This window comes from Pinus tabuliformis, chromosome J (assembly GCF_031772625.1).
Source record: "Pinus tabuliformis cultivar Carrire ecotype Pingquan chromosome J, CPIR1, whole genome shotgun sequence".
Lineage (NCBI taxonomy): Eukaryota > Viridiplantae > Streptophyta > Pinopsida > Pinales > Pinaceae > Pinus > Pinus tabuliformis.
The window spans coordinates 768,192,000-768,336,178 of NC_142295.1; positions in this window are offsets into that span (position 1 = coordinate 768,192,000).

Here is a 144,179-nt window from a genome sequence, read left to right on the forward strand (position 1 = left end):
ACAAGAAGATTCACGAGTTCGCGGCGCAGGAGAACAGAAATCCATGAGTATCTAAGGAACAGTGGTTGGAGCGCTACTTATATACGGAAATCCATGAAATTTTCTTTGCATCCTTTCCTTCTGAGCTGTATGAGTGGATCATGAAGTTAGCAGACAGCCAGGGAAGGTCTAGGCTTGACAAACCAATAGTGTGGACTCTAGAATTAGTGCGCAGACTAGAAGCATCAAAGATAAGATAACGTGAGCTGTGGACCATTGGCTCGACCGAATAATAGGAGGATTTATCATTGAGTTCGCGGTAGACACGATCGTCAGCTACAGTGAGGCGGAGCGACGTTTTCTCAAGGGACCATGAGGTAAGTATATTAAATCTTTGAACACTTGCATTAATATGCTATTGTGTGAAAAGAGGTTTCTGTGAATAAATTAATGTTTGGAACTACATGAAGCGGGAAGATATATAGAGGTGGAAGTAGCGAAGAGTTGGAAAATAGTCCCTTAATTTCACCCTCATGGAAAAGCGAGGAGGAGCTCGCGAAGGTTTCTCGGAGAAGCGTGGTCAATTTGATAAGATAGTGAATTCCGCGTTTACCACCTCCACCCACAACACCACCCGTTTCACCCCCCTCACCTCCATCTCCACCCACTCCACCTCCGCCACCACCGCAGTTCAATATGGCGAGTGCGATCAAACTACCGATGTTTAGAGGAGTAGGGAATGAAGATCCGGACCAATTCTAGTTCATGGTAAGAGAAGTATGGGAAGCACAAGGTGTCCTAGATGATAATATTAAAAAGGCTACATTGGTGAGTGCGCTGCAGGATCACACATTAACATGGTATATCAAGCATTCTAATGACCACCCGAATGCAGGAATTGCAGAGATCCAGGCCACGCTGAATAGGGAATTTAGCAATCCAAAGTCAGAAACACAATCCATCATCAGGTTCAAGGAGATTGCAATGCTCCTAGGCAAGACCCCCAGGGATCTGGATCAGAGGCTGAAGAGTACAATCCATGAAGCCAATATGACGTTAACGGATGCACAACATCATGCATGGTTTGTGGCCTCACTTATGCCACACTTAAGGACGACGTTGTTACAACAAAAAATTTCCACCCAGGCCGAAGCATTGGAGATGGCAATGAGACTGCATGAAGGCCCTATACAAGACCCTGGGTTGGGATTCCAACAAATCCACGCGCAACTGCAGAATCTGTGTCTGGAAATGCAAAGTTTAAAACAAGATAGGACACCTCGACCGGAGGTGCGCGAGGAAGTGTGGTGCATAAAATGAAAAGGCCAAGGGCACGAAAAGGACCAATATCCAATATTCGTGAACTACTTGGCAGGAGGGGGGCCAATGTCATTAAGACTGAAGGCACAGGCAAGGATCTGCCAGATAGGAGGGAAACACACCACAAATAATTGTCATATGTTGCAGAAGTATATGCAGACGTCCCATCAATTGTTTTGTAATTTCTGCAGGTCGGTAGGTCATGGCGAATGCACCTGTCGAAGCTATGAACTAATGATGGATCGGACTCCCACCTACAGGTTGCAGATTGAAACGTGAGCCCTCAACCCAAATGCAGGGATGGCGCAAGCTGGGTTTCAGGGGCGTGGTAGGGGTTGAGGTGGAATGTGACCAAGAAGGGGTTGCAAACAGATAAATTGTTACAATTGCGGAGGGCCAGGGCACTATGCCCACGATTGTACAAACCAAACAAGAATATCATGTTGTTATTGTACTCAGTTTGATCATGAGGCAGAAGACTGCCCTTTGCTAATAGTGAGGATGTGCGAAAAGGGGGTACTCTAGCCCCGTCTGACCCAGAATTTACAAATGATGAGGTCTGAGCTGCAAGAAGAAGACCCAAATGTAAACATGATGCTCAGGAGAAATATGACCACGGGAGATGATAAAGGGGAGTAGCCAGAAGAAAGCGCGTGGGTTCGCAAGGCTCCTACAAAGGAACCCGATTTTGATTTAGAACGTGCGAAGAAGACATTTATGGAAGCTAAGAAGAGCTTCACGGAGGCCTCCACTTTAGGTAGTAAGGATCAACTAGAACCATGGATGGATCCTTCAATGCTCACTACCTTTCTAGAGACATGCGTGAAACTATTGCGTGACAGCAAGGCAGTCAAAGGACTATAAGAACTCATCACTAGGTGCACAGGGTCAGGAGAACCATGCGTGGTCCGGAAACTTGGAAAGCATGCATTGCACACAGGAAGGGAAATGAGGTTGACCGTGCAAATAGGTGAGTATGAAATGGATCAAGTAATCCTAGATCTGGGTTCAGACGCGAATGTACTACCAAAGCAAACATGGGAACGCCTGGGCATACCTGTGTTATAATGGTCCCCTATTCAGTTACGAATGGCAAACCAATAGAAGATTTTGCTCATGGGAAGATTACAAGGGGTAACAGTCGATATTGAAGGTGTGAGCACGCAAGTGGATTTTGAAGTGATAGAGATTGTCAATGATAGCAATCCCTACCACGCACTACTAGGAATAGACTAGGCCACCGATATGAACGGAGTCATAAATATGAAGAAGCACAAAATGATATTTAAGAAAAATTCACTACGCGTGGTAGTACCGCTAGATCCAGCCGAAGGAGCACGATACACTGAACCGGTGCATGACAACGATAGTGATGATGATCTTGATTGCATCTACAAGATAACTGCGCAAGGATAGGATTGGGTGAATCTGACTATAGATGGAAGGATTTCGTGGGAGCGTGAAAGCCTCTGCACTTTGGATTCAGACAAAGAGATAGAATGATGGTAGAATCGGCTGCACAAAGTAACAACGTTGAACTGCAACATGATGATCAGACCATTGTGTTGCGTGACAACAGAGGCAAGGGAGCTGCCGACATATGATGGATTTTCAGCGGTAGATGAATTTTTGAGAAAACTTGAAAGTGTAGTACCAAAACAACAGTGGTTTGATGCACTGAAGTGGGCACTACACGCCACACCCGCACAATGGTGGGGTACGCATCAAGGAAACTTTGAGGACTGACGTGGATGCAGAACGATGATGCACCTACGATTTGGGAAACCACAAATATGGCTAGTCGACAAATATGACAGACGAGATGATCCACGCACGCCCCTCACAAAATGGACCAAGGTCTACGGGGAAGAGCCATAGCCTGAATGGGTACATTTATTCTACCATACCCTGGATGTCATACCCATGAATTGGTATACGGAGACGAAGCTCCGCCATGGTATGGGAAAATGGGATGTCTTGTGTGAGGGATTCTTGTTAACATTCACATTTGAAGATAATTGGTCATATACTATTGACGATGCGCTACAAGCAGTAAAAGCCGCTATCTTCAAAATACCACAGGAGCCAATGGGCGTACTTCAACCAGAATGGACGACACAGTTAAGCAGTGCATTGGAGTGTTATAACATGAATATTGAGGAGGACGATGAGGATCCACGAAACATTAACATTTCAGAAACGGAAGGCTGTCGCGAGATTCACGGACCATCACTTGAAGACCCTGACATCACCGTGCCACTAAAGATGAAGCAGGTCAACATTGGAACGGAGGTAGAGCCGAAGTACGCAATGCTTGGGGACTATTGGGACAATGCCACGGTCAATAAAGTCGCTGAGTTACTCTGCAAATACCAAGACTTGTTCCCTACTAAAACTACAGAATTAAAAGGGATCGTGTGTGATTTAGGGATGATGAATATCACCCTGAAACCCAACACGAAGCCAATTAAGCAACAACCTTACCGCTTGAATCCAAAGTATACAGAAAAGGTCCACGACAAATTAGACGAAATGCTCACAACCAGAATTATTGAACCAGTGGAGGAATCCAACTGGGTGAGTCCTATGGTAGTACAGGATAAAAAACAAAAGGGTGAGATAAGAATATGTGTAGACCTCAGGAAGCTAAACGATGCCTGTGTACATGATCCATTCCAAACACCATTCACAGATGAAGTATTAGATAATGTGGGCAATCAGGAAGCATACTTGTTCATGGATGGGTTCTCAAGGTACCATCTGTTCAAGATCGTGCCCAAAGATAGGAGAAAGACGACCTTCGCAATAGAATGGGGCTGCTTTCAATACACCGTGATGCTATTTGGACTGAAGAATTCACAAACTATATTTTCATGCATCGTGGTAGCCGGGTTCAAAGAATACATCCACAAGTTTTCGGAGGTCTATTTGGATGATTGGACTATTTTTGGATTACTTAAGCACCATGTAGCGAGCTTACACTTGATGCTGGATACTTGCTGCTGACACTGGATTGCGCTGAACCTGAAGAAGTGCACATTCCTCTTTCCATTTAGAAACCTATTGGGACATGTGGTCTGCAAACAAGGTCTGATGGTGGACCCAGCGAAGATTGTCGTTATCCTAAATTGGAAGTACCGCGAAGTGTTAAACAACTGCGTGCTACCTTGGGACACATTGGATAATATAGGAAGTTCATCAAAAGTTATGCCCAAATAACTGCGTCGATGGAAAAACTATTGAAAAAAGATGTTACATATTGCTGGAATGATGATTGCATGAAGAGTTTGGATGTTCTGAAGGGGAAACTGACCTCCGCGCCAATCCTAGTCTTCCCGAAATGGGACGTGGAATTTCATGTACATGTTGATGCATCGCGTATCGCATTGTGAGCAATACTCACATAGGAAGGAGCAGAGGGTGTAGATCACCCGATCGCGTTTGCAAGTCAATGATTGTCCAAAGAAGAAAATACCCACTCTACTGCCGAGCGTGAGGGGTTGGCAATGGTGTACGTGCTCCAAAAATATCGACACTATTTACTTGGACAACATTTCAAGATGTATACCGACCATTCTGTGTTGAAATACTTGGTGAACAAGCCTATGTTGGGGGGGCGAATATGCAGATGGATTTTACTGTTTCAAGAATATGCTTTTCAGGTCATAGTCAAGCTAGGACACTTAAACACAGGACCAGACCACTTGTCACAAATTGAGACAGGCGAGGAACCAACAAATTAAATTGGAGGAGGCACTACCTGATGCACAGGTCTTTGCAGTGCGCATCGCAAACGGACACTTCAAAGATATAATCCATTTTCTAACAATAAGGACTGCATCGAAGGATTACTCAATCCAACAGAAGAAGGAATTGGTGGTGTGTGTGGCAGAATTTTCTGTCATCACAGGGCACCTCTACAATATGGGCAACAATGAGATATTGCAAAGATACGTACCTGAATTTGAACGAGGTCAGATCCTCGTGGAAGCACATGGAGGCACTGTAGGAGGACACTATGTAGGATGTGCGACCGCACAAAAGATTCTTCGCGTAAGGTTATGGTGGCTGACCCTCCACCAGGATTCGAAAGCGCACTGTAAGGCCTGCAATATATGTCAAAGGATGGGAAAACCATCACGAAGGGATGAGATGCCACTCAATCCAAAAATGACACTGCGGCCGTTTGAGAAATGGGCAATCAACTTTGTGGGCTCAATCAAACCTCAGGGAAAGATGGGTGTGCGCTAGATCATCACCACGACAAAGTACTTGACACAATGGGCGGAAGCATAGCCGATCAAGTACTGCACGACTGCTACGGCTGCAAAGTTTTTGTTCAAAAATGTATTGACACGATTTGACTGTCTGAAAGTCTTAATGAGTGATCGTGGAACACATTTCCTGACTGAAACCATCAACGCGCTCACAGAAGAGTTCCAGGTGTATCATCAGAAAAGTACACTGTACCACCTATAGGCCAATGGAACAGTAGAGGCATTCAATAAAATATTGGAGACTGCGCTGACCAAAGTATGTAACGTGCAGCGAAACGACTGAGACTTGTGCATACCTACTGTGTCATGGGCGTATAGGACAACGTGCAAGAAACTAATGGGACAGACACCCTTTCGGCTGGTTTATGGTCCAAAAGTTGTCATGCTGATGGAATACATCGTACCTAGTCTGCGAATAGAAGTGCTCACAGGCATGACAGAGCACGAAGTTTTGGAAGAAAGGCCCGTGCAATTAGAAGAACTCGGGGAATAACGGTTTCTAGCTGGATTTCACCAACAGGTACAAAAGCAGTGTGAAAAGGCCTAGCACGACCGCCATATCAAGTTGTGCACCTTCAAGGTAAATGACTTAGTGCTTCTATATGACAGTAAGTTTGAAATTTTTTTAGGAAAATTCAGAATGCACTGGCTGGGACCATATGTGGTAAAGGAGGTCACAGACGGAGGCGTGGTCTAGTTAGTCAAACTCAATGGAGAACCCTTCCCAGGAAAAATAAATGACAGCCGCTTGAAACCCTACATGGGTGGGCCAACTCTCTGACCAACTGGTTATAGCACAGTCTTCACAACCTGAGGAGCTGGACAAGGGTGCGAGACTATAATCACACGCACCAAAGGTCGGTACCAAAGAAAGGACATGATTCAGATGCAGATGATTCAGAAACAAGAATGCAGCAGGTCTAGCAACCCACAGAAAAGTGCACCGCGGACCTCCAGGCAGTACGGGAACAGTTGGAGGGGCTCCGTGCCAAGATCGCCGCACTAGCAGAGTGACTCAGGACGAGTCATGATGATTGTGTTAGGGGTCTGTTGGGCATGGAATACCCCCACAGCATGTTTTGGGGCTTAAAGCCTAAGTTTTGGTCAAAGGTTTTGTAAGACTTTGCGAATTTCAAGCACAAAGCACGAAGTAGAGGTCAAGTCATAGGGCTTTTCACCCTAAAGTAATGTAATGTAATGTAAAGTCATGTCGGCCTACCCATGGTCGAACCATGGGATTGTATAAATAGAGCGAGGCTCTAAGTTGTAAAGAGAGCTAAGGAAATAAGAGATAAGAGTACAAATGGTTCGAGCTTAGAATAGGATTCTAAGTGTATTGGGTCGTAGTAGTAGGAAGAGGCTCTGCAACTGAGTGCACAGAGGCCTAGTAGAGTTCGCAGCTAAGTGCATGGGCCCCTACAGCTGAGTGCGCAGGGCGGTGTCGAGTCTATAATCGAGATTGAAGATTAACAAAGAGAATTTGATTCTTATTCTTGTGTATTTGTTGTACATTGTCTTCTTTACGTTTATGTTGGGTTATTTATCGCACTTATATGATTGTTGAATATGCTGTAATATCCATTAATCTTACACACACAAGTTAAGTAATCAGGTAATAACATATTAAATAACAAGGAATTGGGGCATTATTTGGGTTGCACCCTAAGTAGGGTTGCACAAAATCAACATTGCAGGTTACGAAGGGATAGCAAGTGCGCGAAGCGATGGGTCAAACCGCGGACCTCCAGAAGCCCATCAGACATCCGCAGGGTACAGAAACCTGGTTCTAGCACCCTCCCATACTACTTCAGGTGAGACCTCAGTCCGCGCTCCATAGAATATTGATGAAAGGGCCAGTAGTATTGGGATTTTCTTGGCTAAATCACCTCTGAACCTGGGTCAAGCCCATACAAGCCAACAATCACCTTCAAGTTTCATAAACATATCACTAGAAAATGATGTCAAATTTTCATTGTCCAAGTGAAAAATATTTATGATGACAATCTGAAACCAACCTTAGAAAAATATCCTATATTGGAGTAATATAAGGATGTTTTTCCAAAAGAAATATCAAGACTTCCTCCAAGGAGGGATATTAATTTTACCATTGATCTTATACATGGACTTGTTCTAGTATCAAAGGCCCCATATAGAATGAGTATTTCTAAGTTGATGTAGTTGAATATTTAGTTACAGGAAATTTTGGATAAAAAGTATTTAAGTCCAAGTGTATCTTCTTGGGGAGAACCAATTCTGTTTGACAAAAAGAAGGATGGTACTCTTAGGTTGTGTCTATATTACATAAAACTTAATAAAATGAGCATCAAAACCAAATATCCCTTACCCAAGATAGATGAATTGTTTAATAAAGTCAAAGGAGTTTCTATTTTTTCAAAAATTGATCTAAGATCGGGGTACCATCATATTACAATTAAGGATGAAGATATTCACCAAACCATATTTTGCACATGCTATGGGAAATATGAATTTGTAGTACTCCCATTTGGGTTTACTAATGCACCAGCTACGTTCATGTGCCTTATGAACAGTGTAATTAGACAATTCCTAGATAAATCTTCAATTGTCTTTATAGATGATATTTTGGTATACTCTAAGAGTAAAGAAGAACGTGACCAACAATTGCATATGGTCCTTCAAACTCTTAGAGATAATGAATTATATGTTGAATTCAGCAAGTTCTCATTTTACCAGAAACAAATCCATTATCTAGGACATGTAATATCATAAGAAGGAATTGTTGTTGATCCAGAAAAGATAGAGGCAATAATGGATTGGTCGGTACCTAAAAATGTAGATGAAATCAGATCCGTTATGGGAATTACAGGCTACTATAGTGATGAGCATCATCATTGGGTAATTATATGGGCCTTAATTCACCTCCTAGCTTAGTCAAACCAACTATTCTCACAACTTATTGCATACTTTTGATTATATTTTGTTTATGAGATGAGTTAGAGTTGGATATTTTGCTTTGTGGTCTAATGTGCATTTAATGCAAGATTAAAGGATAAAAGCAAGGAATTTTGGCAAAGACCTTGGTCAAAACTCGAATGGGACAAGGGAGAGGAATTATAGGAGGTAAATCCTCCTCATTTACTACCCCTCCATTCGAATATTCCTCCATCAGCTCGGAGTGCAAACAGCCAAATCATGAGGACTAGAAGGCAGTCAAGCAAGTGAAAGACAAAGCACTAGTTTATCTCGAGTTTGGGAGCCAAACCTCCCTAATTTTAAGGAAGTTGTTGGAGAATTCAGTTGTATAAGTAGAGAGGCCTAGGACCTCAGTAGGATTCAAATTTTTTATTGTAAAACTCTACTCTATTTTCAAGCTGCAAGACTTGTGACAGTTTTTGATGTAATCCATGGTTATGATAATAAAAATGAGTTTTGTTTTGAGCCAAAATTGATTTCACTCAAAGGGCTGAAGCTCTTGGGTTAGGTCCCAATTTTAGAAACCAAGGCTCCTCTTTATTGTACATGTATGCTAGCCTAGGTTCATGGTTTAATTGTTCATTTGCTTTAGTAGCTGCATTTCCATTATAACAGTGTAGAGTAGGTTGGTTGTATTTGAGTTTGCTTCCATTTGTGCCTTCTTTCAATTATCAGGTTAGAAAGGAGAAAAAGATCACCATAAGGTTTTCTAGCAGGTACTTCAAGAGGAGGTCTAGACTTCATCACTAGCATCCATCTTCCACCTCAACCATATCTTGGTCCACCATCACCCTCACTAGCTTTTTTGTCCTTTTTCATTGAAATTATCCTAGACACATTGAGTGAATCTAGCCATCTCTTCTCCTGGATATTGACTCTTGAGTGTTCCTAGACCTTCTAACACCCTATCCCACTCATCACACACCTTTTCCAAGCTTCCCAACACCTCCAACACCTCAAAATTTTCTCTTGGCTGCATCCTATAGGTTTCCTGTAATTCCTACAGGATCATCCTATAGGTTTCTAGTACATATTGTAGGTTTTCCTGAAATAGCCTGTTTTGAGGTTGAATTGATGGGGAACCTCTAGGAAGTCACAAAAAGCCTCCTAGGATCCTTCCACACCATCCAACCACTCCTTAAACCTTCTAGCCACCCTCAACCACCTTCCATCCACCTGTCACATCCACAAGAACAATTAAATTTCATGCTTGATTTTACCAAAGAAAATCGAAAAAGTGAAAACAGATTTAGTTTAGTTTTCTTGCTCACACATTAGTATGGTTTGATGTTCTTTACTTCTGTAACTTAGATAGCAACATTAGGTTGGTGTTGATTTAGCAAATATACTTAGAATAGTTGTTTAAATGGTTAATTAGGATATGGTGTGATTTAGCATTACATGTTGTTTTCCTCATTACTGCAATAGAGTAGCTCTCTTAGAATAAATTTTCTCTTCTTCCATTAAAGAATCAAGCTTCTTCTGACTCTATAGAAGTCTGGCTTGGAACCCCTGGGGTCTCTCGCTGGATGAACGGTGACAACAGACAGGACCTTCACTTTTACTTGTGCATATAGCATTGTCACCTCCAAATTTATACGAACCTTGGGTTGATAAGTAAAGTTGGTAGCCCAGGAGTTGCAACATCCTTGCTGCAATACTGGCGCTCATCACTTTTTGGCACTGTTGTCGGGGAGGTGTCTGAGTAGAATGTGATTACTGCTTTCTTTTCGTTTATTTCTAGTCTCCAATTTCCTGCCATTATTTTATTTCTGCAAAAGTAATCTAGTAGCTTCCTTTCTTTTAGTTGTCATTATTTGCTTTCCTTCCCATTCTACAAGTAGAATTTCAATTCAGAAAGTAGTTTTTTTTGTTAATAGTTTCCATTCAATTAATAATTTCATTTCTGCAAAGTACTTTCCAGCTTAAAAAAATCTTATAAAATCCAACCCAAAAACATTTCCTTTCATGCCTCGTAGGAATAGGGACAATTTAGGGAAATTCTTGCCAAATACCCCACTGCATCCAACAGCCAACCTTCTCTCTTCTTCAGTGGCTGTGAATTGGAGGAACCTTTAGGTGAGCAACCTAAAATATTTGAAGAACCTACAGGGGAAGAAGAAGAAGAGGAACCCATTCCTACTGAACCAATCGCTAAAAGCCGAAATGACAGAGGGAATAGAGAGAGAGTTGACAATGCCTTCCCCATCAGGGAAACCAATGGGGACACCAAGATGAAGAATATAAGCCCTTCTACCCTACCTCATTTCCATGGCCTGACCATAGAGGACCCCGACACTTTCCTATTTGAGTTTTTTGTTATATGCTGAACCTATGACTATACAGATGATGAACAAAAGTTAAAACTGTTTCCATGTACACTCAAGGATGCAACATTGTGCTGGTTCATGGGTTTACCTGGAGATAGCATCACAACTTGGGCTCAGATGTAGCAGGCTTTTAACAAAAAAAATAGGGACTACTGTAGGTCAAAGGATACTAAAGAAGAAATTTTTAGGATGACCATGGGCCAGGATGAATCCTTAGAAGACTACGAAGAAAGATTCCAGCTCAATTACAAAAAGGCCAGGTGCAAACTTGACCCCGAGTCACTAAAGCTAGTCCTGCTCAGAGGAGTAAGGGAAGATCTTTTGGATACCTTACATTTGTTAGCTCAACTATGTTGAAATTGTTTCCGCATCGACTTCATCTTCTGATCCTACTCCATCAAGCAGGCCTCTCGACACATATGTACAACCCTCTTAGCTCGGAGATAGCGTTTCTTCGAATCCGTTAAAGGAGATCTTTCCCTCTGATGAAGCGATTTTAGAGACTATGTCTTTCAAGCAACCTCCTTGGTTCGATCATCACCATCGCTCCTTGTTTCTCCCAAGCCATGGGGCTATGACTGCATATCTAGAGAAGTTTGCTTCTTGTGTCCCTTCACAACCGCTTCAGACGCCTATTCAAGTTCATGAAGTTTTCTCTGAAGGCAATATGGCCACAAACGATGCCCATCGACATCTCTATCAAACCAGGGATTGTTGATAATATCCACATTGGAGTTACCTGTACTCCAGAGGAGATTCAGCTTTATACCAATCTATTCAGAGAATTTCGCGATGTTTTTGCTTGGTCATATGAAGAAATGCCCGGTATTGACCCTAGTATCATGATACACAAGATCCCTATATACCTTGGTGCCAAGCCTGTTTGACAACGTTTATGCCTCATGCGCCCAAGAAAAGCCATGGCTATTAAGGGAGAAGTTGAAAAAATTCTTAAGGCAGGCTTTATTTACCCTATCCCATTGACTGACTGGGTCTCTAATATTGTCTCTATGACCAATAAGCAAGGCACTATTAGGGTTTGTGTTGATTACCTTGATATCAACCATGCATGTCTAAAGGATAATTATCCTACGCCCTTTATCGACCAACTCATCGACGATTGTGCTGGCAGTGAAATCTACTCGTTTATGGATGGATTTTTTGGTTACAACCAGATTAATATTTCGCCTGCCGATTAGCAAAAAATTGCATTCATTTGCCCGTGGGGTACCTTCGATTACAAGAAGCTTCCTTTTGGCCTTAAAAATGCCGCTGCTACCTTCCAACGAGAAATTTCCTACGCATTTCATGATATTCGTCACATTGTTCAGCCATATCTGGATGACCTCCCGGCTCATTCAACTAAACTATATGACCACCCCAACCATCTCCGCGAGATTTTTCTTTGCTATCGACATTACTGTATTTGTCTTAATCCACATATGTGTGTCTTCTGCATCGAATCCAATAGACTTCTTGGGTTTTTCGTCTCTAAAGAGGGCATTCATTTAGATCCCCTCAAAGTTGAAGCTATACTGAATCTCCCTCCTCCTGCCTCTTTGCAGCAGTTGCAGAGTTTACATGGAAAAGCTAATTTCTTATGTCACTTTATTCCTAACTACGCCGAGATTGCTAAAGGCTATACGCAGCTCCTCAAGCGTGACACTCCCTTTGTTTGGGATGCCACTGCCCAAGAGTCCTCCGAGCAACTCAAAACACTCCTTTTTTATGCTCCCTTATTGCGTCCACCTGATTATCATCGTGACTACACTCTTTATCTTACTGCTACCGACAGCACTATTGGCATGGTTTTGGTTCAAGATGACGATGATGTTTCTGAGCACATTATTTATTATCTTAGCCGCAACCTCCTTGACACTAAGACTCGATATGCTTATGTCAAGAAGCTCGCCTTGGCAGCCATTCATGTTGTCCAACGTTTCCGTCATTATATTTTGTTGCACACGACAACAGTGATTTCCGATTGCAACCCGATGACATACATCTTGTCACGTCAATTGCTGGGGGGAAATACTCGAACTGGATCATTATCCTCCAAGAATTCGATTTGGAGTTTACTACTACCAAGTCCAAGAATTCCCTTGTCTTCATTGAATTGATTTGCTCGTTACCATCCACTACCACTCCCTCTTAGTTAGAGGATCACATTCTAGACGATACCCTTTTCTTGATCAGTACCCTCGATCCCTGGTACGGTGACATTATTGTCTACCTCCAGACATCTTCCTTCCATCCTAATTTGTCTAAGGATGCTCGGCGACATATTCGTCATCATTCTCAACCTTATCAAATTGTTGGGGACACCTTGTACCATCTCGGTGTTGATTCAATTCTTCGTCGTTGTTTGACGTTCGAGGAAGCTGAACGAGTCTTAAATGACTGCCACTCTGGTGCCTGTGGTGGTCACATGTCTAGTTATGCTACTGCCCAAAATATCCTCCTCGCTAGTTATTTTTGGCCCTCTATTTTCAAGGATTGCATTCTCATTGTTTGTTCCTGTCACGCATGCCAAAATTACCAATGGAAGATGCATGCGCCACCATCCCCATTTCATCATGTCATTACCGTTGGCCCTTTTGTTAAATGGGGCATTGATTTTATGATCTGTAATCCTTGCTCGGCCGGGGGGCATGGGTATATTATCGGTGTCGTTGATTATTTTACGAAATGGGCCGAAGTGATGCCTACATTGTCCAATGTCAGTAAGACAGCTACCCAGTTCTTATTCAATCATGTGATTACTCGATTTGGAGTCCCTCAGGCTATTGTCACTGATCATGGTTCCCATTTTCGTGGTAATGATGACTGAGTTAACGACCTAGTTAGGTTTGCGTCACGATAGCTCGATGCCTTATTACCCTCAGGCCAATGTCCAAGTCGAAGCCGTCAACAAGGTGTTGGTTATGATACTTCAACGTACCATTGGAATGCGCAAGTCTAATTGGCATTTGATGTTGTTTTCTACCTTATGGGCCTACCATACCTCATTGAAGGATGTCAATGGATTCACATCGTTTCAACTCGTTTATGGTCTGGAGGCTACCCTTCCAATTGAATGCGAGATACCTTCTCTCAAGATAGTTGTTGAGTTTCTCCCAAGTACTACTCCTATGGAAGAACGTCTTCTCTACCTAGAGTGGCTAGACAAGACTCATTGACTCGCCTCTTTAGTCATCGAAGCACAGAAGAACAGAGTGAAAGCTCACTTCAATCAAACTGTTACTCCTCGTTCTTTTGTTGAGGGAGATTTAGTCCTGTTGTACGATCAAGCGAATGATACGCTGGGGGCAGGCAAATTCAAACCGATGTGGCATGGGCCTCATATTATGAAACGCGTTTTGCAGAAAGGGGCCTATGAGCTAATTGACTATGAAGGGAATACTCTCGATAAGCCCCGAAATGGGATTTATCTGAAAAAATATTATGCATGAATTTTTGTGCATCTGCTGTGTACATACGTGTGTTTTTAGTGTGTGCATGCGTGGCTTTGTGTGTAGGCGTTATTGCCGCTTATTGTGCCTTTTTACTTCTTATGCATATGTCTGGTGCACTTTATATCGATTTTGCTAATGGTGCTTGTCGTAGTACACGGAATCTGTCCTCCGCAGCATGGGTGATCTACGATCCTCATGGTGAGTTTGTAAACCTTCAAGGTGTTTGTCTGGGGAGTACCACAAAAAATGTCATTGAATATAGCGCTGTCATTGAATTATTAACCGAGGCCGTTAACCTCGATATTCATGCATTGATTGTGAATCTGGATTCTCAACTTGTTGTTCTTCAACTTAATGGTCGTTATTCCGTCAGAAACCTTCAAATTTTAAGATTGTATTTGCGTGTTCGTTTATTGGAAAGAAATTTTGATTTTATCACATATCAACACATTCCTAGGAGGCTAAACACGTTAACTGATGCATTGGAAAATCATGTATTAGACAGACATTTACGCAATTTATAATCAAACAAACATTCTATGCAAGTACTCAAATGCAATAATAAAACATAGATAGTTATATATATCGTGTGGTGCACCGAGGTGCTCAAAAAATAATGTGTATGTCAAAAAAAAATATACATGTTCAGATACATTTGAGACATATGTCTCTCAAAACAACAGAAAATGAGACCTGAGCGACTACTATGGTGGGTTCTGCTCTCTGTAGTAGACCACTGCCTGTACTACTCGTCTGAGTAGTCTATGGACCCTGAGCAACACACCCGTAGTGAGGCACTAATATTTTCGTGAGAGCTCCTTGAACCCTCTATAATCTAGGGTCCCCTTGGTCAAGCCCTCTAGGTTCTAGGCTATCTGTTGGGTAGCACAAGCCCTGCAGAATGAGTATGGGGTGTGAAGCCTGGAATTTTGGTAAAAGACTCCGCGGAAAGCGTAGAGCGCGAATTATAGTAGGTTGAGTCAAAGGGTAGTCCGCCCAAAAATAATGTAAAGAAATACTAATAGAGTCGGCCCGCGAAGGGATTGCGAGCCAAGGGAGAGTATAAATAGAGCGTGGCTCTATGAGGGAAAATCAGTTCTTTAAAAAAAGATGGAATGTAATGGGTTTTGAAAGAAAATAGCTTGAAAGCATCTGTAAGTCTGAGTCGAGGGAGTAGGGTAGAAGGTAGAGGCTTTATAGCTATGTGCACAGAGGCTTGGAAAGTTCGTAGCTGTGTGCGCGGACCCTTGCAGCTGAGTGCGCAGGGTGGATCTGGATGTATTGTTGAAGATTGATAATAAAGATAAGTTTCTTCTTAATTCTGTGTTGGTTGCGACTTTACTCTTTTATGATAAATGAACTATCATGATTTCTGCATTTGCCACGATTGAATACATGTGAACTGGATTAATCTTGATGTGCAAAGTAACAAAAAGTAATACGTGTTTTCTTAAAGACCGTTTTAACTAGATCAAATCAGTAATAAGTGATTCAATCTATAATAAGTGCGATAAGGGTATTCCCATCTGCGCGGATCTGGCGTAGTGCAAGGCTGCAGAATAGTGCGCGAGCCCCAAACCACATCGAAGACATCCCCAGGGTGCAGAAACCTGGTTCCAACACCCTCTCCTACTACCTCGGGTGAGACCTCTGTCCGCGCTTCGTGAGATGTTGCCAAAAGGGTCGATAGCTGCGGGATTTGTTTGGCTAAATAATTCTTCCAAACATGGGTCATGCCCATATAAGCCAAAAAGACTGTTGGGTAGCGTAAGCCCCGCAGAACGAGTATGGGGTGCGAAGCCTGGAATTTTGGTAAAAGACTCCGCAGAAAGCGTAGAGCGCAAACTATAGTAGGTTGAGTCAAAGGGTAGTCCTCCCAAAAATAATGTAAAGAAATAGTAATATAGTTGGCCCGCGGAGGGATCGCGGGCCAAGGGAGAGTATAAATAGAGCGTGGCTCTAGGAGGGAAAAGCAGTTCTTTAAAAAAAGATGGAATCTAATGGGTTCTGAAGGAAAATATCTTGAAAGCGTTTGTAAGTCTGAGTCGAGGGAGTAGGGTAGAAGGTAGAGGCTCTGCAGCTACGTGTGCAGAGGCCTAGAAAGTCCACAGCTGTGTGCACGGACCCTTGTAGCTAAATGCGCAGGGTGGATCTGGATGTATTGTTGAAGATTGATAATAAAGATAAGTTTCTTCTGAATTCTGTGTTGGTTACGACTTTACTCTTTTATGATAAATGAACTATTATGATTCCTGCATTTGCTACAGTTGAATACATGTGAACTGGATTAATCTTGATGCGTGAAGTAAAAAAAAGTAATAAATGTTTTCTTAAAGACTGTTTTAACTATATCAAACCAGTAATAAGTGATTCAATTTGTAATAAGTGTGATAAGGGTGTTCCGATCTGCGTGGATCTGGCGTAGAGCGAGGCTGCAGAACAACGCGTGAGCCCCAAACCACATCCAAGACATCCCCAAGGTGTGGAAACCTAGTTCCAGCACCCTCCCCTGCTACCTTGGGTGAGACCTCAGTCCACGCTTCGCGGGCTGTTGCTGAAAGGGCTGGTAGCTGCGGGATTTGTTTGGATAAATAATTCTTCCGAACCTGGGTCAAGCCCATATAAGCCAACAAATGGTTCCGTTGCCGAGACTGGGATCTACCTAAGGGGTGTCTGGTGTGAAAGGCGGGGACGCTAGAGGAAAGAGCGATGAAGGATCAGGACGGTAGTAATGGCGAGTGCCATCCAGTTACCAATATTCAAGGGAGCAGGAAGTGAAGATCTGGAAAAGTTTTGGTTTGTATTGAATTTAGTATGGAACGCGCAACAGATCATGAATGATGATATCAAGAATGCCATCTTAGTCAACAAACTGCAGGACAGAGTGCTAACATGGTATATGAAGTATTCGGGCATCAACCCAATGGCAGGGATAGCGGACATCTATATAGAGTTAAAAAAGGAGTTCAACCTGCCAAAATCGGAGTCGCAGTCGGTCGTAGGATTCAATGAAATCACGATGATGCCTAGTGAGACCCCGTGGGATCTGGATCAGAGGTTAAAAAGCACTATTTGCGAAGACAACATGACCCTGATGGATGCACAGTACTGTGCTTAGTTCATCGCATCACTAACAGCATATCTGAAATCAGCTTTGTCACAGCAGAAGATCTCAACCCAAGTAGAAGCGCTGGAGGCAGCAATGCGGCTGCATAAAACCTCGGTACAGGACCCAGGGTTGGGAGTTCAGCAAATCCAAGCGCAGGTGCAAAATTTGTGTTTTGAAATACAAAAGTTAAAACAAGACCAGCCGCCGGAAGTTCAGGAAGAAGTTTGTGCATCAAGTGTAGGGGAAATGGACATGATAAAGACCATTGTCCAGTCATGGTAAACCTGGTGGTCATGGGGGGACCAGCACCTTTGCGACCAGGGGCACAGGCAGGGCCGAGCATGATCGTTCCGCTCTGGTGCGCAATCTGTCAAGTAGGAGGAAAACAAAACACAAGTAATTGCCATCTGTTGCCGATATACAATCAGAACCCCCAACAGCTCTTTTGCAACTTTTGTAAATCGGTGGGTCACGAGGACAGAGATTGTTGAATGTTGGTGGATCAGGCATCTGCCTACCGAATACAGACTGCGGGACGAGGTCAAAATCCAGTTGCAACGTTTGCACATGGTGGATTCCAAGGACAGGGTTGAGGACAGGGCAGAATGGGACCAGGAAGGGGTCGAGGACAGTTAATTTGTTACAGTTGTGGAAGACCAGGACACTAAGCATTGGATTGCACAAATATAACTCGAGTATCATGTCCCTATTACGAAAAAATTGACCATGAACTGCTAGATTGCCCTATGCGGCTAGCACAGATTCACGAAAAAAGGACAGCACCTCCTACGATGACACAGAATGTCCAGATGATAAGCGCCGAACCACGCGATGAAGAACCTAATGTAAATATGGTACTAAGGAGTGGTGCAATCATAGAAGGAGATCATTCTGAGTCGTATAAAGGTCCCTCGATGTTAACAACTTTCATAGAAACCTACATGAAGCTACTTCGTGATAATAGGGCAGTGAAAGGATTAGAGGAGGTAATTAACAAATACGCAGGATGGGGAGAACCTCACATAGTCTGACGAATGGGGAGCCATACATCATGGACCGGACAAGAAATGCAGTTAATATCGTGGATTAGTGACTATGAGATGGATCAAGTCATTCTAGACCTTGGTTCGGATGCAAACGTCTTGCCCAAGTAGACTTGGGAGCGTATCGGCAAGCCCCCACTCCAATGGTCTCTGATTCAATTATGGATGGGAAATCAGTAGAAGATCTTGCCCCTGGGTAGGCTGCAAGGAATCAACATAGACCTGGATGGTGCAAGCACTAGAACAGATTTTGAAGTTATTAAGATAGTGGACGAGAAAAGCCCATACCCCGCATTTTTGGGAATAGACTGGGCCATTGACATGAATGGGATTACTAATTTCAAGCACAGGAAGATGATATTTGAGAGAAAGTTGCACCGTGTAGTTGTTCCACTAGATCCAACCAAGGGACCTTGCTACACAGAACCTGTGCGCGACAACGAGCAGGACGAAGCCTTGGATTGCATCTACTAAATTGCTGCACAAAGGCCAATAAAGGGTAAGATGATGGAGGAATGGAGAATTTCATAGGGTTATGAGGAACCATACACTGATGATTCAGAGGAAGAAGACGAGCAATGGTGGAACAGAATGAACAGGGCAACTACGTTAAGCTGCAATATGCTGACAAAATCTGTGTATTGCGTTAAAGCTCAGGACCGCGAGGTGCCGGTGTATGACAGGCTCACAGTAGTAAATGAATTCATGGAGAAGTTTGAGAGCACAGTACCAGAGTACTTGTGATTTGATGCGCTCAAATGGGCCTTGCGCGCGACATCGGCGTGATGGTAGGGTACCCATGACGGCACTTTCGCAGATTGGCGAAGTTGTAAGTGCATGATGTAGATACGATTTGGGAAGCCAACACTCCAACTAATGGAGAAATATGATGGAGGAGAAAATCCACACATACATCTGAGCAAATGGACCAAAGCTTATCGCGAAGAACCTTAACCAGAATGGGTGCACCTATTTTATCATACCTTAGATGTCATCCCAAGGAATTGGTATACTAAAACATAGCTCTGACATGGCATAGGAGAGTGGGATATCTTGCGCGAAGGGTTTATGTCAACATTTCTTTTTGAGGATCAATGGATAGATACAGTGGATGAAATTAAAGCTAGTCAAGACAACAATTTTCACGATGTCACTAGAACTAGAAGAACTTGTGCAACCCGATTGGTCGCGACAGCTAAGATGGGCCCTGGAATGTTACAATGTAAAAGCAAAAGGTGACGAAGATGATCCGCGTGACATCAATATACCAGAATCCAAAGGAAGTCAAGAAGTGCGCGGCCCCGAAATAGAAGATCCAGACGTCACAATGCCATTAAAAATGAAGCAAGTGAATATCAGAACAGAGGAGGAACTGAAGTATGCTACGCTTGGAGATTGCTGGGACGATGCTATAGTGGAAAAGGTCATCGAGCTACAATGGGAGTATCGAGACCTCTTCCCTACCAAGATTACGGAGCTGAAAGGGATTCAAGGTGAACTAGGAATGATGAAGATAAATTTGAAGCCTGACACAAAACCAGTAAAGCAGCAACCTTACTGATTGAATCTAAGATATAAAGCAAAAGTACGAGGAGAACTAGACAAGATGCTGGCAGCCGAGATCATTGAACTAGTTGAGGAGTCCGATTGGGTAATTCTGATGGTGGTACAAGAGAAGAAACAGAAGGGTGAGATCCACATCTATGAGGATCTATGGAAACTCAATGATGCTTGTATTAACGATCCATTTCCCACACCTTTTATCGATGAAGTCTTAGAAAATGTGGGCGGGCAGGAAGCGTATTCCTTTACGGATGGGTTCTCTGGATACCATCAGATCAAGATCACACCGGAGGATCGAAGCAAGACAACGTTTGCTACGAAATGGGGTTGCTTTCAGTATACGGTGATGCCATTTGGGCTGAAGAACGCACCGGCAATATTTTCCCGCATTGTGGTAGCTGCATTCAAGGAATTTATACATAAATTCTTGGAAGTCTATCTTGACGATTGGACCGTCTTTGGCCTGGTTAAGAAACATACTGAGAGCTTACGATTAATGCTGGATACCTACCATCAACACCAGATTGCGCTCAATCTAAAGAAGTGTATGTTCCTTGTTCCTTTCAGGAACTTGCTGGGTCACGTAGTTTGTAGGCAAGGCCTGATGGTGGATATGGCAAAGATCGCTGTCATATTAGGTTTGCAAGCACCACGCAGTGTCAAACAGCTCCGCGCTACGTTGGGACACACGGGGTACTATCGGAAGTTCATAAAAGGTTACGCCCAGATCACGGCTCCAATGGAACAATTGTTAAAAAAGGATGCCACGTATTACTGGAACGAGGAATGTAACAAAAGCCTGGAATTGCTGAAGGAAAAAATGGCATCTGCCCCTATCTTGATCTTTCCAAAATGGGACATGGAGTTCCACGTGCATGTCGATGCATCGTGTATTGAGTTAGGAGTAGTACTTACTCAGGAAGGCACAGAGGAAATTGACCACCCGATTGCGTTTGCAAGTCAAAGGTTGTCAAAAGACAAGAAACATTACTCTACTACTAAGCGAGAGGGTTTGGCGATGTTGTACGCACTCTAGAAGTATCATCACTATTTTCTTGGAGGAAATTTTAAGATGTATACTGATCACTTTGCACTAAAATACCTAGAGAATAAGCTTTTGTTGGGGGGCGCATCTATCGATGGTTGCTGTTGTTTCAGGAATATGATTTTGAGGTTGTTGTAAAGCTAGGATGTCTAAATGCGTGTCTAGACCACTTATCCTAGATTGAGACGGGCGAGGAACCCACGAATCTAGAAGAAGGACTCCTGGACACCCAGTTGTATGCAATGCGCATTGCAAATGGCCACTTTGAATATATAATCTATTTTTTGACTACCGGCACTGCGTTGCAGGGGTATTTTGTGCAACAAAAGAAGGAATTGGTGACACAAGCAACAGATTTCACTGTGATTGCCGGCCATCTCTACAAGATGGGCCATGATGAGATATTATGTAGATATGTACCAGAGTTTGAGCGAGAACAAATCCTTGCCGAAGCACATGGAGGGGTTGCTGGTGGACATTATGCGGGTCGCGCCACAACCCAGAAGGTTCTTCACGCTGGATTATGGTGGCCCACCCTACATCAAGATTCAAAAGCATACTATCGGGCCTGCGATGTATGCCAACGAACAAGCAAGCTGTCTCGAAGGGATGAAATGCCACTTCACCCACAATTAACACTACAGCCATTTGAGAAATGGGCGATCAACTTCGTCGGGCCTATTGAACCACAAGGGAAGACGGGCGCACTATATTATCATTGTGACTGAATACTTGACCCGATGGGCAGAAACACAGCCAACTAAAGATTACACAACCTCGATAGCGGCAAAGTTCTTGTTCGAGAGTGTGTCGACCAGGTTTGGGTGTCTTAAGATTCTCATGAGTGATCGAGGAACGCATTTTTTGAACGAAACCATCAGCGCGCTCATTGGCGAATTCCAAATATATTGCCAACAGAGCACGACATACCATCCACAAGCAAATGGGACCGTTGAGGCATTCAATTTTTTTTTGGAAACTGCGCTGACTAAGATCTGCAATGCACGACAGAACGATTGGGACTTGCGCATCCCTGTTGTGCTATGGGCATACCGAACCACATGCAAAAAGTTGACAGGCCAGACACCATTTCGACTAGTCTATGGTAAGGAGGTCGTGATGCCTATCGAATATATCATGCCCAGCCTATGGATTATAGCAGCTACAGGAATGGAAGATCATGGGGCTTTGGAGGAAAGGCTCGCACAACTCGACAAACTAGACGAAGAATGATTTCTGGCGGGATTTCATCAGCAGGTACAAAAACAGCGCGAGAAAGCATGGCATGATCGCCATATCAAGGTGTGCACATTCAAGAAGGATGACCTCATATTATTATATGATAGTAAGTTCAAAAAATTCCCAGGTAAACTTTGTATGCATTGGTTGGGGCCTTATGTCATTAAAGAAGTAACTGATGAGGGCATAGTTCAGTTGGCTAAGCTCAACAGAGACCCCTTTCCGGGAAGAGTGTATGGAAATTGCCTAAAGCTCTATATGGGCAGGGTAACCGCCTAACTAACCGTTCCACAGAGAGTCTCACCACTCCAACCAGTTGAAAGAGAGTGAGGGATGATAAATCAGTCTGGGGAAAAGATGTGTCGGTATCAGGGTACATGTACAATTGGCCAACAATCAGGAGCATGGTTCCACGAACACAGCCATGCAGGTGCACCGCTCCAAGGAATGATGACCGTTAATACCACTATTCATGACAAGATGGCTGCACTATGGCAAAAGGGAGCGGGTGGCGGGCAATTAAGAGCCACAATACAAGCCAAATATGAAATGATCGACCACAGATTTCACACGGGAAGGTTACACAAGATGGAATGAGCAGTAATCCAGGCATTTGAAGTTCGCATGGCTTATAAATCACCATGGGGAATCCACTGGGCAACCTACGCTTTGAAAATACAGATGGAGCTGCTCATCATCGCTGCACCCGGCATGCACCCGAAGGTAGTAATCTGGTCGAAGAAGGGGCAGGACTCTCTAAGGAGTCTGGTATTGACAGCTGCGGGTATCCCATAGGCTGCAACATCGCTAGTAGGGGACGTACCGGAAGAAAGGGAATGCGAAGTAGAATTGGTTCGGATGTCATTGCCCCGCCTAGGGGCAGGATGGCGTGTTACAACAGAACAACAGAAGGATGGATAGACAATGACCATGGGTGGAGATGCAGTCAATAAGTTGCCTCTGATGGTTCTCAATGAGTGGGATCCGGTGGACAGAAGCCAAGGTCTTGCAAAATTGCAACACAGGTTGTAGCGGATGGTGCAAAGAGAAGATACGTCGGTTGCAAAGGGCTATGGTGGTACCAAGAGGTCCTGTATGCATCTCCCCCACTTGCACTAAAATCCTTGGAGGGGGTGTTCTGTGTTAACCAAGCAGAGAAGAATGAGCATCATCAGTTGCGAGATATGGTAGAAACACTGAAGTAGGAAAAGCGTTGTAGGTGAAAAAGCAGGAGCAGCTGGATGACGAATGCCACTCACCAAAGGGCGAACCACAAAGCCAAGACAGAGCATCTAGCCATGCCAGTAAGTGACTCGGGACGAGTCACAATGATTGTTTTGGGAGACTGTTGGGTAGCGCAAGCCCCGCGGAACGATTATGGGGTGCGAAGCCCGGAATTTTGGTAAAAGACTCCGCGGAAAGTGCAGAGCACGAACTATAGTAGGTTGAGTCAAAGGGTAGTCTGCCCAAAAATAATGTAAAGAAATAGTAATAGAGTCAGCCCGCAGAGGGATCGCGAGAGAAGGGAGAGTATAAGTAGAACATGGCTCTATGAGGGAAAAGCAGTTCTTTAAAAAAAGATGGATTGTAATGGGTTCTGAAGGAAAATAGCTTGAAAGTGTCTATAAGTCTGAGTCTAGGGAGTAGGGTAGAAGGTAGAGGCTCTGCAACTGTGTGCGCAGAGGCCTGGAAAGTCCACAACTGTGTGCGCAAACCCTTGCAGCTGAGTGCGCAGGGTGGATCTGGATGTATTGTTGAAGACTGATAATAAAGATAAGTTTCTTCTTAATTCTGTGTTGGTTGCGACTTTACTCTTTTACGATAAATGAACTATTATGATTTCTGCATTTGCTACGGTTGAATACATGTGAACTAGATTAATCTTGATGCACGAAGTAACAAAAAATAATAAATGTTTGCTTAAAGACTGTTTTAACTAGATCAAACCAGTAATAAGTGATTCAATCTGTAATAAGTGCGATAAGGGTATTCCAATCTGCACGGATCTGGCGTAGCGCGAGGCTGCAGAATAGCGTGTGAGCCCCAAAACACATCCAAGACATCCCTAGGGTGCAGAAACCTAGTTCCAGGACCCTCCCCTGCTACCTCGGGTGAGACCTTAGTCCATGCTTCGCGGGCTGTTGCTGAAAGAGCCAGTAGCTACGGGAGTTGTTTGGCTAAATAATTCATTCGAACCTGGATCAAGCCCATATAAGCCAACACTATCTCCTCTTCTGCATCACCACCTGGCAATGGCAAGGCCAGCTCTCTATTTTCCTCCCTCCGTGCTGTAGGAGCAAGACCCACCAGTCTCTCAGGTCCGACGTCTACAAAAATGAACACAATTATTAAGACATATACATTTAGAATCCAAAAAAAACATAAAATAAAAATGCAAATATAAAAAGTATAGTGGTTAACCAAGCGTGTTACCTCTCTCATCCCACTACTCTCTGGGCGGGAGCAGCATGTTTGGATCTCCTCTGAAGTCAGTACCCACATAGGGCTAGTCCTCAACGAATACCTGCTACCGATGCAGCCACTCCATGAAGTCAGGACCCCATGATACTGGTTGACCGCCACCTCCTCATGGCATCACATGTGCCCATTTGGTGATACGGGTCTCTCGTGGTCCCAGCAATGGGACTCGCATATCCTGCAGCTAAAGTAGTGGTACCCGCTCCAGCATGAGCGGTACCAGGATGGACCCATATCCAAACTGTTTGGTCTCCCCTCGCTGGCACTTGGTCAACTGTCTCTTTATGTTCAGAGACACTGCCTCAACCCAGTCACACATGGTCAGGTTAAGGAAATCTAAAGCCAACCACAGTTGTGTTTTAGTCACCTCATGCTACGCCTGAGAGCCTGCTGCTCTTGTGATTGTGAATAATAGGACGCGCAGCGACAAGTCCTCCACTGTCGGGATCTGTAACTTCCCACTGGTGACCTACGTGCCCCCAGGCACACTCGTGCAATCAACATATCAAGAGACTCTCCAAGGACCCGCATGCCACCCATGTGGGGTCTCTCTCCTCGGCGAGATAAGCCTGTAAGGAAATATATGTCGGTTGCATCGAACTCGACCTCCTGACCCCGAATGATAAACTTACCCTCTGTTGGGTTCCACGAGCGAATCAAGAACTCCAACAAGTCCAGTTGCGCTCGCAAAAGGGGTGTGAGTGTTATGCTCTTAACCTACAAAATGATACCCAATACAGAATATGCGAAGAAAAGATACCCAGAACACAGAATAGCAATGATTTAATTATTCAGAGAGTAATGTTCACTTGCCTCTTCGAGGGGGCAACCTCCAATAGAGCAGAGCTCGACTACAAAATAAGACACGATGCTCTTCGCAGGGAGTCTCTATCCTTTATATATGACTCATACATGCAATACCACGGGCCAATACCGTGGGTTTTATTAATACCATCTATCTAATACTACGACCCATTTGCAACTAACTGTGGTTCCGTCATTAATTGCGGATTAACCACTTACAATTATTAATATGGGCTTTATTGACTCTTGACTATGACGTGATCCCATTACATAAATAAGGGGGTTAGGGTGGGACCCTAACAGTGAGAAAGAATTTCAATAATCCACAGTTCCGAAGAACTTGTATGCATTGCAGGTTTGTTGCACCTCTTTCATCATTAGTCTCGTGAGTGCGTTCTTGCCATGCAAACACCATTTTTGCACCCTGCATATGCAAATGCTAATTGATTAGAATTGATTTGAGCCGTTTTTATGGTCTAAAATGATGTAAAAAATGAAAATTTTATGTTTACTACGCTATCACAGTTGTTTTTAAAACAGTTGCGACGACCCACTTTCATAGTTCATTACTTTTCTGGATCATCACAGGGGTACATGTGTTTCCGATGATGATGCCGATTTTGGTGTGTGTAAAATCCCCAATCGTTGCAAACCCATGAAGGACTTCTGCGACGACTGGGGCACGGTTTTGGAATGAAAAATCCTCCCAAATCCACCCAAAATCCATGAAATTAGACTTAAAAACAATCAAAATGCAGAGGCAAGACTGATATACTTACTTGGTGAAAGTATGTCGCGAAATTGTTGACCACAGATGAAGAAATTAACCTCCAAAGTTACACAAGTACATAGTGTTTGAAAAATTACCAAGGTTGAAAATCAAAACAATTTAAAAAATGTTTTTTACCACAAGTCTCATATAAACGTTTTTTGAAATTTTAGGGTTTTTTAACTATAGGACTTGGGTTTTGCTATATTTTTTGGTTTTCCCTTATGGTTTTAGGGTTTTTGACCTAGTTTTTCTAACATTACAATGCGTATCTTTGTCGAATGGGTCTTATGTTTGGTTTTCTGTATAGGAACAGGGGTGACAGATATAGTTTCTGGTCGATATGCGCTTGGTCCATACCGTGAAAATTTTTCCACAAGTCTCCTTTAAGCTCTTTTCCAACTCGTAAAATATGAAAATATTGCCGATTGTTTCCCTTTTTGACTCATTAAATGAAATAAAAATTGCAGTCTACTTTCAGCTCTTTTCCGACCGTTTAAAAAATGAAAAAATGGTTAGGATTTTGTCGTTTCAAGCTCATTTTTGGTTATGGAACGTCATGTATCCAATCGCTTTTCTACATTTTCGGATTAGGAACACTAGTTACGAAAAGTAATCCTTGATAGAAATGGTCAAGCAGTTCTCTCGAGTATTTTTTTCTACGTTTTCAGGCTTAAGGGACAAAAACTTACAAAAAGGGTCCCCCCTGGAGTTTTCTTTTCCATGTCTTTTTCAAACTCTCTAAACATGAAAAAGATTCTGAGTTTTTCCTGTGTCGGACTCATTAAACCCTAATGACATTGGACTCATCACCATGATGAGACCCGAGCTTCTCCTCCCCAGAGCTTGTTAAAATTTTACTAGGTTGGATTTGTCCGAGGGATGAACTTATACCGCAAGCATATGCTATCCCCCCCATGCTTGTTTTTCAAAAATAATTGGGGTACTCACCAGCAATGGTGGGGGAAAAATTTGGAAATCTTCATTGGTTACTTACGGCAACTAGTCACTCTTGAACATCAACATTTTTGCTTCTCGTCGGGTTTGGGACATCCTCACATCATCATTGGCCTTCCATGGTTTGGGTTTGTCATTTGCCTCATTCCATTTGATCCTTGTTGTCTCCATCAGACCTCCGATCCCTTGGTACCAAAATGCTACTGCCTTCTAAAGTCGTGTCATCGATATGTTCGAGAGTTTAATCCTTCTACAATTCATACCCTTACCTCCTCCTCTGATTCTCAGTTCCATCCATCTTCATATTGTTCCTTGTCTCGTGTGGTTGATGAGAGAAACATTATGGCCCTCATGCGATGGCTCCCTTCCTGTCGACACCAAATCATTATCCAGGGAGTTGATCTAGAGATTCCTTTCGGTACCTTGGAGCTTGCATGCCTCAATGGTAAGTTATTCGCACTCGACGATAGACTTACATCATTAGTCTTTGATCGAGTGATTCCATGAGTATTCGACTCCAGATCATTCTTCACACTTCATAGATTGTACTAGCAATACCTTGAGAACCATTGACATTACTGGTGGTCTCTCTCACACTTGTTAACGGTTTACATCACTGGCCGGTAATCAAGCGATTTTCAACCATGCTCGACTTTAGCACATCTACTCGCATATTATAAATTGTACTATGATCTGTTGGGATTCAAGACCCTAGACTAAGATTACATAAGTTTGGGTTGCATGGATTGGTTCATGATTACATACATGACTCTTTGATTGGATGGTTGCGACCATACCTGAGTCTTTCTGGATGGTTGCGACCATACCTCTATCTTTATAAATGGTCTTATCGACTGGGTGGCTGCGTCCATACCATAGACCAAGTTTCATATGTCTTTTGGATGGTTGCGCCCATGCCTAGACTACATGTATTTCACTATCAGAGAAATCAGTTGTACTTGCGCCTTCAGGTTTTCAGTGATGGTGTTTTGGTTCGGTTATGATTTCATAAATCATTTCACCCTTCCCACTCTCTCGGGCTTCATGCTTTAAGGGGCACCTGTTACACAGTAATTTGTCACTGGCCTCATATCCCTTGATCTCAGATAGAGTCAGTCTCTGAGCAACATCTCCACTGTGTCATACATCAAATAAATATGTCCATATCTTCCCACTCATTCAAGAAGATTAAACAAGTGCTCTCTAATCCTGAAGATTGACCCTTTTACCTATGTTTCTGCATCATCGCAAGTAAGCATCATTCTACCTGCGACAATTCTCTGTGATGAACTATAAGGTCACGTCGTTGTCACAGAGGTACATCTATTTCCTGTGACAATGGAATTTTAAGGCTCAGCGCAAGTCCTCAAGATCTTTATTGCGACGATGGCTCTACGTACACTGCTTCCTTGCGATGTCATCGCTGAGCCCTAGTGTATGACTTGCGACGATCCATATATGGCGAATTAGTTCAAACAGAATGCTTCTAGGTGATTCTAGAGCTGGTTTTTGGGTCAAGGGAGTTCACCTTTCCCCCTCTGGGATGGTAGTTCCACCTTTTGAGAAACCTCCCTTGAGGATAAGCTCCCTCTCCCTCATTTTATGGAGGCTCCTCCTCCTATAAAAGAACTCCTCATTGCTATGATCAGCTAGTTCTTAGTTTTTGGATTTGAGAAAATTAGCTAGCTTTGGTGTGAGTTTGTAGTGTGAATTGTTGATAGTTTAGCAATTGGTTGTGGATTGCCTTAGCTTTGTATTAGAGATTGTGAGTGAGAGAGAGTTATCATCCATTTGGGAGACCCTTTTGACAGTGAATGCTTGAAGAAACATACCTGTTGGACCCTTCGAGAAGGCTTGCGACATCAAGGCTCGGTTGTAAGCTTTTCTTTTATTCATTTTAATACAATCAATGATGATTTCCTATGTCCTGTATAAAATATACTTGATATCTTATGGTTCCTTGACTGTGTAAGTAAATAGATCATTGTTGTTTTCTATTACGTGTTCTGTTGTTTCTCTTGTGTTGTTTCAGGTAAATTACTCATTGAGGAGAAGGAAACGATAGTTGAAGCAGTGCAACAAAAGCTCCATCGAACACCGGTTTAAGGTAGGCTCTTTCAACGATGACCGTTTAAGGAAATTAATTGTTGTTTTGTCTTACTGTGACTAGATCCACTCTAGGGCTAGAGGGGTTGCCTCTGTCGTCATAGGGAACATTTTCGAACAGAGGGAACATTTCTAGATCTTCTGCCAGCAGGTTGCCCTTGATACGGTTTCCCTTGATATGGTTGTCCTTAATACAGCTACCCTTGGTATGGTTGTCCTTGGAAAGCAGAAGGCTACCCTTGGCCACCATGGTAAGTAGTACGAGCCTAGGCAACAGATAACGGAATGGAAACCTCAACCATAGGCGGAGGAGGGAGGGACCCAGTATGATAAATATGAGTCCCTTGAGGATCATAATAATGCAATGGATTATGCAGATCTAGATTCTAAAGAGAAAACATGTATTGCTTATATGTCCACCCTACCGAAATGGAACTGGAAGAGAGTGGAATACTACCGGTGGGATTTACGACTCCAGATGCTGAGGCTGACGGACCACCACTAGTGGGATAAACTAAAGGCCCAGTAACAGTGGTAACTACTGAAGATGCAACGACGATACTAACCATAGGAGCTGTAGAGGCCACACAAACAGTAGGCATTGACGAGACAGAGGTGACGGACACATTGTGAATTCGAGGTACGAAAGGCTCTGAGGTCAGGGCTATGGTATGAGACCACATAGAACTCGAATTAAGAGACATAGAACTCATGATGTCTGATAAGGCGCGATAGCATAGAGGCAATGTCATGCCAAGAGGGGCAACGTGAAAGGGGAAGCCCTCCGTGGAAAGAGGAATTTCTCCCCTTGACACAAAGGTCTCTTCACCGGTAACGAGGCTCATCTCATCCATGTCGGAAGAAGACATTGCAACTGAAACACCAGGGGAGTTAAAAGGAAAGTCCTCTTCTGAAGGTTCCCAAAGAGGATTCCAATTAATATCATAAGGGTTTCCTCTCGGAGGATGAGATTCAAGAGGTTGAACACTCGGGATGATAGGAAGGGTATCACTAACAACCGATACCTCAGAAGCAATAGGAGATGCAGAGCCATGGTCGCTTGGTACAGGGGATGGGATTAATGATTTCGCCAGGATGACTTAACTCAAGATCCCAGAAAAGAGATAATCGAGCAGGGTCACAAATCAACACGAACTAAAACATAGTCAAGATTAACCAGGAAAATGTGAGCATGGTCCAAAAAAAATTTATGACATAGGAACAAAATTGGACCTTTTCATATTTAAAGAGTCGAGAAAAATGACAAAAGATGACTCTAGTCACCTTCGAATGTTTAATGAACCTGAAAGGACAAGTGCTTAGATGATCCTTTTCTTTTAAGGAGTCGAAAAGGAATGAAGGTGACTACTCTGGAGTACTAGACAAGAGGTTAACTAGACAATCAATAAAATTGCATATACAATTTGGTGATCAAATGAAAGAGAAATGACCAAGGACTTTCCATACAGCAGTCAATCTTCTTGAATGATGTGTTCGGTGCATTACAGTTCGTAAAGCGGCCAACTCGGCTTCCTATGGATGATAGGATGATAACCTAGTAGGGTCTCCCGATATATACTCGATGGTGCGGGGAGCACAAGTCTATACTAGAAGCTATTGAATCACAGAAGAAGGAACCACCCAACCTTAGCGAAAACAATAGTGACTAGGTTTAATGACGCGGGAACACATCTCTAGCCTAGCCTTCTAGATAATGTGCGTTAAGTTCCAATGCGTTGTTAGGTTCATTCAATTGATTTTAAGAGTTAATCTTGGATTAAGTTTCAGTTTTCAGGCCCTACCGAATGTATCTCAACAATTATGAGGATGCAACTATAATGAGTAAAACATCATTCGTTTTGATGAACAACTACCTAAAGGAGGGTAAAGAGTTCATTTCCAAGCGAACGCAAACCAAGACAAGCAAATGCAAACACTAAGAAACACAATGCATCAATACACTTATCTCACAACTACTAATGAAACTAATGAAAGATTTAAACATTGCCCCCTAATTTTTCAATCATGAAAATTCAGTAATGCAAATGTACTTTCACTTTCGTATGTTGTATGAATGCAATATTTTTTATTTTTGGAATTTTAATGACAAACAAGCAAGTGTAAACTAGACTGATCCAAACAAATGTGATCTATGTTTGATAGCGTGGAAATAAAATCAATATGAAGAACTGATTCAATAACCAAAAACTAAAGACCAATTAGCAAGAAAACAAGTAGTAAAATAGCCTCAAGCAAATCAATCAGATGGTTGTGGATGAATCTTGGACGAATGAGTAATCCAAACAAACAACTTCTTGATGAAACTTTTAACAGAGCTAGGTCACATGGCCTGAAAACACAAGACTCACTAATGATACCAAGGAGAAAGGTGCTTCAACCAAACACAACCAAAACAAGTTGATGAAAGACAAGAAATAACAGGGGACAAGCAACATTAGTTGACTCAGGAGGTAAAGTTGTAAAAACAACTTGTACAGGGATCATTGCAGGGTTGTAACTAGCAACCTGAGACGAAAGGAAAATTGCCGCAAGTAGAAAGCTAGCAACTTAGCGACGTCATTGCAAGTGTACACCTGTCTTCTGCGATGGTCCGATTTCAAGAATCATCGCAACAATATGACAAATTATCTGTGACGTGTAGGTTTACCAAAGATGACAGGTGCGACGTCGATGCAACTGTTAAGCTATAGACAACAACAATCTCAATTTAGAGAAAAATCAAAGCAAGGCCACATGAATAACACCAGACTAATCTTTTAGACAGTAAGAGGGACTCCCAGATTGACCCAGGTAACCTAGAATACTGATGGCTCAGCCCCAAAATCAGGAGACACTCTATCAAAAAACAAATCAATAAGAAACAAGAGAAAAACATACAAAGGTTTCCCTAGTGGAGTTGCCAACTTGTGATGTAGGAAATGTTCCCTCTGTGGATAGAGGCAACCCCTCTAGCCTTAGAGTGGGTCTAGTCACAGCAAGACAAAAAAACAACTAATTTCCTTAAACAGTTATCCTTTAAAGAGCCTACTTCAAATTGGTGTTCGATGGAGCTCTTTCGTTGCGTTGCTTCAGCTATCGTTTCCTTCTCCTTAATGAGCAATTTATCTGAAACAACACAAGAGAAACAACAGAACATGTAATGGAAAAAAACAATTGCCTATTTAATTACAGAGTCAAGGAACCATAAGCTATCAAGTATATTTTACACAAGACATAGGAAATCATCATTGATTGTATTAAAATGAATAAAAGAAAAGCTTACAACTGAGCTTTGACATCGCAAGCCTTCTCGAAGGGTCCATCCGATATGTTTCTTCAAGCATTCACTCTCAAAAGGGTCTCCCAAATGGATGATAACTCTCTCTCACTCACAAACTCTAATACAAAGCTAAGGCAATCCACAACCAATTGCTAAACTATCAACAATTCACACTACAAACTCACACCAAAGCTAGCTAATTTTCTCAAATCAAAAAACTAAAAACTAGCTGATCATAGCAATGAGAAGTGCTTTTATAGGAGGAGGAGCCTCCATAAAATGAGGGAGAGGGAGCTTATCCTCAAGGTAGGTTTCTCAAAAGGGGGAACTATGATCCAAAGGGGGAAAGGTGAACTCCCTTGACCCAACAACCAGCTCTAGAATCACCCAGAAGCATTCTTTTTGAACTAATTCACCATATCTGGATAGTCGCAAGTCATACACTAGGGCTCAGCGATGACATCGCAAGGAAGCAGTGTACGTAGAGCCATCATCAGAATAAATATCTTGAGGATTTGAACCGAGCCCTAAAATCTGACCGTTGCAGGAAACAAATGTACCTCTGCGACGATGGTGCGACCTTATAGTTCATCACAGAGAATCGTCGCAGACAGAATGATGCTTACTTACGAAAATGCAGAAACATAGGTAAAAGGGTCAATCTTCAGGATTAGAGAGCACTTTTTTAATCTTCTTGAATGAGTGGGAAGATATGGACATATTTATTTGATGTATGACACAGTGGAGATGTCGCTCAAAGACTAACTCTATCCGAGATTAGGGGATATGAAGCCAGTGACAAATTACTGCGTAACAAGACACCAAGATGAAGAATATAAGCCCCTCTACCCTACCTCATTTCCATGGCCTAACCACAGAGGACCCCAACACTTTCCTATTTGAGTTTGTTGTTATATGTCGAACCTATGACTATACAGATAATGAGCAAAAGCTAAAACTGTTTCCATCTACACTCAAGGGTGCAACATTGCACTGGTTCATGGGTTTACCTGGAGATAGCATCACAACTTGGGCTCAGATGTAGCAGGCTTTTAAAAACAAATATCGGGACTACTGTAGGTCAAAGGATACTAAAGAAGAAATTTTTAGGATGGCCATGGGACAGGATGAATCCTTAGAAGACTACAAAGAAAGATTCCAGCTCAGTTACAAAAGGGCCAGATGCAAACTTGACCCCGAGTCACTAAAGTTGGTCCTACTCAGAGGAGTAAGGGAAGATCTTCTGGATACCTTAAATTTGTTAGCAGGAGGATATATCTACCAATTACCCTATGAGGATATCAAGACTGTCTTTAGAAACCATTATAGGGTAGCCAGGAAAAATGGTGGGAGTGGTCAACCTATGGCCAGTACATCATTTTCCAACTCATCCATCAAAGGTGAAATTGGAAATATGTTGGAACATTTCAAAAGTGAGATACTACAAACCCTTGCCTTGAAATTGGATACCATGAATATCAAAAGGAAGCAAGAGGAAGCAGAGAGAGCATTGGCTATATTTTGTCCTAGATGCACCAGGAGGCATCCTAAGAGTGAATGTCCATTGAACCATATTGAAATTTGTTCGTTCTGTGAAGAAAACCACTCCATAGAAAAGTGCCCTTATTTACCTGGACTCAAAGCTGTATATCAAGGAGTTGAAGGGGTCACTAAGCAGATTTGCTGCATCAACCAAAGGAGACCTCCTGTGCCTAGACCATATTAGCAGGGTATGCAAGGGTCATCCCATGCATATTACAACCCCAACCAAAGCACAAAAATACCTTATTGGGGACCCTTTGCTCATCCTTCCTGGTCTACACCCCCTCCTTGGTCCTATGCAGCTAAATATCATTCTTAGCCAACCAGCCAGTCATTTCAACCTTACGCTCCACCACAACCTTAGTGGAGTCGACCACTCCAGGGGTGGAGGCCCCAATACAACAATGCTCCAGCTCTATTGCCTCCACCACCTACCCAACTACAACTCTTACACTCTGCTCCACCCAAGCAACCCTAGATGCATGCCCAACCAAATCCGAACCCAAACAATAGGCAAGCTCAGCAAGTATACAATGGAGAGACATCATACCCATCTTATGTTGTAGAAATCCAAGAGATAAACCTAAGATCTGGGAGAATTCTCCCAGATAACCAACCTCCCTCTCCACATAGGGAGGTTGAGGAAGAAAGAGAGGAAAGCAACCTTAAAGAAAATCCACCCTTTCCTGAGAGATTAGCCCAACCACTCCAGCCCACCCAAGAAGAAACTGAACTTCTGGGAGAATTGAAAAATCTACGTGTAAAGATCCCCCTTCTCTAGGCAATAAAAGATGTCCCCATTCATAATAAGTTGATTAAGGAGAAGTGCTTCAAGCATCTAGGAAGAAGAGAAAGGGATGCCCCTACCATTAATGTCATTGGGAAGCTATCTGACTTAATGCTGGGGCAGGTAATATGTTCAAAATATTTGTACCCTAGAAGCCCTGTAATAGATGTGCACATCAATGGCACCATGATCCCACACACTCTGATCAATCTTGGGGCTACCATTAATGTGATGACCAAGGACACCATGCTCAAGCTCAACCTCTAAGGGTCATTGAGAATCAACAGGACTGGTGAATTCAAGAGGTAGAAGTGAAAAAACAACTCTACAGGAATCGTCATGGGCATAACACTCGCAACTAGGGATGATCAGCCACTAGATGTAGCAACAGAGCGACGTCGTCACGAGAGTACACGTCTCTTCTGCGACGGGCTGATTTCAGGAGTCGTCGTGACTATACGACGGGATTCAGCGACGCACAAAACTTTACAACAGAGACAAAGCGACGTCAGCGTGACTGTTAAACTATTTTCAGTGACGATCGTAAAAACAATGACAGATGAACAAGAAACTCCTAAACAAAAACCAGTATTAAGGAATTTAGACTTCTGTGATCCATAGCATTGTTTAGATAATCTTCGACAAAATCACATAACCAATCTTTTGTCGACGCGTTTCGAACCAACCAGTGTGGTTCATCGTCAGGACAAGTTGAAGAACAGATCCAGCTTAGCCTGTTTAAATAGCTAGAGCAGAAAAACCAGTATAATAGAGGGATTTCCTAGATTGACCCAGGTAATCCAAAAGACTGATAGTTTATCCCCAAAATTCAAGAGACACTAATCAAAACCAAAACAAGAGCAAACAAGAGAAGAAACATGCAAAGGACTCCCCAGTGGAGTCGCCAACTTGTGATGCTGGAAAGTGTTCCCTCTGCAGATAGAGGCAACCCCTCTAGCCCTAGAGTGGGTCTAGTCACAACAAGGACAAAACAATAATTAATTCCCTTAAATAGCTATCGCTGGAGGCCTACCTCAAACTAGTGGTTGATGAAGTTGAGTTGCGCTGCTCCAACTTCTATTTCCTTCTCCTTAACGAGCAATCAACCTGAAACACCACAAGGAAACAACAAAGCACGTAACTGAAAAACAACAATGATCTATTTACTCATAAAGTCAAGAAGTCATGAGCTATTAAGTAAATTACATACAAGACATAGGAAATCATCATTGATTGTATTAATAATAAATCAAGAGCAAAGCTTACAACCAAGTCTTGACGTCGCAAGCCTTCTCAGAGGGTCCAACCAGTGTGTTTCTTCAAGAGTTCACTCTCAAAGATGGGTCTTCCAAATAGCAATATATCTCTCTCTCTTACTCACAAGCTTTAACACAAGGTTAAGGGCACTCCACACATTCTTGAAAACTATGTAGCAATCCGACACTTGTCACACTCACACCAAAACTATCTACCTAACTCAAAAGCAGCAGCAGCACTGTACAACCAAAAGAACCAGCAGATGATAGCAATGGTGAGTGATTTTATAAGAGGAGTCTCCATGAAATGAAAGAGAGGGAGCTTATCCTCAAGGCAAGTAGAAAAAAAGACGGAACGACCATGCCAGAGGGGGAAGGGTGACCCAAACTGACCCAACAACCAGGTTTAGAGACATCTAGAAGGCCGACTGTTGGAACGAATTCACCCAATCTAGATCATCGCTGGTCATTAACTAAGTTTTAGCGCCGACATCGCTAGGAAGCATTGTTTGCAGACTGACCATCCTTAAAGATAGCTAATAGCCTCACGTCGGGGCTTGAAATCTGACCGTTGTAGGAAACAGGTGTATTCCCGCAACAGGGTCGCAACAGGACTATTTATGATAGGGGTCCATCGCGTGTATTAAATGCATTCTCGTGATGAGGCAGAAAACTTAGGAAAAGAGCGTCAATTGGCAACATAAGAGAGCATTTGTTTAATATGAGCATGTTTTACTAGACACATGACACAATAGAAGGACTGGGGTGAAGGCGGTGACAAATTACTGTGTAACAGATGCCCCCTAAAGTATGAAGCCTGAGAGAGTGGGAGGGGTGAAATGCTTTATGAAACTGTCTGAACTAGAACACCACCTAGAAGAACCTGCAAGTGCAAGTACAACTGATATCTCTGATCGTGAAATACATGTAGTCTAGGCATGGGCGCAGCCATCCAAAAGACATACAAACTTGTTCTGTGGTATCGACGCAGCCATCCAACTAGTAAGACCATGTTAATGTTAAAGGTATGGTCGTAGCCATCCATGAAGACTCAGGTATGGTCGCAACCATCCATCAAAGAGTCATGTATGTAATCACTAACCAATCCACGCACCCCAAAAATATGTAATCTTAGTCTGGGGTCTTGAAACCCACCCAATCATAGTACAAATTCTAGCATGCGAACAAATGTGCTGAAGTAGAGCATGATAGAAAGTCACTTGATTACCGGCGATGAAAAGTGTTAACAAGCGTGAGAGAAACCACCAATAATGCCAATGGTTCTCAAGGTACGGTCTAGTACAATCCACGAAGTGTGAAGAATGAGCTGAAGTCGAACACTCGTGGAATCACCCAATTGATGACCAATGATGAAAGTCGACTATCAGGCGTGAAGAACTTGCCATTAAGGCATGCAAGCTCAAAGGTACCAAAGGGGATCTCTAGATCAATCTCTTAGATAATGAGCTGGCATCGACAAGAGACGATCCATCGCAGGAGGGCCATAATGTTTTCCTCATCAACAACATGAGATAAGGAAAAAGTGGTAGATGATGAAGCAGAGTATTAGAGGAGGAGGTAAGGATGTGAATTGCAGAAGGATTATACTCTTTAACATATCGGCGACATGACTCTGGAAGGTGGCGGCATTCAGGTACCAAGGAATCAGAGGCTTGATGGAGACAGCATGTATCAGATGGAATGAGGCTAAATGGAAATCGAAAACCCTTGAAGGCCAAATGATGATGTATGGATATCCCAACCCAACAAGAAGCAAAAGTGTCGATGTTTAAGAGTGACTAGCTGCCGTAGGTAACCAATGACAACTTCCAAATTTTCCCCCACCATTGCTGGTGAGTACTCCAATTATTTTTGAAAACAAGCTTGAAGAGGATAACATATGCTTGTAATATAAGTTCAACCTTCAGTCAAATCTAACCTAGTAATATTTCAACGAGCCCTAAGGAGGAGAAGCTCGAGTCTCGTCATGGTGACGAGTCTGATGTCGTCAGGGTTTAACGAGTTCGACATAGGAAAAACTCGGAGTCTTTTTCATATTTAGAGAGTTTGAAAAAGACACAGAAAAGAAAACTCTAGGGGGGTCCTTTTTCGTATATTTGTGCCTCTCGAGCTCGAAAAAGTACAAAACAATACTTGAGAGAATCGCTTGACCATTACGATCAAGGAGTACTTTTCGTAATTAGTGGCCTTGATCCGAAAGAGTAGAAAAGCGATCGAAGACACACCGTTTCGTAACCAATATCGAACCTGAAACGACAAAATTCTGGCAATATTTTTGTGTTTATACAGCCGAAAAGAGCTCAAAGTGGACCACCTCTTATTTCATTTAATGAGTCAAAAGGAATAACTCAGCAATCTTTTCATCTTTTAAGTCGGAAAAGAGCTCAAAGAGGACTTTGCGGAAAATACGGACCAAGTGTATATGGATTGTAATACGAGCCTGCCATCATCATTTCTATACAAAACATGCGCCATAAGATCCATTTTACATAAATAGATTATATATGTGGAAATATGGTCAAAAACCCAAAAAACCCTAATTAAAAATGCGATATAAATGAAAAAACCCACACCCTAAAGTGTAATTCCTAATTTTTTCAAAAAACACTATAAAAGGGGGTGTGGTAATTTCTATTTTTTACCATTTACATTGTGCATTTTTACCTTCAGCATTTTGGAGCACCAACCTGAGCGGACTTCCCAAGTCAATTTCGGCATCAACTGTCCACGGTTCCGCCTGAAGCTTTCTCCAAGTAAGTACATTCTTCCTTGCGCTGCATTTGAGTGGTTTTTTTATGCAATTTGGTGTTAGATAGGTGGTTTTAGGTGGATTTTCAAATCCGAGTCCGCCTCTTGGTCGTCGCAGAAAAGCCGCTCAGGTTAGCAACGACCGAGCGTGGTGACACACACCACCTCCATGATCGTTGCAAGAGATAGATGTACTCTCACGACGATCACAGGAAAAATGAACTATTGACCTTGAGCCATCGCCACTGTTTGGAAAACAACCACGATGGCGCCAAAATTATAATTTATAATTTTAAGATAGATTTTCCCCTAGCTGGCAATTCAGTGGAGACAGTAGCCCATAATACTGAGGGCCTGACAGAGGGGATCCCAGATTACAAGGGGATCGAAGAGGTCCTCATAGAGTATCAAATACATACAGTAGGGGTGATACCTAGGGTACATAGACTCTTGAGACGAGTTGCACGAGTAGTGGTGTGCTACAGAGAGCATAACCCACCGTAGTATCCTAGGTTTTACATTCTGTTGATTTTGGAGAGACGTGTCTCGGATGTATGGAGAGCACAGACTCTATTTTTGACATATACACCTTTTTTTAGCGTCTCGGTGCGCCACACGATATATATATATATATATATATATATATATATATATATATATATATATATATATATATATATATATATATATATATATATATATATATATTTCTATGGTTCATTATTGTGTCTCAAATGATTCTATACAATGTTTTGATTACATGTTGCGTAAATGTCTGTCTAATACATGATTTGCTAATGCATTAGTTAATGTGTTTAATCTTCGTGGAATGTGTTGATAAGTAATAAAATCAAAATTCCTTTCCAATAATTTAACATGTAAATACAACCTTAAAATCCGATGATCTTTGATGGAATACCACCCGTTAAGCTGGTGGACAACAAGTTGAGAATCCAGATTCACAACTAATGCACGAATATCGAGGTTGACAGCCTCGGTCAATAATTCCATGACAGTGCTATATTCAATGACATTGTTTGTGGTGCAACCCAGACAAACACCTTGAAGGTCTACTAACTCACCGTGAGGATCGTAAATCACCCATGCCGCAGAAGAAAGATTCTGAGTATTGCGGCAGGCACCATCAGCGAAACCAACATAAGGTGTACTAGACATCTACACAAGAAGTAAAAAACACAATAAGCGGAAATTATGCCTACACAACAAGCCAAACGTGAAAACACACACTGACAACACACCTACTGAAAACACACGTATGTACAAATCAGATGCACGAGATTCATGCATAATATTTTTTCAGAGAAAGCCCATTTCAGGGCTTATCTAGAGGATTGCCTTTGTAATCGATCAGCTCATAGGCCCCTTTTTGCAAAACACGTTTTACAATACAAGGCCCATGCCACATAGGCTCGAATTTTCCTGCCCCAAACTTATCATTTGCTTGATCATAGAGTAGGACTAAGTCTCCTTCAACAAAAGAACAAGGATTGACAGCTTGGTTGAAGTGAGTTTTCACTCTCTTCTTCTGTGCTTCAATAGCTAGAGAGGCTAGTCGACGGGTCTCATCTAACCACTCTAGGTAAAGAAGATGGTCTTCTAGTGAAGTAGTGTTGGGGAGTAATTTAATTTAAAAGAAGGGATCTCACACTCAATCAGAAGGGTAGCCTCCAGACCGTACACCAATTGGAATGGGGTGAACCTGGTGGCATCCTTCACTGAAGTTCAGTAGGCCCATAAGGTAGAAAACAACATCAAATGCTAGTTGAACTTGTGCATGCCAATAGTGCGTTGAAGCATCATGACCAAAACTTTGCCAATGATTACGGAAATGTTTTTCGTGATTAGTGACGATAGCCTGAGGGACTCTGAATCGTGAAATGACATGATTGAATAAAAATTGTGTCGTTGTTTGACTGTCATCGGATAATGTAGGCATTGCCTCAACCCATTTCGTGAAATAATCGATGGCAACGATGATATACCCATGCCCCCCGGCCGAGTGAGGGTTACAGGTCATATAATCAATGCCCCATTTAGCAAAAGAGCCGGCAGTTATGATAGGGTGCAAAGGAGCAGGAGGCGCATGCATCTTCTGTTGGTAGATTTGGCACTCCTGACAAGAGAGGATGGTAAGGATGCAATCCTTAAAAATAGACGGCCAAAAATAACCAGCATAGAGGATCTTCTGAGCAGTGGCATACCCGAACATATGACCACCACAGGTGCTAGAGTGGCAATCATTTAGAACTCGTTCAACTTCCTCAAACGTCAAACATCGCGGAGAACAGAGTCGGCGCTGAGACAGTATAGGGTGTCCCCAATAATGCGATAAGGTTGAGAATGACGGTGAATCCGTCACCAAGCATCCTTGGAAAAATCTGGACGAAAAGAGGACATATGAATATAGACAATAATATCCCCATACCAAGGATCAAGGGTACTAATCAAGAACAAAGATTCATCCACAATATGGTCCTCTAACCAAGATGGCGCGATAATAGATGGTAGGGAGCAAAGCAACTTAGCGAAGATGAGGGACTTCTTAGACTTGGCTGCAGTGAACTGCAATTCGAACTCTTGAAGGATGACAATCCACTTTGAATATTTTCCCCCCAGTAACTAACGTGACAAGATGTACGTCATTGGGTTGCAATCAGAAATCACCGTCGTGGTGCGTAATAAGATATAGTGGCAGAAACGTTGGATGGTGAAAACGACTGCCAATGCCAACTTCTCGACATAGGCATACTGAGTTTCCATATCAAGTAAATTACGACTGAGATAGTAAACGACATGCTTAGTACTATCATCATCGTCTTGGACTAGAACCATGCCGATGGTAGTATCGGCAGCGGCTAAATAAAGAGTGTAGTCACGGTGATGATCAGGTGGACGTAACAACGGAGCAGAAACAAGGAGGGCCTTGAGGTGCTCAAATGACTCTTGTGCAGCAGTGTCCCAAAGAAAAGGGATGTCCCGCTTTAATAACCACGTATAGCCTTTAGCCACTTCAGCATAATTTGGAATGACTTGTCATGGAAAATTTGCTTTACCCTGCAAACTCTGCGATTGCTGCAAAGAAGCAGGGGGAGGGAGATTCAGGATGGCTTCGACTTTAAGGGGATCCAGATGGATACCCTCATAAGAGACGATGAACCCAAGAAGTCTGTTGGATTCCACGCAGAAGACACACTTATGCGGATTAAGACGAATACGATAGTGTTGACAGTGAAGAAAAATTTTGTGAAGGTGGTTTGGATGCTCTTGGCGTTTTACTGAAGGATCCGGAAGGTCATCCAGGTAAGGCTGCACAATGTGTCGAATATCATGAAACGCGTAAGACATTGCGCGCTGGAAGGTAGCACCAGAATTTTTAAAATCAAAGGGTAGCTTTTTATAAGCAAAAGTTCCCCACGGACAGATAAAGGCGGTCTTGTGTTGATCCGTAGGCGAGATATTAATCTGGTTATAAGCAGAAAAGCTGTCCATGAATGAATATATCTCTCCTGGCACACTCATCAATGAGCTGGTCAATGAAAGGTGTAGGGTAGTTGTCTTTGGGACAGGCACGATTACTGTCATGATAATCAACACATACCCTAATAGTGCCCTATTTTTTAGTTACAGGGACAATATTAGAAACCCAATCTGTGAGCAGGATAGGGTAAATGAAGCCAGCCTTAAGAAGCTTTTCGACTTCCACCTTAATAGCCGTAGCCTTTCGGGGGTGCATGGGGCGTAGACGCTATCGAATAGGTTTGGCACTTGGATATGGAGGTATTTCATGCACCACGATGCTAGGATCGATGTCGGGCATCTCTTCGTAAGACCAAGCGAACACATCACGAAATTAGCGAAAAAGATCAGTATAAAGCTGAATCTCCTCCGGAGTACAAGTTACTCCAACATGAATGTGCTCGACAATCCCTAGTTTAACAGAGATGTTGATTGGTTGAGTTTGTGTAATGTTCCCCATATTCCCTTTAGAAGACACTTGATGAATTTGGATGGGTGTCTGAAGGGGTTGGGAGGGGAGACAAGGAGCAAACTGCTCAAGACAAGTAAGCATTTCTCGATGGGTAGGGAGAAACGAGGAACGATGGTGATGATCAGACCAAGGGGGTTCCTCAAAAGACATAGTCTCAATAATCGCTTCATCAAAAGGAAAAATTTCCTTTAAAGGGTCTAAAGAAGTGCCATCTCCAAGCCAAGGGGATTGAACGTACAAGTCAAGAGCTCTGCTCGAAGGAGCAGGTTCAGGGGATGAAACCGATATAGAAACAATTTCGACGTAGTTGAGCTCGGCAGGACTCAACGGCATCTCATCGCCCCAGGATTCTATCTGATCAACAGGAGGAAGAACCCAAGGATCAGAGCAAACAGAAATCATATTAACGGGAGCGATGTTGGGAGGTGGGGATGAAAAAACACCCATAAGGGGAGGATCTTTAAAGAGTCCAACACCCACACTCTCACATGGAATGGAGGTATGCTCCACAAAAGCCACATTGCCATCGGAGGAGGAAGAGGCGAAGAAGGACAACTGTTCTACCGTGACAATTTTCCCTTGATGAGGAAAATGAATAACACGAAATAGAGATGAAGCCACAGCTCACATGGCATATGGCCAACTTCATCCTAAAAGGAGGTTGTAAGTTAGATTGTCCTCGACAACTTCGACCTCTACTTGGACCATCATCCCTTCCAAAGTAATAGGCAAGCACTGGAGTATACCATAAGGATGGCACTCTCTCCTATCAAATGCTTCCAAGGTCATGGGAGACTGGCTCAAAGTTGGAGAACCAATAGCCTTCCAACAAGTAATGGACATAATGCAAGTAGAAGCACCTTCATCAATGACCATGCAGTGAACAGTTTTAGAATTGATGATGACCTGAATAAGGAAGGCAATTTGGTGAGGCAGCCTCGGTACATGACTGTCTAGGTCAAAAGTGATCAAATCCAAGTCAGTCGGGTCAATGCCACTGATGGCCGATAGCAAGGACTTCCTCTAAGAGGGGCAACTCTAGAGGACCTCTAATGCAGACATAGCTGACGGAGCCTGGGCTAAGTCCTCAACGATGCTATAGTGCAGAGCAGCACGAGCATTAGGGTTGTAAGAAGGCTTTTGAAGTACCCCTTTAGGAGGAGGTCGAATGACCGCCTCAGTACTAGGTCGCTCGAAATGGAAGGGACCAGAGCTGGACGAAGGAGCACTAGAGGGGACCTCAGTTTCCTTCCCGGTAGGTGAAGGATACTCTTTTGACTGAGTACTAATGTGGACAGGAATCGTCCTAGAGATAAATACCTGAGAACCAAAGGGAGAGGAGGATTGAGATGGATCAGCCACCATTTGAGTTTGCTGTGAGGGAAAATGCTCTTTGAGCACGACAGGAGTCCCAGAGGCACCTTTTAACAAAGGACTAACTTCAGGCTGCCTAGGGTAGTCTTTAGTATAGTGATCCTCATCACAAATACGGAAGGGATACTTAGGCTTGCGTTTGGCACCTTCCTCGAGTGGAGGTTTAGGGGAATCTTGCTTCAGTTGATCGGCCTTATTCTTTCCTTTTCCCTTCTTCTTTCCTTTCGAAGTTTTGTCCGCCATGGTGGACTGAACGGTGTTAACCTCGGAAGTGTTACCAGAATTGGATACAGCCTGAGAAGCATTTTCATTTGAAGCATTCGGCTTTTTCTTCCCAGGGTTTGCAAAAGATTTCTTAGAGGACGTATTGACAGAACCGATGACACCGTCAACAAATGGTGTTGACGGGGCTTTGGAAGTTCCGGGTCTCGGAGCATCAGGAAAATAATCATATAGTGTACTAGACTAGGAGTAAACCAAGTCAAGGTACTGAGCATGCGCAATAGCTTGCTCTTCAGTTACACATGCCCCCATAGCAATGTCCTAGGCTATCGGACTGACAAATGAGGTTGTGAACTAGTCAGTCAGAAGCTGATCGGGAATCTAGAACTTAATCAAACGGCGACGTCTCCTCCATTCATGGATGTGGTTGGAGATATGCGTGGCCATGTTCTGCTTCAAGGATGTCAGGATATGTGTGCCTGTTTCATATCAAATAGGCAACTGAAAAAGAGTTAAAAATGCCATAGCCAGCAAGTTAAAGTCCTGAAAAGATCCGCGAGCTAGCTAAATATACCATTTTGCCGCAAAGCCAGTGAGAGTCCGTTGAAAAAGGCGGAGCTAGATTGAATCATCAAGCCATGAATTGGACGAACACCATAGATGATAAGTCATGACATGAGCTTGGGGATCTTCTCCAGCTTTACCATCAAACTTGGGACAATCACCTAGAATTTTAGTTGGAACCAGTGGCCAATACGGATTATGAAGAATGGGATCATTTGTTAGTTTGGACACATCCAGTAATTCCAACGTCGCTAAAAAGGGTAATTGAGGGTTAAAGGACATTTGAGGCCACAGGTAAGAAGTAGCACCAGAGTTCCATCTAGTTGCTTGTTGCCCCCATTGATTTTGTCCGGATGGATTTGGCCCATAAGGGTTTTGTCCGTAGGGATTTTGTCCATAGGGATTATAACTGTAACTGGACAGTTGACCCTGGATTTGACCCCCAGCATTCCACTGATTACCAACTTGGCCTGCAGGAGCAACATATGGTTGCTGGAAATTCTGATAAGGATTAACCTGCGGCTGTTGATAATTTTGGTATGGGGCAAATTGGGTTTTCCCTTGGGATTATTGAAAACCATAAGGCGGTTGGGCTCCAAATTGAGCCTGGGGACCAGACTGTGTTTGATAAGCAGATTGGGTTTGGGATCCAACCTGAATTTGGAGACCGGATTGGGTCTGGAGCCCAGACTAGGGCTGAAAACTGGGTGGAGCTTGAGAAGCAATGAGCGTTTGAGTGCCTGGTTGAGCAGGCCCAGACGGATGTCCTTGGGAAAACAGAGGTTGAGCCATCTGGCTAGAAGGTTGGCCCATCTTCCCAGAAGTTTGAACTTGCTGGGTATTGGGTTTACCTTGCGCAACAGAAGGTTGTCCAGACCGACCAGATGGTTGAGTAGGCTAAACAATTGGTTGGTCTTATTGAATTTGCTGACCAACTTGTCCAGAAGGGTGGCCTTGCTAGGTACCAAGTTGGCCTTGTTGAATTTGAGGTTGTCTTGGGTTACCAAAAGGTTGCCCGAAGTAAGTGAAACAAGACCCACTGAAGGCCGAAGGTTGTCCCTGAATGGGTTGTCCTTGTGGGCCAACAGGTTGCCCTAAATAAGGTTTCCCATAGTACAACTATTTGTAAGACTGTTGTCCGTAAGACGGTTGACCTTGATAGGGTGGTCCTTGAAAATTTGAAGACTATGCTTGGCCACCATGATAAGCCGTGGTACCCCAAGCAACAGATAACGAAACCGAGACCTCAACCACAGGTTGAGATGCTATGGGTCCAAGGTGGTAAATATGGGCTCCTCGAGAATCATAATAATTAAATGGATTTTGTGGATCCAGATTTTGAAGAGCTTGGAGATATTGATCATATGTCCCCCCTGCCAAAATGGAACTAGAAGAAGGTGGGGCACTAAGGCTAGGGTCAACAACCCCAGATATAGATGCTAATGGGCCACTATTTGAAGGACCTGTTGAAGGTCCAACAACAGTGGTCACAACTGAAGATGTAGTGACAGCACTAACAATGGGAGCTGAGGAAGCCACACAAACGGTTGGAATAGTCGGGGCAGATGTGACAGTTACATTATGAATCTGAGGAGTGAAAGATCCCAAAGTCGGAGTGACAGTAGGAGACCATATGGAACTTGTAAGGGGAGACCTAGAACCTATGATATCAGCAAGAGCATTATAGCATAAAGGCAACATGATACCAAGAGAGGTGACACGGAAGGGTGAAGTTTCTGTAGGTATAGGAATTTCACCACTTTACATAAAGGACTCTTCACTCGTGACGGGGTTCGTCTCATCCATGTCAGAAGAAGACATTGGGACCGAAACACAAGGAGTAAGGGGAAAGTCTTCTTCAGAAGGCTCCTAAACGGGATTCCAATGAATATCGTAAGACTTATCTTCCGGAGCATGAGAGTTAAGTGGTTGGATACTTGGAATAACAGGAAAAGTATCACTAGCAACCGGTACCTCAGGAGCGACAAAAGATGGAGATCCTTGGTCGCTTGGAATAGGAGACGGGATCGGTGATTCCGCCAGGATGATTTAACTCAAAAGCCCTAGGTAAAACTAATTGAGTAAGGAGAAATAACCCTACGCAAAATAAAATGCAACAAGATCTAATAGGGTAAGTGTGAACGTGGCCGAATAAATTTTAAGACACGGAAATAGAACTTGACCTTTTCATCTTTAAAGAGTCGAGAAAAGGACGAAAAGATGATGCTAGTTGCCTTTGAATATTAATGAGCCTGAAAGGACAAGTGCTCAGATGGACCTTTTCTTTTAAGGAGTCCGAAAAGGAATCAAAGTGATTGCTCTGGAGAAACTAGGTAAAAGGTTTACCAAACAACCCGTAAAACTACATATACACCTTGGCGATCATATAAAAACCAAAGACTTTCCTATGGCAGTCAATCGTCCCGAATGCTATGTTCGGTGCATTACGGTTTGCAAGGCGGTAGACACGGCTTCCTAGGGATATAGGATGATAACCTAGTGGGGTCTCCCAACATATACTTGATGGTACTTGGAGCACAATTCCGTACTATACCGCTATTGAGTCACAGAAGGAGGAATCACCCAACCTTAAGTGAAAACAATAGTGACTAGGTTTAACTATGCCAGAGCATGTCTCTAGCCTAGACCTCTAAATAGTGTGCATTATGTTCCAATGCGTTGTGAAGTTCATTCAGTTCATTTTAGAGTTGATCTTGAATTATGTTTCAATTTCCAGGCCTTACCGTATGTATACAAAAACCTAAGATGTAGCTATAATGATCCAGGTGGATATTGGTGGCCACCTGCCAAGTCCACCTGGACCCCCACCATTGTTTCTCTCAGCATTTTCAGTTTCCTTAATTGTAGCACAACTTACTATTTTTAGCAGTTTTTCGGGTCCTGAACTTCCGGAGCCGTTTGAGGCCCTAAACGACATTTTTTGGGAAATCTGGGGCAACATGGGTCGATGGACCCATGTTGCCTCCCGACCCATGTTGCCTCCCAAAGTGGCAGTGCTCGGATAGATCTTTCTAACGAGCTATTGTACGCGTCAAACGGAGATCGTATGCCAAAGTTACGACCCCGGGAAGTTGGTGTACCAATTTACCCAAACGGGGCCCACAGTTTGGCGTTTCATCTTCTAGGGTTAGGTTTTGGAATGTTAAGGGTTTTCCATTGTTTCTTAACAATAAATAGGCCTGCGAGCCTCATTGTAACACAGTTCAGAGGCATGTAGCCACCACATCTCTCCTTAGAGATAAGCTACCATCGCCCTAGCTAGTTTATTTCCATTACTGTTTGTAAGCATATTTCAGTATTTTACAGTAATGAAATGAAGTATTATTTCCGCTGCATATCTGTGTTTATGGTTATCTCTGTAATTTGTTGTGTTCCTGTTTAAGTCCGGATCAGTGGTATCAGAGCGGTCTGCTTTTTCTCTGTTTTTCTTTGCATGTCCCCAACAAGGTCGGGATATAAGGAGTTAGGGCTTGAATTGGTCGAACCTTTGCAAGACCAGCCACGCAAATCCCGACGGCCTCCCATGGCGGATGAGAAGAAAGACGAGGGGGCAGGAGATCCCATAAAAATCTTGCTCGAAGAAGCCCTCGAGCGACAACGGAACGCGATGATGGACAACTTTGCCCAGATCCTTCAGCGGCTACCCAGAAGCGACGCATCAGTTTCCAGCAGCTACTCTGGAAACGCCACGCCCTTTAAGGTACAAGTTAATTTTGAAATCCCCATATTCGAGGGTCAGATAGACGCAAATGCCGTAGATAAATGGTTAAATCTGCTAGAGGGTTATTTTTCTGTTCATGAATTTTCAAGTCGGGAAAAGATTGTTTTTGCTCTTCTCAAAGCAGCCCCCCACGTCAAGGACTGGTGGGAAACCTACTGCGAGCAGAAGGATGAAAGTACTAGCTCACTATTTTCAGCCGCACCCACCTGGAATTCATTCCGGGATGCCGTCAAGGAGCAGTACTACCCTGTCGGAAGCTATGAGGCTGAATAAATAAAGTGGACCACGCTGCGGCAGGGAAGGGACCAAGACGTGCCGGAGTTCACCAATCTTTTCCATACCCTTCGCACAAAGTTGGGTATCAAGGATTCGGAGCAACATTTGATACTCAAATACTATGGCTGCCTGCACAAGTACATCCAGGAAGAAATACAATTCCTAAACATCTCTTCGCTCGGCGTAGCATACCGATATGCCGTCAAGGTCGAGCAGAAGTTTAAACAAAAGAAGCGAGACTTTGGATCTGCGAATCCAAAGCAGGGGAAAGGTGCCCCTAAACCACAGAACAAAGGACAAATCCAAGGCGGGATAGCCCAAGACAACCTGCCGAAGCCGCAAGCAAAGAACAGTGCCGCGAAGCCAAAAAAGGACACGGGAAAATGGTGTGAGTTCCACAAGAGCTCCACTCACAACACAAGTGAGTGTCGGGCCAAGCAGTCACTGGTGGCTGAGCTAAAGGTTTCAGAATCAGATGCATGTTCCGAATCTGAGTCAGAACCCGATAATGGGAATGACAAAGGGAAGCAGATCATTGATGCGGATCCCAACGCCACTGTTGCTACCGCCAAGATCCAGAAAAATGAACTCGAAGATCCAGAGGAGGAGGAGCGTCTCTTCCACTCCCAGATGTGGGTAAAGGGCTCCCCGATACATTTCATTGTTGATAGCGGGAGTCAAAAGAACCTCATTTCGGCAGAGGTTGTGAAGCGGTTGGGCTTACCAACCACAGCACATCCACAACCATACACCATTGGGTGGCTTCACCAAGGACGAGATCTTCGCGTGAGCCAGCAGTGTCACCTTCCATACAACATCAAGCCCTTCACGGATGAGGTATTGTGTGACATTGCTCCCCTTGAAGTTTGTGATGTATTATTAGGACAGCCATACTTGTGGAAGCGACATGCTGTGTATGAATCAAGGCCCCGTGTTGTTATTATTACATTGGGAAATAAGTTGTACAGGATACCAGAGGTAACACCACCTACCGCCATCTCTTTGATTACTGCAAAACAATGCAGTAAGATAATTTCCAAAACCAGGAAATTTGTTTTCCTGATGATACGCCCTCAAGGAAAGAAGAAGATGGTGGCCGCGGCCTCCAGACGGGGTCCCTCTACATGACAACTACAGATGGACAAGGTTGTGGAGGAGTACGAGGACATCTTCACCTCCCCTGCAGGGGTTCCTCTACACTGTCAGGTCAAGCACTCCATCGATCTAACCCCAGGTGCACCGCTGCCCAATGGACCAATTTATCGGAGCTCCGTTCTGGAGAACAATGAAATCAAGAGGCAGATTCAGGAGCTCCTGCAGAAAGGTCACATCCGTCCGAGTTCATCGCCTTGTGGGAGCCCGATCATGTTGGTACAGAAGAAGGATGGGACGTGGAGACTCTGTATTGATTATCGGGCGCTGAACAAGATCACTGTCTGTAATAGGTACCCGATCCCACGGATTGATGACCTCCTGGACCAACTAAAGGGGGTGAAATATTTCAGCAAGATCGATCTGAAGTTAGGATATCACCAGGTACCAATCGAACCCTCTGATGTGTGGAAGACTGCCTTCAAATCCAAGGAGGGCCTTTTCAAATGGTTGGTTATGCCTTTCGGATTGACGAATGCTCCTGCAACCTTCATGAGGCTAATGGATGACATCTTGCGGCCATTCACCAACTCCTTTGTAGTAGTATACTTGGATGACATTCTGATCTTCAGCTAGAGTTGGGAAGAGCACCTCCGCCACATCCGACAGGTTCTCCAAACATTGCGGCAACACAAGCTATGTGCCAATTTGGAGAAATGCACTTTTGGCATGACCCAGGTTCAGTATCTGGGATACATCATTGATGAACAGGGGGTGCATGTCGATCCAGCCAAGATCCAAGTCATTTGGGATTGGCCATCTCCAACCACTCTAACAGAGCTCTGCAGCTTTCTAGGTCTTCCCAACTTCTACCGCAGGTTTGTGTTGGGGTTTTCTCATATTACTTGGCCCTTGAGTCAAGTCACCAAGGGAGGGGCGAAAGCAAAATTCTTTTGGTCTGAATCTCAACAGAAGGCATTCATAGAGTTGAAGGATCGCCTCTGCATGGCACCAGTGCTCGCGTTACCAGATTTACAACAACCATTTGAGGTTGAGACAAATGCCTCTGACTATGCTATTGGGGCATTCCTTACTCAAAATGGACATCCAGTGGCATATCACAGTGAAACACTTTCAGACACAGTCCGGAAGTACCCCACTTATGATAAAGAGATGTATTCCATTGTACAGGCCTGCCGACAATGGAAGCATTACATTTTGGGGAAGGAAACAGTCATCCACACAGACCACCGACCCCTGCAGTTCATATAGACCCAAGGGAAATTGCAGAATGATCGCCATCAGAAGTGGTCTACATACCTGCAACAGTTCCACTTGAATATCAAGTATAGGAAGGGCAGCACCAATAATGTTACAGATTGCCTCAGTCGACCACTGATCATGGCGTTAACCACTGTGCTCAACTCTTGTGGGCATGAGACTTCTGATTGGCCACTTCTCTACAAAAGCGACCCAGAATTCGGCCACACATACCAGACACTCTTGGAGGGTCAGCATGTTCCAGATTTTCACCTCCAGGATGCCCTGTTATGCCACCTGGGTCACCTTTGTGTTCCTTCAAGCGAGCGTGCCAATATGATTTGGGAAGCACACTACAGTCGGGCTGCTGGGCATTTCGGGGTCGAGAAAACAGTGGCAGTACTGCAAAATTATTTCTATTGGCCGAATCTTCGACAGGATGTTGGGAAGTACATCAGATCATGTACTACTTGTGCCATTGCCAAACCGACCATCAAGAAGCAAGGCCTCTATACCCCGTTGCCTACCCCTAGTCGACCTTGGGAATCCATCTCCATGGATTACATGTCAGGCCTTCCTTCCACTAAGCATGGAAATGACTGTGTTTTGTGGTCGTCGACAGGTTCTCGAAGATGGCCATTATGGCGGCCTGCAAGAAGAATATCACAGCAGAAGCCACTGCTAAACTCTTCTTTGAACGAGTGTGGGTGCACTTTGGGATCCTACAGTCTATCATCTCAGATCAGGACAGTTGGTTCCTCAGCACATTTTGGTCCAGTCTCTGGTCAATGCTGGACACCAAACTCACGAAGTCCACGGCCTTCCATCCTCAAACTGATGGCCAGACAGAGGTTGTCAATAGGATGATTGTGCACATTCTGCGCATGTATAACTCAAAGCATCCACGCACATGGGACGAGAGCCTCCCCTATGTTCAGCACAGCTACAACCGAGCTCTTCACAGCTCCACTGGCCATAGCCTTTTTCAAGTGGGTTTGGGATTCCAACCACTATGCCCCATTGATGTGGCCATGCCACTTGCAGCTTCTCACATAAATTCAGCTCATGTCTAGTCCGAAACAGATAAGGCCACCAGCTTCATTGAGTGCATCCAACATATTCGCCAGCAGGTCCATGAAATTCTGGAGAAATCAAATGCCAAGTACAAGCAGCGACATGATCAACATCGGGTGCAACACAAGTTTCAGGTGGGTGACAAAGTTTGGTTGCATTTGCAAAAGGAACGCCTTACTGGAGCCTATCGGAAACTGAGACCACTCCGATATGGTCCTTACAGCATTACTAAGGCTATGGGAGACAATGCATTTGAGCTCAACATTCCCCCATTCCTTGGCCTGCACCCAGTGTTCAATGTGGACCGCCTTCGACCATACTTTCCACCATTGCTAGACACATCCGACATTGCAGAACAGCTCACACCCACAGAATTAAATCCAGATTGCATGGAACAAGCTACAACTGATCAGATCATGGATACACAGATCAAGAACACTCGCCAACAGAATATCCAACTGTATCGAGTTGTCAAAGCAGGCCAACTCCTTCACCAGGGCAAGTGGCTCACCAGGGAACAAGTTCAGCAAAAGTTTCCTCATCTCATGGAGGAACTCAACACAATGGGGACCATTGCTTCCTAAGGGGGGAGGAATGATCCAGGTGGATATTGGTGGCCACCTGCCAAGTCCACCTAGACCCCCACCATTGTTTCTCTCAGCATTTTCAGTTTCCTTAATTGTAGCACAACTTACTATTTTTAGTAGTTTTTCGGGTCCTAAACTTCCGGAGCCGTTTTGAGGCCCTAAACGACGTTTTTTGGGAAATCTAGGGCAGTGCTCAGATAGATCTTTCTAACGAGCTATTGTACACGTCAAACGGAGATCGTATGCCAAAGTTACGACCCCGGGAAGTTGGTGTACCAATTTACCCAAACGGGGCCCACAGTTTGGCGTTTCATCTTCTAGGGTTAGGTTTTGGAATGTTAAGGGTTTTCCATTGTTTCTCAACAATAAATAGGCCTTCGAGCCTCATTGTAACACAGTTCAGAGGCATGTAGCCACCACATCTCTCCTCAGAGATAAGCTACCATCGCCCTAGCTAGTTTATTTCCATTACCGTTTGTAAGCATATTTCAGTATTTTACAGTAATGAAATGAAGTATTATTTCTGCTGCATATCTGTGTTTATGGTTATCTCTGTAATTTGTTGCGTTCCTGTTTAAGTCTGGATCATATAATGAGTAAAGCATCTTTTACTTCAATGAACACCTACCTACGGGAGGGTAGAGAGATCATTCCCAAATCAAGAAAACCAAGATAAGTGAAGAGACGCAATGCATAAACACATCAACCCTACAGTGCATGGATACTATTAATGATAGATTCTATCATTTTCTTTCCAATATGAAAACTTGAAATGTAAATACACTTTCACTTTCGTATACTAAATGAATGCAGTATTTTGATTTTGATTGTTTTGAATTTAAAAGAAACAAATAAGCAAGTGTGAAAACCAATCGATCCAAACAATTGTGATCTATGTTCGGTAGTGAAAAGAAATCAAATCAATACCAAAGATTGGTTCAATAATTGTCACTAAAATCAACCAGAAAGAAACAAGCAATGGAGAATCCTCAAACAAATCAACAAGAAGGTTGCAGATGAACCTTGGGCAAACAAGAAACCAAGCCAAGTAATTCAAGAATTTGAAAGAACAAACTAGGTCACAAAGCCAAAAATGCAAGATTCTTTCAATAAAACCAAAGAGAGAGTACCTTAACCATAACCAATCAAAAACAAGCTAATGGGCAAGAGAAATATAACAAGGGATCAACAGGACTGGTGAATTTAGGAAGTAGAATTGAAAAAACAACTCTATATGAATCATCGTGGGCATAACACCCGCAACTAGGGATGATCGCCCACTAACTGTATCAACAGAGTGACGTCGTCACGAGAGTACATGTCTCTTCCGCGACGGGCCGATTCCAGGAGTCGTTGCAACTGTATGACGGGATTCAGCGACACACAGAACTTTACAACAGAGACAAAGCGACGTCAGCATGACTGTTAAACTATTTTCAGTGACGATCGTAAAAACAATGACAAATGAACAAGAAACTCCCAAAAAAAAACCATTCAATCCTATAGATAATAGAGGGATTTCCGAGATTGACCTAGGTAATCCAAAAGACTGATAGTTTATCCCCAAAATTCAAAAGACACTAAATCAAAACCAAAACAAGAGAAAACAAGAGAAGAAACATGCAAAGGACTCCCCAGTGGAGTCACCAACTTGTGATGTAGGAAAGTGTTCCCTCTGCGGATAGAGGCAACCCCTCTAGCCCTAGAGTGGGTCTAGTCATAGCAAGGACAAAACAATAATTAATTCCCTTAAATAGCCATCGTTGGAGGCCTACCTCAAACTGGTGGTTGATGAAGTTTCGTTGTGCTGCTCCAGCTTCTATTTCCTTCTCCTTAACGAGCAATCAACTTGAAACACCACAAGGAAACAATAGAGCACGTAACCAAGAAACAACAATGATTTATTTACTCATAAAGTCAAGAAGTCATGAGCTATCAAGTAAATTACATACAATAAATAGGAAATCATCATTGATTGTATTAATAATAAATCAAGAGCAAAGCTTACAACCAAGTCTTGATGTCGCAAGCCTTCTCAGAGGGTCCAACCAGTGTGTTTCTTTAAGCATTCACTCTCAAGGATGGATCTCCCAAATAGCAATATATCTCTCTCTCTTACTCACAATCTTTAACACAAGGTTAAGGGCACTCCACACCTTCTTGCAAACTATATAGCAATCCCACACTTGTCACACTCACACCAAAACTATCTACCAAACTCAAAAGTAGTAGCAGCACTGTACAACCAAAAGAACCAGCAGATGATAGCAATGGTGAGTGATTTTATAGGAAAAGGAGTCTTCATGAAATGAAGGAGAGGGAGCTTATTCTCAGGGCAAGCAGCACAAAAGACGAAACTACCATGCCAGAGGGGGAAGGGCAACCCAAATTGACCTAACAACTAGGTCTAGAGACATCCAAAAGGCTGACTGTTGGAATGAATTCGCCCAATCTAGATCGTCACTGGTCGTTAACTAAGATTTAGCGCCGACATCGCTAGGAAGCAATGTATGCAGACTAACCGTCGCTAAAGATAGCTAATAGCCTCGCGTCGGGGCTTGAAATCCAACAGTTGCATGAAACAGGTGTACTCCTGCGACGGGGTCGTGACAGGACTATTTATGATAGGGGTCCGTCGCGTGTATTAAATGCATTCTCGTGACAAGGCAGTAAACTTAGGAAAATAGGGTCAATTGGCAACATAAGAGAGCATTTGTTTAATACGAGCATGTTTTACTGGACACGACACAGTAGAAGGACTGGGGTGAAGGTAGTGACAAATTATTGTGTAACAGAACTCCTGGTTGTTGTGCATTCATTAAACAGTTAGGAATTACATTACAGGTTATCAAACATTTGTGCATACTGATCATGTTGCAATCAAATATTTAATGAACAAACCAGATGTGAATGCTCAAATTATAAGGTGGTTTCTTTTATTACAGTAGTTTGATCTAACCATTGTTGATAATCTTGGCAAAGAAAATGTTGCAGATTTTTTGTCTACGATGAATCTGCCTGTAGGTGAAGAAGGAATGGTGGATGACCATTTACCAAACGAGCACTTGTTTTCTATTTTAGTTCTCTCTCCATGGTTTGCTGATATAGGAAACTATTTGATATCAGCACAATTCCCACCAAACATTCCCTCCAAAGAAAAGAGCGGGATAGTCAAGAAGAGCGCCCCCTTCACCTGGATTGGGGGCAATCTTTTCAAACTAGGCCCAGATCAAATGTTGAGAAGATGTGTAAGGGAAGAAGAAGTTTTTGACATCCTTCGGACCTGTCATGATGAGCCTCGTGGAGGTCACTTTTTAGCAAAGAGGACAACATTCAAAGTGTTACAAGCAGGCTATTATTGGCCCACTCTTCATCAGGATGTGAAAAAGTACATTAGTCAGTGTGATTGGTGCCAGAGGATGGGAAAACCTACTCCAAGAGATGAAATGTGGCAATGCCCCTATAACCTCAAGTGAATTTCAAGCCATTTGACAAGTGGGGCATGGACTTCATTGGGCCTATCAACCCTCCTTCAAAGAAAAACAATACATTATTGTGTGCACTGATTATTTGACTAAGTGAGCTGAAACCAAAGCAATTAAGGTAGCAATAGAAGAGAAGGTGATTGAGTTCCCAAGGGAGCATGTATTCTACAAATTTGGGTACCCTAGAGAGCTAGTCAAAGACCAAGGCAGCTAGTTTACCGCCAACATGATTGAAGAACTGTTCAGCCATCACAAAATCAAGCATGTGACCTCCACTCCCTATCATCCACAAGCTAATGGGCAAGTGGAGGTGACCAACAGGGCACTGGAGAGCATCTTAACCAAGGTAGTGAGCAGCAGCAGAAAGGATTGGGCTGAGAGACTAGTTGAGGCCACCTGGGCCTATAATACAACATGGAAGACCACCACTGACTTACACCTTCACCCTATGAGCTAGTCTATGGAAAAAAGGCTTTGTTGTCCATTGAGTTTGAATATAACACATTAGGATGGTAGCCCAACTAGATTTGGATATCAGTCATGCATAGAAAGAAATATTGTTCCAATTGAATGGATTGGATGAATTCAGAATGCATGCCTCCTACATACAGAGATAATTCAGCTTCAGAGGAAGATCTAGCATGATAAACATATTAAGGAGAAGCAATTTCAAGAGGGTGATTGGGCATTGTTATATGATTCTAGGTATAAAGACTTCAAGGGCAAGCTAAAGGCAAGATGGCTCAAACCTTATGTGGTGGAGAGATGTCATGATAATGTTTCAGTGCAAATTAGAACTGTAGACTAAGAATCCATTTCATTGCTTGTTAATGGACACTGATTGAAAATGTACAAGAGGCCTTTATCAAAGCAAGAGTTCATTGACAATATCAATAAAATAGTGATGATGGTGGAGCAAGTTCCAGCTCCTCCACTCCTTATCATGCATCCCTCCATCATTTCACTCCATTGCTTCAATTTAGGTGAAGGTTGTGTTTTCTATAGGATCCCCTGTATTCCTATAGGATCTACTAAAAACCTACAGGATGATCCTGTAGGAATTATAGTTGCCCAGAAAACCTACAGGAAGTAATCCGAGGGTGAATGGTAGGGTTAGTAGGTCCCTAAAATTCATCCTAGGCGTGATATAACACCTCACCTTGTCCATTATCATCATGCCTGCAATCACAATCCAAAACAAAAAGAGATCAATTTCTGCCAGTTATGAAAAGAAAAAGAAAAAACAGAGGAGAGTAAGAGCTTTACCTGGATGTCCATTGCTCCACACACACTCCTACTCCCTCTGTCCATTCATTGCACCATCCCCACAGCCCTAGCCAACAACATGATTAAAGAATTCTAAGGGAGGAGAAACTAAAGGACATCCTGTAGGAAATCTTGTAGTAGCCTATCCCACAGAATGTCAATCATCAGCTACAGGTCTTCAATAGGATGGACCAGGAGCTCCACAGCAGCAACAGCATCAGATCTTCAGTCACAGACACCTGCAAAAGCTACGAAACCATCAACAGACAACAATAGGAGAGAAAAGAATGACCATGCAGCAAAAAAATAACATAGCACCTCTGATCTTTGAAAACCACAGCATGGCATCGAGACCATAGGTAAGTATCTTGCTCACTCACTCATATGCATCATTTGATCAAAATTTGTAAGGGTTACAAGATAGTTGGTTTATAAGTGAAAAGGTGGCCAGTTAACTTGTCCAACTTCGTTGAGTCATCACATGCAAAATTAGGTGTCCGCTCACACATGGTTGCAGTCAACTCAAAGACAGAGAAGGAGTAGGACAAGAGGTGGTTATCTACGGATCTACGAGGTGGGAGCTGATTATGAGGAGAGGAAATGATGAGGTGGTAGTAGGGACCAATGGTCCAAAAATGGCAACGTACCTCTACTGCCAGCACACCACCTCACCCCAAAACATCATAAAGGGAAACAAAACATCATTTGCATGCATTCATGCATTCCACCTACTTGAAACTCCCTCACTCAAGTCACTCTCATAACTTTGGCCACCCACTGGAAGCAAGGATCCATCATTCTGAAAGAGAATTTCTACAGGAGCATGCACATGAATTTCTACAGGAGCAGTCTACAGGATACACAGAGGCAATCCACAGGATAGATAGAGAAGAGTTCAAGAGGGGATATCACGAGAATTGTCCACTGCCACACTTCTAAGGAGGTAGGATCTAAAAATCCATCCCCATTTACAAGCAAATGAACCAGAAATGCTCTAAAATCTAGTGGAGTTAGCAACTGTAGGAGGTGAATTACATACACAATAAACTCTGTTTTCCTCTTGAACTTAAAAATTTTGTGTCAAACTTCTTATTTCCTCCTCAAGCCTCACAAGCAAGATGATAGGAAGGTTTAATAGGAGAGAACCCACAAACATTGTGAAGATACAACAACACCCCCAAGTGCTTGAAATCTTTACAAGACACAACTGGATGGGGTTTTTCGAAAAATTCACAGGGTATGATGATGAGGTGGCTCAATAATTTCCTCATTCCCTCACCCCACACAACAAAATCCATGCCACTGTTATAGTTAGAGGGCTCACTATAGATCTCACCCTAGATCTCACCAGTAGGGTCACGACACTTCCCCTAGGAATTCCATGGAGAAAATAAGACAAAGCAGACTGTCAGGTGGAAAATAGGAAATTATTTTCAGAAGGTGAAGAACCCACAAAGGATAAAAATGGAGTAAGGAGGGATAGTTTGTCATACCCATGGAGTGAGGTAGGCTACCAACTCATCAAATATATCTCATGTGAGGGTAGATACAATGTTGTTTATGGCTACCACTTTAGGATTCCTGAAGAATTAAGATTTGGGGTAGAGACACCAGTTCACCACAGACTCACTCATAGATTCCAGCAACAAAGTAAAGAAAGGGAATTCCCAACAATTGGCTCACCATGGGTTGATCTGGATCTTCATTGAGGATGCCCTCAAAAACCTCAAGATCCCTATAACATGGTCAGTCTTTAGAGACTTTCCAACAAAGGATGACATCAAAACCCTCACCTATGATGTTAGTCCTTCTGTCAGTGAGTAGGAGGCAAAACAAGAAGAAGAAGAAGACACAGAGCTAGATGGGGATGAGATGGATGAAGAAGAAAATAATACAGAGGAACATGATAAAGAAGAAGAAGAAGAGGGAGAAGAGGAGGATGATGTTGAAACAGAAGAGGAAACTAAGGAAGAAACTGATGGAGATGAGGAAGAACAACAAGAGAAAGAAGATAAGAAAAACAGAGAGGAATAAGGCATTGAAATAGAAGGGGAAGAACACAAGGAGGAGTCACATATGGTGTCTTCAGAGGCCCCTAAGAGGGAGGCAACAGCTACCCTCACTGCTGTCAGCACCCCAATCAAGCAAAAAGGTAAAAGGAGGAGGCAAACCCCTCTATATTTCAGAACAAGAAAGAGCACAAGAATCAAACAAGGGAAGCCACAAATATCAACAAAAATCCCTATTGAGATTGAATATTACCCTACACCAAGAGACAAAATGCCTTCCCCTAAGTCACCAATCACCTATGTAAGGAGGCCTAGTACCAGATAAACTTCCTTAAAGGGTAAGGTCATCCTATAGGATCCACAGCAAAACCTATAGGAAGCAAAAACAGTCCTATAGGATACCCTGCAAAAACTATAGGAAGCACAGAAATTGGAAAGCAAGGTAGGGGAGCAGCAAGAAACAAAAGAGGAAGACATTAAAACAAAGGAACCAAGTCCCCAACCTAGCTTAGACTCCTACTACCGATTTATTGAAAGAGACAGGGTGATACCTCAAAAAATTTCCATCCCATTATTTTTTGAACTTGAGAAGGCAAGGGCCAGAACCCACTAATGGATGCAAATTGCCAAGTCAAAAGGGGTGCAAGACATTGGGCACATGGAAGAGAAGCTCAAAGAAATGGGCAAAGAGCTAAGTGGCTTAAGGGACAGAGAAGCAATAATGAGAGATCAACTTGAGATGGAAAATGCATGGCTGAGGAGACAGCTGCAGGAAAGGGAGAACCAACTAGCATGTATGGCCAGCCTCTCGATGGAGGCCAACCTCTCCTTGGAGGCCATCCAGTGTAGGATGTCAGCTAAATCCTATGCTATTTACCTCAAAGAACAATGGCTGCAATTTCATATTAAAACACTAGCACAAAGGGGCACCATGCCATTTCAGGACTGCAGGTAGTTTATTGATCTTTGTGATCAAAGTACACTAGAGGATAGGGCCAAAATGGTTGAGTTCTACTTGCACAACATGGCCCTCATGGACATGAATGTTTGGGATCTTAATGCCAAGCCAAGAGACCTACAATTAATGGCTTTGGCATTGTGGATGAACAATGACGAGTCAAGGGCTACAGAGATGAAAATAATATTGGCCAGAGAGAAAAATGAACCTCTTTTCATCAAAGTTGAACAATCAAATCCCATGGCCCTAATCAGTGCCCACAATCTGATTGCAAATGATCCTCAGTTGGCACCTAGATATCTTGTTGTCCAAGAGCAAGAAATTTCACATTTTGAGGATAAATTTAGACTGCTAGGAGATGATAGTATACATGCTTGCCTAAGGAGATGGAACACACTGCCACACAACTTGAAGATCAGAGAATACCACTCCCATCAAAGGTTGAGAGAGGCACTGAACAGGACACCTATGTATAAGCAACCAACGAAAAGGCTGAAGTTCAATTAGATAGGCCTAAAACTCAATCCACCACTACTCCTAGGCATGCTAGAAGGTAGAAAAGAAGAACAGGAAAAGAGGTAGTGGGAAGGAGTAGAAAAGAAAGCAGGATTCTATGAACAAGAAGAAGAGACCACAGCAGAGGCATGGGATGTCAGAGAGGCTACAAGATCCATGAAGGACATGGACATTTACTAAGCTACTCAGAGGATGAGCAACACTTTCAGTAGGGGGGTGATGATGAGCCTCATCATTAGGTAATTATATGGGCCTTAATTCACCTCCTAGCTTAGTCAAACCAACTATTCTCACAACTTATTGCATACTTTTGATTATATTTTGTTTATGAGATGAGTTAGAGTTGGATATTTTTCTTTGTGGTCTAATGTGCATTTAATGCAGGATTAAAGGATAAAAGCAAGGAATTTTGGCAAAGACCTTGGTCAAAACTCAAATGGTACAAGGGAGAGTAATTATAGGAGGTAAATCCTCCTCATTTACTACCCCTCCATTCGAATATTCTTCCACCAACTCGAAGTGCAAACAACCAAATCATGGGGACTAGAAGGTAGCCGAGCAAGTGAATGACAAAGCACCAATTTGTCTCGAGTTTGGGAGGCAAGTCTCCCTAATTTTAAGGAAGTCATTGGAGACTTCAGATATATAAGTAGAGAGGCCTAGGACCTCAGTAGCATTCATATTTTTGATTGTAAAACTCTACTTTATTTTCGAGTTGCAAGACTTGTGACAGTTTTTAATGTAATCCATGGTTTTGATAATAAAAATGAGTTTTGTTTTGAGCCAACACTGATCTCACTTAGAGGGCTGAAGCTCTTGGGTTAGGGCCCAACCCTAGTATCCAAGGCTCCTCTTTATTGTACATGTATGCTAGCATAGGTTCGTGGTTTAATTGTTCATTTGCTTAAGTAGTTGCATTTCCATTACAACAATGTAGAGTAGGTTGGTTGTATTTTAGTTTGCTTCCATTTGTGCCTTCTTTCAATTATCAGGTTAGCAAGGAGAAAAAGATCACCATAAGGTTTTCAGTAGGTCTCTTGACCTCACCTCCTCCCTCTGGAACCATGACTTGAGGAAGATACCCTTCAACAACCCCAAAAACACATATTTCTAGTTCTTGCATGAGATTTGGAGTTTATTGTCTTGATTCAGTACTTGGTTCCTTTCATTGTCATCTTTTTCTAGCACTCTCTTTCTGCAATAAGATCTCACTCATGTTCTCATTTCCTTCATCACTTTCTTCATGCATAATATGGGCAATTGATTCATGCTTTTCTAGTTTATTAGAATGTATCTTGTTGCATAGTTCTTGTAAGACACACACATTTTAAGCATTGAAAGTACTTCAGGAGGAGGTCTAGACTTCATCATCAACATCCATCTTCCACCTCATCCACCTCAACCATCTCTTGGTCCACCATCACCCTTACTAGTTCTTTTTTCCTTGTTCATTGAAATTCCCCTAGACACATTGAGCGAATCTAGCCATTTCTTCTCTTGGATATTGACTCCTGAGTGTTCCTAGACCTTATAACACCCTATCCCACTCATCACACACCTTTTCCAAGCTTCCAAACACCTCCAACACCTCAAAATTAGCTCTCAGCTGCATCCTATTGGTTTCATGTATTTCCTACAAGATCATGTTATAGGTTTCTAGTACATCCTGTAGGTTTTCTTGAAATGGCATATTTTGAGGCCGAAATTATGGGGAACCTCTAGGAAGTCACAAAAAGCCTCCTAGGACCCTTCCACACCATTCAACCACTCCCTAAACCTTCTAGCCACCCTCAACCATCTTCCATCCACCTGTCACATCCACAAGAACAATTAATTTTCATGTTTGATTTTACCAAAGAAAACCAAAAAAGTGAAAACAGATTTAGTATAGTTTTCTTGCTCACACATTAGTATGGTTTGATGTTCTTTACTTATGTAACTTAGATAGAAACATTAGGTTAGTGTTGATTTAGCAATTATGCTTAGCATAGTTGTTTAAATGGTTAATTAGGATATGGTGTGATTTAGCATTACATGTTGTTTTCCTCATTATTGCATGAGAGTATCTCTCTTAGAATAAATTTTCTCTTCTTCCATCAAAGAATCAAGCTTCTTCTAACTCTATAGAAGTCTGGCTTGGAACACCTGGGGTCTCTCGCAGGATGAACAGTGACAACAGACAGGACCTTCACTTTTACTTGTGCATATAACATTGTCACCTCCAAGTTTGTATGAACCTCGGGTTGATAAGTAAAGCTGGTAGCCCAGGAGTTGCAACATCCTTGCTGCAATATTGGTGCTCATCACTTTTTGGCACCGTTGCCGAGGAGGTGTCTGAGTAGAATGTGATTACTGCTTTCTTTTCTTCTATTTCTAGTCTCCAATTTTCTGCCATTAGTTTATTTCTACAAAAGTAATCTAGTAGCTTCCTTTCTTTCAGTTTTCATTATCTAATTTCCTTTCCATTCTGCAAGTAGAATTTCAATTTAGCAAGTAGTTTTTTTTTGTTAGTAGTTTTCATTCAATCAGCAATTTCATTTCTGCAAAGTACTTTCCAGCTTAAAAAAATCTTATAGAAGCCAACCCAAAAACATTTCCTTTCATGCCTCATAGGAATAGGGACACTTTAGGGAAATTCTTGCTAAATACCCTAACTGCATCCAATAGCCAACCTTCTCTCTTCTTCGGTGGCTGTGAACTAGAGGAACCTTTAGGTGAGCAACCTGACATATTTGAAGAACCTACAAGGGAAGAAAAGAAGAGAAACCCATTCCTACTAAACCAATGGCTGAAAACCGAAATGACAGGGGGAATAGAGAGAGAGTTGAGGGTGCCTTCCCCATTAGGGAAACTAATGGGGACACCAAGATGAAAAATATAAGCCCCTCTGCCCTACTTCATTTCCATGGCCTGACCACAGAGGACCCTAACAATTTCCTATTTGAGTTTGTTGTTATATGTTGAACCTATGACTATACAGATGATGAGCAAAAGTTAAAATTGTTTCCATCTACCCTCAAGGATGCAGCATTGCGCTGGTTCATGGGTTTACCTGGAGATAACATCACAACTTGGGATCAGATGTAGCAGGCTTTTAACAAAAAATATCGAGACTACTTTAGGTCAAAGGATACTAAAGAAGAAATTTTCAGGATGACCATGGGCCAGGATGAATCCTGAAGACTACGAAGAAAGATTCCAGCTCAGTTACAAAAAGGCCAGGTGCACACTTGACCCCGAGTCACTAAAGTTGGTCCTACTTAGAGGAGTAAAGGAAGATCTTCTGGATACCTTACATTTTCTACCAGGAGGAGATATCTACCAATTACCCTATGAGGATATCAAGAATGTCTTTAGAAACCATTCTAGGGAAGCCAGGAAAAAGGTTAGGAGTAGTCAACCTATGGCCAGTACATCATCTTCCAACTCATCCATCAAGGGTGAAATTGAAAATATGCTGGAAGATTTCAAAAGTGAGATGCTACAAACCCTTGCCTTGAAATCGGACACCATGAATATCAAAAGGAAGCAAGAGGAAGTAGAGAGAGCCTTGGCCATATTTTGTCCTAGATGCACCAAGAGGCATCTTAGGAGTGAATGTCCATTGAACTGTATTGAAATTTGCTCAGTCTACGAAGAAACCACTCCACAGACAAGTGCCCTTCTTTACCCGGACTCAAAGATGTATATCAAGGAGCTAAAGGGGTCACTGAGCAGCTTTGCCACATCAACCAAAGGAGACCTCCTGGGCCTAGACCATACCAGTAGGGTATGAAAGGGTCATCCCATGCATATTACAACCCCAACCAAACCACAGATATACATTCTTGGGGACCCCATGCTCCTCCTTCCTAGTCTACACCCCATCCTTGGTCCTATGCATCTCAGTATCATTCTTAGCCATCCAGCTAGTCATTTCAACCTTACACTCTGCCACAACCTCAGTGGAGTCCAGGTGTGGAGGCCCCAATACAATGAGTCTTCTATTGACTAGAAGGAGTCTGACTACTGATAGTGAATGTAAAGCTAGTTCTAATGCAGGAAAGTAAATGCTTGTCTATTCATGAAATGAAAGCTACTAAATGGGAAATGCTATGAAATGCCATAAATCATCTAGCTATGAAATAACACAAATCACTTGCAGAAAAGAACTATGCTAACCTTGCAATTTATCATCTAGCTAATAGGATTGTTTAGAAATGGAAATTTTTTCTATCATTTTAGGATTCATACATACATGCACTAACTATCTCATTTTACATTTGCAGAAAAAGAGTCTTTTAATTGCTAAATCCAAAAATATAAATGCTATGATATTTTGTCTGATCTTGCAGGAGGAAAAGGAATGGGAAGGTTGGTCTAGGTGGCATTGATGGGCATGGAATCCAAGATGAGGGCCTAACCTACTCTTATACTAGGCTATCCTATCATTTCTGGTCAAAACATCATCAAACAAGCTACTATAGGGGATCATGTAGCTGCTACAGGATGTCCTAGATTCCTTTAGAAAGTTAGTTGAAGGGTTTTATAGGGCATAATAGTGATATGAGTTTTTGGAGAGGTGTATGATAGTGGTAGAAGGTGTAGGGAATGTGTACATTTCCCAAGGCTAAGCTCAACACTCTAGGGAGGTTGGATTCGCCTGAGGTGGTTGCTCACTGTGGATGCAAAATAGAGGTTCAGACTGTGGGTTAGTATGCCTCAGACCTAGTTGAAGCTTGTTGGATGAGTCACTTCTTGTAGATCAATAATCACTGCAGCAAAATCTGTTTTCTCTTTTCATTTATGCATCACTACATGTCTACACAGAAAAGATGAATTTAATTTGAGGAAGTTGATCCATCTATTGTTAAGGAGAATATCTATGAAATGGAATTCTCTTTAAGCTACAATAAACTTAAGGAAACAAGATTACGATTCAAGTGCTTCAAGGAAATCATAAACAATGATCTAGCTAAGAATGAAACCTAATCTATGCAATGATGAAAAGACAACTTTGTTTTTGGGGTTGTGAGTGTGAGGTCGCCTAGTCATGGTCCCATGAGGGAGATGAGGTAGGGGCCACTGTCACAAGATTTTATGAATTAATTTTCTTCACTAAAATGCAACACTAATATACCTCTTCAAACTAATGGAAACAAGGTTGAACAATAAGTTAAGTACTTGTTAAGTTAATCAGAAGAAAACATAAATAAACTTCAGCAGCTAACTATCATTCTAAGCTAAGAATACAGATACAAAAGGAGGAACGTCTGCTGCTATGGTTGGGCCCTAACCCAAGATCTTCAGCCCTCGAATTCAACTCAGTGCTGGATCAATACACAATTTTTCATTTTCTTCAAAATATCAATTACAACATAATAATAACAGTCACGATGTTTTAGCTCAAAATGGCCTCTTGGCTGCAACAAAAAATTGAATCCTAATGAGTCCCTTGGCTCTCTTATTTATACAACACTAGAGACACCAATAGCTCCCTATATTATAGGGATACTTGGCTCCCTAACTTGAGAATAAATTGTCCTTGACTGTCACTGGATGGGCTGCCAATGAACTTAGTTTGCTTGGCTCCCATTGACAATGATATGATGAGATATGGTGGAGGAATCTTTGAATTATTTGAGGAGTTAAGGAGGGAGACCAACCCCTAGAATATCTCTTTCTTGCTTACTCTGAATTCTTGCACTTAATTCAACCCAAAACTGCCCCAATTCCTACATTTAACGCACATTAGACCCCATGAAATAGTACCTCACCTTTACTCTTCTCACTAAGAAAAATACAATAAAATATGTAAATAAATGTGAGAAAAGTAAATTTAATAAGTTGGAGAGTGGCATTGTGACCCATATAGTTTACCTATTGATGAGCCTCATGATCACCCCCCTACTAAAATTGTTTCTCATCCTCTAAGAAACCTAGCTATCTATATCCATATATTTCATAGCCCTGTTGGCTTCTCTGACATCTCAGGATTTTGTGGATGATATCTCTTCTTGAGGATAGAACCCTGCATTTTTCTCTATCTCTTCCCATTGCTTTCTTTCATCTTCTTCCTTTCAACCTTTCGGAAACCCAATAGCAAAGGTGGATTGTGCTTTAGTCCAATGCAATTGATCTTCAGTCTTTGCATGGCCTTCTTATACAAGGTTTAACTTTACAATGCATTTCTTAATCTCTCAAAAGAGTGGTACTCCCTAATCTGGACGTTGTGTGGCAGGTTATTCCATCTTCTATGGCATGCTTGTTGGCTCTCAGTCCCCAATGACTTTAAAGTGTTCTCAAAATGGGAGATGGAATATCCTTGGTTAGCCAGGTATCTTGGTGCAAGTTGAGCATCATTGGAAATGATGATGTGGTTACTAATAATAGCCATGGAATTTATATGTTCTTCTGTGATGTAGAGGGGCTCTCTTTCCTCCTTTTTTACTATTCTCTTCACTTCCTCAGCCCTGGCCTCCTCGTGACTCATCCATGATGCAAGGGCCATCAGCTACAAGTCCCCCAACTTTTCATTGGGGTCCCACACATTCAATTTTGTCAATGCAAGGTTGTGCTGGTAGAATTTAGATAATTTCCTTGTCTTCAAGGGTGCTCTTGTTACATAGCTCTATGAATTGCCTATAATCTTGGAATGGCATGGTCCCTTGTTGTTCCAATGTCTTGATTTGAAATTGCGTCAATTGATCTTTGAGGTATAGTCCATATGATTTGGATGGAAACTTGTGATGAGCCACAGTATTGTAGCAAGGATGCTACAACTTCTAGGGTCACCAACTCTACTTTATCAACCTGGGGTTTGTACAAACTTGGAGGTGATAGTGCTATATGCACAGTGCATGCAACAATCTACTCTTGTCACTTTTCAACTGGGGCGATAGACCATTAAGGTTTTTCAAACCACTCGTCTATTGACTAGAAGGAGGTTAACTACTGACAGTTAATATAAAGCTATATTTAATATAGAAAATAAATGCTTTTCTATTTTAAGGAAATGGAAGTGTTGAATAGAAAGTGCTATAAAATGACATGAAATTTCCTAGCTAGGAATTAACTTATTACTTTCAGAAGAGACCTAATTTAACCTTGCATTATATAATCTAGTTATCTATACTAAGTAGGCATGGAAATTATCCTAACACTGTTATGACTGATGTATGCATGCACTAGCTAAATATTGCATAAAAGCATATTTTAGTTTTCAATTTAGAAATGTAAATGCTAAGCTAAACAAGTTTATCTTTTACAGGGGAGGACGGTATGGGAAAGTTGGTCCAAAATGGCATTGAGGGGTATGGAAGTCATGTTAAAGACCTACCCAAGGCTCTGATCATCATTTCTACCCAAAACAAGCTTTTACAAGGTTTCTTATAGTTGCTACATGATTTCCTGTGGTTACTATAGGATGTCCTAATTTACTACAGGAAACTTAGCTGAAAGTTGTAGGAAGGTAAGGAAGGTGAAAGGAAGTGTTGGGAATATGTATGATGGTGGAATAAGATATGAGGAAGGTGCACACTACACAAATATCAGCCCAACTCTTCAAGATGGTTGGATTTGCTCAAGTTGGTTGTCCACAGTGGCTACAAAACAAAAATCTGAATTAGTTGTTGGTAGGATTGGGAGAGAGGTGGAAAAGACTTAGATAAGGTTGGTGGAATGAGTTCCTCCTTGCATATCAGCAACTCCTGCAACAACACATATTATTTTCTTCATTCATGCACAACTTTATGTAGATGTGGAAATATGAGTTGAATTTGAGAAACTGATTTACTGATGTCTAATGGCTTAAATCTATGGAATGGAATGTTTTTTAATCTACAGAAAACTCAAGAAACCAAAATGACAATTGCAGGTGTGATGTAGACAAGTTCCCTCTGCGGAAAAAGGCAACGCCTCTAGCCCTAGAGTGGGTCTAGTCACAATAAAGACAATACCAAAGAAAATTTCCTTAGAAAGTTGATGTCATGAAGGCCTACCTTCAAATCGTCATTCGATGAAGTCCCTATTGTGTTGCTCCAGCTCTCATTCTTCTAATCACTTGTACCTAAAAACAACATATAGAGAACAACCACGAACATAATAGAATACGACAAAAATGATCTACTTAAAGAGCCAAGGAGCTTCAAGCTATCAATACGCAATTCGACATAAGATATAGGGAATAAGCCATTCATTTGTAATAATGTAAACTAAATTAAAACTTACAACCAAGCCTTGACATCGTAAGTCTCCTTGAAGGGTCATGGTAGCATGTCTTCACAAGCATTCACTCATGAAATGTCTCCCAAAAAGACGAATAACTCTCTCTCCTACCCAAAAGGCTAATGCTAGAACACTCTTGCAATCAAGCCAACTCCACTAAAAACCATCCCAAGCTAAGTTATATAAGAGGCTACTTCCACACTCTAGTAAAACTCTCTACTTTTACTATTGAACTCTTGAACTATGAAGCTAGATGATCTCAACCATGGAGGAGGTATTTATAGGAGGAGGAGCTTCCATAAGAGATGGGAGAAAGAGATTATCCCTTTGAGAGGTTGCACAAAAGGTGGAACAACCATCCCAAAGGAGAGAGCCGAGATCATCTGATCCAACAACCAACCCTAGGACCGCCCATGAAGCTGTTACACTTTGAAGCTTCGATAGTTTGTTTAAAAAACTAGCCAAAAGTAGCTCGTCATGAGTGCAACACAGAGACAGAGTGAAGACTTCGCTAGGGCTAGTTCAATCTTGGTCATCTTCACAGGTGGAAAAATTGCTCCAGGAGTAATGAACTAAGGTATTCTTCCTAAGATGACAAGGAAGACATTGACACATAATTTGCAACATGACACAAGGCATATGTCAATAACACGGACCGGCAATGTCCAAGATCAGGGAATGCGGGGTCGGTGACAAATTATTGTGTAACAGATGCCCCCTAAAGCATGAAGGCTGAGAGAGTGGGAGGGGTGAAATGCTTTACGAATCCATAACTGAAACAGAACACCATCGTGGAGAACCTGCAAATGCAAGTACAACTGATATCTCTGATACATGAGTACATAGTGAAAGGAAATACATGTGCATAAGGCATGGGCGCGACCATCCAAAAGATAAACAAAAACGATCTGTGGTATGGATGCAGCCATCCAATCAGAAGGACCATATAAAAGACTCAGGTATGGTCGCAGCCATCCAATCAAAAGAGTCATGTATACAATTATAAATCAATCCGTGCACCCTAGACTTGTGTAATCTAATCCCATGGTCTTCAATCCCAACCCGATCAAGGTACAAATTCTAATATGAAAATAGATGTGTTGAAGTCGAGCATACTAGAAATCACTTGATTACTAGTCAATGATGTAAACCGTTAACAAACGCTTGAGAGACCATCCAGTAATGTCAATGGTTTTCAAGGTACTGCTAGTACAATCCACGAAGTGTGAAGAATGATCTGAAGTCAAACACCTGTGAAATCACCCAATCGAAGGCCAATAATGAAATCATGTCGTCGAATGTGAAGAACTTGCCATTAAGGCATGCAAGCTCTAAGCTACCAGAAAGGAATCTCTAGATCAACTTCCCGGATAATGAGCTGAAGTCGACAGGAAGCAATCAGTCTAAGGAGGGCCATAATGTTTTACCACATCATCGACATGAGATAAAGGAATAAGATGAATGTGGATGAGACAAAGAATTTGAGGAAGGTGTGTAAGGATACAAATTGCGGAAGGATTAAGCTCTTGAACACATCAGGGACACAACTCCGGAGTTTGGCAGCATTTTGGTACCAAGGGATCAAATGTCATGATGATGTAGCAAGGATCAGATGGAATGAGGCAAAATGGATAACCCAAAACCTAGAAGGCCAACGATAAAGTGAGGATATCCCAACCTGACACGAAGTAGAAAGAGTGTCGATGACAAGAGTGAAATGCTGTCGTAATAATTAATACCACTGACGGAATACTTCCAAATTTTCCCCCACCATTTCTGGCGAGTACCCCAATTATTTTTGAAACACAAGCTTGAATGGGATAACATATGCTTGTAATATAAGTTTTTCCTTCGGAAAAATTTGACCTAGTAAAATTTAACGAGCCCTAGGAAGGAGAAGCTCAGTCTCGTCATGATGACAAGTCCAATGTCATCAGGGTTTAACGAGTCCGACATAAGTAAAACTCAAAGTATTTTTAATATTTAGAGAGTTTGAAAAAGACAAGGAAAAGAAAACTCTAAAGGTCCCTTTTGGTAAATTTGTCCCTCGAATCCAAAAAGGTAGAAAACAATACCCAAGGGAACTTATTGACTGTGATAGATCAACGTATACCTTTTTCGTAAGTAATCTATCCCAGTCCGTAAAAGAGGTAAACTTATACTAGGTAGATGACGCGTCGCAGCCTTTAATGAGTTCAAAGCAACAAGACCTTGGCAATCTTTTCATGTTTTCAGAGTTAGAAAAGAGCTTAAAGATGACTCCAAAAGGGACTTTTTCGTGTTTTTACCGAGTTAGAAAAATTATAAAATACAACTCATAAATCATCATCACCAGAGTATTTGGAACCTGTCACTACACAGAAAACAAGTGTAAGATCTATTTTTGACATAAATACACATAAAATATTCAAAAATGGACCTAAAACCCTATTTTGCCAAAAATAGCTTATAAAAGGGGCAATTGGTAAAAAACAATTCACTCTTTACTTTTACCTTGGAGTGGAAAAAATTTACCCTTGTGCACTTGCGATTTCGGCGATCGATTGGAGGAGTTTCAAAAGCTTATTCGCGAATCCGTCCGTTCCAAGTAGGTACCACATCTTGTACCCTGCATTTTAGAGATAATTTATCTCTTTTTTTATGTTTTTAGCCGTAATTTAGGAGGATTTTGGGATGGAAATTTCCGTGGTGATAATCGCAAGTTCCCAGCTCAGGACAGCGAAGAGTCGGATTTTCCAATGGAGAGAAAATAAGATCGTCATGACTATACACCAAACGGTCGCAAAGAGCCCAAATTTCTCAAACCACGGATTCTAGCTCATCATACCTGTTTTAGAAACAGGCGCGACGAGTGCCGAGAACCAAAATTCCTCAAAATTTAAGAAATTTGAAGAGGTTTTAAGCACAATTATGGCACTTACAATTACACATTTGTGTGTTTACAGGGAGAAATTCATGGTGATCGAATGGAAAGAGCGAGAACATAGCAACGATGATGATTTGGCCATGGGGGATCCAAATTGTTTGGATGTGCTCAGGAATTATGGGCTCCTAAAGTTCTTCATGGTGTCATGCCTAAGAGCACAACTCGATCTACTACAATACCTTTTTGGAGCATGGGATCCAAATGAAGGGAGATTCAACATCTAGGGACAGGAATTATAAATCGATGCCACCAATATCTATTTATTGACAAGGTTATCATGGAGGGGAGAAAGGCCCCGAATCACACGGACCCGAATCATAGGAGAGACAATGGACATGCTCATCAGGAGAATGTGTCCGGAGGCCCGGAAATCAGACAAGGGAGGTAAAATAAAGATTGCAACAATAGTTGACTTGTCACTAGGAGTCCTCCTTTCCACCATCACTATAGGAGCTAGTTCATAGGCCCCGCATGAGGACACCAAGACTCAACTCCGGCTGGGCGCCGACTGCTTAACCCCACCATATTCAACTGGGCAGAGGCGGTATCAAAAAACCTCAAAAGGAAATTGACAAAATTTCGTTGAGGTGATACCAAACAGTTTGGGTATGGTTCGATCCTCATACCGTTCATCCTAGAACGACTTCCTATCTTTCAGAGGCAGGAAGTGGTTGTGGCTAGGCCACCACCACGGGAGCCACGGATCACTCGTTGGGCTATATTGATGCCTCGAGGAGGCGAAGGTCAACAGATGTCGTGGAGACCGGAGTTCTTCAAGTGGCTACATCGCCAACTCGTTGTTGTAGAGGAATGGCCATATGCCAGGACTAACCTCAGAGGTGATCCAAACCTAATACTCCCTCCTGAGGAACACTGGGATGATAGAGGTAACAAACTCATTTTTTGATTTTTAAAGAGTATTGTAATTTTTTGTTATATATATATATACATCTACATATATGTCCTGATCATTATGTTTCAATCTTGCAGATGTTGGACCTGAAATACCTGCAGGCTTGTCTCCCATTGCTTGAAGAATCGAGAGGGAGTTTGAGCTACCCCCTCCTGGTGGAGACGTGGAGGATGAGATCGCCCGTGACTTGGAGGGCTTGACAGAGGGGATCTTAAATTACGTGAGATTCGAGGATGTCCCTCGATAGTACCAACGACACACACCAGGTGTGTCAAACAGGATCCACCGAATGCTGAGACGTGTTGTCTGAGCAGTGGCGTGCTATAGAGAGAATCACACAGATTAGACCCCTAGGTTTATTTTCTGCAATTTTTAAAGACATGTTGTCTCATGATGTAATCTGAACATATATTTTTTTAACACTACGATGTGCAACACATGATATATATATACATACCTATGTTCTGCTTTATCAACTTATTATGTCTCAATGTTTACTTTTACAAATGTTGCAATTGTCTATCTAACACATGATTTGCCAAGGCATCTGTTAATGTATTTAGTCTTCTAGGAATATGTTGATATGTAATGAAATTTCCAATAAACGAACACATAAATACAACCTTAAAATCAGAGGGTTTCTGACAGAATAACGCTCGTTGAGCTGAATAACAACAAGTTGTGAATCTAGATTTACAATCATGGCGCGAATCTTGAGGGCAATAGCCTTAGCCAATAGCTCAATAACTACACTATATTCAACAACATTGCTTGTAGTACATCCTAGACAAACACCTTGAAGATCTACCACCTCACCGGGAGGATCATAGATAACCCATGCCGTAGAGGAAATATTCTGAGTACTGCGACAGGCACCATCAACGAAATGGACATAAGGTGCGACAGACATCTGCATAAGAAGCAAAAGGACACAATAAGCGAAAAACGCATACACACTAAGCTAAACATATGATCGGCCAAAGAGATGGTGAAGATGGCATGAAACAACCTAGGCTCATCTAGCAAAAAAACAGCGATCATGAGATTTAAATTGGGTCATGGGTTCATTTTTACACAGGCTTGAACAATGGAGAACTCTGCTTGGATTCAGTTTCATGTTTACACAAGCTTGAAACGAAAAAATATGCTTGCTATAAGTTCACATGCCCTTGGCATAATGACTCTAATTGAGGTACATGCCCCCCATGCTTCATTTGATTCAACTAAGTGGATGGAATGAAGGTTCACTTGCGAGATCTTGGAAAGACTCGACTGGGATTTTACGAGATATTAATCAAAGACTCGATTTGGAAAAGGGAGTTGTTTCATTTTTTAATGAGGTTGACATAGTAAAAGAACTATCCTCACGACCCTTGTTTCATTTTTTAACAAGGTTGACACAAGACTAGGAACTATCCTCATCACATCTGTTCAAGGACCATACGAGAACATGGATCCCAAGAGATCCTCACTAGATGGAAGAACCACACTCTGGGAGGAAGACATGTCATTTGGTACCAAAGACAAATCGAGTTCCAATGCCCCCAGTACATAATGGACAATACCATCTATGTGATCATCAGCATATGTGGAGACGGAATGGGTAGCCACATAATTGACTTGTGGTGGGGAAGGTACTGCTTGCAAAAAAGAGCCGATAGGGGATGATGGTTGCAAGGGAGGCGCTTGGTGACCAATGAATGACAGTTGATCAATGGTCACTATTCTCCCTTCATGCTGAAAACAAACCACACGAAAAAGTGAAGAAACAAGAGCTCCCATGATATAAACATAGTCGCATCCAAGGAGGAGATTGAAATCTAACGGACCTTGGACCACCATCACGTCTATGTAGAGGGTCTTTCCTCCCAAAGTAATAGGGAACTGCGGAAGGATCCCTAAGGGTTGACTGGTTCCTCCGTTGAAAGCCAATAGATTCTGGGTGATAGCCCCAAGTTTTGAGGAGCCCAAAGCTTGCGAAGTAGTAGAAGACATAATGCTAATAGATGCACTTTCATCTAATATAGTGCCAGGTACTACCATATTATAGGCTTGCACGGTGATCTGTAAAGGCACATAATATTGGAGGCAATAAGCAGTCAAGTGACTCCAATCGAAAGAAACGACAAAATTACTTGGTGGGGGTATCATATGATTGCCCTCATGCTCTGCAGGAATAGAAGAAGGACTCTCCTGAACAACTGGTATGGGAGGGTTATTCTTTGATTCATGAGAATCTAAGGAGTTGAGAAGAACATGAGCAGTATGATCAACACTCTCTTTTGGAACAGAGTGAATAAGTAGTGGCGAAACCAAGTCGACACTCTCTCCTACCAATGGTTGGTCGGAAACAAACACAAGAGAGTTAGGCTAAGGAAGAGCAAGATGGGCAAGAGATGATTCCAAGTCAATCTCTTTACCAACCGGGGGAGGGTTAGAAGAAAGCCTCTGATAACCAACAGGGAGTTGGGGTTGAGAGGCCACAAGGTCTTCCAAAGCTTTGGAAGCTTTATCCATAAGCAAACAAAGGTGAAGAAGATGGTCCCCTTCACATAACCTACCGGGAAATCTAACCTTCCCTTTCTTCTTACCATCGCTAGCCAAGAGTGCAACATCGACATGATCTCCAGAGGTCGATGGGGATGGTCGATCCAGATTTTGAGACCATACATCTAAGACTCTGGGAATAATAGGAAAATCTTAGAGGAGATGGTCACCCTTACACAACCTACAAGGGAATTTGACCTTCCATGGAGGATCAGAAGGTTTTCCGATGGGAGGTGCATTTGGAGTAACAGCCGCACAGTCAGCCCCTCGCTTAGTTGACTTCTTCTTCATCTTCTTCTTCTTCTTCTTAGCCTCCTGGTTACTATATTTGAAACTTTCACCAGGCGAAGTAGAAGAGGAAGGTGAAGAAATAGGGGAAGAAGGCGAGGGGTCAACCTTAGAATCATCATGTTGTGATTCGAATGAAGGAGACGGCAGGGCAGGAGTTGAGACACTCGGGATCACTGAGGTAAAAAATAACCAGACAGGTAAACCAATGGTTAACCCAGGAAGGGACAACGTTTCCATATAAGGAGCACCAGCGTTTCCAAAAGAAGGAAAAGGACCAGGATTCCCTTCCGAGGGGAATCCTTGACTGGTAGACTCTGGAAATGTTGCCATTGGAATCGGCCCTAAAGAATTACTAAGGAAGATAACTTTTACCAGGAATATTTCGTGGGAAGTTAATTTTAGAACACTGAAACAAAACTTTTCCTTTTCATGTTTTAAGAGTCGAGAAAAGGACGAAAGGTGACTCTATCACTTTCGATTGGAAACAAGCTCGAAAGGACAAGTGCTCAGATGATCCTTTTACTTTTAGAGAGTCAAAAAGGAATGAAAGTGACTGCTCTAGAACTCTAGGCAAAAGGTTTACCAGGCAAGCGTGAACTACAGATACCTCCCGACGAACAAAGAAGTACGAGCATAAAATCTACTCGAATGTTATGTTCGGTGTATCACGTCTGCAAGGCGGCTAACTCAGTTTCCTATGGAGAACAAGATTGCAACCTAGTGGGGTCTCCCATCATATACGCAACAGTATAGGGAGCACAAGTCCATACTAGTACTTATTGAATCACAAAAGTAGGAATCACCCAACCTTAGTGAAAATAATAGCCACTAGGTTTAAAGACGTCAGAACACGTCTCTAGCCTAGACCTCTAGATATATGAGCATTAAGTTTCAATGCTTCCTTGGGTTAATTCCATAAATTTTAACAGTTGATCTTGAATTAGGTCACAGTTCCAAGGCCCTACCAAATGTATATTCAAAAACTCTTAAAATGCAACTAAATGAGTAAAGAAACCATTTCTTTCCAATGAACAAATAACTAAAGAAAAGTGAGAGGTTCATTTCAAAGCAACCAAAGCAACAAGCAAGGAAATGCAAGCAAACCAATCAAGAGGAAAGAGAAATGCTTCTATATTTCACTAATCTTGCAAGCAACCTAATTAAGAAAACAAAAAATACATCCTTTGCTTTTCAACATCTAAATGTCAAGAATTTACTAATGCAAAATATTGTTCTCATTTCCTAATGCAAAATGAATGCAATATTTTGATTTTTTCTTCAAATAAATGACAAGCAACCAAATGCAAAACTCATAACAATGCTAGTTTTAAGCCCTTTCTAAATGAAATAATTCAATAAATGAAGAGAAAAATTCCACTCAGAAACTAATCAAAGACTCAAAACTAAGAAGATGTTTCTTTTTGCAAAACTTTTAGAGTGTTCCAACTGACCCACAAGCAATGTGATCTATGCCAAAGTGATGGAAGGAAACCAAACAAACAAGACTTGAAAGTTATGGTAACCAAACGTCACATACCAATCAGAAAGATGAAAAAATAGTTAATAAGGAGAAGTCTCAAATAAAGCAAGGGATCATCCCAAACACAGCTCAAAGGTCCGAAAGGACAAGTAACCCAAGAAAAGCTAATGTTTCAAGAAACCCTAAGGTAATAAGGTCACACAGTTCAAAAGGAGAAGTTTCAATGGAATGAAACCCGGAGTCAAATATTCTAGCAATCGATAATTTGACACACAATAAATAGGCAGAAGACAAGCTCAAAAGGATAGGAAACACTAGCCAATCAACAAACAAAAATTCAAAATTGAAACCTACAAGAATCTTCACAAGCGTAAAACTGACAACATGCACCGGCAATGAAATTTCACACCTCCCTAACAACCAACTTTGCGAATTCGTTGCCAAAGTACACCAGTTAACAGTGCTGACCCAATTTCAGAGCTCTTCGTGACTGTGAGACGATTTAATCATGCCAAATAGTAGAAGGCACAACTAATCAGATAGCGCAGGTGTGACTATCGTCGCAACTGTCATAAAATAAACTGCGACGATCCTAAATCAAAGGAAAATTTTCAAAATCCAACAGAGGGAAGGCCAAACCTATCACTTATGATGAAGGAAAGACTACCAGCAGTAGTCAAACAACCCATAACATGAAGAATTCATCCCGAAAGTAAAGGAGACAATAAATAAGCAAAACAAGACCAAATCAAGAGAAAAAAGACAAAGTACTCCCCAGTATGGTCACCAACTTGTGATGCAAGCAAGTTCCCTCTGCGAACAGAGGCAACCCCTCTAGCCCTAGAGTGGGTATAGTCACAATAAAGACAATACCAAATCAAATTTCCTTAGAAAGTTGATGTCATGAAGGCCTACCTTCAAATCGTCATTCGATGAAGTCCCTGTTGTGTTGCTCCATCTATCATTCTTCTAATCACTTGTACCTAAAAACAACATATAAAGAACAACCATGAACATAATAGAATACGAAAAAAACAATCTACTTAAAGAGTTAAGGAGCTTCAAGCTATCAATATGCAATTCAACATAAGATATAGGAAATAAGCCATTGATTTTTGTTAATGTAAATTAAATTAAAACTTACAACCAATCTTTGACGTCGTAAGTCTCCTTGAAGGGTCCTGTTAGCATGTCTCTGCAAGAATTCACTCATGAACCGTCTCCCAAAAAGATGAATAACTCTCTCTCCTACCCAAAAGGCTAATGCTATAACACTCTTGCAATCAAGCCAACTCCACTGAAAACCATCCCAAGCTAAGTTATATAAGAGGCTACTTCCACACTCTAGCAAAACTCTCTACTTTTACTATTGAACTCTTGAACTCTAAAGCTAGATGATCTCAGCCATGGAGGAGGTATTTATAGGGGGAAGAGATTCCACAAGATATGGGAGAAAGAGCTTATCCCTTTGAGAGGTTTCACAAAAGGTGGAACAACCATCCCAAAGGAGAGAGGCGAGCTCATCTGACCCAACAACCAACCCTAGGACCACCCATGAAGCTTTTACACTTCGAAGCTTCAACAATTTCTTTGAAAACCTCGCCAAAAGTAGCTCGTTGCCAGTGCAAAACAGAGACAGAGCGAAGACTTCACTAAGGCTAGTTCAATCTTGGCCATCTTCGCGGGTGGTGTTAGCACCTAAATCTGCCTTAGGCTGGAGGAAGGCAAAAATTAGGGTAACCACAAACCACGCTCAGTCTGGTAGCTAGCCCTACCAGAGCAGGAGAGGGCTCTCTCCGAGTCACGCTTAGTGGATAGATAATCGAAAACAGTCTGAGATGACTTACAATGAAATATTTACCTTAGGCTAGTAAGTGAATCAGGATTCGGGTAACAATTTTTATGAATGACCGAACTTCTGGGATGGTATGGGACCAACGGTCAGCAAAGAACAGAGAATTGAAACCAAAGGCACAGATTATTCCATGAGGCAAGGCAGGTAGGAAGTATAGCAATTTAGTTTGCGGTAACGCGAAATGAATAGATTGCTGAAGAGAGTGAAAAGGGCATAGTTACATGAATCCTTTTCAACAGAAGAAGAACACTGAACATGAAATTTTCCCACAGGCAGAGCAATAAAATTGAATTCTACCTAATCTCACTCATAAAATTTCACTGGAAATGAGCATGAATTGAATTATGAAACATAACGAAATACACATGAACACATAAGAGATACATTTGCTACACTCACAACCACAAGAATCTCATGAAACAGAGCCGCTGCCTTTCATTAATTCTCTGTCAAAAATACACAGTGAAGAAACAAAGTTTCTTTCCCACAGTCTCCCAAAAGTTACAAACCAACCAACCCTTTGCAAATAGCTTGCATACAATGTATAGAATGTGTAAGGAAGAGATAGAATGCCCAAGGGTTGGGGAGTTACTCGAATCATTACAAAATGGAGATGGAGAGCCAACCATCAGCTACAGGTGCAGCGCTACAAACATGACATTTGGCTTGGGGTGACCGTTTTCCTTCCTTCGCCACTTGGATAGAAGCCAATCTGGAGAAAAAACACTTTAAATGCCACCTTTGGTGCCAAAAAACCGAAGTGTAGATGATCGGGCCCACTTGGAGAAGTCGCGAACCGAAATTTCGCGAAACGGAAGCAAATTGGCAATTTTTCCTCTGTGCGCCGCGCCATTTTCTCTGTGCGTCGTGCTACTTTGGGGCCTGTTTTGGGGCACTTGAAGGTGTCCAAAATGTGCCCAAGTGGGCTTGTTGGAAAGCCTGTCCTGTCTACTTTCTAACCCCATTGGGATTTTTGAATTTGGGGCTCATTTGCCCCTCCAAATCTTCATTCTCCCAAGACTGCTTCTTGTGTGTCAAAAAAGTGGCAGAGAGGCCATTTTTGGGTGTTTTTTGACCTTTTGGAGACTCATACCTTGCCCAGACACCAGCAGTCGTAATTTTCCATGCTAAATCCAAAACTGCAAGCCATTCCTCATTTGGAGCTCTAGAATTTTAGCATCGCGCCAGTGGCGCGACGCACAGGGAGAAAATCCCTGTTTTTTGCCCAAAAAATAACCATGTGACCAAAAATTCCCCAAATTTTTTGAAATTTGGGCTGGAGGTTCCCTATGGGGTGTTATGCTGAGCCAAGGAAGCCTCAGCCAAGATTCGAAGCTGATATTGCTCTTTTTCCCTTTTTTCCTTTCTTGTTGTTTTCCTCAATTTTGCCTTCAAGTTCCTTATCCGGGCCTGTGCACTCATGTTTCGCACCCTGTAACGGAAAGCCATATGTCTCAGTAGAGCAAGGTCCTGGTCGGCCTTGTCCAACAGTCTCTCCAGGTGGATGTTGATTCGCTCTAGCCATGACTCATGGTCATTGTGATCTCTTGTTCCAAGGTAGTGAGCTCGATCCTCCTTTGTTGGGCAGCTTGTCGATTCTCACGGATGTTTTGCAGCTCCATGATCTCATGCTGGTCCTCAAGCTACTTATTTCTCTGCTCCAAATAATTTATGATCCATTTGGCCCTCTCCACATTGAGTGACAAGTCTTGGATCTCCATGTTCTACTCCTGAATAGTCATCCTAAGTCGGGCGCTCTCCACATCTACATCATCATCCTGAATGAGGATGAAATAGGCCTCCTGTTCACCTGATGGCATCATCTGAAGGCCCATCATCCTACATGGGCTCCTTACCTCTGTCTTGTACCTGTGGTGCTGAGGGAGAGGAGGGGGATTTTGTATATGGGAATAAGGTCTAGGGTTTGGGATTAGTTATATAGGGTTGAGGGGATTTTAATAAGGGCTAGGGTTTGGGATTGAATGTAATGTAGGATTGATCAATTTGGTGGGGGGGTAGGAAATGAGGCAACAAGGGAGAATGGGGAAGGAGGAGAGTCCTTGGTGACAAAACTGTGAGCTCGGAAACCCTGGCAGCAAATTTGTTTGTGTTGGGTATGAATCTTTGTTTCAACCTTTATCGCCATTACACCACCGTCACTGAGCACAAAAATGGATGAAACACTGAGAGATTGACCGCACCTGGAAAATTCAAGGGATTGAAGGCAATTGGTTGCAAATTCTGAGAAAAATCAGCCTTGGCAGCTCTGTGTGCTGCGCCTTCCATGTGCGTTGACCCAGTGTAAATTTACACTGGAAATTTTCTCCCAGTGCGCCGCGCTCTCTATGTGCGTCGCGCCCTTTTGCAGGTGACTTTTGGAGGCCTTCTTGGCATCACAATTGGGTGAAAGATAGCTCGTTGGAAAGGTACCTGAGTCTAACTTCCAACGCAACTGGAATTTTTTAATTTGGAGTTCATTTTCTCTATCAAAAATCAAATCTCCCAAGACTGGTCAAAATGTGCCAAATGAGGCTGCCTAAAGGCAAAGTGCTGTTACAGTCAACTTTTGAATGCCTTACTCAACTCCAAATTGAGCGCATGATAGCTCATTCGAAAGATATTTGTATCTAGTTATTATTTGGCTCATCAAGCAAGTCATGTGCCCAACTGAGCTAGGAGAAACTTTGATTTTCCCAAGGTCACTTCATAGGTGCATCAATTCTCCCGAGGCAACTATATTTTTGACATTTCTGTAAAACCATGACACTTGTGTAAAATGTGAAGGAGGTTTTTCTTCCTTGGAATTTTTTGGACAAAAACCTCTCTCAGGTTTCCCAAATTCATCTTTTATTTCTCAGAAACATCATTTGTGTGAAACCTATTCCGATGTGTGGAACAAGGGATTTGTCGAAATGAAGCGAAATGAAGGGGAAAGGGAGCATCTAAATTCTTGAGGAAATTTTGGGAAGTAGGGAGGGATGTTAGGAAGTAGGGGAAAGTGTAATATCAGAGATTGAGTGAGGGGAAGGGGTCCAAAAATTCAAAACACAGGTCCAACCTAGAAAATTGCCAGGTTGTAGCAAGAAACTAGGGTTAATGAGGAATTTGGGGGATCTCAGTGATGGGAAGTGTTTGATAAGGTACTTTAAGGATAGGGGAAGGTGTATTAACATTTGGATACAAGTTTTACTGATGATTTGACCGTCCAAGAGAAATTGCCTTCAAAACCCTAGGAGAGGGAAATGACCGTAGCTAGGCGCAACTGAAGCATGAACAAGGTGTAAAATGACCCATTGGAACCTGACATGATGATGACAACCCTATGAATGATGGTAGAATCAGCTGAATAGTGGCATGGACTGACATTTGGACAACTTTGACAGGAGTAAAAGCAAACCCTAGACCTAGTACCTAGTGACCAAATTTTGCTTGAAGACTTACTGAAATGACAAAATTTACCCTTGACACTTTGAGACCACTTTGTAAGAGAATATTTGATCGCTTGAGGAAGGCTGCAATGATTGAAACTAACAGGTGGAACAATTGTTGACCCGTGACAACCCAAAAACATAGGTAAAAAAGGGTCTGCTCCAAGAGTAATGAACTGAGGTATTCTTCCTGAGATGACAAGGAAGACATTGACACATAATTGCAACATGACACAAGGCACATGTCAATAACATGGACTGGTAGTTTTCAAGATTAGGGAATGTAGGGTCAGTTACAAATTACTATGTAACATCAAGTGCTTCTAAGAAATCATAAACAATGATCTACTCAGCAAGAAATCCTAAGCTATGTAATGACCAAAAGATAAATCTGTTTTTGGGGTTGTGAGAGTGGGGCCCTCAAACCATGATCCCATGAGGGAGATGAGGAAGAGGCCACTGTCACAAGATTTTTTGAAGTATTTTCTTTCACTACTATAACACTGATCTACTTCTCCAACTAATGGAAGAAAAACTAACCAATCATTCAAAGACTTGTAAATTAAACAAAGCAAAGATAACTTCAGCAGCTAATCTATGATTCTAATCTAAGAATACATGTACAAAAAGAGGAAACTTTGTTGCTAGGGTTGCGCCCCAACCCAATATCTTCATCCCTTTGAGTCAACTCAATGCTTTATCAAAGAAACCCTTTTCATTATCGTCAAAATGTCAAAAATAACATGAGAATAATAGTCACAATATCTTAGCTCGAAATTGCCTCTTAGCTAAAATCAAAAGTTGAATCCTAATGAGGCCCTATCCCTTCTTATTTATACAACTAATCTACCAATAGCTTCCTAAAAATTAGGGAGGCTTGGCTCCCAAACTCAAGATTGACTTGTCTTCAACTATCACTAGCTTAGATGCCAATGAACTCAGTTGGATTGGTTGCTTGTAACTCCGAGCTGATGAGATCTGGTGGAGGAATCTTTGAGTGATTGAGGAGTTAAGGAGGGAGACAAAATCTCCTAAAATCTCTCTTTCTTGTCTACTTCAAGTTCCTCCACTTAAATTAGCCCAAAAATGCTCCAAATCCTATAATTAATGCACATTAGGCAACATGACATAACATCTCACCTTTACCCTTCTCACTAAGAAAAATATAATAAAACATGTAAAGAAATGTGAAAAAAAGTGATTTTAATAAGCTGGAGAGTGGCATTAAGGCCCATAAATCTACCTATTGATGAGCCTCATCATCACCCCCCTACTTAAAGTGTTTCTCATCCTCTAATCAACTTAGTCTATGTCCATATATTTCATAGCTCTTGTGGCCTCTTTGACGTCCCATGCCTTTGTTCATGAATTTTCCTCTTGTGGATAAAACCATACATATTTCTCTATTTCCTCCCACTGCTTTCTTTCCTCTTCCTCCTTTCTACCTTCTAGCATACCCAATAGCAAGGGTGGACTGAGTTTCAAACCAATCCAATTGATTTTGAGTCTCTGCATTGCATTCTTATATAGTGGGGTCCTTTCTAGTGCATCTCTCATCCTCTCAGGGGAATGCTACTCTCTGATCCTTAGGTTGTATGGTAGGGTGTTCCATCTCCTCTTTCATGCTTGCTAGCTTTCATTCCCTAGCAATCTCAAGGTGTTCTCAAAATTTGTGATTGCTTGTTCTTATGTAGCTAGGTATCTTGGTGCAAGTTGTGGATCATTGGAGATGATGTTGTGGGTGCTAATGAAAACCATTGAATTTATCTATTCTTCTCTTATGTAAATGGGATCCCATTCTTCTCTTTCCAACACCCTCTTCACCTCCTTATCCCTAGACTCCTCATGACTCCTCCATGATTCAAGGGCCATTAGTTGTAAGTCCCCCAACTTTGCATTGGGGTCCCACACATTCAAGTATGTTAAGGTCAAGTTGTGAAAGTAGAATTCAGATATCTTAGCCTTACCCTTTAGGGTTCTCTTGTCACATAGTTCAATGAACTGCCTATAGTCTTCGAAAGGCATATTCCCATTTTTTGTTAGTGTCTTGATCTGAAATTGCAGCCACTAATCTTTAAGGTACAAGGAATTTTCTTTTGGTGGCATCCTGCAATGGAGCACCTCCATGGAGAGGCTTTCCAGGTGGCCAATTGGCTCTCCTTTTCATGTAAATGCCTCCTTAGCCATATGTTTTCTGCCTCTAGCTGAGATCTCATAATTTGTTCATTGTCTCTTATCTTACTCAACTCTCTGCCCATCTCCAAGAGTTTCGCTTCCATATGGCCGACATCCTCTACCTTCTTTGATTTGGCAACTTGCATCGAGCGATGTGTCCTTCCTCTCTCTTTATCAAGCTCAAAGAAGAGAGGGATGGAAAATTTTTGGGGTATTACTCTACCTCCCTAAATGAATCTATAATAAGAGCTCAGATTGGGCTGTGCGATAGGCTCCTATAGCTCTTGGAACTCTCCCTCAGATGTCTTCAGAGAAGCTAATGTTATACAGAAAAATGACCTCCTCATTAGTTTAGAGGGCAAAGACATGATGATTGAAGCAATGACCAAATTCACAAGCCTTGTTTCTAACCTAACATTGTCTATACACTAGCAACATGCTTTATAAAGCTTCTTAGCGAGCCTAAGGGAGCATTAGTGACACAAGTAACTCTACTTGTTACCTCAGGAGCAGTGTTAGTGAACCCTAATGAAAATCTAAGGGTCAAAGGATTAACTAAGAAATATCCCTATATTCTCTCCTAAATCAACTCAGAAAAGCAAGGAAACACCAAGTTCGACATATTTGGGGGATTTCTAATCCTAATGAAGTAGGAAAATGGGAAAGAGCTCAAAAGAATGGCAACATCATTGCTTTTACCTAAGGAAACTCATGGAGAAACTTGGCAACCCTAACTTCACATGCTACATAAGCAGAGCTAGGGATATTGTGATAGAGGTCAAATCATTTGAAAGGATAACTTACTTAATTGTTGAGCAAACTCTCAGACTTAAGCATAAGAAGTTGGTAAGAAGGGGGAGAGAGAGAGGAGCTGGAGGGGTAAGGGAAGGTTGATGCAACCGATGGTTGTAATCACTCTTTTGACATTAATATAGAACTGCAGTTGTACTGTCTACTCCGTGGTGATGGTACTATAATTCATTTATATGTTTATTCAAGGTCTTTTAGCATGAGTAGCTTAGTTATGTGCAACTATACGTCTTTTGTATATTCATACATCAATTGTCAAGGTTTTATGTTGTGATTACACTTGTCTCTTCTATGTGCAGGACTTGATCTGGAGTCAGCTCAGGGGACTTCCACCTAGCTGCATTGCGCTCTCCAGCAACTCTACACAGAGACTTGAGGTAATGAATCTGTCTTTCTTTGATAGTTATTTATTGAATGTGGACATGCATGTATCTTTGTGACAGCTGCAGATAATCTTACAGTCTACAAAAGGTCTCGGGAAGACCCTTGAGGGTTCCTTCATTCTCCATACACCGTGCATTAATCCCTATAGCAGAATTGGCGACTCCGCTGGGGACTACACTTTAGTTCCTAGTTTTCCCAGAAAGTTCCTAGTTTCCTCCTCCTTCCAGACCTTCTTGTACTTCTTCATTACTTTTCTGACCACTCAGGACCTTGCAGCACTCTTATTTCTGCTCAGCCCTGGATCTGATCCCCACAACCATTTTTTGAAGTGTTTTCCCTCAATAATGCAGGTTAGAAGTGTAAATAGAGCTTCATAAATCTTTTTGGTTGTACAAACAGAGTGTTAGTGCCTCCAATAACTCTTTGTGGCCTCTAACACAGACCGTTAGTCACCCAATTTTTGATATACAACTGTGTCTGTGACCTCAAAGGGTTGGGAAACTTGCTTATGGACTGATAAGGGATATGTCGCTGTGTTTTGTTTGACTGATCTGTGTCTTGAAAGAATTTTTTTTTAAGAAAATAGCTTTTCTTCTTAAAAGTTTTTATTTTCATAAAAGAAAAAATCAATATTTTTTATTGTTTTCTACTTAGCTTGTTAAATTCTGCATTATTTGGTTTTAGTAGTTGTTAGTGAGCATTGAAAATTTCTGTTGGTTATGCTAGTGTTGTATTGAATAGGATGCATGGAATGAATATTGATGTATGAATGACTCTCCCTTTGTAAAAGCAGCTTATTCATCAAAATTGAAAATTTACAAGCATTGTCTTTGCATGATTTGAGTTAGAGTCCCATAAAATCTCATACGTCAACACCCCTACTGAAGACTCTAACAAAGTACACTTAAAATCTACCTAATAAAATCAATCAGTAACTCTTTATAGAGTAAACACACATTAGTTTAGGCTAGGATCTTGGGATAGGCAGTGTACGTAAACTGCCCAAGATCAGACACCAAAACTAGTGTCATTAAAGAGAGAAATCCTTCTGCACTCATACTACCGGGACCACTCCAGTAAAAGCGAAGCTAAATAAGAGACAACATCGAACTGTAAGTGAAGGTATCCCGCCTTTGCTTACATATCCTTTGCGTATTTTGTGTATCAGGGATCCCTTCGAGGATAACAAAGTTGAGTCGGGGACTCAAATATCCTGCCCACACAGCGTACTGTCTGCAACTATGTCCCCCCCAGTAGTGTATGTGATCTGAGGTATCCTTAATGTCCATACTTTTAGGGACTAACACAAGGTGACTGGGGCGGGCTACCCTGGTACCTAACACAGATGGACCTACTTTGTCTTCATTTTTTGGGAGGGTGCTCGTCTTCACAAGAGTACCTGGCCCCTCATTCTGAGGTTCGAGTGAAGCTCTAGAGTAATCGTAACTGTACATTTGGACAACTCTCTTTGTTATGCACTATGATACTAGGTTTCATCTCCAATGATCGATGCTTATCGGATAGAGTCATTTCTCTCTGCTTGCTGATTGATTTACTTAGTGTATTTTTTATTTTTTAGGAGCTAGAGTGTTATCATTGAGACTTTAGTAAACATCATTGTAAAATTTACTGATAAAAATTATCAGCCATTGTGGCTACATCCGGCCTTTGTCGTCAATCTAGATGATTGTTAGGACTTCCCCCACTCACTATGGAGGATCCGCCGAGCTCCAGTGAACCGAATTCCCCGTCTTCGGGAAATTAGTCTCCGAGATCTCACACAGAATCAATTTGGACATCCGACGATTCAAGCTTACCAGAGGATTTCTTTACTCAAGGATTTCTTCCTCCATACAACCCTCTGATCACAAATCTGTTGGGCCCACTCTTGGTTCCCATTTCATTTGTACCTCCTTTGTCTTCGGTTGGAACACTTCCACCCATCCCGTCGACAACCAATAGGTCGTGGGACTTTTTGGACACTTTTGATCACCCACCACTTCCCTAATCAACAATCAATACCACACCTTTGATGGCAAACCCTGCTATCCCATTTATCCCAGGTTCAACCCCTATCATGACACCCTCCATGAGTGGAACCAAATCAATTCTGAGTTCCACTCCTTTAGTGTCAAACCCTGTACCTTCGACAAGTGCTACAAATAGTGCTCCTTATAACACTCAATATAGCATAGTTAGCATGGGTCCCTTCAAACAAAAATATGGTTGGCATCCATTGTATAGTTCTAACCCTCAGATTCAAATATTTGGGGGCACTCCCAATATGCATATACCGGTCGGGAACGTAACAGTTCCCCCTCCGTTTTTAGCAATGCATGGTTAGTCACTGATTGACATGAACACTCCTTATGCTAGTCAAGGAATTATGGTTAGATCTGTGGTGAGCGGGAATCTTCAAGGAGGTCCCAATCAATCCATGGGGTCACCCTACTCACAACCTCAAATGAGTCAAGGGGGCATTGTTTATCCTAAGGGAAATTCTATCCCCCAACCTAACAATCCCTATGGACATCCACATTAGAATACCATACCCCAAGGCACCTACTATACCACGCAACCTGTGTATAATATTGGGAACCACATGATGGGAGGACCGCAAGGATCCTCAAGTCATATGTCATCGCCTTGGTCTGATTCGGGGGAATCACACACTCTGCCTTTTTTGGCAATGCTTAATATCTCTGACTTGTACAAACTTACAAATTACCCCATCTATCATAACTTACTATGGCTGCCAATCCCACATAAAATATCGACAGACATCCCTAAGTTCAAAGGGAAACAAGGGGAGGATTCAGGTACACACATCATCACCTATCATCTATGGTGTGTTTCTAACCCCATGGTGGATGATAGTATCTGGTTATGTCTTTTGCCCCACACCCTTACTGGCAACACAACCAAGTGGTACATCGAGTTAACACGTGCATTAGTCAATACCTTTGACGCTCTAGCGATGGAATTCTTAAAGCACTTCCAGCTACCCATCCACTATGAAACTGGGACGGAACTCCTCACTTCATTACATCAGGATAACGCCACCCACATCTCTGATCATATACATGAATGGAGACGTAGGCGGAGGTTAGTCAAAGCTCCCCTCCCATACTATCTCTTAGCGGATTGGTTCTGCAAGTCTCTACTCCCCCAAATCATTAAGGATGTTGCCTTAGGTGGTGTAGTCACAAAAGACCAATCCATACGTCATGCCCAACACTTAGATCTGATATATTCGTAGTTTGGCACTCTATACGATGTAATTCTGAATGCCCCTCGCCACTCCAATGCTCCCGTTACTAAGCAACCCAGAGCGCACGCTGATGGGATTATTGGCGCAACCTCCGAGGCTGTTGTAAAACAAATCAGCGGTCACATTGCCCGAAATTTAGTGGACCCCTCTACCAAATCGACTGCTTTTCCTACCACCGCAATCAACTTTGTGCAGTCTACATAAAAACCTGGTGGTAAGAACAACAAGAATAAGAAAAAGACTGCTCCTTCTGAAGAGCAGTCAACAAAGCAGCAAAACCCGAAGCAAAAGGTTGTTGTGCCCCCTAACGATGGAAAGGATAAACCCACTAGATTCCCTTGCAAAATATGTGCCAAAGACCACATGGCCTATTGTTGCCTGCATCTTCAGGAATGCACAGATTGCATTGCTAAAAAGGATACTGGCAAGACCCCTGTTGTCCTAAATAATTATTTCCCTGCTCAATAGCAACAACACCTTATTGCAAACCAATCCCAACCCCCGCAAGGGGAAAATTGTGATTCGCAACATCCTTCAGCTGGTCAAGGACCCTCTACTGTTTACACCTTTGAAACGGTAGATCTACAGACCAGAGTCAAATCTTATGGATCTCCTGTCGCTCATGCAGAGGAACCCTCCTCAAGTCAAAACCCACCGCCGCCTAACGATATTCATATCGAAAGGTTAGTTGCTAACCTTGTGATTCGCCCCCCTAAAAGGGCACTTTGACACACAACACACAATACATCTGCACGTGCTGCCCAAAACTATAACATTGTAGAAGACTTGGCACAAGCATCGTCAGCTATGTCAGCGCTCGAAGTTTTACAAACATGTCCAGCACAAAGGAAAGCTTTGCTTTCAGCCATTTGTGGTATCCACCCACAAGATTCCATTCTTGCAATTTTCTACATGGAAAAGTGTAAACCTTCCCTTTCTCACTAGCTTTCATTTCAGGTGCAAATCTTTTCGAAAGGTAAAGGTATACATAGAACTATCATTGACGAAGGTGCTTCTACTTGCGTAATGTCGGCTTCATGTTGGCTCGCTTTGGGTTCTCCAACCCTATCCCTTCCGTCGAATTCCCTTAAAGCTTTCGATGGCCACACTTTCATCCCAAAATGTTCCCTATCTAGCTACCCCATCACCTTGCATGGGAAAATGGTAACGGTGGACATCGAAGTCATCGATAGAAAGATTGACTATATTCTGTTGTTGGGTTGCAGTTGGACTTATGTCATGACTACCATTGTGTTTACTGTCTTTCACATCATCCTATTTCCATTGGATGGAAAGATGGTCACAGTGGACCAGTTGTCCTTTTGCACCCCTGATTATTCCCCGTTACCCATGAGCTCTATACTCTTAGTGGGTGGTGTACCTGACTCTTACGTCAGTATCGATACCGGTCTACTGAAGGGCTCTTCCTTGATGGGTTGTTTCCCTCTTCTGCCGCCAGCGGTTCCACAGATGGTCAATATGGTTTCATCCATTCCTCATGAACTGACCGATCCTTGGATCCTACCGGCCCCTTCAAACATTGACACTTACGAAGAACAAATGTTGTTGTCACCAGCTGAATTGGCCTACCAAGCCATTCAATCTGCATCCGAGTCTCTGGTCACTTTGGTCACGGCCAACGGTACCACCGCCCCTCCCATAACTGCTCCTTCTTTCAATCCCCTCAATCAAGTCCTACCTACAGACGAAGCTATTAAAGAGAGCATTAGTTTAGAAGAGAGACCTTGGGAGGACTCACACCATCGTGTTTCGATATCTGATTCATACATGATGCCTCTGCAAATCCTGTCATTTGATGCACCTGAAATCTTTTCCTTGCCTTATACTACTATCAAAACTTTGGAATTAGGGGGAAACATGGGAAATCTTTCAAAGACATTTCTCATCGATATTTCAGTCAAGACAGGCATCATGGAAAACATACAGATTGGAGCCAAACGCAATCCTAAGGAAATTGCGAGCTTCACCTACCCTTTTAAGGACTTTCGCGATGTTTTCCCTTGGTCTTATGAGGAAATTCATGGCACAGACCCTTCTATTTTCAAGCATGAGATCAAGAAGTATCGAGCATTCTTTTTATGGTATTTTTCTTGTTCGTTAATCTGAGAAAACCTCGAGTCTCCTTATTCGAGCTCGTTAAACTACCACGAAGAAGATCGAGCATTATTTTTATGGTATTTTTCTTGCTCGTTAATCCAAAAAATCCTTGACTCTCCTTATTCAAGCTCGTTAAACTACCACGAAGAAGAGCGAGCATTATTTTTGTGGTATTTTTCTTGCTCGTTAATCCGAAAACCTCAAGTCTCCTTCTTTGGGCTCATTAAACTACTACAAAGAAGATATGAGCATGTTCTTTTTTGGGACTTTTCTTGCTCTTGAACTGAAAAATCCCCGAGTTTTTCATTGTTGGGCTCATTAAAAACATACGATGATGGTCCGAGCAACTCTTTTTCGCTCTTTTTCTAGCTCATTAAACTGAAAAAGATCATTTGAGCATTCCTTTTAGGCGCTTTTTTCTCGCCCATAAAACTGAAAAAATCCCGAGTTTTTTCTTCATGCTCATTAAAAACTTATGAAGATAACCCGAGCATTCTTTTAGGTACTTTTCTCGCTTGTTAAACCAAAAAAACTTGAGTTTTTTTGTCACCGGGCTCGTTAAAAATCTACGCCAACAAAAAGAGCATTTGTTTTTTGGGGACCATTTCTCGCTCTTAAATTGAAAAATCCCTGAGTTTTTCTCTTCTTTGAGCTCGTTAAATCTACAAAGAAGGAATGAGCAGTTCTTTTACCTCTTTTTTCTTGCTCACTAAACTGAAAAAGATACCTTGAGTTTTCTTCATTTGACTCGTTAAAATTCGATGAAGGTATTGAGTTTGTTGTTGCGTGACTCATTAAAAATTCACGATGAATATCGAGTTTAGTCTGTCTCCTCGTACTCGTAACAAAATGAAGTCAACATCTATTGAACATATGTTTCTCTTTATCTGAACTCAGTAGATTAACTAACAAAAAAATAATCGATCCGGGTATACTATTAAACTTTTGACGCACCCGGTTAAAAACTATGACAAAGGGACCACCCTGGAGTCGTTCTTTATGATCTTTTCAGACTCTCTAAATATGAAAAGACCACCAATTTGTCTTGTCTAGACTCATTAAATTACACAGACGAGGTATAGAGTCACTCTTTTTACGATCCTTTTCAAACTCTTAAAACATGAAAAGATCGACGAGTTTGTCTTTCTGGACTCATTAAACTAATCAGATAGGACATAGAGTCGTTCCTTTTTCGGTAAACTCTCAAAATATGAAAATATTGATGAGTTTACCTGTATGGACTCACTAAAATAATAAGATGGGGAAAGTGGACAATATAGCTGTGTTCAGTATTTGAAAGCGTGGTTTGGAAGTAGTCGTTCCCTTAAACATGGCACTCCCTCAGATAAACCTTCCTTGTGATGGCCTCTCAATATGAATCTTACCATCCTATGAGTTTAGCCTAAATACCTCGATGTTCTTGCATCTTTGTATCCTAACACTCTTTGGTGTTCATGAGTCTAGTGCTACATGGTTAAAACTGTTGTCGTGCCTTCTATTGTTCAAGGGATAACCTTTTGTTTCCTCCATCAACCCATCAAGCATATTCTTTCATCATGCCCTCTGTCGTTTTGACCCAATGCTCATTCTTGTCTCGTTCCGTGATGTTTGATGTAGGACACATTATTGCCTACCTTTCAACAGGTCTCTTCCTATCGACTTCAACACTCTATCTAGGAAAAAGACCCAGAAACTTTTCAGTGCCTTGGTACTTGTAGACATCAGTGGTAGGTCACCTTGTGTTTGTTAGGGGTTCTCATTATTGGCTCATAGTTAAGCGATTCTACGAGTATTCGACAAAAAAAAAAAAAAAATCACACTTGCTAGCTTGTACTGTGCATCTTGGAAACCATCACCATTATTAGTGGCCTTCCTCATGTCTGTTAATAGTCTCCATTATTGACTGGTAATTAAATGATTTCATGCATGTTCGATATCAACGCATATATTCACATGCATCGATATATGTTGTTCAGTGAAGCAGAAATCAAGACCTTCGGTAGAGGCTTACATCACTCAGCATTGTTTCCTCTCCCAAGCTACATATATTTCTTTTTGGAGACAGCTCATCAGAATGATCCTATGATGACACCAGATCCACATTGTGCTTATCGACGGCCAAACTTGTCATATCTCTTCATTGATAAAATCACTATGAAATAGCTACTGAGCGTGGCAATTCCTGACTCAGGACATGATTTCAGTTGTTTTATATATGTGTTGTATCAGGTTTCCCGTACCACTTGAAGCTCCGATCCTCTCTCTCTTTTTGTCAAGAAGGAACAAAACAGTTAAGTATAAAGTGTTTCGGCCATTGTCACAGCATTTGATCTCACACATTAGGGGGCATCTGTTATACAAAAAATGACCTCCTCATTAGTTCAGAGGGCAAAGACATGATGATTGAAGCAATGACCAAATTCACAGGCCTTCTATCCAAGCTAATGTTGTATATACACTAGCAACATGCTTTATAAAGCTTCTCAAAAAGGCTAAGGGAGCGTTAGTGACCCAAGTAACTCTACTTGTTACCTCGGGAGCAGCATTAGTGAACCCTAATGAAGATCTAAGGGTCAAAGGAGCGGATTAACTAAGATATATCCCTATATTCTCTCCTAAATCAACTCAAAAAAGCAAGGAAACATCGAAGTTCGACCTATTTTGGGGATTTATTATCCTAATGAAGTAGGTAAATGGGAAAGAGCTCAAAATAATGGCAACATCATTGCTTTTACCTAAGGAAACTCATGGAGAAACTTGGCAACCCTAACTTCTCATGCTACATAAGCAGAGATAGGGCTATTATGATAGAGGTCAGATCATTTGAAAGGATAGCTTACTTAATTTTCAAGCAGAGTCTTAAACTTAAGCATAAGAAGTTGGTAAGAAGGGAGGGAGAAAGAGGAGTTGGAGGGGTAAGGGAAGGCTGATGCAACTAATGGTTGTAATCACTCTTTCGACATTAATATAGAATTGCAGTTGTGCCATCTACTCCGTGGTGTTGGTACTATAATTCATTTATATTTTTATTCAATGTCTTTTAGCATGAGTAGCTTAGTTATGCGCAACTAGATGTCTTTTGTATATTCATACATCAATTGTCAAGGTTTTATGTTGTGATTATTGTCTCTTCTATGTGCAGGACTTGATCTGAAGCCGACTCAAGGGACTTCCACCTAGCTACATTGCGCTCTCCAGCAACTCTACACGGAGACTCGAGGTAATGAATCCATCTTGCTTTGATAGTTATTTATTGAATATGGACATGCATGTATCTAATCTTACAGTCTACCAAGGGTCCCGGGAAGACCCTTAAGGGTTCCTTTATTCTCCATACACCATGCATTAATCCCTATAGTAGTTGCTCCCTCCTCCACTTGTGTTGTTGCTTCCTTGCGTTCCTTATGTCCTTGTTGTCCTTCCTATAGATTTTTTTGTGTTTCATGTAGTGCTGATAGATTTTCCTATAGGATTGTCTGAGGATCATGTAGAAGGATTTTTCCTCTCTAAAATGGGGTCAAAGGTGCCTTGTCTTTCTTTGTTGATGTTGACCTGGTGACAGGCTTCCTAACATAGATGATGGGAGACTTTAGGGAATCTTGTTTTGATGCGCCCTATTCACCTTTTATTTCCAAGGAAACTAGATTTTCTTGCTCTTTTGGTGACTCCTAAATTATGATTGGAATCCTGGTGGGTGTTTGTGGTTTCCCTTGTTTGATCCTGGTGCTACTCCTTGTTTGAAATAGAGGGGAGGTTGCCTTTGTCTTTTCCCTTTTAACTTGATAAGTGTGCTTAGGGAAGTCAAGGCTGTAACTACCTCCTTCTCGGTGGGTTTAGGATACAACCTTGGAGATTCCTCTCCTTCCTTGATATGTTCCTCAGGGCTTTCTTCTTCCTTCTATTCTTCCTCCTCACTTTTCTCTTCTCATTCTTCTTCTTTTGTTTCTTCTTCCTTTGTTTTATCTATTTATGCCTTCTCTTCTTCCTCTAGTTCTTCTTCTTCCTCTTCAGGTTCTTCTTCATCTTTACCACTAGAGGTATTATCCCTATCATATTCAAGGGCTTGTATTTCAATCACAGCCTCTCTGTCCATGTCTCTAAATGTGGACCATTGAATAGGGATTCTTAGCTAGCTCAAGGCATCCTCTAGTATTAGCTTAATAAGTCCATGGTGTGCCAATTGCTGATGTTTTCCCTCTTGGACCTTTAGGCTCATGTCTATTATTGATTGCAATAAGAAGTAGGGTACACTGAGTCTTTTGTCAATGGGTATCTCCTCTCCAAATCTCAACTCATGGAGGAGTCTAAATTGGTAGCCATAGATTATACTGAGCCTCCCTTCACAAGAGATATATTTGAGAATATGATAGCTCACCTCATTCCAAGGATAGGGAAGGCTTTCCCTTCTTATCCCATTTTTGTCCTCAATTGGCTCTTCATCCCTTAAGAAGAAGTTTTTCTTAGCAAAAGTGCTTGCAGCCTTATCCTCCTTTCTCCATTGCATCCCTTGAGGAAGTGTAGTGATTCTACTAATTACCTCAAGAGTAATTGTAATTGACAGTCCTCTTACCATAGTAGTAGCACTGGTTCTAGCCTGAGGGTTGAGTGCCATGGAAAATTCTTGAGCTACATCATCATCATACCCTCTGAGCAACTCAAATAATCCCAACCAGTTATGCCTTCTAAATATTTCTACCACAGGGGGATGGAGGTGTATCATGGATGTCTCTGTGGGTTCCCTTCTGTTAAATCCTCCTGACATGTCTCTTTCATAGTTAGCTGACAGTAGGGAGGTTGGTAGGCTAGACTTAGTGTTTCTAGGGTGCCTCAGAGTTTAGAACATCGGTGGATGGCTACAATTTATTTCTATCTCCACACAATTTTTAACTTCACACAATTCTGTCTAAAACCCCAGGCTCACTATAATCACTTAGAAAACTCAGATTTTTTCTTTTCCTAGCTATCAATTCAAAACACATGATATATGGGCCACCTACCTTTCACTGTGATTCTTTGTATGAGGAGATTTGTTGAAAAGTTGGACCCTAGGCACCCCCTTATAGAGTTCTTTGTGAATTTCCAATGCTTCCTACAACTCTCTACGTTTCCTGTAGTTGTTCCTGTAGTTTTTTTTCCTATACGGTGGCTAAATTAGGTTTTTTCTCGATGGCTCTCCAAGGTGGTCCAGGTATTATATAATCTTGAAATGAATAAATGGTGAATGAGAGTTTGGAATGTTTTCGATTTATGGTTTATTCCTTGGAGCGCTGCATCGGCTGGCAGTGTACGGGATTTCCTCTTTGGGATTGTTGTCCCACCATTGGTTATCATGCATCCTCCCCTCATAATCATCACCCACTCTCACACAACTTAACTCAACCACATTTTTGACTCATTATACTTGATGTGACGTTGCAACGTGGCATGTTGACTAGGATTTCACTTTTTTGTTTTCGGGCTGAGAGTGGCCAAGTTAGTTCTGGCCACCTCCAATTTATAAAATCAAACTTTTTCATATTCCTACACTTTTATCATATCATACTTAGGGAATAATTTGGATGGGGTTCCATACTTGTGCCTTCCTTTAGTTGGTTGATGCATGCTGTAAGGTGACTCTATTGTGCATCTTTTTGTTCAGGTAAGTGCTTTTCCCTGGTCACTTTTCTATTGGTTTCTCCAACTGAGGTAGTTGTCTTCTTTGTTGTTGTGTGTAGGTGCTTGGTCTCTGTTGCTACTACTAAGCTCTGGATAAGAGTCATAATGTCTGAAGTGGTGTTGGAGCTCTTTACTTGCATGGATGGTGAAACTGTTGTTGTGATAACACAGGTTGCTATAGGGTTTCCTATAGTTACTACTAGAAATCCTGTAACTGCCTTTTTTCAATATTTTTTTGCTTTTTTTCACTTGGAGGATGGATGGGTGGTGATGTAGGAGTGGAAATATGGTAATGAAGTAGACGGAGTGATAGACAAGTGAGGCCAATTATGGAATGTCCCTTGCACTCTCTATTTCTTCTACCTTTTTGTGTATTTTTCATTTTTCTGAGTGGTTTTTGATGGACACAGAGATTGGTATGGCCATGAACCGATGTTGGGTGAGAGGTGGTGAGGTGTATGGTTTCCTTTTTTAACCTATCATAGGCATGCATCATCATTTTCCAATCGGGACTTCATCCCTGTAGTGTTTCAGGACATTTTGTAGTACTACAGGATCTTCCTATAGTACTACAAGATCTTCCTGTAGTACTACAGGAGAAAACCCTGTAGAAGTTAGAAAATTGCATAAAAACCAGTTTTTGATGCCTAGAAGTGAGGATGGATGATGGAGACATAGTAGGCATGGAAGATGTGAAATGAACAGAGTAATAATGGGTGTGATTCCGCGATTGTTGTCCTTTGAACTCTGAGTCCTTTACTGCCTTTAAAAACTTGCAAAAATCACAGATTTTTATTAGTGGGAAGGTTTGAGGTCCCTGTCATGGCATTTATTTATTTTTATTTTCTCCATTTCTTTTTTTTGAAAGACACGCAAGTTAACTCAGTGGAGGTTTTCAAACTGTTTTCCTGCCCTAGGCGCCTCAAGGGAGGTTTTCACCCAAGGATATTTTTATTTTCCTTTTTTCACTCTTGGGCTACCTCAAGGAGGTTTTCAACCCAAACATTAGCCTTGGGTGCCTCAAAGAGGTTTTCACCTAGGTCCCTTATCGTTTTTTTTTTATTTTTCCAAAAATAAAAATAGTTTTCAAGAATTTGGTGAGATGGAAGCTGAGACACTTCCAAGCACATTCACTTCCTTACTGATGGTACTGATGAACTCTTCCCTTGATAGAGGTATTTTATAGGATTTCAATCTGTATCCATTGACAAGTAAGGGGATACCTTCTTCATCAATGGTCCTTATTTGCACAACCCCATTGTCATGGCACTTTTCTATCAGATATGGACCCAGCCACCTGGTCATCAATTTTTCTTTGAATTCCTTGAACCTAGAGACATATAGCATAGCCCAATCTCCTTCTTGAAAAATTTTGTTTTTGGTGTTTTTGTCATGCCAAACCTTCCTTTGTACTTGAACAACTTTTGTGTGTAGGAGGACCTACATCCTAAATTCATCTAAACCATTGAGTTGGAGAAGCCTCTCTTGTTGTGCCTTTGTAACATCCAAATCCAAATGTGTTGTCATTCTCAAAGTTTTATACTCAATCTCAATGGAGAGCACAACCTTCTTCCCATAGACCAAGTCATAAGGGGTGAAGCCAGTGGTTGTCTTCTAGGTTGTATTATAGGCCCAAGTAGCCTCCACTAGTTTGTTAGCCCAATATTTTAGGTTGCGTCTCACAACCTTGGAGAGAATTCCTACTAATGCTCTATTAGTAACCTCTACTTGTTCATTGGCTTGAGGATGATAGTAAGTTGACTTCATGTGTTTGATCTTATGCTGACTCAAAAAAATTTCAATCAAGTGCGATGTGAATTGAGCACCCTGATTGATGACTAGCTCTCTAGGGTACCCAAACTTGTAAAACACATTCTCCCTTAAGAACTTAGCCACTTTCTCTTATGTTGCTACCTTGACATACTTGGTTTCATCCCACTTTTTCAAATAGTCAGGGCATACAATTAAGTATTTTTTTGTCGTGATGGTGCATCAATGGGCCCAATGAAATCCATGCCCCACTTGTCAAATGTATCAGGAGTCACTTGAGGTTGCAAAGGAATTTCATCCCTGGGAATAGGTTTCCCCATTCTTTAGCACTGATCATATCGACCGGTGTATCTTCTTGCATCTTGGTGGAGAGTGGGCCAGCAATAGCCAGCTTGCATTACCTTGAAGGTTGTCCTCTTGGCTGCAAAATGACCTCCACAAGGCCCATCATGATAGGCTAGAAGGATTTCAAAGACTTCCTCCTCCCTGACACATCTCCTGAAAATATGATATGGGCCTAGCTTGACAATATTTCTCCCAATCCAAGTGAATGGGGTGCTCCTTCTTATAATTCTTCTTTTTTCTTTGGAGGACAGATTTGGAGGGAACTGTGAAGACACTAAGTAGTTGGCTATGTCAACAAACCATGGAAAGAGAACTGAAATAGAAAATAAATGCTCATCTGGCAGTTGATATCAGTCATTCCTTCCTCACCTGCAGGCAAAGCAAGTCTAGAAAAAAAATATGCAACTACATTTTCTTTACCAGGCTTATCAATGATAGTTAGATCAAAATTTTGTAATAAAAGCAACCATCTAATAATTTTGGCATTCACATCAGGCTTGTTCATCAAATATTTAATAGCAGCATGGTCGGTATGTACAAAGGTCTGGTATAGTTTCTAAATTTATTCAAGGAATGGACAACAACTAGGAGCTCTTTTTTCAATCACAGTATAGTTCAATTTAGCCTTAGATAGATTTTTGCTAATGAAATAATGGTAGAAGGAAACTTGTCATTTATCTGGCCTAGATCTGCTCCTATAGATTTTTCAGAGGCATCAACATGGATGTGCAAAGGAAGAGCCCATTGATTTGGGCCTCGAAGCATGGGTGCAATAGTCAACTTGTTCTTTAAGGTTTCTAGGGCCTCTTGGTGGCATTCTCACCAGCAAAATTTATAGTCCCTGGCCAATAGTCCAAACAAAGGAGAGGCTACTTTTCTAAAGTCATTTATGAATATCCTATATTATCTAGCTAAGCTCAAGAAACTTCTGACATACCCATGCTTCTGAGGAGTAGGGACCCTCTTTATGATAGAAATTTTATTTGGGTCCACTTGTAGTCCTTCCTAGGATATTGAGTGATCTAGAATAGTCCTCGCATTCATCAAGAACTCACAATTCTCAAGACTAAGGGATAGTTTCATTTCAATGCACTTATTTAATACTTTCCCCAAGTTAGAGATAGCCTCCATTAAATCACAACCATAGGGATTGAAATCATCCATATAGATTTCTACAGAGTCATGGACTAGCTCTACAAAGATGCTCAGAACTACCCTCTGAAAAGTGGCAAGGGCATTACATAATCCAAAAGGAAAAACTCTATAAGCAAATGTACCCCAAGGACAAGTGATGGTGGTTTTACCTTAGTCCTCTGGGTTGATCTGGATCTTATTATAAGCACTGAATCCATCCAGGAAAGAGAAGAACTTATTCCCTCCAAGACCATCCAAGAATTAATCAATGAAAGGTAGAGGGAAATGGTCTTTTTTAGTGGCTTTTTTTAACTCTTTGTAATCCACACAAATCCTCCATTTTCCATTCTTCTTTGGGACCATAACTAGAGGAGACACCCACTCACTATCTGAGATGGGGTAAATGAACAATGCATCCAACAACTTCTGTAATTCTTCTTTAATTATGCCTTTGTGAGCTGGTTTCATTCTCCTATGAGGTTGGCACACTGGATTGTAGCCTTCCTTGATGTAAATATGGTGAGTACACACTGAAGGGTGCACTCCCTTCATTTCCTTATAACTACAGGCAAAGGCACCCATATGCTCTCTTAGCATGTCACATAACTCCTTTTCCTGTTGGGAAAAGAGATAGGGGTTGATTTTCAATATTTTCGTTGGACCAAATTCTATCATCTTGACATGAGTAGGACTTGATTCATATAGGCACAAAACATTCCAAGGGTTATATTCAACTTTATTTACTAACTCATCAAGAGACATGGTGTTGGGGGGCTGATTCTGGAGGATCTGATCAATCAGGTTGTCTTCATCAAGTTGCCCTCCTCCTATATTAGCATCTAGGGTACATATTGGGTAAGATGTGGCATAGTAGACATCCTCTTCCTCCTCCTCTTCCAACCATAAGGGTAAGTCATGCTCTAGATATGGTTGAGCATGAGGGTTCAAGACCAATTGTTTGGACAAATGCCTATTTTTAATGGTCATATTCCCCGCCCTGCAACTTATGTAAGCATCGACAATGGCTAGCCATGGCCTTCCAAGGATGAGAGGATAACCATTGAACTTGGCCTCAGGTTGGAGAACTAAGAATTCAGCAGGGTATTCCCAAGAATCAATGGAGACCATCACATCCTCAACAACTCCTTCAGGAGCTACTGTGGATTTGTTTGCAAGTTACAAGACTGTTGTGGTCTTCCTTAATGATTCTTGGAGATTCAGTTTAAGCATGGTCTCCTTAGTCATCACATTGATGGCAGCCCTCAGATTAGTCAAGGTATGGGGGAAATGATGCCATCAATGTGCACATCTACCACAAGACTTCCAGGGTCTAGATACTTCGGGCAAATCACTCTCCCCAACATTAAGTCAGATAATTTTCCAATGACATTAATGGTAGGGGTGTATTTCTTTCTCCTTGATTAACTTGTTGTATATGGGACATTTTTGATAGATTGGAGGAGTGGGATTTTTAACACAAGTTTTTCAATTCACCTAGAAGTTTAGTCTCTTCTGGGGTGTGATGGATAGGATTGATCAATCTCTCACGAAAAGGAGGTGGATTGGCTTGGGGACCACTCTCTTCCTTTTCCTATTCAAGATCCTCAGGTGGAGATGGAGGTTGGTTATCTGGAAGCACTCTTCCAGACCTAAGGGTGATTTCTTGAATTTCCATAGCATATGCAAGGTAGGATTTTTCTCCACTATAGACTTGTTGTGCATGCTTGTCATTCGAGTTCATAATTGGTTGAGTAGACATTTGAGGTTTCTTATGTGGAGCAGGTTGAAGGAGTTGTGGTTGAGATGGAGGTGGAGGTAGTAAGGCTAGATATTGGTTGTATGGGGGCCTCCACCCCTGTTGTGGTGTATTCCATTGAAGTTGTGGGGGAGCATATGGCTGAAATGATTGATTGGGAGGTTTGGAATGGTATTGAGGTGCATAATACCAAGGAAAAGGTGTGGATCATGAAGGATGATAAGGAATACACCAAGGGGGAATGGATGCATTCTGGTTGGGGTTGTAATATGAATAGGATGCCCCTTGATTGCCCTGTCGGTATGGTCGAGGTATTTGAGACCTCATTTGGTTGATATAGCAGAGTTGTTCAGTCATACCTTCAGTTCTTTGATACACATATTTCAATCCAGGTAGACAAGGGCACTTGTCTGTGGAGTGGTTTTCCTCAAAGACCGAGAAGATCTTTATAAGATTCAATGAACATTCATTTCTAGGGTGCCTCCTGGTGCATCTAGAGAAAAGATAGCTAAGGATCTTTCTACTTCATCTTGATCTGCATGATGTCCATTTACAGAGCAAGGGTATGCAACATGTCACTCTTAAATTCCTCCAACATGTTCCCAATTTCACTTTTGATGGATGTGTTGGAGGAGGGTGAACTGGCCAAAGCTTGACTAGCCCTACCCTTCTTTCTAGCTACCCTAGAATGATTTTTGAAAATTGTCTTGTTATCAACATAAGATAGCTGGTAGACGTCCCCTTCCAATAGCATGTTTAGAGTTTCTAGGATATATTCCCTAATCCCTCGAAGAAGGAATAACTTGAGTGATTCAGGGTTGAGGGTGCATCTAGTGCTAGTGTAGCTGAGTTGTAACCTTTCCTCATAATCTTCCAAGGGTTCATCATGTCCCAAGTTCATTCTAAATATTTCCTCTTTGGTGTCTTTGGACCTACAATAATCCATGTACTTTTTGTTAAAGGCTTGTTGAATTTGAGCCCAGGTTTTGATGGTGTCCGTAGGCAAACCCATGAACCAGTGTAAGGTTGCATCCTTGAGGGTGGATGGGAACAATTTCAACTTTTGGTCGTCAGAGGTATAATCATAAGTTCTACAGATGACAGCAAACTCAAACAAAAAGGTATCAAGGTCCTTTAAGGTTAAGCCATGGAAGTGAGGAAGGGTAGAGGGGCTTTTTTTTTCATCCTAGCATCTCCATTAGTTTCTCTAGTGGGAAAAGCATCCTCAGTTCTATTTTTAGCTCCATTTCTATTTTCAATCCCATTTCTATTTTCAACCATGGCATAGGTTTGTGAAATGGGTTCTCCTTCTTCTTCCCCAATAAGCTCCTCAAAGATCTTTGGTTGTGCGCCTAATGGTTCCTCTACCTCACAGCCACCGAACAAGAGGGAAAGTTGGTTGTTTGATGGTGTGGGGGTATTTGGCAAAAATTTTCCTAAGTTGTCTCTACTCCTATGAGGCATGAAAGAAATTTGTTTTTTTTCTTTTTGGTTTTTTTCAGAACGACTTGCAGAATGGAAAGAAAGCAGAAGTAGAAACTATTTGATGAATGGAACTACTTAAAGAATGGAAAGAAAGCACAAATTGCAACTATATAGTGAATGCAAAACAAAAGGAAAACAAAAATTACATCTATTTATTGAATTTCAATGGCGCCAAAAAGTGATGAACCCTAATATTGCAGCAAGGATGTTGCAACTCCTAGGGTGACCAACTTTACTTTATCAACCCGAAGTTCATACAAACTTGGAGGTGACAATGCTATATGCACAGTAGATGTTGTTGTACCTATTTCCCGTAGGTGATCCTTGGCTACAAAAACTACGTCAGGAAATCAACTCAACCAGCCTTTAGGTTCAAGCTGGCCCTTGAACTAGAGGGGGCTCCCTCAATGGTTATGAATCTTTATTTAACATTGTTCACATGTCCCTGAACAGCGGCCTTTGAAGCACAATGACTAGATTTATGGTTTTAATTTGGGGTGGTTGGCGATCAATGACAATCCCTATCCATGATTAAAGGCCTCTCTCACAGGGTCCCTTCAGAATGTGTCAGCTTCCAGCCTGACATAATGACTTAGCTTTTCAAGGATTATGATAGAAGAATGTAAGGAGATTCCTAATAATTAAGCAATCATACAGACTTCTTAACAACTAGGGAAATTTGGATGTGTGTAGAAGATTTCTATAGCCCAACAAAACATATATTCATAGGCAACTGAAGGCCAAACTGAAACCAATTCTAAGAGGAGCTATTTCGGATAGATATTCCAAAAAATAATCTCTTTTAATAGCTATCAAAAGGCATAAAGTGGACCCATTTATTATTTCTAAACTACTAAAACCTATTATATCAGCAAATTTAAATTATCAAAACTAATCATGTTACAACATCGGCTCCAATGGGGACTGCCTCCCCCTGTGGGATGTAGAGAACTAGTAGATCAACTTCCCTTGGTGTTGGGCATGGAGTCATACCATAAAACCATCAACCACTGATCTTCCATCTTATGTAGAAATATAACCAATCCCCATGGATCAGTGTTGTCATTTGAGTACTCTCTTACTTCACACTGCAACTTGTAATTGTGAAATGCAACCATATGCCTGCACTAATTCGGATACTCTTTCATACTGAAATCTAAAAACTAAAAATTTATAAAGACTGAAAACATAAGTTTATCTAACATATACTCTTCAAATCACACCACTCATAAACAACGAATACACTGATCTACTGCACATTGAAACTCAAAATATATATTCAATCCCCACACCTTTATCTAACTGAACTGAAAAACTTTACACTGTTACGTATAATATACTTTCCAATGTAGCCAAGTGCAGAGTGGATTTATTGACAAACCACGTTGCCAACAGCTAAAAATATGAAGAATATATACAATATGAACATGAAATCCCATGGGAAACTTATACTCACAGGTGTACTTTAAAAGCTACTTCCTTTGTAGACATATTAGATTTATGACCATGGATGAGAGGGAGAGACATATATTGTTGATTGAAAGTATCAATGAACCTTGCATAGCTGTAAAGGCAACTAAAATTTCGAAATGGTGGGATAGGTTACCTAGTGGAATCACCATCTGACAAAGTGGAGTCTCCAGGGGAAGAAATTCAACCAATAATAAATGTCTACTCCTTGTTCACGAGCAAGGAATAGATCTAATCTTTATCGTTCCCTAGAGAAATATATCTTCGTTACTTCGCCCCCAGTAACAGCACCAAATGTTGTACCCGTTTCCTGTAGGAAGTCCTTGGCTGCAAAAACTACACCAGGAAACCAACTCAACCAGCCTTTAGGTTCAAGCTAGCCTTTGAACCATAGGGGGCTCCCTTAGTGGTTACGAGGCTTTCTTTAACGTTGTTCACCTGTCACTGAATAGCAGCCATTGAAGCACAATGGCCAGATTAATGGTTTTAATTGGGGGTGTTTTGCGATCAATGACAATCCCTATCCATGATTAAAGGCCTCTCTCATAGGGTCCCTTCAAAACGTGTCAGCTTCCAGCCTGACATAATGACTTATCTTTTCAAAGATTATGATAGAAGAATGTAAGGAGATTCCTATTAATTAAGCAGTCAGATAGACTTCTTAACAACTAAGGAAATTTGGATGTGTATAGAATATTTCTACAGCCCAAAAAACAAATATTCAAAGGCAACTGAAGGCCAAACTAAAACCAATTCTAAGAGGAGTTGTTTCAGACAAATAGTCCAATAAGCTAATCTCTTGTAATGGCTATCAAAAGGCATAAAGCAGACCCATTTATTATTTCTAAACTACTAAAACCAATTATATCAACAAATTTAAATTATCAAAACTAATCACGATACAACATATGCAAGTCTACTCTTGTCACCTTTCTTCTATTGACTAGAAGGAGGTTGACTACTGACAGTGAATGTAAAGCTATATTTAATGCAAAAAGTAAATGCTTTCCTATTTTAAGGAAATGAAAGTGTTGAATAGAAAGTTCTATGAAATGACATGAAATTACCTAGCTAAGAATTAACACACATTACTTTCAGAAGAAACCTAATTTAACCTTTCATTTTATCATCTAGCTATCTGGACTAGGTAGGCATGGAATTTATCCTAACATTGTTATCACTGATGTATGCATGCACTAGCTAAATAATACATAAAAGATTTTTGGTTTTCAACTTAGAAATGTAAATGCTAAGCTAAACAAGCTTATATTTTACAGGCGAGGAAGGTAAGGGAAAGTTGGTCCAAAATGGCATTGAGGAGTATGGATGTCAAGTTGAAGGCCTATCCTAGGTTCTGATCATCATTTATGCCTAAAACAGTCTAAAATAGGCTGCTACAGGGTTTCTTGTGGTTGCTACAGGATTTCCTATAATTACTACAGGAAACTTAGTTGAAAGGTGTAGGAAGTTAGGGAAGGTGAAAAGAAGTGCTAGGAAGATGTATGATGGTGGAATAAGTTATGAGGAAGGTGCACACTAACCAAAGATCAACCCAACTCTTCAGGATGGTTGGATTTCCTCAAGGTGGCTGTCCATGATGGCTACAAAATGGAAATCTCAATTAGTGGTTGGTAGGATTGGGTGAGAGGTGGAGAAGACTTAGTTGAGGTTGGTGGAATGAGTTCCTCCTTGCAGATCAACAACTCTTGCAACAACACAAATTCTTTTCTTCATCCATGCACAAATTTGTGTAAATGTGGAAAATATGAGTTGAATTTGAGAAATTGATTTATTGATGGCTAATGGCTTAAATCTATGGAATGGAATGCTTTCTAATCTACAACAAACTCAAGAAACGAAAATGAGAATTGCAGGAGCTTCTAAGAAATCATAAACAATGATCTACTCAACAAGAAACCCTAAGTTATGTAATGACCAAAAGATAAATATGTTTTTGGGGATGTGAGAGTGGGGCCGTCAAACGATGATCTCATGAGGGAGATGAGGAAGAGACCTCTGTCACAAGATTTTCTGAAGTATTTTCTTTCGTTATTGTAACATTGATCTACTTCTCCAACTAATGGAAGCAAAACTAACCAATCATTCAATGACTTGTAAATTAAACAAAGCAGAGATAAATTCAGCAGTTAATTTATGATTCTAATCTAAGAATGTTGCACTAAAAATTGTCACCATGACATTCTGCAATCGGTGTGAGTCTATCACCACTTGTACTTTCCTCCTTTGCAAGTCTTAAACCTCAGTTCTTCATGTCAAGCCTTGAAAATAAGAGAAAGCCCTTAAAAGTCTCTAAAACTCTGGTTCCGCACTTTCTCTTAGCATTACCTGCAGTCCCGCACCTAATGGTCATGTCCCCTGTGCACCTAACCGCTCTGTCTCTATGTAATGGGTGTGGACCCCTGTAAAAGTCAAAAAGGCACAAGTACATTCTTAAAAACTCACTTTGAGTCATTTCTGGAAGCTTTTATAAGGAATCTTGAGGTGCAAGTTCACTCCTTTAAGGTTCATGCATCCCATACCTTAAGGAGCTAACCCCTTGATGTGAGGAGCTTATCCTTTTGAAGGAGGACTCTATCCCTTCATAGGTGGACCTGTAACCTCCTTCCTTTGCACTATAAAATGAAGCATTGGGCTGGTTACTTGGGAGGTTGAAAGCTGAATATTTTTGAGGTGAAATGCTGTTAGAACTTAGTCTTCCTAATTGAGCTTTTGTGAGGAAAGATTACATACCTTGCTGATCTCATTTGGAAGAGTGTGAGGCTTGTCAAAGTAGAGGAGATTCCTATTTCGGACCCTGGGAAGAGCTTGTACAACATCAAGGCACCAAAGGTTGTAAAGTTGTTCTATTTTCAAAGTTAATACAATCAAGTTTATTTTCCTCAATAAGCTGTGTTTTATGGTTTATTTCATGGATTCCTTGATCACCATGATGAATATGATTTATTATATTAGCTATGCAGATGTTATTTAATGTGTTCTTGTTTGTGATCGCAGGTTCTCAAAAGGAAACGCTTTCAGACGTTTGAAGCATGGCTGCCACAAACTAGCGTTGGACTTAAGGTAGGGTCTAAAACACCTCTTTAGTTTTTATTAATGAATCGCAATATGTTTAGAGAAAGATAGATTTTCTTGTCCTGTATGTTGCTAGATATCTTTTGATACTAGGGAGATCGGCCTTGTCTGCAAGAACGATTTATCCAACCAACAAATTGGCGACTCCACTAGGGAACTGAATTTGGTTTTTGGTTTTCCTTTTTCTTTGACTTGAGAAACTTGTTCTTTTTTCTGGTTTTTGTTTGATGTCTATGGGATTGGGTAGTTTTTAGGATCTGGATTTTTTTTTGTTTTTTCCGAAGTTTACAGGGAACCACACTTTCTGTTTATAGACAATGCGGACCTCTCTGCACTTTTCCTTTAGTACACAGAGCGGTACTGCATCTGGTTCTTCTAGAAGCTTGCGGACCTTGTCAAAATTTTTGAAAAACTTAAAATGTTTTCTTCCAGTTAAGTTTAGGTTTTATTTACAGCTTTAGTGTCTACCCAGATCTGCATGTGTTTTGTCAAAAATCTCTTGCAAGTAAGTTCCATTGGTATTTTTGTTTTAGATGATTTTCTAGAAGTTTTGCATGCCTGGATTGGTTTTCACTTGGTCTTTGTAGTGACTCAGAGATTAGAAGCCTAAGAAACCTTAGATTACCCTGGTCTTTTTGTCTTCTTAATGAGTCTGACTAGTTTGTGAAATCTTCCCTTGGTGAGAAATAGATTTCGTTTTCTCTTTGCAAAGCTTTGAACGAACTTGCTTATAAGTTTTGAATTTCATTTTTATAAAAGAAAACACATTTGGATGTTTTTTGATTGATTTGTTTTTTTGAATGAATTAATCCTTAGTTTATTGAATAACTAAGTAAAACATCCTCAAAAAGATTTGAAGCTTTTATACATTAGGTTTTTCAAGTTTTTAGATCTCAAAATTAGTTTTTTAGTTTTGAGTGTTTTCTAGAAATTGTAGAATCTCTTTTGAAAGAAATTTTTTTTGTAGCTTTTGAGTGTTGAAAAAGAAAAGGGATTTTTTGTGAGCTTTAATTAGTAGCCTCGTTTTGAGTTTAATGAAAAAGACAAAAGATTTTCTTTTATTTCTATGTTGAAAGAAGGATTTGTTTCTTAAAGAATTTTATTCTCAAACTCTTTCTTTTAGTTAGGAATTCATTGAAGGAAAAACGAATTGTTTATCATTTTAGGTGCATTTTTTAGTGTTTTTAGGTCGAGTCTTCACATCATCAAAGTTTCATTTCCATACCTATTGACTTAAGAAACAACCCATAAAAGTAACGCTTAATTAAAATTGATCTAGCAATCTTTTTATTTTCTAGGGCTCTTATCACCAATATAGCTTAGGCTAGTATCTTGGAGTAGGGAGTAATTAACTCTCCAAGATAGTTAAAACAAACAAGTAGCTATATCTTGCAGTAGGAAATAAATCCAATTGTAATTGATATAATCTAGGCAGCTCCTCTTAAAGGAGTCAATCACGAGATCATATCCGAAACTTTGAGACTATCAAGTCTGTCTCATTGGGAAAGATAGAAGATTTGCGCGTATTAAAAACGGTAAACCTTAGATTAACCATTGTCGAGGAGCCTGGGGTCACTTGTTGGTAAACCTCAGATTGATCATGTCGAGGAGCCTTCAAGGGGATTGAGCTTTGTTACTCTGCCCTTGCACGTAGATCGGATCGTAGACTGTTCCCCCAGTTGTATTTGTTACTGTTGGTAACCTTAGTGACCATAATCTTAAGATTCTTTCCTAAGGTGACGGTGAAGGACGGGTCTCACTGTACCTGGAGCAGACGTCAACTAGACTCACTTGGACTCTCTGGGGGGTTCTCTTCACTCGAGACTTTTTTGGGAAGAAACTTGTGCTAGTCTGTTTCATTAAGCAGGTTGTCGGGGTAATTGTTCCAACCGCCCTTTCTGTATTGAATTCTACGACGTTGGATTTCATCACCAACTAGTTTTTTTAGTACGAGAAGTTATTATTTGTGTGTGGTTTGAACTCTTAGATTTTTTAGGTGTGTGATTCACTTGTTTGTTTCTTTAGAGACTTTAGATGATTTTATTGAAATTTTCTTTGTTTGCATGTGATCATTTTCATCCTACACCCAGAGATTATTATCCTTGATCAATTATGTCAAGACAGTCATCCATGTTTTCCCAATCACCGGAAATATTTTTATATGGCGGTCCTACTGTTCCTTTGGGGTACCAATCACTTTCTGGTACTTTTTCAGGAGCAACTCCTCGACCGACTGAACATTAGTTATCACCTGGTGTTGTGGAGGTAAATCCCCTCTGTGGACAGAGGTGATCCCTACTAGTCCAAATAGGGTCTAGCAACAATCAAACAATGCTAACACGCAGGTTCCTAATTGCAAATTAAAGACCGATGATGAGGGCCTACCTGGATTCCAACGCTAGTACTTGTAGATGAGTTGACGCTCCCGTTCCTTTGCTCCGGCTAGTCACAATCTCCACGATCCTCGTGAGCAGACACCTGCACATGCAAAGAACGATACAAACACAAGCATAAAATCCAATAGATGCAACTATATATCAGTCAGAAAGGATATAACTCAATCACCATTATAAAGACAATAAGAGTGGAACCATAATGATAGTCGTCTATTATTGATAAACAAAGAAGAATACAACCATAGTTCTGACGTCAAATCCTTCTCAAGAGGGTCCAGCCAGCAAGTTCCTCAAGCATTCACCCTTGAAGATAGATCTCCCAAGACAAAACTCTCTCACTCACAAGTTTACACAAGATCAAAACACTTCACAACCTTCCTTAAGCTCTCTAACAATCCCACACTTGTCACACCAGCTACCAATCAAGCTCACAACACTATCAGCAACACTCCAAACACTATCAATTCCAAAACTCGTAGCTCATAGCAATGGTGGAGGCTTAAATAGGAGAACGAGTCTCCATGAATGGTGGGAAGATGAGCTTATCTCCAAGGAAGGTGGCTCAAATGACGAAACAGACATGCCAGATAAGGGAGAGCGACATAAACAAGGCCAACTACCAATTCTGGAGTCATCTCGAAGGCCGGCTGTTAGAACAAACTCGCCCAGAGTGGATCATCGCGGGTACATAGCTGTACTGGAGCGCTGACATCGCTACTGAATAACAGATAAGGTCATGTCATCGTGATCAAATATAAGCAACATCCGCGCTGTCTCATGAAATCCAACCATCACGGGAATCACGTGTACTTCCGCGATGGTAGCGCGTTCGGTCTGTTTTGGAGCGCTCATCGGCGCATTTATTTTGACAACAGTCGCGATGATGCAGAAACTTTGGCAAAGTGGGTCATTTGGCAACATCAGAGAGCATGAGCATGAATGATTTTGGACTCATGACATAGTAGGAAGACTGGGATGAAGGCAGTGACAAATTACTGTGTAACAGATGCCCCCTAAAGTATGAAGCCCGAGAGAGTGGGAGGGGTGAAATGCTTTACGAAACTGACTGAACTGGAACACCACCGGGAAGAACCTGCATGCAAGTACAACTGATATCTCTGATAATGAATTACATGTAGTCTAGGCATGGGCGCAGCCATCCAAAAGAAATACGAAATAGGTCTATGGTATGGACACAGCCACCCAGCTAATGAGACCATGATGATAACAAAGGTATGGTCGCTGCCATCCATGAAGACTCAGGTATGGTCGCAACCATCCATCAATGAGTCATGTAATGATCATAATAATCCACAAAATCGCAACCTGGATCCCAACAGACAAAATCCAGGGTCTTGCGCTCCATCTCGACCCGAACAAAGTACAAGTCCAAGCATGCGAATATAAGAGTTGAAGTTGAACATGCAAGAACATTGCCTGATTACCAGTCAATGATGAAAACTGTTAAGAGACGCGAGAGGTACCACCAATAATGAAAATGGTCCTCAAAGTACTATAGGTACAATCTACGGCGTGCGAATCAGTGAGCCGATGTCGAACACCCGTAGAAGCATTTAATCGGAGGCCAATGATGAAAAACTCGTGTCAAACACGAAGAACCTGCCATTGAAGCATGCAGGCTCCAAGGCACCTGAAGGGAGTCTCCAGGTCAACTTCCTGGATAATGAGTTGAAGTCGACAGGAAATGACCTTGATCGAAGGTGGGCCATAATGTTTCCCACATCATCGACATGAGACAGAGAAGGATAAGATGTTTTGTGTGAGGTATCAGAGGGAGGTTGAGTATTCTGCAGAGGTCAACTTCTCTTGAACATATTGGCGGCACGACAGTGTACTTGGCAGTATTTGACATTAAATGATCAGGGGTCATGCTGACAGGGCAATGAGCAAATGAGAGGTCAAATAGGATAACCCAAACCCACGGAGGCAAGTGTAAAAACAAGATGAGATGTCCCCACCCAGACACGAATGCAGACAAGTGCCATGTTCAAGAGCGACATACTGCCGACACGACAATGATTGTGGTTCCATTTTCCCCACCATTGCTGGCGAGTACCCCGGTTATTTTTTGATGACAAGCTTGACGGGGATAGCATATGCTTGAAAGGCGTCATTTCGACAGAATCCGATGTCATTAAGTTTTAACGAGTCTGACAAAGGAAGAACTCGACGTCTTTTCCTGTTTAGAGAGTTTGAAAAGACAGCAGAAAAGGAAACTCCAGGGGGGTCCTTTTTCATAAAGTTGTGTCTCTCGAGCCCGAAAAAGTATAAAACAATGCTCGAAAGAACCGCCCGACCAGTATGATCGAGGAGTACTTTTCGTAAGTAGTAAATTCGATTTGAAAAAGTAAAAAAGCAGTCAGAAGCACGTCGTTTCGTAGCCAATAACGAGTCTGAAATGACAAAAACCCGACAATTTTTTTAAGTTTAAACGGTCGAAAAAAGAGCTTAAAGACGACCGCCTCTTGTCGCTTTTAACGAGTTGAGAGGGAAACTCGGCTATCTTTTCATGTTTCATGTCGGAAAAGAGCTTAAAGACGACTTCTCGGGACCAAGTGCATATAAAATTGTCGTCATTCTACCACCTGAGATCCTGCACAAGGAACACTGCACACGTAAACCCATTCAAGATAATATAAACGATACGCATTAAAACATCGTGAAAAACCATCTTTGGACCAAGCATATAGTAAAAACCATGATAAAAACCAATATTTATGGAAAATAATATTTAATTTTACAAAATTACCATAAATAGGGGGGGTTAAACCATATTTTTACCATTGTTACCATTAAGCCTTTGTGGAGCGACTTGGAGCATTGAGGTTGGCGAACGAAATTCGGCCCCGTACGTGCATCATTCATCCCGAAACTAGTTCCAGGTAGGTACACATCACCCTACGCTCTGTTTTGATGTGTTTTTCCTGCATTTTGACGGTGGGATGTGGTTGTTTGGGGTGGCTTTTTGAATTGCATTCTGCTCTCGGTCATCGCGAATTTCGCTATCGGGTCTGCGATGACCGATAAAAACTTCCACAGGCCGAACCCGGATCAGCGCGGAAAAGTGATGTACTTCCGCGCTGACCCGGGAAAAATAACAAAGGCGCCCATTATCAACGCGACTGTTTTAAAAACAGTCGCGCTGACGCCGCGTGACAAGTTTTTAATAAAATTTACGTTTGAAACTTGGCAAGCAGAGCGCTAATGAGATTTTTTGGTCATGCAGGGCTATAATGGCGTTCGTTTGGCAAGAATTCGCTATTGATAACGATGATATAGTGGCTTTTGCTGATTCCGGGTGCCGAAATGGATTGCGGGGGTGAGGATTGCTCAAATTTTTCTTAACTCCACGCTTACAGGCACAGCCTGACCTTCTGGAGCTCCTGATCAGGGCCTGGAATCCCACGGATGGGAAATTTGTTATCCGAGGCCGAGATATTGAGTTTGATTATACAGACATCTATTTTTTGACTGGGTTGTCCCATTGAGGTGAGAGGCCTATTCTGGAGGGGCAACGACCCGAGGGTGATAATTTAGATATGCCGATGGCTCAGGTGTGCCCACAGGCACGCAAGTCGAGGAGCAGAAAAGTGGCAATTCCTAATGTGGAGGACATAATCCTTCGTGCTATGCTCTTCATGGTGACACGGGTAGCGGGCTCCCAGGCCCAACACGAGGCCTCGAAGACCCATCTCCGACTGGCCCTCGAATGCCTGAATCCCACCATGTTTAACTGGGCAGAGGCAGTAGCGGCAAACATGAAGAGACAACTGACCAACTGTTGTCGCGGTGAGACGAAACAGTTTGGCTATGGATCGATTTTACTCCCACTCATGCTGGAGCGAGTGCCTGCACTGCAGCTGCAGGATATGGTTTTGGACCCACCCAGGCCACGCGAGACGAGGGCCACACGATGGGCCCATGTCATGCCACGAGGAGGTGGTGGCCGACCAGTGGCATGGGGGACATACTTCCGAGAGTGGTTGGAGCGACAGACGATCTTCGTGGAGTACTAGCCGTATGCCGGCCTAGACTTCCGCGAAGACCCTGACATGCAGCTGCCCGCTGGAGAGCAGTGGGATGTCGGTGGTAAGACACTTGATCTTCATTTTTTGATTTTTTGATTTTTATGATGTTTTTTATTTTTTCATGCACATGTCCTAATGATGAACGCTATTGTATGCAGATGTAGGACCGGCGAGACCCCTTGGACTGGCTCAGAGGAAGGTTGAGTATTCTGCAGAGGTCAACTTCTCTTGAACATATTGGCGGCACGACAGTGGACTTGGCAGTATTTGACATTAAATGATCAGGGTTCATGCTGACAGGGCAATGAGCAGATGAGAGGTCAAATAGGATAACCCAAACCCACGGAGGCAAGTGTAAAAACAAGATGAGATGTCCCCACCCAGACACGAATGCAGACAAGTGCCATGTTCAAGAGCGACATACTGCCGACACAACAATGATTGTGGTTCCATTTTCCCCACCATTGCTGGCGAGTACCCCGGTTATTTTTTGATGACAAGCTTGACGGGGATAGCATATGCTTGAAAGGCGTCATTTCGACAGAATCCGATGTCATTAAGTTTTAACGAGTCTGACAAAGGAAGAACTCGGCGTCTTTTCCTGTTTAGAGAGTCTGAAAAGACAGCAGAAAAGGAAACTCCAGGGGGGTCCTTTTTCATAAAGTTGTGTCTCTCGAGCCCGAAAAAGTATAAAACAATGCTCGAAAGAACCGCCCGACCAGTATGATCGAGGAGTACTTTTCGTAAGTAGTAAATTCGATCTGAAAAAGTAAAAAAGCGGTCAGAATCACGTCGTTTCGTAGCCAATAACGAGTCTGAAATGACAAAAACCCGACAATTTTTTTAAGTTTAAACAGTCGAAAAAAGAGCTTAAAGACGACCGCCTCTTGTCGCTTTTAACGAGTTGAGAGGGAAACTCGGCTATCTTTTCATGTTTCACGTCGGAAAAGAGCTTAAAGACGACTTCTCGGGACCAAGTGCGTATAAAACTGTCGTCATTCTACCACCTGAGATCCTGCACAAGGAACACTGCACACGTAAACCCATTCAAGATAATATAAATGATACGCATAAAAACATCGTGAAAAACCATCTTTGGACCAAGCATATAGTAAAAACCATGATAAAAACCAATATTTATGGAAAATAATATTTAATTTTACAAAATTACCATAAATAGGGGGGTTAAACCATATTTTTACCATTGTTACCATTAAGCCTTTGTGGAGCAACTTGGAGCATTGAGGTTGGCGAACGAAATTCGGCCCCGTACGTGCATCATTCATCCCGAAACTAGTTCCAGGTAGGTACACATCGCCCTACGCTCTGTTTTGATGTGTTTTTCCTACATTTTGACGGTGGGATGTGGTTGTTTGGGGCGTCTTTTTGAATTGCATTCTGCTCTCGGTCATCGTGGATTTCGCTATCGGGTCTGCGATGACCGATAAAAAATTCCACAGGCCGAACCCGGATCAGCGCGGAAAAGTGATGTACTTCCGCGCTGACTCGGGAAAAATAACAAAGGCGCCCATTATCAACGCGACTGTTTTAAAAACAGTCGCGCTGACGCCGCGTGACAAGTTTTTAATAAAATTTACGTTTGAAACTTGGCAAGCAGAGCGCTAATGAGATTTTTTGGTCATGCAGGGCTATAATGGCGTTCGTTTGGCAAGAATGCGCTATTGATAACGATGATATAGTGGATTTTGCTGATGCCGGGTGCCGAAATGCATTGCGGGGGTGCAGATTGCTCAAATTTTTCTTAACTCCACTCTTACGGGCACAGCCTGACCTTCTGGAGCTCCTGATCAGGGCCTGGAATCCCACGGATGGGAAATTTGTTATCCGAGGCTGAGATATTGAGTTTGATTATACAGACATCTATTTTTTTACCGGGCTGTCCCGTCGAGGTGAGAGGCCTATTCTGGAGGGGCAGCGACCCAGAGGTGATAATTTAGATATGCTGATGGCTCAGGTGTGCCCACAGGCACGCAAGTCGAGGAGCAGAAAAGTGGCAATTCCTAAGGTGGAGGACATAATCCTTCGTGCTATGCTCTTCATGGTGACACGGGTAGCGGGCTACCAGGCCCAACACGAGGCCTCGAAGACCCATCTCCGACTGGCCCTTGAATGCCTGAATCCTACCATGTTTAACTGGGCAGAGGCAGTAGCGACAAACATGAAGAGACAACTGACCAACTGTCGTCGCGGTGAGACGAAACAGTTTGGCTATGGATCGATTTTACTCCCGCTCATGCTGGAGCGAGTGCCTGCACTGCAGCTGCAGGATATGGTTTTGGACCCACCCAGGCCACGCGAGACGAGGGCCACACGATGGGCCCATGTCATTCCACGAGGAGGTGGTGGCCGACCAGTGGCATGGGGGACATACTTCCGAGAGTGGTTGGAGCGACAGACGATCTTCGTGGAGGACTGGCCGTATGCCGGCCTAGACTTCTGCGAAGACCCTGACATGCAGCTGCCCACTGGAGAGCAGTGGGATGTCGATGGTAAGACACTTGATCTTCATTTTTTTATTTTTTGATTTTTATGATGTTTTTTATTTTTTCATGCACATGTCCTAATGACGAACACTATTGTATGCAGATGTAGGACCGGTGAGACCCCTTGGACTGGCTCCAGAGGTGCGGAGGGACGCGTAGGGCATTGGAGCTCTAGCCCTGGCTCCTCTGGGAGATGACATGATGGAGACAGTGATCCAAAACCTTGAGGGCTTGCTGACAGGGATTCCAGATTACATGGGGATAAAGGAGGTCCCCATAGCGTCCGAGATCCATACAGTAGGAGTAGAACCTAGGATGCACCGCCTGTTGAGGCGGGTGGCACGAGCGGCTGTGTAGTATAGGGAGCACAACCCGCCACAGTAGATATCTAGGTCTTTATTTCCTACTGGTGATTTTTTTAGAGACATGTGTCTCAGATGTACAGAGAACACATGCCCTATTTAGACATGTACACTTATTTTTGAGCGTCTTGGTGCGCCACACGATATATATATATATATATATATTCCTATGGTCTATTATTGTGCTTTTATGTGCTTGCTTGTATGATGTTTTGATTAAATGTTACGCAAATGTCTGTCCAATACATGATTAGCCAATGCATCAGATAACGTGTTTAATCGTCGTGGAATATGCTGATATTTAATGAAATCAAAATTCATCTCTAACAATTTAACACGTAAATACAACCTTAAAATGCGATGGTCTCTGATGGAATATCGCCCATTGAGCTAGTGGACGACAAGTTGAGAGTCTAGGTTCACAACCAATGTACAAATATTGAGATTAATTGCCTCGGCTAGTAATTCAATCACAGCACTATATTCATCGACATTGTTTGTGGTACAGCCTAAACACACACCTTGAAGATCTATCAACTCACCGTGAGGATCATAGATCACCCACGCCGCAGAAGACAAATTGCGAGTGCTGCGGCAGGCACCATCAGTGAAACCAACGTAAGGTGCACCAGAAATTTGCACAAGAAGCAAAAGACACAATAAGCGGCAATCACACCTTCACACCAAGAAAAAAACATGAAAACATACACACACAACACACCTGCTAAAACACACGCATGTACAAACCGAAGTACATGGAATCACGCATAGTACTTTTTCAAGTACAGCCCATTGTGGGGCTTATCGAGAGGATTACCTTTGTAGTCAATTAGCTCATATGCCCCTTTCTGCAAAACTCTCTTTACAATATAAGGGCCTAGCCACATGGGCTCGAGTTTATCCCCTACCGAACCCTCTCACTCAGAGGACCATATCCCGGATGAAACTCTATTCCTAATTAGCACCCTCGATCCCTGGTACGGGGATATCATTGTATATCTGCAGACATCCTCTTTCCGTCCCGCTGTGTCCAAGGATGCTCGGGGACGGATCCGTCATCAGTCTCAGCCCTATCATATCGTTGGGGACACCCTGTACCGTCTCAGCGTTGACTTCGTCCTCCACCGATGTCTAACTCTCGAGGAAGCTGAGCGAGTCCTGAATGACTGCCATTCTGGTGCCTGTGGTGGTCACATGTCCGGATATGACACGGCTCAAAAAATCCTCCGTGCCGATTATTTCTAGCCCTCCATCTGTTACGATCGCTATTCTGACAACCAACACGTCAGGGGGGGTTAAACCATATTTTTACCATTGTTACCATTGAGCCTTTGTGGAGCGACTTGGAGCATTGAGGTTGGCGAATGAAATTCAGCCCCGTACGTGCATCATTCATCCTGAAACTAGTTCTAGGTAGATACACATTTCCCTACGCTCTGTTTTGATGTCTTTTTCCTGCATTTTGATGGTGGGATGTGGTTGTTTGGGGCGGTTTTTTGAATTGCATTCCACTCTCGGTCATCGCGGATTTCGCTATCGGGTCCACGATGACCGATAAAAACTTCCACAAGTCGCACCTGGATCAGCGCGGAAAAGTGATGTACTTCCGCGCTGACCCAGGAAAAATAACAAAGGCGCCCATTATCAGCGCGACTGTTTTAAAAACAATAGCGCTGACGCCGCGCGACAAGTTTTTAATAAAATTTACATTTGAAACTTGGCAAGCAGAGCGCTAATGAGATTTTTTGGTCATGCAGGGCTATAATGGCGTTCGTTTGGCAAGAACGCGCTCATGATAACGATGATATAGCGGCTTTTGCTGATGTCGGGTGCTGAAACGCATTGCGGGGGTGCGGATTGTTCAAATTTTTCTTAACTCCACGCTTACGGGCACAGCCTGACCTTCTGGAGCTCCTGATCAGGGCCTGGAATCCCACGGATGGGAAATTTTTTATCCGAGGCCGAGATATTGAGTTTGATTATATAGACATCTATTTTTTGACTGGGCTATCCCGTCGAGGTGAGAGGCCTATTTTGGAGGGTCAGTGGCCCAGGGGTGATACTTTAGATATGCTGATGGCTCAGGTGTGCCCACAGGCACGCAAGTCGAGGAGCAGAAAAGTGGAAATTCCTATGGTGGAGGACATAATCCTTCGTGCTATGCTCTTCATGGTGACACGGGTAGCGGGCTCCTAGGCCCAACACGAGGCCTCGAAGACCCATCTCCGACTGGCCCTCGAATGCCTGAATCCTACCATGTTTAACTGGGCACAGGCAGTAGCGCCAAACATGAAGAGACAACTGACCAACTGTCGTCGCGGTGAGACGAAACAGTTTGGCTATGGATCAATTTTACTTTGCTCATGCTGGAGCGAGTGCCTGCACTGCAGCTACAGGATATGGTTTTGGACCCACCTAGGCCACGCGAGACGAGGGCCACACGACGGGCCCATGTCATGCCACGAGGAGGTGGCGGTCGACCAGTGGCATGGGGGATATACTTCCGAGAGTGGTTGGAGCGATAGACAATATTCGTGGAGGACTGGCCGTATGCCGGCCTAGACTTCCGCAGAGACCCTGACATGCAGCTGCCCGCTGGAGAGCAGTGGGATGATGTTGGTAAGACACTTGATCTTCATTTTTTGATCTTTTGATTTTTATGATGTTTTTGATTTTTTCATGCACATGTCCTAATGACGAACGCTATTGTATGCAGATGTAGGACCGGCGAGACCCCTTGGACTGGCTCCAGAGGCGCGGAGGGACGCGCAGGGCATTGGAGCTCTAGCCCTGGCTCCTCCGGGAGATGACATGATGGAGATAGTGATCCGGAACCTTGAGGGCTTGCTAACAGGGATTTCAGATTACATGGGGATAGAGGAGGTCCCCATAGCGTCCCAGATCCATACAGTAGCACGAGCGACTGTGCAGTATAGGGAGCGCAACCCGCCACAGTAGATATCTAGGTCTTTATTTCCTACTGGTGATTTTTTGAGAGACATGTGTCTCAGATGTACAGAGAACACAGGCCCTATTTAGACATGTACACTTATTTTTTAGCGCCTTGGTGCGCCACACGATATATATATATATATATATACATATTCCTATGGTCTATTATTGTGCTTTTATGTGCTTGCTTGTATGATGTTTTGATTAAATGTTACACAAATGTCTATCCAATAGATGATTAGCCAATGCATCAGATAACGTGTTTAATCGTCGTGGAATATGCTGATATGTAATGAAATCAAAATTCCTCTCTAACAATTTAACACGTAAATACAACCTTAAAATGCGATGGTCTCTGACGGAATATCGCCCATTGAGCTGGTGCACGACAAGTTGAGAGTCCAGGTTCACAACCAATGTACGAATATTGAGATTAATTGCCTCGTCCAGTAATTCAATCACAGCACTATATTCAGTGACATTGTTTGTGGTACAGCCTAAACACACACCTTGAAGATCTATCAACTCACCGTGAGGATCGTAGATCACCCATGCCGCAGAAGACAAATTGCGAGTGCTGCGGCAGGCACCATCAGCGAAACCAACGTAAGGTGCACCAAACATCTGCACAAGAAGCAAAAGACACAATAAGTGGCAATCACACCTTCACACCAAGCCAAAAACATGAAAACATACACACACAACACACCTGCTAAAACACACGCATGTACAAACCGAAGTGCATGGAATCACGCATAGTACTTTTAAAGTACAGCCCGTTGCGGGGCTTATCGAGAGGATTACCTTTGTAGTCAATTAGCTCATATGCCCCTTTCTGCAAAACTCTCTTTACAATATAAGGCCCTAGCCACATGGGCTCGAGTTTATCCCCTGCCGAACCCTCTCACTTAGAGGACCATATCCCGGACGAAACTCTATTCATAATTAGCACCCTCGATCCCTGGTACGGGGATATCATTGTATATTCGCAGACGTCCTCTTTCCGTCCCGCTATGTCCAAGGATGCTCGGCGACAGATCCGTCATCAATCTCAGCCCTATCGTATTATTCGGGACACCCTGTATCGTCTCGGCGTTGACTCCGTCCTCCACCGATGTCTAACTCTCGAGGAAGCTGAGCGAGTCCTGAATGACTGCCATTCTGGCGCCTATGGTGGTCACATGTCCGGATATGCCACGGCTCAAAAAATCCTCTGCGCCGATTATTTCTGGCCCTCCATCTGTTACGATCGCTATTTTGACAACCAACACGTCAGGGGGGGTTAAACCATATTTTTACCATTGTTACCATTGAGCCTTTGTGGAGCGACTTGGAGCATTGAGGTTGGCGAACGAAATTCGGCCCCGTACATGCATCATTCATCCTGAAACCAGTTCCAGGTAGATACACATCGCCCTATGCTCTGTTTTGATGTCTTTTTCCTGCATTTTGACGGTGGGATGTGGTTGTTTGGGGCGGTTTTTTGAATTTCATTCTGCTCCCGGTCATCGCAGATTTCGCTATCGGGTCCGCGATGACCGATAAAAACTTCCATAGGCCGCACCCGGATCAGCGCGGAAAAGTGATGTACTTCCGCGCTGACCCGGGAAAAATAACAAAGGCACCCATTATTAGCGCGACTGTTTTAGAAACAGTTGTGCTGACGCCGCGCGACAAGTTTTTAATAAAATTTACGTTTGAAACTTGGCAAGCAGAGCACTAATGAGATTTTTTTGGTCATGCAGGGCTATAATGGCATTCGTTTGGCAAGAACGCGCTCATGATAATGATGATATAGTGGCTTTTGCTGATGCCGGGTGCCGAAACGCATTACGGGTGTGCGGATTGCTCAAATTTTTCTTAACTCCACGCTTACGGGCACAGCCTGACCTTCTGGAGCTCCTGATCAGGGCCTGGAATCCCACGGATGGGAAATTTGTTATCCGAGGCTGAGATATTGAGTTTGATTATACAGACATCTATTTTTTGACTGGGCTATCCCGTCGAGGTGAGAAGCCTATTCTGGAGGGGCAGCGACCCGGGGGTGATACTTTAGATATGTTGATGGCTCAGGTGTGCCCATAGGCACGCAAGTCGAGGAGCAGAAAAGTGGCAATTCCTATGGTGGAGGACATAATCCTTCGTGCTATGCTCTTCATGGTGACACGGTAGCGGGCTCCCAGGCCCAACACGAGGCCTTGAAGACCCATCTCCGACTAGCCCTCGAATGCCTGAATCCTACCATGTTTAACTGGGCACAGGCAGTAGCGCCAAACATGAAGAGACAACTGACCAACTGTCATCGCGGTAAGACGAAACAGTTTGGCTATGGATCGATTTTACTCTCGCTCATGCTGGAGCGAGTGCCTGCACTGCAGCTACAGGATATGGTTTTGGACCCACCCAGGCCACGCGAGACGAGGGCCACACGATGGGCCCATGTCATGCCACGAGGAGGTGGCGGCCGACCAGTGGCATGGGGGAGATACTTCCAAGAGCGGTTGGAGCGACAGACAATCTTCGTGGAGGACTGGCCGTATGCCGGCCTAGACTTCCGCAGAGACCTTGACATGCAGCTGCCCGCTGGAGAGCAGTGGGATGACGGTGGTAAGACACTTGATCTTCATTTTTTGATTTTTATGATGTTTTTGATTTTTTCATGCACATGTCCTAATGATGAACGCTATTGTATGTAGATGTAGGACCGACGAGACCCCTTGGACTGGCTCCAGAGGCGCGGAGGGACACGCAGGGCATTGGAGCTCTAGCCCTGGCTCCTCCGGGAGATGACACAATGGAGATAATGATCCAGAACCTTGAGGGCTTGCTGACAGGGATTCCAGATTACATGGGGATAGAGGAGGTCCCCATAGCGTCCCAGATCCATATAGTAGCACGAGCGGCTGTGCAGTATAGGGAGCGCAACCCGCCACAGTAGATATCTAGGTCTTTATTTCCTACTGGTGATTTTTTGAGAGACATGTGTCTCAGATGTACAGAGAACACAGGCCCTATTTAGACATGTACACTTATTTTTGAGCGCCTTGGTGCGCCACACGATATATATATATACATATTCCTATGGTCTATTATTGTGCTTTTATGTGCTTGCTTGTATGATGTTTTGATTAATTGTTACACAAATGTATGTCCAATACATGATTAGCCAATGCATCAGATAATGTGTTTAATCGTCGTGGAATATGCTGATATGTAATGAAATCAAAATTCCTCTCTAACAATTTAACATGTAAATACAACCTTAAAATGCGATGGTCTCTGACGGAATATCGCCCATTGAGCTGGTGGACGACAAGTTGAGAGTCCAAGTTCACAACCAATGTACGAATATTGAGATTAATTGCCTCAGCTAGTAATTCAATCATAGCACTATATTCAGCGACATTGTTTGTGGTACAGCCTAAACACACACCTTGAAGATCTATCAACTCACCGTGAGGATCATAGATCACCCACGCCGCAGAAGACAAATTGCGAGTGCTGCGGCAGGCCCCATCAGCGAAACCAACATAAGGTGCACCAGACATCTGCACAAGAAGCAAAAGGCACAATAAGCGGCAATCATGCCTTCACACCAAGCCAAAAACATGAAAGCATACACACACAAGACACCTGCTAAAACACACGCATGTACAAACCGAAGTGCATGGAATCACGCATAGTACTTTTTCAAGTACAGCCCGTTGCGGGGCTTATAGAGAGGATTACCTTCGTAGTCAATTAGCTGATATGCCCCTTTCTGCAAAACTCTCTTTACAATATAAGGGCCTAGCCACATGGGCTCGAGTTTGCCTACCCCCAGCTTATCATCGCTTGATCATATAGGAGGACTAGATCTCCCTCAACAAAGGAACGAGGATGGATGGTATGGTCGAAGTGAGTTTTAACTCTCTTCTTCTGTGCTTCGATAGCTAGAGAGGCTAGCCGACGGGTCTTGTCCAGCCGTTCTAGGTAAAGAAGACGTTCCTCTACCGAAGTAGTGTTGGGAAGAAACTCGATGGCCAATTTTAATGAAGGGATCTCGCATTCGATAGGAAGGGTAACCTCCAGTCCGTAAACTAATTGAAATGTAGTGAAACCGGTGGCATCCTTCATAGAGGTTCGGTAGGCCCACAAGGCGGGGAACAACATCAAATGCCAATTAGACTTATGCATGCCAATGGTACATTGAAGCATCGTAACCAAAACCTTGTTAACGGCTTCAACCTGGCCATTGGACTGAGGATAGTATGGAGTCAAACTATCATGTCGTAAGCCTAGTTGGGTTGTTAGTTCGGTCATCATGTGATTACGGAAATGCTTCCGGTGATCCGTGACGATGGCCTGAGGAACTCTGAACCATGAAATAACATGGTTGAACAAAAATTGCGCCATTGTGTGACCGTCTTCAGTTAATGTGGGCATCGCCTCGGCCCATTTTGTAAAGTAATCGACGGCAACGATAATACACCCATGCCCCCCAGCCGAGCGAGGGTTACAGGTCGTATAATCAATGCCCCATTTTGCAAAAGGGCCAACGGTGACAATAGGGTGCAACAGAGCTGGTGGCGCATGCATCTTCCGCTAGTATATCTGGCACTCGTGACACGAATGGATGGCAAGAATGCAATCCTTAAAGATGGAGGGCCAGAAATAACCGGCGCGGATGATTTTTTGAGCCGTGGCATATCCGGACATGTGACCACCACAGGCGTCAAAATGGTAGTCATTCAGGACTCGCTCAGCTTCCTCGAGAGTTAGACATCGGCGGAGGACGGAGTCAATGCCGATATGGTATAGGGTGTCCCCAATGATACAATAGGGCTGAGACTGATGACGGATCCATCGCCGAGCATCCTTGGACACAGCAAGATGGAAAGAGGACGTCTGCAGATATACAATGATATCCCCGTACCAGGGATCGAGGGTGCTAATTAGGAATAGAGTTTCGTCCGGGATATGGTCCTCTGAGTGAGAGGGTGCGGTAGGGGATGGCAAAGAGCAAAGTAACTCAGCAAAGACCAGGGACTTCTTAGACTTGGCAGCGGTGAATTCCAAGTCAAACTCTTGGAGGATGACGATCCACTTTGAGTATTTTCCCCCCAGCAACTGACGTGACAAAATGTACGTCATCGGGTTGCAATCAGAAATCACGGTCGTAGTACGCAACAAGATATAATGCCGGAAACGTTGGATGGCACAAACGGCGGCCAATGCCAACTTCTTGACGTAAGCATATCGAGTTTCCGTGTCTAAAAGGTTGCGGCTGAGGTAATATATGACATGCTCAGTATCATCATTGTCGTCTTGTATGAGAACCATGCCGATAGTGGTATCAGCGGCGGCCAAATACAGAGTATAATCGCGATGGTAATTCGGAGGTTGCAATAATGGAGCAGAAACAAGGAGACACTTGAGACGCTCGAAAGACTCTTGAGCGATAGCATCCCAATGAAAAGGGGTATCTCGCTTCAATAACCGTGTAAATCCTTTAGCCACTTCGGCATAGTTGGGAACGAATCGTCTTAAGAAATTTGCTTTGCCCTGCAAGCTCTGCAATTGCTGCAAAGAAGCAGGGGGAGGAAGATTCAGAATAGCTTCGACTTTAAGGGGATCCAAACGGATGCCCTCTAGGGAGACGATAAACCTGAGTAGTCTACCTGATTCAACGCAGAAGACACATTTATGAGGATTAAGCCTGATGCGGTAGTGTCGACAGCGGAGAAAGATTTCACGAAGATGGGTGGGGTGGTCCTGGCGTTTAACTGAATGAGTTGGTAGATCATCTAGGTGTTAGTGTCGGTCTTGAAAGCCCTCCATCAGTGATCAAAGCTCTTTGCATTTGCATTAGTAGGTGTCTCATCAGTGTCAAAGTTTGCATCCCGTTAGGCATGCCATAACCCTGATGGAGGAGCTGGTCTATTTATACCCCTCTTGGCTTTGCTGGATCAGGTCATATCAGTTATTGAGCTTTTCAAGCTTGTCTTGTTTTGTCTTAAGGTCAAAAGTCCTAGGTCTAGGGTTTTGGTCATTTGTCTCAGTAAGGTCATGTCTTTGAAAGTCCTTGAGTGCCCAGCAAGCCAGAGGGAGGTATGTAAACATGTTTCTTTGATATTTTCATCATGTACAGTTCATTTCTAACCTTGGATTTAAAAAACTCTGTTTTTAAAGCCAAGGTCATGTTAAATTTTTGTAAAAAGAATGAAAATCCAAAAAGTCTTCAAAAAGGCAGCAATAACCCTGGTCCCCTTGCCACAGTCCTTCAGATGATCTACCTGCAAAAAGAGTCCAAGCAAAGCACTCAAAAAGTCAAATTCAGAGTAAAGGAAACCAAGAAATCAGTGTTTTAAAAAGTGTCAAAAATAAACTTTATAAAGTGGGTTTATGGATCAAATTTTTTCAAATGAAGTTTATAAAAGGTCATATTCCCTCCTTTCACTCTCATTGTGCATTCTAAAGCTTGCAAGAGAGGTTTTGAGAGAGTGATAGGCGAAAGAAGCAAAATCGCAGTGATTTCGGGCAGCAAGGTGGTGCGTGACCCGTTCAAGGAGGTGCGCGACTTGTTGGGCGGTGCGCGACCCGTCCAGAGCACTCCAGCAGTTCAAAAATTCAACGGGCGCGACCCGTTGGGAGCCCTGCGCAACCCGTTGAGCTGTTGGCTTCCAAACTTCAAACGAATTCCTCAATCTCCCTTCAACTCATCTCAATCGCTCGAGGTAGGATCTTTACTCATTGTTTTGGAAGTTGGTGATGAAAATAAGGTTGTATGCTATGATTTTAACCTCACATCAAATGTGAATGAAAGGACTTATATGGCTGCAATATTTGTATGCAAACTATGTTAGGGTTTATGGTGTTTCAAGTTGTTTTTTCCTTTGATTCCTTTCCCTTCCTTCCCTCTTACTCACACTCATATGTACATCATTTTTCCCCATGTCATTTTATCAATGAAATGAAAATCCCTTCATATCCCTAAATCACTAAAATGAAACCCTACCCCTCCCAAGGTATATATAAAAAAAAAATAAGTTTCAAAACCCTAATTCTCTCTACCATATACATGTAAAAAACAAAGAAAAGATTCATGTGAAAACAGTAGCAAATGTTGGTGAATATATCAACAAATTTTGTATATGGTTCCTTATTTCCCTATTGATACATGTATGCATATGTGCTCATGTTCAATTGTATGCATGTTTCTTCCCATATGTAATACTCTTTGCAAATGATTTCCCATCACAAATATGTGTTCCTTTATGAATATGATTTGCAAAATTCCCCTTAAAAATTCCCTGTTATCTTTATATATTCCCATTCCTGGTTAAAAAATTCCCTCCCCTAACGTTTCCCTCATGTTTGGTTCCCCTTGAAACAACATAGATTTCAGCACTTTTTGTAGGCAGAGACAGCAGTTCAGTTTGTCCACTTTGCTCCAAAACTATGTCAGAAACCGAAACTTATGAGCAAAGTGATGACCATTCATCATCTACAGAGGTTGAGGAACAGAGGAGGCCTCGTAGAGGAGGTAAGGGAGGACATCATAAGCGGGAGGAGCCTACTTCTTTGGCAGAATTACAGGCCTGTCCTTTGGTAGTGAATTGCTTCCAGTACATGTCTTGCTATCAGTTTTGTGAGAGGATTTCTCAGATTCAGCATCATAGAGAGTTGGCCCGCTTGTTTGTCTTACACCTCCATGATGGACATGTCACTCTTGCAGGGGTGAACTTCACATTGACACTTGAGGTGATCTCACAGGCTACAGGGATACCAAATGTGGGTGAGGTGTGGCCTAAGCGCAGATTACTTGATTTTGTTCACTTTGAGCCCTATGTCCGGCCATCATTTGTGAGACTGTTGACGGGTGTTTTCCCATTCAGATTTTTCCGGAGCGAGTATGCTCCCCTCATGAGACTTATTATGCATTACTTTACCTGTGAGGGTAGATTTTCACAGGTGTATTCATATCACATTCGCCTTTTGATGCATTTCACCCGAGTCAGGATGATGAACCTCCCGGTCTTCTTGTTTCATAACATTCAGAGGATGGTGCCCATGTTGCAGAGGAAGACCCCGTCTCAGCAGTACAGGAGCCTTTGCCATTATGGTTTGATTCAGCTCATAGTCTCACATCAGTTGACTCAGCAGGGCATCTCATGGGAGGAGTTCATCTCCCGTGAGTTTTTCACAGTGCCACCTCAGCCACATCAGGAGGCCATTCATGAGGAGGGAGGACCATCTCAGCAGCCTGATGCTCCCATCACCCGACATGTCAGCTCCACTCCTTTGGTCACCTATCAGAAAGGCCCAAGGGCCTTATTTGCAGCAGCTAGGCGAGTACTATCTCCACAACAGGTGGAAGGGGTCTCGCCTTCATCTTCAGATCAGCGAGTGTTATCTCCACATCAGGTGGAAGGGGCCTCGCTTTCTTCATCAGCACAGGTACTGCAGAGGGGCAAAGAGCCCATGATTCATGAGGATCCGGTGATTGATCTCGAGGCTAGTTCTCCTAGCCAAGAGGCAAAGGAGATTATTCAGCATCTCAGGGCCGAGAATGATGTTTTGCAAAGGAGACTTGAGGGTGCCCAATGGACCATCACCTACCTGGAGCAGAGGAACACACAGCTAGAGGAGGAGAAGGCACTTGATGAGCTATGGAGGATTCGTAGCGACCGAGTCTTGAACCGTAGGAGGCCCGATGATCCATTGCCTGCTGACCGAGAGTCACTGCTCATTCAGGAGAATGCCCACTTGGAGAGGCTGTTGGCTAAGGCCAACCAAGAGAAAAAGCTGCTGAGAAACATGAAAAATCACTATTGGGCAAGGATGCATGTCTGCAAGGCTAAAATGAAAGTTTTTCAAAGGAGGTTGACCGAGGCACTAAAACGGAGAAAAAGGCCAAATCCACTCCGTATCTTGGCTGAGGCATACCTCAAGGATCATGGCACTCACTAGCATCATCTACAGCACAAATCCCAAATTTTTTTGAGAATTTTGGGTAATTTTGGTATTTTTGGGAAATTTACAGGTTTTGGCTTCTCAACGGGTCTCACCCCCGGTGAGACCCTTTGTCATCGTAGCTCCGTTTTGAAAAAACTCAACATTTCTAGATTTTTCATGCAAATTTACACATGCCAATGGATGGAATTGAGTTTTTATGGAGTTTTGGGCCTCCAAAAGGTCAAAATACAGCCAAACTTTGACTTTCTGCCCCTTTTTTGAGTTGCAGAAGCAGTCTTGGGATAATTGACTTTTGACTGGGAAAATGACCTCCAAATCCAAAAATTCTAGTTGGGTTGGAAATTAGACTCAGAGACCTTTCCAACGAGCTATCCTGCACCTCATTCTGACACCAGGAAGGCCTCCAAACAGAGCTCCAAAGTGCGTGACCCGTTGAGGAAATGTGCGCGACCCGTTGAGGAAAAGTTGCCAGATTTGACCAGTTCAGCCCAGAAATTGCAGTTTTGACCTTTTTCGACTTTCTGAGGTTAATGATGATCTTGATGGATGTAATTGTGACACTTTTTGGATATTTTTACTCTTGTTTAACTCTTCTAGAAGTTTCTTTCATGTAAAGGGTAAAAATTGACTGTATGAACTGGTTTCCAAGTTTATAGAGGCAAGTTGTTTTGACTGCCTATTTTCTAGTGCTTAGTTTAGAAGTGGTTCAAACAGCTCCTAGGATAGTGAGCTCGACCCATGGAGGCAGGGAAAGAGGTTAGATCATCTATATTATGTACTTTCTTGCTCATTTTCATGGTTGGACTCTTGAGGGAGCAGCTATCATTATATATTTTCACTGTATCTCTGCAATTTTTGGCTAAGGAAGACCAGGGTTTTGCAGTCATCTTTGGGATTCTTGTGGACTCATGTGTTGATGGTGTGTTTCTCCATGTTATTGTAAGCTTTGTTATGTGATTCATTTCCTTTCTATACTGCTGCATATTAAACAAATGAAGTGATAAAGTTAGAATTCATGCTTGCCATGCTCTACTTTTAAATTTTTTTAATTTCTATGTTTTCCGCTGTCTAAAGAGAATTCAAATCCATTGTTTGATCTCTTTAGCCTTCTTATATTTCTTCCTAATCATCCACTTTAGCTAAAGACATCAATACAGGTTCCTACCTTGCGCCAAAGACCCCCCTGCAGAAACTGTGTCCAATCCCCGCACCCTAAAATTGCAACTCTTCAATTTGCCACCAAAAACCCCAAAAACCCCCAAATCAACCTTCAAATCAGTTTACTAGCCTAAAATCAGTGTTACCTTGTTGGTCATCTCATCCCATTGAAGATCTACCGAGATTGACCGGAGAGAGCCTTCTCCTGCCCCGTAGGGCTAGCTACGAGGCTGAATGGTATGATGTAGCTTTGAGGTTTTCCTTTTCAGCCTGAGGTGAAATTTCAAGTGCTAACATACTGGCGACTCCACTGGGGAGAACAACTAATCGTTTTCTCATTGATGTGTTTGTTTCATAAGTCTTAGACGGAGCCTGAAGTTACGCCAGGTAGCCTTCGAAAACGCTCTTGTTTTACATCAGCGCAAGTAGATAAACGTTGCTTCAGTCAATCTCCGTGAGATTGTGAGCATAGCGCTTCTTTGACATCTTATCCCCATGTATTTGTTAACTCTGAGCCGTGGATGATAGGTTGAGAGTTTTCACAGGCTGAATGCTTTTTCTTTCCTAGTCATTTTGAGAAAACAAGCTGGCTACGGATCCTAGACCCATTTTCAGATCTCATTCATGCCCAGCTATTTTTTATTATCTTGAAGATTTAGATTTTGACGAAAGCTTTGAGTTGTCTCTGTTTAAAGCTAAGTCTGAAAGTGCGCTCGATTCTCTAGTTCTTGACCCTGATTTTGCTGCTGTTATTGAGTTTGAGAGACATAATAAATTGGTTGAAAATTTCATTTTAAGACATCTTCAGTCAAGTGTTCAAGCTACTACCCTTGCTGATTTTGTTGAGAGTATCTCTGATCACATTGGATCTACTATCACGGCTCACGAAGAGTCTTACCCTCCTTATGTTGCAGTTTCACCTATAATCACCTATCCTGAATCAGCAGCCGGTTCTCCTCCTTCGTCTCCCACACCTCCCACTCCTCCAACTCCACAAACTACACCTCCTCTTATAATAATCCTTGCTATCACAACTCCTCCACTTCATACACATCCTACTCCCCCACTTAGAGCAATGGCTGCTCGGTTTGCCCCATTGGTTTTACCTGCAAATCTTCATGATATGCCAGCTGATTACCAAAGTAAAATTCCCATGTTTGATGGCACTCCACAAAGTATTACAGCTCAGCAACATATCGATAAGATGACCACATTTTTTGATCTATATGAGTTAGATGAAGAAGATGTTACCATGCGGTTATTCGTGCAAACATTTGCAGGAGAAGTTAGAAAATGGTTCAGAGGGTTGACAGCCAATAGCATCACTACTTTGGAGGCACTTCAGAATCAATTCTTATATCGGTGGGAAATCAGAAAGGATCCGCTTCAAATCAATGCCGAATACAACAACCTCAAGCGTAATCCGGGTGAGTCTGTCCAAGATTACATAATCAGATTCAATACAGTTTATAATGCTATTCCCGATGATTTGAGGCCGTCTAGAAAATCAGCACTTCTCAAGTTCCCGGATGGTTTTGATCCGGAGATGGCTTATTCATTGAGAGACAGAGATCCACCTACATTGGAAGAGATGCAGAAAATTGCTGTCAGCGTTGAGGCAAATTTGAATGACAAAAGAGCACGGATGAAGGCAGAAAAGCGAGTCACAATTAAGGAGGAAGCATCCACTTCAAATCAGTTACATCATGATGTTGAAAAGATAAAGAGGACACTTGAAAAGATCACCCTTGATAAGCCGGAGCCTCAAATTCGCAATCCTAATTTCAGAGGTCAACAGCAGCAACAATATAGGATCAAGCAGCGCGAAACAAAGGCACAAGACACAACACCTCAGCAGCAAATGAAACCACCTTTTCAGCAGAATTTTGTTAGTCAAGAGTCTGAAGATGAGGGTGATAATGTTGGCGAGGAAAATCATTTTTTCACCCCTGATGATATGCCTACATATATCACGGAAGAAGATGAGTTGGTGAGCAATTTTGTCTTTCCCCAAGATGAGCATTATATTTTGTCAAATGATATGATACTTGAAGAAGAATCCGAAGAATATCAAAGAGGTTATTTGAATGCATTATCAGCTCAGCAAGGACAACAAAGGCAATTGAGAAGCCGGGCTATTCCTATAAATCCCGTGCAGAAGAAGAAAGACATTGCAGCAAAGAATGATTCGGTTTCCTCAAATGGTAAAGATATAGCCGGTCCATCATCAACTCAAACATCATCGGCAGCTAAAATAGATCAACCATCAAATGCACCAAAGGATAAAGTTGAGAAAAGAGATAATCCGGCAAAAGAAGGTGAGAATTTTCCAGTTTTCAGTTTGGAGAATGAGATTGCAAAGTTGAAGATATCTATTCCTTTGACGGAGGTCATGAAGAATGCCACTTACCGAGGCCGAATTTCCAAGTTGCTGAATGTTGATCCAATGCTTGACATGGTGAATGTACAAGATGATCAGCCGGAATTGATCTTTGGGCCAGCTTTGAATGGTGAGTCTCCCGAGAGTGATATTCCTCCATTTTATATCAGTTTGCGTTTGCATGAGTTTGTGTTGCACAATGCCATGTTTGACTCGGGAGCTTCACATAATTTGATGCCAAAAACAATCATGGAGAAGCTGGGACTTGACATCACACGAAAGTATCATGATTTGTATTCATTTGATTCCAGCCGGGTAAGATGTATTGGTTTGATTAAAGACTTAGTGGTGAGTCTAGATCAAATTCCAGCAAAGAATGTTTTGATGGATGTGGTGGTGGCGGATATTCCTCCGCGGTTTGGCATGTTGTTGTCAAGGTCATGGGGAGCCAAACTCAAAGGTATAATTCAGCTTGATTTTTCATATGCTACAATTCCAGTTTTTGGTCAAATGAGGAAGTTATATCGGGAACAGAAGATGAAATACATGATCACTAGTAAGGAAAAGCCCGTTAATCATCTTGTAAATTATGTACAAACATATTTAGAATCTTTTGTTTTGTTTGCAGAAAATTTCAATGAGGTAGATAGTCAGTTAGTTCAAGTAGAAGATATACCAGACATTTCAGAAAATTTCAGGGAAGTTTTGAGAAAGGAAAGTGAAGAAAGGTCTGCTTTCATAAGGCCAATTGCAGAAATAAATGGGCAGCAAGCAGAACATGAATCAAAATCAGATTTTCAGCACTTAGAAGATGATGAAGAGGGTCTTTGGACCATGGATTTTGATGGTGTAGTGGGCAGCGATGGTGCTGGTATAGGTGTGTGGATCCGAAGCCCATTCTCAGCCCAAGATCAAGTTCCAAGCAAGGTAAGGGTATGTTCTTATAAATTGGCATTTGATTGTTCTAATAATGAGGCGGAATATGAAGCTCTTATTGCTGGTTTGAAAATCCTTCGAAAGTTAAAGGCAAAGAAGATAGCAGTATATGGCGACTCCGAATTAGTTATCAAGCAAGTGAAAGGTGAATTTCAGGCCAAACATCCTCGCATGAGAGCTTATAGAAATGCTGTTTTAGATATCTTGAAAAGATTTTCTGAACATACTTTGACATGTGTGCCCCAGATTCAAAATGGTGTTGCGGATGCATTGGCTAAGGCAGAAAGTAATATGAAAATACCCATGAATTCCAGCAATAAGTTTGAGATATACGTGAAGCATCGTCCTACAGTTCCAGATAACCAAAGGTGTTGGCAAGTGTTCCAAGATGACGAAGAAATTGAAGATTTTCTGCAAGTTAAGGGTAAGTTCGAAGACATCTCAATAGATACGGAAGCTGAAGGAGTGAATCAGATGGATGTGTTGCAGCTCAAGGAAAATCACATTCCAAAAGGATTGATTCCTTTGGAGGAATTGTTTGATCAGGATGATGTGGCCCGCAAGCCAACTTTGAGGCCAACGGACGAAGGAGTTGAAGATGTGAACCTTGGGACAGCCGCAAATCCAAAGATGGTGAAACTTTCAAAGGCATTGCCGCCTAAGGTAAAGCAAGAGTATGTCAGATTATTGTCTCTGTATTCTAATGTTTTTGCATGGGATTATTCATATTTGAAAACTTATGACACAAGCATTATTCAGCATACCATTCCTATAAAGCCAAATCAAAAGCCTTTCCGGCAAAAGTTGAGAAGAATTAATCCTAAATTGCTGCCATTGATTGATAAGGAAGTCAACAAGTTGTATAAGTCCGGAATCATAGTGCCAATCCGGTTTTCAGATTGGATCTCAAACTTGGTGCCCGTGAGGAAGAAAACCGGTGAGATTCGCTTGTGTATAGACTTTAGAAATCTGAACAAAGTGTCATTAAAGGATAATTATCCGCTGCCCAAGATGGACCACATATTGCAGTGGGTTGTGGGGGCATCAAGGATGTCATTGCTTGATGGTTACTCCGGATATAATCAGATTTTGGTGCACGAAGATGACCGTGACAAGACAACATTTACTACTCCATGGGGTACATTTCATTATGCCAAGATGCCATTTGGGTTGAAGAATGCAGGTGCTACATTTCAGCGAGCAATGGACATGGCCTTTGCAAATGAGAAGGATGTCTTTTTAGTTGTTTATCTTGATGATTTGACCGTGTTTTCTAAATCTGATGAAGAGCATTTGTTTCATTTGACTAAGGTGTTTGAAAAGTGCAGAAAATATGGTATCTCATTGAATCCGAAGAAGAGTCTTTTTGCTATGAGTGAAGGCAAGCTGCTGGGCCATATCATTTCTAAAGATGGCATTCGTATAGACCCTGCACGAGTGGAAGCAATTCAGCAATTGGAACAGCCCCGTAGCAAGAAAGAAATTCAGTCCTTTAATGGTAAGTTGAATTTTCTGCGTCGTTTCATTCCCAATCTTGCTGAACATCTTAGAGAGATAACCAATATGCTCAAGAAGGACAGCGATGTCAAATGGACCGAAGAGGCAGTGAAATCTTTTAATTTGATAAAGGTAATCTTATCTTCAGCTCCAACTTTGATCAGCCCAGATTATACACAAGATTTCATTTTGTTTTCATTTGCTTCTGAGCATACATTGGCAGCTGTGTTAATGCAAAAAAGAGACGGAGTTGAGAGGCCCATAGCCTTTTTCAGCCGCATCATAAGGGACGGAGCGCTGAATTATAATATCATTGAGAAGCAAGCATTGGCCCTGATTAAAGCATTGAAAGATTTCTGAGTTTACATATTGAATTCTCATGTTTTAGCATATGTTCCTAATGCAGCTGTGAAGGATGTTTTAGTGCAAACGGAATCGGAAGGAAGAAGGGGTAAGTGGATTGCTGCACTCTTGGAATATGATATTGAAATTAAGCCTACCAAGTTGATTAAGGGTCAAGGTTTAGCTAAGTTGATGGCTGAAGCAAACCTTCATGTCCTTGATATAAATCTGATTGCTGCCTTGTCCGATGAAGATGAAGAAAATTCAGTTCTACAGGTGTCCGATATCTTTGTGTCTTCTCCTTGGTATGCTGATATAGTGTATGTGCTTCAAAACTTATCTGCACCTCCTGGAATGCCTAGAAATAAAGCTAGAACATTGAAGCTAAAGGCTGCCAAATTTTGCATTATCAAATCTGCACTTTATTGGAAGGATCCCGGTGGCATCTTGCTGAACTGTTTGGTCGAAGAGGAAGCTAAAACAACAGTAGATGATTTCCATAAAGGTGACTGTGGGGATCACTTATTTTGGAAGACTACGGCTAATAAGATCTTGAGAGCCGGTTTCTATTGGCCTTCTTTATTTTCTGATGTGTATAAAGCGGTAAAGAGCTGTCATGAGTGTCAAATTTTTCAAGGAAAACAGAAATTACAGCCATTGCCTCTCAAGCCGGTGGAAATCAGTGCACCATTTCAGCAGTGGGGCTCGGATTTTATTGGTGAAATCCACCCAGCATCTTCCGGGCAGCATCGATGGATCTTGACGGCTACAGATTACTTCACAAAATGGATTGAAGCCATTCCCACCCGGCAGGCCACAGATTTGGTAATTATTTCTTTTCTTGAAAATAATATCTTGTCACGTTTTGGCTGTCCACAAAAGTTGATTACTGATAATGCAACTGCATTCAAATCAAAGAAGTTGGTTGATTTTTGCTATAAATATAACATCAGCTTGGGGCATTCAATCGCTTATCATCCGCAAGGTAATGGGCTGGCCGAATCTTCGAACAAATCTCTAGTGAACATTATAAAGAAATTGCTGGAAATAAACAAGAAAAGCTGGCATAAGAAGTTAATAAATGCACTATGGGCTGATCGGGTAAGTCAAAAGAAGTCAATTGGTATGTCACCTTTTGAAATTGTTTACGGAGTAGATGCAGTGTTTCCTACTTCACTTAGTGTCCCAGTAGCCAAGTTGTTTCAAGAAGCTAGTGGTGAGGAGGATCCTATGCAACGACGGATCAGTCAAATGATTCATTTACAACAGACACGAGATGAGGTTCACCAGAATTCCCTTAAGTTGCAGGAACGCATAAAGAAAATCTATGACAAAAAGGCCAAAGCAGATGAGTTTCATATTGATGATGTTGTGTTACGGTGGGATGCCCGCAATGAAGATAAAGGGAAGCATGGAAAATTCGACAACTTATGGAAGGGTCCTTACAAAATTGCAGCATACCGTGGTCCAAATGCTTTCCTTCTCAAAGAAATGAATGGTGATGAATGCCTTGGTGGGTCGGTGAATGGCCGACTGCTCAAAAGGTATCATGCTTGAGCATTTTCTGCTCTAATCACTCTCATTATAAATACTGTTTCATTTTCTTTCTGCAGCAAGTGTGAAGTTGATTTCCATCTTCAGTTTGGGGCCCGTGGTGAAGGCTATAATTTTGAAAATGGTGATCAGTTGGTGTTAGTTTTACAAGTTGTTTCATGTCAGTTCATTTTCTGTATAGAGTTAGTGAGTTAGTGTCCAAGATAGTCTTGAATTTCAGTCAATTGTCCAAGTCAAATAAAATTGTGTTTAAGTTGGTTACATATGAATAAGTTGACTCCATTGCCCAATGACAAAAGCACTGGTTTGCTCTCCCAGAGGTCTGAGGTTCTTGGTACCTCCAAGGAGCTACCATCCCCATTGGAGCCAATGTTAGTGTCGGTCTTGAAAGCCCTCCATTAGTGATCAAAGCTCTTTGCATTTGCATTAGTAGGTGTCTCATCAGTGTCAAAGTTTGCATCCCGTTAGGCATGCCATAACCCTGATGGAGGAGCTGGTCTATTTATACCCCTCTTGGCTTTGCTGGATCAGGTCATATCAGTTATTGAGCTTTTCAAGCTTGTCTTGTTTTGTCTTAAGGTCAAAAGTCCTAGGTCTAGGGTTTTGGTCATTTGTCTCAGTAAGGTCATGTCTTTGAAAGTCCTTGAGTGCCCAGCAAGCCAGAGGGAGGTTTGTAAACATGTTTCTTTGATATTTTCATCATGTACAGTTCATTTCTAACCTTGGATTTAAAAACTCTGTTTTTAAAGCCAAGGTCATGTTAAATTTTTGTAAAAAGAATGAAATTCCAAAAAGTCTTCAAAAAGGCAGCAATAACCTTGGTCCCCTTGCCACAGTCCTTCAGATGATCTACCTGCAAAAAGAGTCCAAGCAAAGCACTCAAAAAGTCAAATTCAGAGTAAAGGAAACCAAGAAATCAGTGTTTTAAAAAGTGTCAAAAATAAACTTTATAAAGTGGGTTTATGGATCAAATTTTTTCAAATGAAGTTTATAAAAGGTCATATTCCCTCCTTTCACTCTCATTGTGCATTCTAAAGCTTGCAAGAGAGGTTTTGAGAGAGTGATAGGCGAAAGAAGCAAAATCGCAGTGATTTCGGGCAGCAAGGTGGTGCGCGACCCGTTGGGCGGTGCGCGACCCGTCCAGAGCACTCCAGCAGTTCAAAAATTCAACGGGCGCGACCCGTTGGGAGGTGCGCGACCCGTTGGGAGCCCTGCGCGACCCGTTGAGCTGTTGGCTTCCAAACTTCAAACGAATTCCTCAATCTCCCTTCAACTCATCTCAATCGCTCGAGGTAGGATCTTTACTCATTGTTTTGGAGGTTGGTGATGAAAATAAGGTTGTATGCTATGATTTTAACCTCACATCAAATGTGAATGAAAGGACTTATATGGCTGCAATATTTGTATGCAAACTGTGTTATGGTTTATGGTGTTTCAAGTTGTTTTTTCCTTTGATTCCTTTCCCTTCCTTCCCTCTTACTCACACTCATATGTACATCATTTTTCCCCATGTCATTTTATCAATGAAATGAAAATCCCTTCATATCCCTAAATCACTAAAATGAAACCCTACCCCTCCCAAGGTATATATAAAAAAAATAAGTTTCAAAACCCTAATTCTCTCTACCATATACATGTAAAAAACAAAGAAAAGATTCATGTGAAAACAGTAGCAAATGTTGGTGAATATATCAGCAAATTTTGTATATGGTTCCCTATTTCCCTATTGATACATGTATGCATATGTGCTCATGTTCAATTGTATGCATGTTTCTTCCCATATGTAATACTCTTTGTAAATGATTTCCCATCACAAATATGTGTTCCTTTATGAATATGATTTGCAAAATTCCCCTTAAAAATTCCCTGTTATCTTTATATATTCCCATTCCTGGTTAAAAAATTCCCTCCCCTAACTTTTCCCTCATGTTTTGTTCCCCTTGAAACAGCATAGATTTCAGCACTTTTTGCAGGCAGAGACAGCAGTTCAGTTTGTCCACTTTGCTCCAAAACTATGTCAGAAACCGAAACTTATGAGCAAAGTGATGACCATTCATCATCTACAGAGGTTGAGGAACAGAGGAGGCCTCGTAGAGGAGGTAAGGGAGGACATCATAAGCGGGAGGAGCCTACTTCTTTGGCAGAATTACAGGCCTGTCCTTTGGTAGTGAATTGCTTCCAGTACATGTCTTGCTATCAGTTTTGTGAGAGGATTTCTCAGATTCAGCATCATAGAGAGTTGGCCCGCTTGTTTGTCTTACACCTCCATGATGGACATGTCACTCTTGCAGGGGTGAACTTCACATTGACACCTGAGGTGATCTCACAGGTTACAGGGATACCAAATGTGGGTGAGGTGTGGCCTAAGCGCAGATTACTTGATTTTGTTCACTTTGAGCCCTATGTCCAGCCATCATTTGTGAGACTGTTGACGGGTGTTTTCCCATTCAGATTTCTCTGGAGCGAGTATGCTCCCCTCATGAGACTTATTATGCATTACTTTACCTGTGAGGGTAGATTTTCACAGGTGTATTCATATCACATTCACCTTTTGATGCATTTCACCCGAGTCAGGATGATGAACCTCCCGGTCTTCTTGTTTCATAACATTCAGAGGATGGTGCCCATGTTGCAGAGGAAGACCCCGGCTCAGCAGTACAGGAGCCTTTGCCATTATGGTTTGATTCAGCTCATAGTCTCACATCAGTTGACTCAGCAGGGCATCTCATGGGAGGAGTTCATCTCCCGTGAGTTTTTCACAGTGCCACCTCAGCCACATCAGGAGGCCATTCATGAGGAGGGAGGACCATCTCAGCAGCCTGATGCTCCCATCACCCGACATGTCAGCTCCACTCCTTTGGTCACCTATCAGAAAGGCCCAAGGGCCTTATTTGCAACAGCTAGGCGAGTACTATCTCCACAGCAGGTGGAAGGGGTCTCGCCTTCATCTTCAGATCAGCGAGTGTTATCTCCACATCAGGTGGAAGGGGCCTCGCTTTCTTCATCAGCACAGGTACTGCAGAGGGGCAAAGAGCCCATGATTCATGAGGATCCGGTGATTGATCTCGAGGCTAGTTCTCCTAGCCAAGAGGCAAAGGAGATTATTCAACATCTCAGGGCCGAGAATGATGTTTTGCAAAGGAGACTTGAGGGTGCCCAATGGACCATCACCTACCTGGAGCAGCGGAACACACAGCTAGAGGAGGAGAAGGCACTTGATGAGCTATGGAGGATTCATAGCGACCGAGTCTTGAACCGTAGGAGGCTCGGTGATCCATTGCCTGCTGACCGAGAGTCACTGCTCATTCAGGAGAATGCCCACTTGGAGAGGCTGTTGGCTAAGGCCAACCAAGAGAAAAAGCTGCTGAGAAACATGAAAAATCACTATTGGGCAAGGATGCATGTCTGCAAGGCTAAAATGAAAGTTTTTCAAAGGAGGTTGACCGAGGCACTAAAACGGAGAAAAAGGCCAAATCCACTCCGTATCTTGGCTAAGGCATCCCTCAAGGATCATGGCACTCACTAGCATCATCTACAGCACAAATCCCAAATTTTTTTGAGAATTTTGGGTAATTTTGGTATTTTTGGGAAATTTACAGGTTTTGGCTTCTCAACGGGTCTCACCCCCGGTGAGACCCTTTGTCATCGTAGCTCCGTTTTGCAAAAACTCAACATTTCTATATTTTTCATGCAAAGTTACACATGCCTATGGATGGACTTGATTTTTTATGGAGTTTTGGGCCTCCAAAAGGTCAAAATACAGCCAAAATTTGACTTTCTGCCCCTTTTTTGAGTTGCAGAAGCAGTCTTGGTAGAATTGACTTTTGACTAGGCAAATGACCTCCAAATTAGAAAATTATGGTTGGGTTGGAAAGTAGACTCAGATACCTTTCCAACGAGCTATCCTGCACCTCATTCTGACACCGGGAAGGCCTCCAAACAGAGCTCCAAATTGTGCAACCCATTGAGGAAATGTGCGCGACCCGTTGAGGAAAAGTTGCCAGATTTGACCAGTTCAGCCCAGAAATTGCAGTTTTGACCTTTTTCGACTTTCTGAGGTTAATGATGATCTTGATGGATGTAATTGTGACACTTTTTGGATATTTTTACTCTTGTTTAACTCTTCTAGAAGTTTCTTTCATGTAAAGGGTAAAAATTGACTGTATGAACTGGTTTCCAAGTTTATAGAGGCAAGTTGTTTTGACTGCCTATTTTCTAGTGCTTAGTTTAGAAGTGGTTCAAACAGCTCCTAGGATAGTGAGCTCGACCCATGGAGGCAAGGAAAGAGGTTAGATCATCTATATTATGTACTTTCTTGCTCATTTTCATGGTTGGACTCTTGAGGGAGCAGCTATCATTGTATATTTTCACTGTATCTCTGCAACTTTTGGCTAAGGAAGACCAGGGTTTTGCAGTCATCTTTGGGATTCTTGTGGACTCATGTGTTGATGGTGTGTTTCTCCATGTTATTGTAAGCTTTGTTATGTGATTCATTTCCTTTCTATACTGCTGCATATTAAACAAATGAAGTGATAAAGTTAGAATTCATGCTTGCCATGCTCTACTTTTAAATTTGTTTAATTTCTATGTTTTCTGCTGTCTAAAGAGAATTCAAATCCATTGTTTGCTCTCTTTAGCCTTCTTATCTTTCTTCCTAATCATCTACTTCAGCTAAAGACATCAATACAGGTTCCTACCTTGCCCCAAAGACCCCCCTGCAGAAACTGTGTCCAATCCCTGCACCCTAAAATTGCAGCTCCTCAATTTGCCACCAAAAACCCCAAAAACCCCCAAATCAACCTTCAAATCAGTTTACTAGCCTAAAATCAGTGTTACCTTGTTGGTCATCTCATCCCATTGAAGATCTACCGAGATTGACCGGAGAGAGCCTTCTCCTGCCCCGTAGGGCTAGCTACGAGGCTGAATGGTTTGATGTAGCTTTGAGGTTTGCCTTTTCAGCCTGAGGTGAAATTTCAAGTGCTAACACTAGGTACGGTTGTACAATGTGACAGATTTCATGAAAATCATAGGACATTGCACGTTGGAAGGTAGCACCGGCGTTCTTCAAACCGAAAGGGAGCTTTTTGTAAGCAAAAGTGCCCCAAGGACAGATAAAGGTAGTCTTATGCTGATTAGCGGGCGCAATATTGATCTGGTTATACCCAGAAAAACCGTCCATAAATGAATACATTTCACTCCCCGCACACTCATCAATGAGCTGATCAATGAAGGGTGTGGGGAAGTTATACTTAGGATAGGCCCGGTTAATGTCACGGTAATCAACACAGACTCGAATGGTACCCTAGTTTTTGTTCACAGGGATGATATTGGAAACCCAATCTGTGAGTGGAATGGGGTAAATAAAACCAGCCTTGAGAAGCTTTTCAACTTCTGCTTTAATGGTTGCAGCCTTTTGGGGGTGCATGGGGCATAGATGTTGGCGAACAGGCTTAGCACCCGGATACGTAAGTATCTCATGCACCACTATGCTAGGGTCAATGCCGGGCATTTCTTCATAGGACCAAGCGAAGACATCACGAAATTCATGAAAAAGATCGGTATAGAGCTGAATTTCCTCCGGAGTACAAGTGACTCCAATGTGAATGTGCTCGACAATCCCTGGTTTCGCAGAGATGTCGATGGGTTGGGTCTGCGTGATGTTTCCCATATTTCCTTTTGAGGGCACTTGATAAAATTGGATAGGAATTTGAAGGGGTTGAGATGGGAGACAAGGAGCAAATTGCTCGAGATAGGTGATCATTTCCTGATGGGCAGGGAGAAACGAGGAACGATGGTGATGATCAGACCAAGGAGGTTCCTCGAGAGACATGGTCTCGATAATGGCTTCATCGGAAGGAAATATTTCCTTTAAAGGATCCGAAGTAGCGTCATCTCCAAGCCAAGGGGAATGAACATACGAGTCGGGAGCCCTGCTCGAAGGAGCAGGTTCAGGAGGGGGAGCCGATGCAGCAACGATTTCAATGTAGTTGAGCTCGGCAGGACTCAACGGCATCATATCGCCCCAAGATTCTATCTGATTAGCAGGGGGAAGAACCCACAGATCAGAGCGCACAGAAATCATATTAATAGGAGCGAGATTAGGAGGTGGGAGGGAAAAGACACCCATCAGGGCAGGATCTTTAAAAATTCCAGCTCCCACACTCTCACATGATTTGGAGGTATGCTCCACAAAAGGCACATTGCCTTCAGAAGAGGAGGCGAAGAAGGAGAGCTGGTCTACAGTGACAATCTTCCCCTGATGAGGGAAACGAATGACATGAAAAAGAGACGAAGCCACGGCTTGCATGGCGTATGTCTAGCTACATCCAAGGAGGAGGTTGTAGGTAAGATTATCATCAACCACTTCAACTTCCACTTCGACCGTCTTCCCTTCCAAAGAAATGGGCAAACGTTGGAGTATACCATAAGGATGAGACTCTCTTCCATCAAAGGCTTCCAAGGTTGTAGGAGACTGGCTCAGCGTCA